This window comes from Chenopodium quinoa, unplaced genomic scaffold, assembly GCF_001683475.1.
Source record: "Chenopodium quinoa cultivar QQ74 unplaced genomic scaffold, ASM168347v1, whole genome shotgun sequence".
Taxonomy (NCBI): Eukaryota; Viridiplantae; Streptophyta; class Magnoliopsida; order Caryophyllales; family Amaranthaceae; genus Chenopodium; species Chenopodium quinoa.
The window spans coordinates 6,104,499-6,236,622 of NW_018744626.1; the positions used below are offsets into that span (position 1 = coordinate 6,104,499).

Genomic DNA, 132,124 nt, shown 5'->3' on the forward strand with positions numbered 1-132,124 from the left:
AAAAAAAAAGAAAAATTGTATTAATGTATCAAACAAAAGTAACTAAAAAAATGTAAATTCAAGTTAAATATAGATGATTAAAGAAATAGTGGGTTCCTTCGTTTCTATGGTTCCTTTTTAAACGGTGAGGTCCTTTCTATACACCGGAGCCCTTTACTTCTACTTCATTTCCAGAATCTTATTAATAACTTGTACAGTTCAAACATTTTGGCTCTACCCATGAATTATCCAGTAATAGGTCTTTCACAATGAGATCCACCTATACAGTAACGGTATTTAATTTTGAAAGTTAGCTGGATAGCTGACCCTGTTAGTCCGTTCTTCTAAAAATGGGAGCAGGAATTTTTGGCTCTTAAAAAAGGATTCCCCGCTAAATGGATAACGTTCGCTACCAATGGGAAATTTTAATTGTCGTATCTTAAATCCGATTTAGACTGACAGAAACCATAAATTTCATACTCAATAGATGAATAGATCTTTTTCATTTTATTCGTTTTAGATAGTGACAGGAGTTTTATACTATTCCATTCACCAGTACTGATCATTGATACTGGAAAAATTATTTCTTTTGTTTTTGTTCCAGCTCATAATCGGAACGAGTCACACATACACCCTAGTACATGTTCCTCGGCGCTGAGGGCATCCCCGAAGCGCGGGGGATTTCGTTACATTTCTTATTGGCTGTCTTGTGTTTCTAATAAGTTGTTTAATAGTTGGCATGCTGAATCGTATACATAATGGGCTGGTTTAGATCAATCCTAACCGAAAGTATTTCTAGTTAATAGAATATTAAACCCAGAATATGGTAAACCCAGTAACAAGATAAAATTTAAAATGTTTCGCTTTTTTTATTCATTTTATTCGACCGCGACAAGATCAATAATTCCATGGGCTTGGGCTTCTGTTGCTGACATAAAAACATCCCTTTCCATATCTTCGGATATAATCCATAAGGGTTTCCCCGTTCTTTGTCCATAAACCCTTGTGAGGGTTTCGCGCAATTTCAAAAGTTCTTCCGCTTCCAGGAGAAATTCTCCCGTTTGGGCCTCATAAAAAGAGCTCGCGGGTTGATGAATCATTACCCTGATGATATACCCTAAAAAGAATTCTTCTATCTCGCACAACACAATGAGGCGAAGAGAAAAAAAAATACGGAATAACACGAAAAATATAGAATTGAACAACCGTACGTGCATCTTTTTCACATTGCATACGGCTCTACAATGGAATTTACTTTTTTTTATTTTCTGTTGAAAAAGGAGAAAATATCGAATCGATCAGATCCAGATCAGTAAATTATCCAATTACCACCCTTCTTTTCGTAGGAGTTCAAAAATACTATGATGGCTCCGTTGCTTGATATTTATTTCGTTTGTAGTTCAGCAATCCCAAAGTTTCTTTTTGATCCGAAAAAAAAGGAAGAAATTTTTTGTACTCTTTCAAACATAAATAGAGTTTTTTTCATAAAAAAAGTTTGTGACGCTACAACGGACTCCTGATATAAAAAAAATCAGGAATACTCTTCATCTCATACTACTCTTTCGATACCCAATCGAATGTTTTGAAAAGAAAATAGAAAAAAAATTTCTCATATCGAATTCAAAGTGCCATGCTATTATTACTTAATATATTTCATACAGTGAAGGCATAGTCTTTTTTTCTCAAATAAAAAACCCATTGGCGCCAAGCGTGAGGGAATGCTAAACGTTTGGTAATTTCTCCTCCGACCAGGATAAAGGATCCCATTGAAGCAGCTAACCCCATGCATATTGTATGTACATCTGGTCGAACAAATTGCATGGTATCATAAATAGCTACTCCGGGTATTACCCACCCACCAGGAGAATTTATAAACAAATACAAATCTTTGGTATCATCCTCGATACTGAGATATACCATAAGACCAATAAGTTGATTCGAGATCTCGCTATCAACTTCTTGACCTAAAAAAGTAATCTTTCTCGATAAAGTCGGTTGATTAGGGTAAAATTATATCCCTTAGGAACCGTACAGGCACCTTTTGATGCATACGGTTCAAACAAAATTGTGAAAAAAATCAATGTGTAGATTCTATATCATTTTTGATTTTTCATCGAGGTTTTGCCAACTTAATAATGAATAATTAAGGGGCTCTTTTTCTATTTTTCAAGAAAGATTACTTTTTGCTCCTTTCCCGAAATTACCTAATTGCCGGTATAATAATAGAAAAAGATTTCTATAATTAAAATACAATTTACTAAAATTATCGAACTTACTTTTCATTGATGTATCATATCATCGAGATCCAATTCAAACCACGATGTCATTTTCTTGTTCTTGAATGGGTCTCTTTCATTTTTTTAGGTTTATGCTCTACTCCGGGTAAAGATCTGTCCGATTTTGATTTGCACATATAGGGCAAATGTTTCCAATACCACTTGTTTGTTTTTTTATTTCATATCTTTTCTTGCATCAATTTCAATATTCAATCATTACTTTATTCGATTGCTTGAGATCACTCTTTTTCGAGTTTCAATTTCAAATTGAAACGATTAAGAGTTAAAGTAAATAAACTATATAGCAGTAATCTTCAATATATTTCCAATTGGGATTGGGTTTTTATAAACGGAGCCTGGATACTTGATTTTATTGGTCCACCCGAGCCAACCATAAATTTTATTAATTGATAATATTAATTTGAATCCTCCGAAAACTAAAAATAGATCTAATTCCATTTCACGCTCCAAATTTTGGATGATTCAATCAATCTTTCTTGGGTGAAAGGGAGGATATCTCAATCGGGAGAGAGAACGGGGAAATCCCATATGACCCAAGATATCTGACAAGCCGCACTATACGTCAACCCAAGCTGCATCTTCCTCTCCAGGACTTCGAAAGGGAACTTTTGGAACACCAATAGGCATTAAATGAAAGAAAAAAATTAAGTACTCTATTTCACTTTAATGTGGAAACGTAATAATTTAGGGTTATTGTCTTTATAATATCAATCTTTATTAGATTTTCTGCATAGACTAGAAAGGTTTAGTTTAAGAAGACGGAATAAATAAAGGAAAATTCTTACCAATATAGCCTTCCAATACTAAAGAAGTATGAAAGCATTTACTCATGGACGGTGGTATCAACTCCCCATTGCGTATTGCTACTTATCGGGTATAGAATAGATTTGTTTCTCTTTGTTCCTACAAACTTAATTGTTCCATTATTACAAACAGAATAGAACAAACATTAACCCTTGTTCCGAGATAATCTATTGAACAAAAGGGATCCATTGCATAGTCATAGTCTTTTCCAATGCAATAAAGTTACATAGTGTCATTTTTGATAAAGGGGTATTTCTATGGGTTTGCCTTGGTATCGTGTTCATACCGTCGTATTGAATGATCCCGGTCGGTTGATTTCTGTTCATATCATGCATACAGCTCTGGTTGCTGGTTGGGCCGGTTCGATGGCTCTATATGAATTAGCAGTTTTTGATCCCTCTGACCCCGTTCTTGATCCAATGTGGAGACAGGGTATGTTCGTTATACCTTTCATGACTCGTTTAGGAATAACCAATTCGTGGGGCGGTTGGAGTATTACAGGGGGGACTATAACGGACCCTGGCATTTGGAGTTACGAAGGTGTGGCCGGAGCGCATATTATGTTTTCTGGCTTATGCTTTTTAGCAGCTATTTGGCATTGGGTGTATTGGGATCTAGAAATATTTTCTGATGAACGTACAGGAAAACCTTCTTTGGATTTGCCTAAGATTTTTGGAATTCATTTATTTCTTTCTGGGGTCGCTTGTTTTGGTTTTGGTGCATTTCATGTAACAGGCTTGTACGGGCCCGGAATATGGGTATCGGATCCTTATGGACTAACTGGAAAAGTACAACCTGTAAGTCTCGCATGGGGCGTGGAAGGTTTTGACCCTTTTGTTCCAGGAGGAATAGCCTCTCATCATATTGCAGCAGGCACATTAGGGATATTAGCCGGCCTATTCCATCTTAGCGTCCGTCCGCCTCAACGCCTATACAAAGGATTACGTATGGGCAATATTGAAACCGTTCTTTCTAGTAGTATCGCTGCTGTCTTTTTTGCGGCTTTTGTTGTTGCAGGAACTATGTGGTATGGTTCAGCAACTACCCCGATCGAATTATTTGGACCCACTCGTTATCAATGGGATCAGGGATACTTTCAGCAAGAAATATACCGACGGATAAGTGCTGGGCTAGCCGAAAATCAAAGTTTATCAGAAGCTTGGTCGAAAATTCCCGAGAAATTGGCTTTTTATGATTACATTGGCAATAATCCAGCGAAAGGAGGATTATTTAGAGCGGGATCAATGGACAACGGCGATGGAATAGCCGTTGGATGGTTAGGACACCCCGTTTTTCGAGATAAAGACGGACGCGAACTCTTTGTACGACGTATGCCTACTTTTTTTGAAACCTTCTCGGTCGTTTTAATAGACGGGGACGGAATTGTTAGAGCTGATGTTCCTTTTAGAAGAGCAGAATCTAAGTATAGCGTTGAACAAGTAGGTGTAACTGTTGAGTTTTACGGCGGCGAACTAAACGGAGTCAGTTATAGCGATCCTGCTACTGTGAAAAAATATGCTAGGCGTGCTCAATTGGGTGAAATTTTCGAATTAGACCGTGCTACTTTGAAATCAGATGGTGTTTTTCGCAGTAGTCCAAGAGGTTGGTTTACTTTTGGCCATGCTTCCTTTGCCCTACTCTTTTTCTTCGGACACATTTGGCACGGGTCTAGAACCTTATTCAGAGATGTTTTTGCTGGGATTGACCCCGATTTGGATGTTCAAGTAGAATTTGGCGCATTCTAAAAAATTGGAGACCCAACTACAAGAAGACAAGGAGTTTAATACAACATTGCTTTTTTGCTTCTATTTTTTTTTATTTGACAGAGGATACTAGAGCAATCTTGATTTGAATTACCACCGTTTTGTTATCATTATTGGGAAAATAATCTCAAGTAAACAGGTATGGAAGCTATAATTGTAAACCACAATCGAATCTATGGAAGCATTGGTTTATACATTTCTATTAGTCTCTACTCTAGGGATAATTTTTTTCTCTATTTTTTTTCGGGAACCTCCTAAAATTTCAACTAAAAAATGAAATGATTTTTCATCATTTCAATTGAAGTAATGAGCCTTCCAATATTGGAAGGCTCATTACTTCGACTAATCTCCGTGTTCCTCGAAAGGATCTCTTAGTTGTTGAGAGGGTTGCCCAAAAGCGGTATATAAGGCATACCCGGTAAAACTTACAAGTAAACCAGATATAAAGATGGCGACTAGGGTTGCTGTTTCCATTATTATATAATTTTAAGACCACAATGGATCTATGATAAAATCATTTATTTACAACGGAATGGTATACAAAGTCAACAGATCTCAATGAATATAATCGAATTTATGGCTACACAAACCGTTGAGAGTAGTTCTAGATCTCGTCCAAAACCTACTACCGTAGGGGTTCTGTTGAAACCCTTGAATTCGGAATATGGTAAAGTAGCTCCTGGGTGGGGAACTACTCCTTTGATGGGAGTTGCGATGGCTTTATTTGCAGTATTCCTTTCTATTATTTTGGAAATTTATAATTCTTCCGTTTTACTGGATGGAATTTCAATGAATTAAATCCACAAAAACAAAAAAATGAAAGACAAAAGAACCGGAAAGTTCTAGCCTTTCAATACAAACAATACAAAGTGCGTTTTTAAGACTCCGATTTTTATCCCCTTTTGGTAGTTCGATCGCGGAATTTCTTTCTGTATTTCCGGAATATGAGTGTGTGACTTGTTAGAATGGATCCTATTGATAATACAGAAAATGAGTCTGTCATCTTATCCTGATAGAGATGGTTATACCTCGTTGGATATTTTTTTTGGTATCTGAAACACGGAATAGCTAAAATAGATCAAACAATATTTGAACTATGATTCATATTTAATATTCAGACCTCGAGATCGGATTCAGAAAAATTTTCTTTTCAAAGAAAGAATAAGAAGGTATAAATCGAAATCTTTTTTCGTTCAAACTCCTTTTGATGCCTTTTTTGTTTAACCAACAGACAAATTTTTTTGTATTATTAGTTATAATTATAAAATAATACCTATCCTATTGATTTAATAAGTGATGATCCAATGGTTCTTACTCAAGGAATCTTTGTGCTTAGCTTTAGGGTTTTATTGAATCATCGTGGTTCTAGTATGAATCTGGGGTTCAATCGATTCATAGGGTCTTAACAAGAGAAATTCCTATCAATGATAAAAAAGCAAAAAAGTCGCATTATATACAAATACAAAAATAACAAATGAAAGAAAAAAGGAAAAGAGACGTTCAGTTTGATCTATTTCTTTATCTCTCCATGAATTGTATGTTTGGAACAATAGGGACAGAATTTTCGCAATTCCAACCGACTAGGCGTATTGTGGCGATTCTTTTGGGTAATATATCTGGAAACGCCCCTTGATCCCTTATTAACACTCTTTCGAACACAACTAGTACATTCCAAAATAACCTTTACTCGGACATCTTTACCCTTAGCCATGAACCCCCTTTTGGTATTTAATTCAAGCAACTTTTCCATTTTTTCCCTTCTTCAAGAAAAATAGAAAAGTTGCTAAAATAGAAGTTGCTAACTAGAAATACAATTCGCAATTCGAAAGATTTTGTGGAAATCAATAGAGTAATAATAGTTAAGTAAAGAACTACTGCGTAATCAAATTATCCACGCTTTTTGAGAAATTTTTGAGGTTTCAGGGCCCGATATCGAAAAGCCTTGAGATTCTTTGGAATATATCTCGGGGTTATATAATGTCGTTTGGAATCATATATGATCACTAGTTGTTGTTATAAATGTCCGTGGTTGGCTTGAGTTAATGAAATAATAAATGATGTGAAAATGTAATGAACTATGGATCCACTTTTACATTCTTTTACTCTCTGTAGTCGGTAAGTGTTTTTATAAGAAGTGGGAAGAACATTAGAAAACGTAAAGAATATACAAATTTGACCTCAAATTAGATGGAATAAACGTAGGTGAAATAAGTCCACATTGATTTTCTAAAACCACAAAAAAAAAAAAAAAAAAAAAAAGGGGGTCAAGATTGAACTTAAATGACTTTACTTAAATGACTTAAATAAGTCCACATTGATTTTCTAAAACCAAATTGATCTCAAATAAGTTAGACTTTACTTAAAATGAACAAGCTCACGTAGTCAAATCGATTGTAAATAACTCAAAAAGAGCTTAAACAAGCCAAAATTACCTCAGATTTGCAAGAAGTTGTTTAAAATGGAGAATATATGCCTATGAATAAGCCAAAATCACCTCAAAATCTCAGTTATGCAAGAAGTTTCTTAAATAGAACAGGTTTTCATACCAATTGCCAAAAGCACCATTAACTAGTGGATTACTTAACATAAACATAAATAAGCCAATATGAAGTCAAATGATGAGGTAGAAATTACTTAAATTTAATAAGCTCTCCTTTAAACTTCCAAAACCATCAAATAAAAGTAAATAGAATGTAGATGACTTACAAAAATGACCTCAAATTATTTAGAAGTTTCTTAATAGAATAAGTTTACCTATAAACCAAAATGACCTCAAATTATTTAGAATAAGAGCCTTTAAACCAAAATGACTCAAATTATTTAGAAGTTTCTTAATAGAATAAGTTTACCTATAATTTGTCAAAGCCACCAAAAGCACATCCAAATTCACCTATAATCTGCCAAAACCACCGAAAGTCAAATTGTAAATAACTCAAAAGCACCAAAAGCAAGTTGATTGAACATAAATCACTCAACATGAAGATAAATAAGCCAAAATGGCATTAAAGAAGTTTGAAGCTGCTTAGATAGAACAAGTTCATTTAGGATCGATGTTCCCAAATCTCCCATGGCAAGTCATATTAATTTACATGATTCAATATGAACATGAACTATAAAAAATGAGGAATGTTTGCAGTCATCATGTCTGCCCCTATTCGCTTGGTCATGTGATATACATTATCATATAATTTGATGTTGGACCATTGCACACAACTTTGGTGTTTTATGGCTCAATAAAATTCCACAAATACGTCAATAGAGACCCTTATTTGTCACACCCTTTACTCTTTTCAACAACCATCTTCAACTGTATTCTTTTGCCTCTGTTCTCCTTTCAAAATACAGCTCTTGATTTTCCTGACATTCATAGTGCAGTTCCGCCATCAGTCACCAGTGATCAGGGGCTGTTTAACATTGTGTTGTCCTTGCACTCAGAGGATAAAAGGTATTTTATTTGTACGTACTATTGTTTTTATTTGTAAGAGGTATTGTTGATATATAGTTTTAAGCTTTTTTCATTCAGCATTTATAGGTAAATTGCATCATCATTTCTGACTTGTAATGGAACTAGTGCAATTTGGATTAATTGGCTCAATTGTAACCAAAAATATGTTTTTTTTTTGTGTGTGTGTGTGTGTGTGTGTGTGTGTGTTTGTTTTAACATAGAGTACAATTGAAACTTTCAATAAATTAACGCAAAATAATGAAAAAAAGAAGGCCTAGGATTACTGATTTGCTGAGACTTCACTCTTAAGACAGAGGAGCAAGCTGTATGTTGGCTCAAGTTGTGTGCCTGAACTGGTGCCGGGGACTAGGCCCGGTGATCATGAGATTCTGGTGAAGGGTGTGGACTGTGGAGACATCAGGTCGCAGACCCCCCATTAGGATGTTACAATCAGCTGACAGTCATCAAAACCCGAAAAGAATATGGAAACCTGAGTTTGAGCCTAATTTATATTGCATAAATATTTACTGTATGACTGAAGTAAAATAAAATCAAAAGATCACAAAATTATCTATTAGATTGTTAATATCTAGTAGTCTAGTGTTTATCTAGTATTTTGCATTGACCTTTGGCATGGCTTCAAATTGAATAGTTGATTTTGTGCATTCACTTGCATAAATTCTATGTTATTAGTCATTATACAAGCCTTGTTACATAACAGAAAAAAGCAATAGTTGTGAAATAGCAAATTGATGAATATTGGTTAAAGTTCCCTACGATTTAGCACCAATCCTTTAAGAGTTTTGAGTTAAATTCTGACATATAGTATGGAAACATAGATTAAGGCCTAAATTTCTATGTTCAGTGTCACCATATAGGCATTGTTAATTTTATGTTTATCACTGCAGTTATGGGGAAGAAATGCGAAGGCTGTAAAATTGCGGAGAATTATAATTATTGGTCTGAACTTCCTGCAACAAAACACCAATTCTTCAAGGTCATGTATGGCGATTTTGAGCTCCAAATGGTAGGAAATTTTTTTATGAAAGTAACTGTACATACTTATATTATAAATATTAGCTCACTTAATTGTATTTCTCGGTGAACATTTCTTGCAGAATATTCCTCAGAAGTTCATGGAGTGTTTCAAGGAGAAACTCTCCCCCTGGTGTACAATTATAGGGCCAAGTAAACAGAAATGGAAAATCAGACTCTCGAGTACATATAATGAAAGGCAAATGGTGTTTTCAGATGGGTGGAAACAGTTTGTTCGTGACAACGGAGTGGAAACAAATGACTTCTTAGTGTTCCGTTTTGTTGGAGACTCCTCGTTTGAGGTGTCAGTGTTCGACAAGAGTGGTTGCGAGAAAGAGGGGTGTCACTTTTCCATTAATTCCAATTCAAGGTCAAGAAGAACTTCTTGTACAAGTACTCTCCACATCAACAACCATGGTAGTGTGGTTAAAGAAGAAATTGAGATTTTTGACTCATCATCAGAGGATAAATCTTTGTGGGAGGAAGGCGAAGAAGAGTCTGAGGATGTAAGCCATGTAACGGAAGAAAAGAGGGAGAGAAGAGGAAGCTCAAGTGAAGGTAATACAAACTAGTCATTTCTCATTCGAGTTTTGTATATGAATTCATATATGTGTTACTGTATTATAACTTGATGACCATGGTGCAGGTAAACTTCCTCAAAGCCAAAAGTACTTCATATCGAATAGGCGGGATCTTAAACCTGGAGAAAAGCAAAGAGCTTCCAAGATGGCTGAGAGTTATAGGCACAACATGAAGGATAATAAGAGAGTGTTACCTACGTTTCAGATAACCATGCTGCCTACACATGTTTACAGGGGATTTTATCTGGTTTGTCTTCTTTTATACTATGTGCAAAATTTGTACAATTTCTTGTCTGTTTCAATATGAATTTGGGTGGATTTTTTTGTTTGTTTGCAGACAATCCCAAAGGTATGGGCAAATAAGCATATGATCAAAGAGTCTCACGAGTTGGAGCTGCGTGTCCCAGGCTCTACAAAGGGAAGTTGGAAAGTCGGATGCAGATGGACAAAAGGAGGATCTATACAATGCCAACTTAGATCAAAGTGGCCGGTATTTTTGCTGGAAAACAACTTGGAGGAGTACGATACTTGTGTATTTGAGCTGATTCAGAAAGGAATTTCAGATGATGTTAGACCTCCCATCTTCAATGTCCACATATTTCGCACTGTTGACCACATTGTTCCCTTGACTGTGTCTACGCGTATGGTCTAGCTTCAAGGACAAACCATGAGCATTGTATTTATGGATACTCTATTGAATTGTGTGTGTTAGAACTCGTAGAAGTCACTGATGACTGATCACTACTATTATAAATCTATAAGGATTACTAATGCATAGCATGGTTATTGGTCCTTTAAGCGCATTATTAGAAAGTCACTTAATTTACTCATGTTTGGTTGCTCCCAAGTTTCACATGCACAACACATTTTCTTTCCTAAGGAACATCCTGCTACTTGAAACCATTTGCATGTTATAGAGTACATAAGTCCGAAAAGACTTTGTAATAAGGCAAACCAATGAATACTGAGAAGTAAAATCAGACTAGAATTAACAAATTACCATAAATAATTGTACTGCAATGAGCTCATAAGTTCTATATCGCCTGAAATCACTAAAATCCTTTTGCACTACAGCCTGCCCTGCTATTCCTTCTTCTCTTCCAGAACTCCTACCATTTTGATGCCCTCACCTCCTAGATCTTTATTACCTTGACCTCCTAAACCAGAATATCACTTTCTCATCCTTCTTTTAGCGCCTTTTTTCTCCTATCTCTTTCTCAGCCCAACACTTCATGAACTGAATGACGTCTACTTTTGAACATCTTATTTTTGACTTGTAAACAATTGAGCATGTGTAGATGTATTTTGACTTGAGATGATTATACTTACATTAAAACTTTGTTCCTCATGCAAATGCCCTACTTTCATCCTTGCCACCATGATGTTTGTGTTTTTGAGCTTATTATGGTCTAGCTTTGAGGAAAACAATGCAATAATTTCTCCCTTGCCAATCTGCTCAACTTTGAGCATAGCCTACTCCATATGACGGCATTTCAGTATTTTTACTAAGTTTATGTTTATTAAGGTGCTTTGCAGTATCAATGATATCCTTAATATGTACCTCCTCTTTTGTTTGATTTTATCACCACTTCCTGGAGGAAGTTAAGGCTTAAGCTTACAATAGATAAGACTCAGTTTTTTATTTAGTGACATGATCATACTTTTCCAGATTACATTAAACTAGATCCTGGGTGTGTCTGGATGATTATTTTAAGTTGATTTCTTCATCAAGTAACAAAATGAACACGTTAAAGACGGACTCTGAGGAATCATTGTGCACCTGTGTGACTGTGTAAGACTTCTCTGTTTCACTTTTTTCTTGGACTAAAGTGACAGTGTTGTGAGCACAGAAGTAGGATGCAGATAATTTTTTTTGTAAGTAAATGTGTACAAATGATTTAGCTTGAGGCCTTGAGCATATCTCACCTTTATCTAATTGTAATATGTAAAAATAGCACAACATTCCCCTAACCTGTTTCTAAACACCAGAAAAATAATAACTGTCACATAAAAACATCAGATGATCAAGCTAGACCATGCACCTTCATATGCCTTTTGATTTGTCCCGGCCCCTTCTTGAATCAATAGGAGTCGATCTGCCTTTTAATTCCTCTTTCCAATCTGCCATCGTACTTCTCAAGTTCCTTCACAACCTTGTATGATCATTGTTTGTTGTTGTTGAGAGAAGAATTTTATGCTTAGCATATTTTTCTTACATAATGCAGCAACTTTTTTGTGCCTTTTTTTCGAAATAAAGAGCAAAAGGAAGGAATGAGCAACTGCACAAGTATATTTGGGGTGCTGTAAAGCTGAAAAACTGTACAAAAATCCATGATTATGCATTATGTGGATATGTTATGATTACCAGCATCAAAACATAGAAGTTTAACTAACACCTTTATGCAAATCAGACTGAAAAAAGATTGAAAAAATTGGAAACGCCCACCGTGGGGCTCGAACCCACGACCACAAGGTTAAGAGCCTTGCGCTCTACCAACTGAGCTAGACGGGCTGTTATTTGTTAGTAAAATGTACTAAATTTATTTATCAGTATTTTTTTTTTTTTTTGACAAAAAGTACTTTAAATGAAAAGAAAGATTACAACCTAAACTAAGGAAAGAAAGCAAAATTACATGATAGAACATTAGGGGTCGGACCATACAACTTCTTGCGATTAGGGAATCAAGTATATCCGATGATACATGATACTATACCTATGTCTGGATCTTCTTGTATCAAATCTGGAGTTGTTTCACATTTATATATCGTGCCCTTTCACAGGGGGTGACTAAACTCCATTGGTGTAGAAACTTCTTGAGTTTCACCACTATCCAACTTCCTTAAAGTTATTTAACAGTTTGTATAATCTTGATTGTTTACAATCGTATTAGGATTTATGGAAAGAAATTATGTGTTAGTCGCTATTAATATAGTAATTTATTGGCTATGAATTAGGAATAATTTGTTAATTTGTTTTAAGAAAATTCAAAGCTAAACATACAATTTACTAATGTAATCTAGTTGAAGTCTAATCATGCTGTCATGCATGTCACTAAATTTAACCCGGAAGAGGAGGTCCATTGTGCATTGTCCATATCTAAGGATATCATTGATATTGATATAGCAAAGCCCCTTAATCAACATATACATATTTACAAAAAGTTGGAATTTTTAAAACTAATTAATATAGGACTAATATTTTTGATAGATATTATGTTTACGATAATATTTGTCGCACATTAGGATAATTTTGTATATATTTTATTATATCTTGTATCCTTATCATAACAGGATTACGACTCTTGTAAACCTCTATATATATGAATCAATGGTACACACTCTAATTTGAGGAGTTTTCCCGAAATCTAACATGGTATCACAGCTTAGGTTTTAGATCTCAAAATTTTTTATTTTTCCAATTTTATTGGTTTTTTGGTTTTATTTGGGACCTTTTTCCTTCTAGCTTCCGCACTTTCTTTCGTCCTCTGTTCCTTTTTCCCTGATTTCGGTTCTCTGCTTTATTGCTTCTTGCATCTTCTCTTTTATTCTTGGTTCGTTGCTAGGATGATGACTCTCCTCCCTCACCTCCGCCACCAAACACGCCAGAATTTCACCCAGCTTTGGCGGTGAATAACATTAAAAATGCAATTCCTCTTGTTCTTGATTATGAGAAGGTCAAATACTCAAATTGGGTTGAGCTTTTTGAGAATCATGCTTGCGCTTACAATGTGTTAGATCACATTGACACCACCGTTCCCCGTCCTACTGATATCTCGAGCACTTTGTGGGATCGTCTTGATGCGATCGTCAAGCAGTGGATATATGGCTCTATCTCCACCGACCTTCTTGAGACAATTTTGTCAACGAAAATCAACTGCTCAACAAATTTGGGATCGCATTAAGGAAATTTTTCAAGATAACAAAAATACAAGGGCTGTCTATCTCGAAAATCAATTCAATTCGCTGCATCTTAGTAACTTTCCCAATGTTACTGCATATTGTCAACAACTTAAAAGTATATCCGATCAATTGGGTAATATTGACCAACCCGTCTCGGAGCAATAGATGGTAATTCGTCTAGTGTCTGGCCTCACTAATACTGACTTCGATACGGTGGCGACCATGATACAACAAACCGATCCCTTGCCCTCCTTCAACACTGCCAGGTATCGACTTCTTCTCGAAGAGTCTCGTCGAGCCAATGACCAAGGCCAATCGCAGCAATCTTCTTTCGTTGCTCATCAAGATTCGGCATCCTCTCAAGGTTATGGTCACTCCCAGCAACCAAATTCCAATGGTGGCCGTGGCTCAGGTGGAGGACGCGCTGGTGGCAGGGGCGGTGGGAAGGGACGTGGCAGAGGTTACTCCATCTAGCCAGACAAACCGGACCTCTCCTCAGCAGGCCTACGTGGCTGGGCCACCTCAATATGGCCAATTATACACTCCGACTGAATTGGGCTCCGCTTATTCGTCCATGACTCTTACAAATCCCGACAACGGATGGTATATGGACTCGGGTGCTACCTCACACATGACTCACAATTCAGGTACTCTCATGCCCTTGTTTAATTTAAGCACTAATAATAACATTTTAGTAGGTAATGGTCACCGCATTCCAATCACAGGTTATGGTCACACTACCCTCCCCAATAATAAATTAGCACTTCGTGATGTTTTATTAGCCCCTCAAATCATTAAAAATTTAATTTCAGTACGTAAATTTACGTCTGACAATTTAGTTTCTATTGAATTTGACCCTTATGGTTTTTCTGTGAAGGACCTTCGAACGGGGAGGATAATAACAAGATATAATAGTTCGGGAGACCTTTACCCAATCACCACCAACACCTCACCATCCTCATGTATTGCATCAACTCTCATGGTCACTTCTCCAACCACTTGGCATAGCCGCTTGGGACACCCTGGTGCTAGTTCATTAAGTTTTCTTAGGAGTAATAATTACATTGATTGTAATAAGGAGCGTAACTCCAATTTTTGTGTTTCTTGACAATTAGGAAAACATGTTAGACAACCTTTTCATGATTCTACTAGTCAAACCTATTGTGCATTTGATATTATTCATGCCAATTTGTTCACTTCTCCAATTAGGAGCATTAATGGTCATAAATATTATTTAGTTTTAATTGATTATTTTACTCATTTTGTTTGGACTATTCCCATTGCATACAAATCTCAAGCCTTTTCGACTTTTGTAAACTTTCGAAATTATGTTCACACTCAATTTGAAAGACCAATAAAAGCTTTTCAAAGCGATCACGGTCATGAATTCGATAATGAACCATTCAAAAAGCAATGCTTAGAGAATGGTATGGTTTTCCGATTTTCATGTCCACATACCTCATCTCAAAACGGAAAGGCGGAGCGCATGATCCGCACCTTAAATAATGTCAACCGCACACTCCTTTTTCATGCTTCTCTTCCACCAAATTTTTGGGTCTATGCTCTTGAGACCGCAACTTATCTATTGAATATTTTACCAACAAAAGCTCTAAAATATGACCCCCACTCATGCCTTGTTTCGAAAACAACCCACTTATGGCCATCTAAGGGTGTTCGGTTGTCTTTGTTTTCCTAATCTCTCTTCTACTACTCCACACAAACTAGCACCTCGTACCACTCCATGTGTGTTTTTAGGGTACCCCCCAAATCATAGAGGCTATAGGTGTCTTGATATTTCATCAAACAAAGTATTTATTTCACGACATGTGACATTTGATGAAAATACTTTGCCATACATGAACTTGCACAAGTATAAATTGGAGGATTATAATTTTTTAGCCACTGATGATCCATCCCCCCTTTTAACCCATGTCCTCATGCGCCATTTAAGGCCCAATCAGCCTCAAGCCCAACAACTCTCACCCCCCTCAAGCCCAAACATCACCACACCTTCACAGCTCACACACGATCATTGCACCAACCCCGTGTCACATCTTCACAGTGCACTCCGCACCAGTCCCGCGGCACCACCCCACCAGCCGCAACACCACCGCGGTCTGGCCTGCCACCACCCCTGAAGCCCGCCGCTCCGGCCTCTCCTCAACCCACATACACACCACCACCATTACGTGGTGTACCTCCGTTGCAACCCACACGGCCACCACCCCCTTCTTCCCGTATCACTCGTAGCCAATGTGGTATATTCAAGCCTAACCCGAAATATTGTAATCTTACCATTCAACCCTCGGGACCACCTCACCAAAAAATCACCCCTTCCAAAATCTTATAAACAAGCCTTAAATGATCATAACTGGAATGCGGCGATAAATGATGAGTATAGTGCTTTAATTAAAACAGGGACATGAGAGTTGGTGCCTAGGCCTACGGGGGTGAATATTGTTAATTGTATGTGGCTCTTTAAACACAAATACAAATCTAATGGTGACCTTGAAAGGCACAAAACTCGTCTTGTATGTGATGGCAGGTCGCAGGAAATAAGTGTGGATTGCGATGAGACCTTCAGTCCGGTAGTTAAACCGGCCACTATTCGCACTGTTCTCAGTTTAGCTTTGGCTAAAAAGTGGTCAATACATCAATTAGATGTCAAAAATGCCTTTTTACATGGTGACTTGCAGGAAACAGTTTATATGCATCAACCTCCGGGTTTTGTTGATCGAAGGGCTCCATCTCATGTCTGTCGGCTTCGCAAGGCCCTCTATGGGTTAAAACAAGCTCCCAGAGCTTGGTACAAACGGTTTGCAAATTTTCTCATTAAATTGGGTTTTGTCATTGCTAAAAGTGACAACTCTCTATTTACTTTCTTGCAGGGAGATGATATGGCATATCTGCTTTTATATGTTGATGATATTATTTTAGTTACCTCATCTGACAAGTTGCGGATAGGGATCATCTATCAGTTGCAAACTGAGTTTCCCATGTCTGACTTGGGGCCTCTGAGTTATTTTTTGGGTATTGCAGTAACCCGAAAACCTTCTTATTTGCTACTTTCGCGGGAAAAATATGCACAGGAAATTTTAGAGCGTGCAGGAATGACTTCTTATAAACCTGCAGCCACTCCAGTTGACACTAAGTCCAAAATTAGTGCAGATGCAGGGCCACCTTTTCGGGATCCTACTTTGTATCGCAGTTTAGCAGGTGCTCTTTTTTACCAGGCCAGATATTTCCTATGCGGTACAACAGGTGTGTCTCTTTATGCATGATCCCCGGGAACCCCATTATGAGGCATTGTAACGCATTCTGCGTTATATTCAGGGTACCATTGATCACGGTTTACATTTATATCCTACTGTTTCTCATCGACTGATTACTTACACTGACGCTGACTGGGGAGGTTGTCCCGATACCCGGCGTTCCACTTCGGGATACTGTTGTTTCCTTGGGAACAACCTCGTATCTTGGTCATCTAAGCGTCAGCTTACTTTATCTAAGTCGAGTGCAGAAGCAGAATATAGAGGCGTCGCAAATGTTGTCTCTGAGGCGTGTTGGCTTCGCAATCTTTTGCTTGAGTTACATTGTCCCCTGCGGCAGGCTACTATTGTGTATTGTGATAATGTCAGTGTTATCTACCTTTCTGGCAACCCGATACAACACCAACGCACCAAACATGTAGAAATGGATATTCATTTTGTTCGAGAAAAGGTTGCTTTGGGGCAAGTCCGGGTTCTCCATGTTCCTTTTAGATATCAATTTGCCGACATCTTCACTAAAGGCCTACCACGAGAATTATTTCTGGAATTTAGGTCCAGTCTTAGCGTACGCCCTCCTCCCGCTACGACTGCGGGGGTGTGATAGATATTATGTTTACGATAATATTTGTCGCACATTAGGATAATTTTGTATATATTTTATTATATCTCGTATCCTTATCATAACAAGATTACGACTCTTGTAAACCTCTAGATATATGAATCAATGGTACACACTCCAATCTGAGGAGTTTTCCCGAAATCTAACAATTTTTATAGTGGGATCATATATATTTATACTCCTTAACTAATATATTACACAAGTACTGTATAATTTTTTAATTAATTTTTAGGATGGATACGATCATGTATTCAGCTAGTAAAATTACTAAAATGAGCAAATCTCTGTGCGTCTATGAGATTATTCTAGATTAATTTCGTTATCAAGGAATCATCGTGCACCTACCAGCACCTGTGTAGTCTGTGTTAGATTTTTCTGTTTCACTTTTTTCTTGGACTGAAGTGACTGACTATGTTATGACTTGTGAGCAAAGAAGTAGGATGCAGATTAATTTTGTAAGTGAATGTGTAAAAATGATTTAGCTTAAGCATTTCTCACCTTTTATCTAATAATTGTAGTAAGTAAAAGCTTTGCAACATTCTCTAACCTGTTTCTAAACACCAGAACATGATAATACAATCACATAAATACAGCAAATGATCAAGCTAGACCATGCACCTTCATCTGCCTTTTGATTTGTACTGGCCCCTTTCCGAATCAATGAGAGTTGATCTACCTGTTAATTCCTCTTTGATTTCAACTATATTGGTACCGGAATTATATATTTTGTTACTGTATCATAAAATACTCATATCATTTACAGTTTTTAACATGGGAAGCAAAATTAAGAATGTATAAAGTAGGTGGTAGGGCGAGTAAGATGAGTGTTAAATGGATGTGGATACACAATTGAGTAGAGGGAGTAACGATAAATTTTGTTTTGTACCCACTTAGGGCTGAGATAAAAAATGGGAATGGGGCACAACGTTCTGATTATCATCCCCTCCGCCCCAATGAGGCAATGACGTCCATAGGTTGCATACTCACACGGGACAGCCAATATGACAATGAAGGTAGTTGGCCGACTCTAGTCTTGCAAGTATATGCACCCTTTAATCTTGAAACCTGAACGCAAAAAAAAAAAAAAAAAAAATTTACCAGTATCATTTTTCTAGTAAAACTCCACGTAAGTGTACCTTTGTCCTTTGCCTGTCCACAACATTGTGCTTCATTCAAGCCATCAAGGCCACCAACTTACAAGGTAAAATATGAAGAGCAGAAACTCACAGAAATACATGAATTTTTTCCTTCAATTATACTAAGAATCAATCTTTACAATGTTATCAGATGAAACAAAATCTAATCCGACCTCTCATTTACATGGAGTGCTCCAGTTTCCTCTATTCCTAAAGCAACAAGCATTGCTGTTATGCAACAACTAAGCTGCCAAAAATGCAAAATTTGCCGCGCATCTTACACTACAATGTCAGCAGAGGCTAACAGCTAATATTAGTATTTACCTAGCAGTAATAGTTTGCTTCTGAACTTCACTAGAAGTGAAGTGCAGTAAATGTCAGTTATGATAACTAAATCATAGCTAAGCTTAGATGCTGCCTACCCACAGCTACAAGCATAGCTGGTAAACTACATGAGGTGAAAGATAGCTGCAAGTGTAGCTAAACTAGTTGCTGTGAGCGATAGCACAAGCATAGCTGAAGGATAGTAGTAGTAGTATTAGGATATGGGATCATCAGAAGATGATCGCCTTAGGATATGGGATCATCAGAAGATGATCGCCTGTGGCCATTCTCCTCCTTTCAACTCGTTCCCATCACTCTGAACTTGAAAGTGCACAAAACTCCCTTCCCATCTGGGCATACTCCATGGGTCATCTCATTGACATCAATGTACGCACCTTCTTTTCTCGTTCTGCCCTCTTGGCAGCAGGTGTCTTCTCTAGTTTTTTTCGATCTTCCAGCCAAACTTCTCTCACCTTTTCAATCGAATGTAGAAGTCTTTTCTGTGGGGTCATGAAATCAGAACCTGTCTCGTTGTTATCAGCATTCCTAGGTGTGATCTGCCATACTTTAGTGGCTGGTGAAGGTTGAGGCTTTACTGAAATGGTAGGGAGGGGCGTTTGGGAGCCAATTTCTTGCTCAGGCTCAGCATTTGGTGCCGTTGCTGTCTCTGTATTTGTCTGCTCTTCAGTAGCTTCAGTGGTTCGATTCAGCTCAGCTCTCCTCCTCTCAATGGCCTGTGTACATCAGGAACAATGCAGGTATTGGTTCACAGATGTAGCAGTAAACATACTAATACATAACACAACACCTGCTACTTCAAGTAATTAAGCTAGTGCAACTAAATGCCTAATCACTCGAATGTAGCAAGCGAAAAAACGTGTCCAATAAGTGACATTCAAGCCACATTGCTCGTGACACTTAAAAGTAAGCATGACAGATCAAACAATTATCTTCAACTGATTTCTCTAGATTCCAATGTAAAGTTTAAAGTAAGCCACTCTTAAGTGTTGAACTATTAGCCGACATCAATTCAAATACATCCAAAATTGGCACATCATATCTATAGTAACCATTCTATGCAAATTATAGCAGTTTGAATGATACAATAAAAAGTTCTAGTGTTCCACTTTACTAATCAGTAATCACATATACTAATGTCCCACATAAATTAATTTCAATAAAGATATAACAACTAATTTTTCAGAATCAGCTTTAAATCCCATCATTTCAACATCATAGTTCATAAAACAAAATGCAATCTAATCATACCTACATGTAACAATACTAACACATTAAAAAATTCATCAGAAAAGATATCAAATATCATTAATTAAACCAAAATTACACTGAAAAAGATTATACAATACATGGGTAAGAATCATTACCCTCACAATAGCAGTGATATCCCTTAAAGGGGTCCTTGGATACCATGAAGGCAACCTACTTCCCCTGCCTCGAGCACCGCCATAACGTCGTCCAGCCATCATCCTCGGAGTTCTGTTTTCCTGGCCTGTCTGTAGTTGCCTCTGTGTATACCAGCCTCGCCCAATCCCAGCTCTTCGACCCGATACACTACCACCACCGGAGACATTTCGAGACCCGTCTCCAGATAACCCAGTCCAAGTAAGCCCGGGTTGATCGACAATAAGATCAACTCGCCGGGCAGCTCCCCGGTACAGGGCAGATATATCCACAGGTCTTGCTAATCTATCTCTTGATGGTGTAGGCATTTTTTTTATGCTTGAATTCCTGCATTTTTTTCAATCCAAGCTGAAATTAATTGCAATTGACAATCATTTGAAACATAAAATGCAGGTTTATGATGAAATTTGAATCAATTAAGTAAGCCAAATTTGAAGAATAGTGCAATTAAGACACCAAGAACTGATTCGCACATTTCAATTCAGCAGAAAAACCCCATTTCTTCAGTAAATTAATTGAATTAAAAATGAAAATACTGAGCAATAATTCAAGATAACCCAGTTATTATTGAAAAGTTGGTTAAATTAATTAGACACGCAGATGATCAGTGATGATTAAAGAATCAAAGCAATAAACACCTAGAAACAAATTTCATATTCTACCCCAAAATTTGGCCCATAAAATTGAAACCCAGATAAATAAAATAAGCTTAAAGAAACCCATAAAGTCAAACAAATGTTTTTACAGAAATTTGAGCTCAGATAAATAATTATTGATTAGAACACAAAATGAGAAATGCCCAAACAATTTTTCGACGTAAAATGCTAACAAATTGAAAACCCAGATAAACAAACTCACCAATTTCAACAAATGCATTGACATAAAACTCAAACCCAGATGATAATCACAATCATCATCAATTAAAACGCATAAAATTAAATACCCAGATAAATTATCAACAAATTAGCTTCGAATTAAACCGAAAACCCAGTAAAATAAATTAAAATTGTCGATTAAATTAACAAAACGAAACATACCCAATGAAATTCCTCCAGAATATAAGAATAAGAACTGTAATTTTTGAGGAGGAGATGATGAAGAAGGGAGAAAACTGAGTTGAGCAAAGGGTAGAGAGAGAAAGTAGGAGAGAGAAAATGGCGAAGTTCAAAATGAGGAAGAGAAGCAGGTTTTATGGTGAAGGGTTTTGTGAATTTGCAGACAAATTTCTCATTTTTTTAATTTTTCTTGAAAATTTGAAATCATGAGCGGGATTCTGTGAGAATTTTGAATGGTAGCGAAAAGACGAATATGCCCTTGATAGTTTGAATAAAACAGGGTTGGATTGAAGGGTATTTTTGGAAAATTGGGATTGGGTCAGAACACGTTTGACCCATTATGGGTATAAATTTAATTTGAAAAGGACAAGTGGGGGAGTGATATAAGGAATATTTAGTCAACTTTAATTGGATTTAAATTTACATAATAATAATATGAAAATGGGTGGATTAATGCATAAAGATATTACTCGTGTGATACAATTGTGAGTGGCACAGCCTTAGAGGGGTACACCAAGTGTTGGAGCGTATCATGATTTATGAATGAATGATATTCAAGACTATACTATATGGTCTATATCTATGTTGATTTTTATATTGGTACTTTTGTTACTCTTTAATCTTTATGTCCTATATTCCTTTTTTTGAATTTTCCTTCGTCTTTGAATTTGAATTTTTTGGGTTGGATCGGACACCACCAGCCCTAATTTGATTTATTCGTTGATTTTTCAAAGTTAACCTAGTTACTTCCTCCGTGTTTTTTTAAGTGTTACACTTGACTTTTTTTTACTATTCGTATAATGGTTTTTGACTTAATTAGTTCACTAATCTAGAGAAAAACAAATGTTATTGTATAATACATTGTTGGATTCGTCATTATGTATACTTTTATAATATCAAATTTGTTATAATTTTACTTTACATATAATTAGATAAATTAGTTGTCAAAGTTGTGTCTCGACATGCGTATTTGATCAAATTGTAACACTTAAAAAAACACAGAGGGAGTATTGATTTCAATTTGAAATAAATCAGCACAAATCGTAGTAGGAGTATATTTTTAATTTTATAGTGGATTGTGGATTTATGGTTTGAGTTTTTCTATTCCAACCCACTTCAACCTACCCCAATCTAACTTGGCACAGCCCGATCCAAGACCCATCTAACCCACTGACTAGAGATGATTTTACAGTAGTCGTTTGAAAAATGACTACCATATTATTTTAATGGTATACAATATGATTGATTTTTTTTTTCACCTTATAAAACGGTCAAATCACAATTAGTCTTTTTATCTGTACTATCCATACATATTTTTTGAAAATTTTAATCCAACATATAATAATTTTTTTTCGAGAAACTATAAAATAAGAATAAAAATTACATAAATGTAACTAAAAATTTGATAAATCAAAAAAAATGTTGATAATACTATTTTATACCTAAAAGTAAAGGGAAAATGGAAAAGAATATGTTCTACTCGATTGAAATAAAATACTTCACACTCTATATGATTTTATTACTGTATGTATCTATCGGGTCATATCGCGGATCATTTCAGGTTGGGTCACTTCAGGTCACGAGTCATGAATTTTCAACGCTGGTCCAAAGTTTCGGGTTTGGGTCAACCCAATGGGTTCAGAACAATTTTTTAAAAAAAATAAAAATTATTTTTGGCTAATGTTTAGAAATTTCTAATATTTTAATCTTACTTTGCTATTTGTTTTATATATAATTTTGAAATCAAACATTTTCACCAATATTATTGTTAGTCATTACATGCCCACTACATAATTTAAATAGTTTTGATACTTAGATAAAAAGTTTATTAAACAACCTGGGTGATGCAAATAATAACTATAACTAGTTTCGCTGTTTGTAGAAACCTCATGCAACGCGATGGTAATATTGTTAATCATGGTTTATTCACCATACCCGGAGAGAGAGGAGCGGTCCATTCTTGGAAGTTATGAAGGCTTCCTGTGAAATCAGTGAAGAGGCCATCCACCCCCATCTTGTTTATCCAGAAGTCAAATTCAATATAAAAATCTTGATGAAACTCGAAATGAATGTATTTGTTCTCATTTTGAAAGGTATAAGGATGCACCTGGATGTAACAATGGGAAACAACTTAGCATAAAGTCCTTGATTGTGCAACTGAACAAGTACGCACGCACTGAAGGTTTATTCAATTAGGTTCGAGGTTGAAATCAGATAGTTGATTGCTTGTTCCCCAAACATATATAGCAAGGGTCTGTTCTCTTCAACTTAATTTCAATTCAGTTCCAATCAGTTTTTAATTTCCTTCTCTTATAAACAATTCATTTCAGCTCTATTCAGTTCAGTTCAGTAAATCAGAATACACCCTAATAACTTGGTTACATACAAGTGTGTCAAAGTTTCATATTCCCAGGTGAGTCCAATAAGTCAACAACCCTAAAATTACCACAACTAAAAGGGTTTCATGTGTTCATTAACTTCTTCATTTAAATCAGTCAAATTGAGAACTCTTTTATCACATAAACAACATGCTAAACAACATGAAGTTACATGTTCATGCCAAAAGCTATTGGATATGAAAACTTGGATGATGAAAACAAAAAGAAGGATTACACACCTGAAGACCATGAGCATGTGCTCTGGCAACCAGATCAGTAGGAGATTGTAGATGATTGTTTACTGCCGGAACCACTGTATCCTTCCCCCGCCCAATATCAACTACGTATTTCTTTATGTAGTCAAAGTAGGCATTCGAAGTGACTTCAAAGTAAGTCTGCAAATCATCAATTACATTTTGAAAACTAATCAGAAAATAAATGATCATGCATTGATCCACAATGCTAGCAGACTAGCAGTTATAGAAGCAACACAAGCAACTACTCGCTAACTACCAAGTTGATGAAAAAGGATTCACAGCAACAGCTAGTGTCTTGTTATCTTGTACGAAGTGCGTTGTTTAATTTAACTTGGTAGTTCTTTATATTGCATTTGTTAAGACCCTTCTTGAACCTTGCTTAGCAAGGTTCAAGAAGGATCTTAACAAATGCAATACGTCATATCTATTTACTCTGTTAAATTTAGAAATTCTAGTAAACATTGGTGGGAATTTATCACTCGCCAACAAATTAAAAGAGGGAAAAGAAAATGAAAGAAGGGTTATAACCTGGTTAGTATCTTCTATTCGCGAAGTTGTGTTATCAATCAACAAGATTTTGGGCAAATCTGTATTATTTGATATGTAGACAATTGATAATGGAGCGAATGATTGAATGAAACCAGGCTGTTTTAGCCAATCTTTAGATAAATATGAGCCATTGTAACCATACTTCTTCAGAGTGTCTACAAAAACATCCTCAAACTTCTTCCCATCTGGCCACTTCACCTGTAGAAAGCAAATTCATTATCCGTCCTCAGCACAAGTTAAGGCAAAGAAACATATTTGTACAACGAATCTAGAGGGTAGTCACATACAAAATTATGCTCAGCGATACTTCAGCAGAAATTTAAAATCCATATGAAAACCCTTAGCATGATTTAAAATCTAGAGGGGATTTTGTGTTTAACAAGGGTCACAAAGATAGCAAACAAATTAAACCGTAAAATCTTCGAGGCGTGAACGGAATCACTTTCCCAAAAGTATAATTCCGACCCTATACTACAACCGGGTTTCACGGAAATTTACTTAGGAGATACAACGAAGAACAATTGCAATCACAAGTAGGATGATTACAATTCAATGTAGATAAGCCTTTGGATTTATGATGATGATAATAAGTTGCAAAAGGTTTCAAGAAAAATAAATTTCTGATTATTTTTCTCAAGTCCTATCCAACATATGTTCTTAGAACATATATATATTAAAGCAAAAAAACATTCCAACAGCCACGAATGTAACTGTAGACACCCATTTGTGTCTTCCTAAAACCAAACCCGGTGATGAGTGTCTTTCGCGTCGAATCATAATCGAATGAAACGAAAGTGTGGAAAGGTCTAGTGTTGCGGAAAGTTTTATTTCTTTTTTTCTTCTCCCTGTTTTTGAAAACTTTATTTTAAAGAAAACAGCCAATCCAGTTTGGTTGGTCCATGATATGGGTCCAATAGTGGTGTAGTTGGATGGGGCTTGCAAAGACCTTTCCAACGATATATTATAAGCCCAATTCCGATGAATATTGAGGAAGTTATGGCCAATTTACTAAACTGGGCCCGGTTTGAGCTTTAAGTACGGCCTAATGATCTAGGGGAGGGCCTAATATAATTTATCATTCCTAATGTAATTAGGAATGGTTTTAGTCTTCTAGAAAATTCTAGAAGGTCTTCATCATTCCTAATTCAGTTAGGATTCTTCAGAGTTTTAATCAAGATCAAATAGCATTTTCGTTTGGAATTATATTATTTTATCTTCCAGTACAGGAAATTTATCAGATTTTCGAAAACGCGTGGAAAACCACTTTGGCGTCCAACCCCAGGCCTTGGCGCCTGGAACCAGGATTGGCGCCAGGCGCTAGTCATTGGCGCCTGGCGCTAGCCACTGGTGCTGGCGCCAACTAGCCAGGGCTGGCGCCAATGTGTTTCTGCGATTTTCAGACTCTGTTTTGTTAAATTATCTTTTTTGGATGATTTTCTCTATAAATATCGTATTAAAAACTCCGTTTTCATTCACCAATTCTCTTGATTCTTAAGTTTTAATCAGCTCTCTTCATTCACAAATTATTCATCAATTAGCATTCATCTATAGACCAATTATCAACGTTCATTCATCTCTTTCATTCATCCTATTCGTTCATCTCTTTCATTCATCAATCTTCATTCATTCTTTAGAATAAATATTCTAAACTTTGCTTTTTAATACAAAATTCCGCATTCACAAGATCTAAAAACACCTAGCCATATTCGAAGTTGCCTTCGCCCTAGACGTGAAAGGTTTTAATTTCTGAGGGTTTGGTCCCAAATCTCTAGTTCAATTATTTAATTGCTTTGATTATTATTTTCCTTGAAGTTACTAACGTGTGTATTTTGTTATTAGAAAGAGATACGAGGCATCAAAGTAAGTACTTTAATTGATTAATTGATATTATGATGTAGAAATCATGTTTATATTGTTATTATGATATTCCTAGTATCATGTTTAGGGAAAAGGTTATAATATCAAATATATTAAATATGATTGTTGCGATGCTTCCTATATTCTTCCTAATATTAATTCATGTTAGGGTTAAATATTTGATTTTTATTGCTTAGTGACATGCTAGGGTTTGTTATTAATCTTGTTAGTATCATGCCTAGGATCTTGCTATTTTTATTATGCTATAATATTAACATGAACATGATAATTATTATAATTGTTATTATTTATGATTATTATTTTGATGATGATTATTTTATTCATGATAATTATTATTATGATTATTATTGTTGCTTGATGTTATTTATTCTTTATTGCTTGATCACCTTTTATTGCATGTTAAAGGGAATTTGTACTTGCAATCACGCTTAATAAGATAATTAATAATCTTGTTTAGGGTTAATTGTGATTATAATTCAAGAGATCGCCAATAATAGTTTATTTGTGCATTAATATTCAACCAACATAGATTAAACAGGTTTAGGATTAATCTATTGATTGTATGTTAGTCAGAAAGCGCACATGAATACGAGCAGAATAAAGTAGAGGCCTATTATTAGGGCAGGTTCAATCTTTTTTAGGTTAGATTTGTACCATCATCCCCGGACCCTTATTTGGTTCATGACCTTATGGAGTTGACGATCTCTTGGATCGTTAAGGGGTGTAACCTTCACCTCGTGAACGGTTTACAAGTTCCTTAAAAACTTGTTGGCGACTCTTTTGCTCTATCTTCTTCCCTTTTGGACGCCACCGTACTTTAGTGTATGATCACAGTGGGGTTCAAGCTAGTGGGATTTTAAAGGCTTGAAATTATTCCCTACAGTAACCGTCAAAAACCAAGCAAAACTGTCAAAAAATTGACAGCCTCAAACGTCCTCCCTGACTCGCGCACCCGATCGGGCCCGCCGCCCGATCGGGCTAACTGGAATTATGTCAGAATTTAACTGACTCTCGCGCCCGCCCGACCGGGCGGCAGAGAGATTCCAGAACTGACCCTCGCGCCCGATCGGGCGAGCACCACCCAGATCGGGCGGTGAACCGGGCCAGCTGCTATTACTTCTCTAACCCGCGAAGTGTTCTGCCTTCTTTCAACCTTTTTACCAAGGTTAATTAATCTTGTTATTTGCTTTAATAATCTTGTTTAATTAATCTACAACACCATATCCTAAGTAAATTAATTAATTACATGAATTTTGTCTCCAATTCTCAAAATAATTCAACAATCCTCCCCCATTTTGAGAATTAAACTAGACTCATTGCAAAAATAACATCATCATCACAAAACAATCTCGTGCATAAATTAAAGTGTACATAGACTTGAACTCCCACTTAGAGCAATATACAATTCAAGAATCCGTATTCATTTGGTATCGTAAAACGTTTGAACCAAAAGCAACACATTTGGAAACTTGAAGACATTACACACACAAGATTAATTACTTAAATACATATTAGCTTGACACTATAAGATATGTGTCCATATCTATTCATAAGTACATCAAAGGGTTATGCCCCAATAGCTTCTTGAAGCGGCTAAACTTCGTACTTATATAGGTAGACTTCCAAACATGCTCCTGTGACCGAGCAATATATCAGGAATTCTATTAAGTTAAAAACAACCTCTTTTCATCACAGTAAAATCGGAACTTAACCTTGGATGAATAAACAAGTTTCCAATCATCAAATAAGAGAATTGATCTCATTGAACTTAAGACCCAACGTCTTATTGGGCGTTAAGTTGAGATTCTCCTAATTGTGATTACAATGGGGCTCCAATCTAAAATGATTGCCATCCTTTTATTAACATCTCTAACCCATGCTTTTTAAAGCAACTAGCGAGATAAAACTTCGTACGAAAATAAACAATAGTTTTTACACCGTCCTTATTAAGTCCTTGATGTAACTATACCTTACACCAATATACCTTAACTCATTATTTTATAATTTTACACTTGGCTATATCCCTGAGCCAAATTTACATTGTTATCCCAACAATTCATCACTATTAGTGATATTGGCTTTTGCAACAAAGAAATCTCATCATGCATTAAAACCCTTAACCATTCTGCTTCTTTACCAGCGGAATGTAATGCAATGACCTTCAATGTCTTATAGAATGCAAGTTAATTTTCTTCTTTGATGCCCATTACATGACACCTCCTCCATATGGGAATACCCATCCACTTGTGAATGAACAATCTTTATTTGAGATCCAACTTGCATCCGAATATCCTTCAATAACCGAAGGATACCCACTAAACCACAAGCCATAATCCATGATTTTCAACAAATACTACAACAAACAATAAACCGTTTGCCAACATAGCATTCTAGAATTAATAGTGAACCTATTCAATTGACCAATCACATAAGCGATATTCGCCCACTTACATAGCTTTTGTTTGATACGGGGAAGTCTTTTCTTATTACGGAGATTCTGAAGTTTGCATACAGTTTCCTATGCATAATTAAGTGCTTGGTTGATTTTCTACATTGTTTTTCCTTTATGTTTGTGCCTTTGATATCTTGCTACTCTTTCCCTTGGCTCAAAGTAATAATTGTTATGTTTGTGCTTTTGATTTTGGCTTCAGTTGTTATTATTATTCTTATTTTGTTGCTGTATTCTCTGATGCACTAGCAGCTACTGTTCATCTCAGCCGCTGCTGTGTTGCTTCTGTGATTGTTATTGGGGAGTTGTTTCTGTTTGTTCTTCTTATTGTCGTTCTGAAGCTATGCTATTGAGTGTTCATTTTTGTTTTTTTTTTTTTCATTTCTGTCTCTCTGTTATTTTTGTTAAACAGTCAATCAGATGCATAATATTAAACACTAACCCCTTTATATGTTATGCCTCCTTCCTGCTCCAAAAATCAGATTTGGCGTATGGGAAGCTGCGAAATGGGCTGCACGTGTCCGAGAAAGTACAATATGACCCAGCTCGCCCTATTCTGCTTAACTTAACAACTGAGATAGTTGAAGAGAACAGGTACATGAGAAGTAAAGAGTTGGCCTTGGAGACTGCATTTCTTATGAAGATGATGGAGTCCTAGCTGTTCTCCTTAACCTGGTCCTGTTTTCTGGAAGATTGGTCGATGTTTGAACTACTGAAGTGTCACAGGAATTCCTGCACTATTATAATCCCTTGGTTTTATCATGTCTTGTTTCACTGTACATATTTAACTCCCAGTAGATCCCTAAGATTGGATTAAAAAATCCAAATCGCAAGCATTCTTTATTTGTAATGTTTTACTACTTAAATTTTGATATTATGTTGTATTAATTTTTACGAAATTTTGTTCGGTATAATTGTTTATTTACAGGAACAAGTTTATTATAATAGGTTTTAATTAATATATTAATTATATATAAATACGTGTTGCTGAAATTTAATGAAAAAAAAAAATAATTTAATGACTATTGGTAACGGGTAGGAGAGTTGTTAGTTGCAAATAAGCACTTATTCGTAACGGGCATTTTTGTTGCTCGTTAAAATAAGTATTTAATTATATAATATAAAATCTTATTCGTAACGGGCAATTGAGGTGTCCGTTACGAATAATGAGTTATTCGTAACAGGCGTTTCAGGTGCCCGTTACAAATAAGGATTTACTTTAGAACAAAAAAGGCCTTATTCGTAACGGGCACCTGAAATGTCTGTTACGAATAACCCATTATTTGTAACGGACATTTTAAATGACAATGCCCGTTACGAATAATAATGGCCATCCGTAACGGCCGCATACGTAACGGACGCTGTCCATTACGGATGGGCCCTTTTTTCCCGTTACGGATGGCCTTTTTTCCACTAGTGATTGGATGACGTGTGTCAAGAAGATGATTGTTGCAAAAATTAATCTCTGGAAGTTTTTCCGTTGTGGGGGTAAGTTGATCCTCATGTTCTCTACATTATTTTTTCATAAGTGTCTATGTATGTTGTCACGAACTACAGATGTAGTGACAAAGTTAGACAGATCTTGTGGAGGTGATACTCATGTCAGAGTACGTGAAAGCAAAGAAGAATCAAGCAGGTCCTTATATAAGGATGAAGCACAAGTAAGTGCTTGATTGTCTAAGAGAATGTATTTAAGATCCTGTGGGGAATTTTAAATTATTCTAGTGACGAAGTTTAAAAATTGAGTCTACGTCCTGAAGTGATCAGGCTTGATAACCCTCTAATTTATATGGTTATGAGATGCTTTGGTAGACTTGTTGCTTGACGTTTGCAGGTTGAGCTTTAAGTTCTCTTAATATGTCCATAACCCAGGTTGGGTGGTCAATTGAGACAGCTTGCATGGACACACCGAAGTGTTTTAATTTGTTGAACTTTTGTTCTGAATGGGTCTGGAGCCTTGTTTTGGTTGACTCATTGCTGGATTTACACCATATATGTTTATTGAATCCATAACTCTTTTTGTGGTCTGTTGACCAGGTAAATAGATTCAGTAAGGTTGAGCGTGGCTCTTAATGTCATTTGTCCAGTTATTCTTTGAGCAAGGATTGATAATGGTTCTTAAGTGGATTTAAGACCGTTAGCCTAGTGGCTCTTAGAGTAGGATTGAAAGTGACACCGAAGGTGGAAGGTTGAGCATTGCTTGCTCTTAATACTACTGCCCAGTTGCTTGAGAAGTGGGAACGATAATGATTTCTAAATAAATTAGAATCACTAGCCCTGATACTTCTCGAGTAGGGAACGATAGTGGTACCGAATGACAGAGGTTGGGAGTATCCCTTAATGTTCTTATTCCATTGCATAGATAGTCTTGGGTTTGCAAGGTTCTTGAATGTGTTTTAAGCCTGCATGGAAATACCCTAGATATGCTGGGAATGTGTAAGTAATGCACAGACGGAACACCTACGTGAGTACGAGGGGTGGCCTCCTTCAAGGGAAAATTGTGGTGTAGTTTTCCTGAATTACTCATGAGAGCCCAAGGTGTAGGCCAAGATTAGCGGAGTTGCTTAAGCTCTAAAGTCAAGGTATGTGTATACAAGGTCCCTTCCTCGCTCCTTGGAGTTCAAATCTTAGGATACTCACTAGGGAAGTGTTGAAAACCTTGTGCACTAATTTGTTAGTTCAAACCTTTGGATACTAGCATTTAAGTACTAAGACTTTCATTTACTGTTCAGATTTCATGTCGATGATCCGCTTGCCCACCCGCCAATGGTCATGTGCCTTGTCATTAGATATCTCTCTCCTAAAGTAATGTTTCATTTTTTTGAGTTTTTTTTAATACTTCCTCTGTTTCACTTTGTTAGTCCCATATACTATTTTGGGCGTTCCAAAATGATATACATGTAGACACCCATTTGTGTCTCCCCAAAAACCAAACCCGATGATGAGTACCTTTCGCGTCGAATCATAATCGAATGAATTTAAAGTGTGGAAAGTCTAGTGTTGCGGATAGTTTTAATTTCTTTTCTCTTCTCTCTATTTTTGAAAACTTATTTTAAGAAAACAGCCAATCCAGTTTGGTTGGTCCATGATATGGGTCCAATAGTAGTGTAGTTGGATGAGGCTTGACAAGAGCTTTCCAACGATATATTATAAGCCCAATTCCGATGAATATTGAGGAAATTATTGCCAATTTACTGAACTGGGCCCGGTTTGAGCCTTATATGCGGCCCAATGATCTAGGGGAGGGCCTAATATGATTTATCATTAGGAATGATTTTAGTCTTCTATATTCTTCTAGAAGGTTATTTTCATTCCTAATTCAATTAGCATTGATAAATTGACTTTTGTTGACTTTTCAGAGTTTTAATTAAAATCAAAGAGCATTTTTGAGAAAAATACGATTTTATCCTCTTGTACGGTAATTTTTATCTGATTTTAGAAAACGTATGAATTTCTGAAATCAGCGCCAAACGCCAGCTGTAGCGCCTGGCTCCAGCCTTGGCGCCTGGCGCTAGTGTTGGCGCCTGGCGAACAGCCAGCGTTGGCGCTGGTTCGTTTTTCTGTGCGCCAGGACTCTGTTTTGTTAATTTTATCTTTTTGGCTGATTTTCTCTATAAATAACGTCGTAAAAACTCCGTTTTCATTCACCTACAACCAGTTTTCATTCGCAATCATCAATTCTCGCATTCTCTAATCCATCTCTCCATCTCTTTCTTTTTCTAAACTTGTTTTTCAAATACAAAATTCCGCATTCGCAAGATCTAGAAGCACCTAGCCATATTCGAAGTTGCCTTCGCCCTAGACGTGAAAGGTTTAATTCTGAGGGTTTGGTCTCAAATCTCTCTTTCAATTATTTAATTTAATTGTTTTGTTTATTATTTTCCTTGAAGTTACTGACGTGTGTATTTTGTTATTAGAAAGAGGTACGAGGCATCAAAGTAAGTACTTTAATGGTTTTTATTGATATTATGATGTAGAAATCATGTTTAAATTGTTATTATGATATTCTTAGTATCATGTCTAGGGTAATTTTAATATTAAATATGGTTGTTATGATGCATTTTATGTTCTTCCTAGTACTTATGATTGTTAGTATCATGTTAGGGCTAAAGGTTTGATTTTTATTGCTTAGTGACATGCTAGGGTTTGTTATTAATCTTGTTAGTATCATGCCTAGGATCTTGCTATTTTTATTATGCTTTAACATTATTTATGATTATTTTTGTAATTGTTTTGATTATGATTATAATTTTATTATTGCTATAATTATTATTATTATTAACATGATTATTATTATGATTAATATGATTGTTATTATGATGATTATGATTATAATTATTATTTTGATTATTGTTATGATGATTATAATTATTGTGATGATTATTATTATGTTGCTTGATATTTATTGTTATTGCTTGATCACACCTTGTATGCATGTTTAAAGGAATTTGGTACTTGTAATCACGCTTAATAAGATAATTAATAATCTTGTTCAGGGTTAATTTTGATTATAATTCAAGTGATCGCCAATAATAGTTTATTTGTGCATTAATATTCAACCAACATAGATAAATAAGTTTAGGGTTAATCCTATTGATTGCATGTTAGTCAAAAAGCGCACATGAATACGATCAGAATAAAGTAGAGGCCTATTAGTAGGGCAGGTTCAATCTCTTTTAGGTTGAATTTGTACCTTCATCCCCGAACCCTTATTTGGTTCAAGACCTTATGGAGTTGACGATCTCTTGGATCGTTAAGGGGTGTAACCTTCACCTTGTGAACGGTTTACAAGTTCCTAAAACTTGTTGGCGACTCTTTTGCTCTATCTTCTTCCCTTTTGGACGCCACTGTACTTTAGTGTATGATCACAGTGGGGTTCAAGCAAGGGGATTAACGCTTGAAATTTATTCCCTACAATACCCATATTGAATATTTCTTAACATAATTATTGAGTGAATAATTTTGAAATGGCAAATCTTCAAATCAAAATTTATTATAAGTGAAAAGGAGGGAGTAATTTTTTTCTCTCTCTCTTGATGTCCACTTAAAATATTTTTGATAAATATACGACTAATCATCAAGGACATCAACTAACAAAACCATAACCAAACCAAAGCCCAGTCAAATAGACCCAAATCAATTATACATAGCACACTCAAGTTAATAAAGATACCCAACAAATCTTATTTTTTACATGCAGGAGAATGTTTCCAATCTAAAATTCACAAATTGAAGACTCATACATAAAATGGTTGAAAATCTTGACATTAGTACCTCCAACACAAATTAATTAGACCAAATTAGGCCCTGTTCACTTCACCTTAAAAATAATATTCAGTAAAATTAATTTCATTTTAGTAAAAATAATTTTAGTTAAGTAAAAATAAGTTCAATTTAGTAAAAATAATTTCAGTTCAATAAATTCAGTAAATGTAATGAAGAAGTATAATAGAGATTTAGTAAAAATAATTTCAGTTCAACAAAAATAATTTCAATTCAGTAAAGTTAAGTTCAATTCAGCAAAATAATTTCAATTCAGAAAAAATAAGGTGAAGTGAACACCAATTCCATTAACAAACCCCCCTTTTCCAAATAGAAGAATTTTAATGGTTGTTAAGTACTCCGTAGTATTCTACAACATTAAACCCCCAAAAAAAAAAAAAAAAAAAAAAAACATCTACAACTGTATTATAGAATGATCGAAATAAAAAGGCTAAAGAAAGTATTTAAGCAGGTGATTGATAACCGAATAATTATAACTTTATAAGGTGGGAAAATAATGCAAAATACGTAGTACAATAATTTCAAAAAAAATAATAATTTGAAAAGTGTTGTTGGTGTTAGTACTTACATGGCGAAGTCATGGCACTGGCAAACTCTAATCCTCCAAACCTCAGTCCAGAGTCTCCAGACTCCAGACTACTGCCAGCACTCAGAAACTGTGACTAAATAATCTGGTCTTAGTTTTCTTAAAAAATAATAATAATAATAATTAATTCTGGTCGTAATTTTCTTTAAAAAAATAATAATTCTGGTCGTAGTTACTTCGGTATCTACTTTGGACCATTTGGTCTACCAATTTTGACTTTTGAATTTGAAGATTGGTCTTGTTTTTGTTCATGTTAGAAAAATTTAAGTGTTTTTTTTTTTTAGAGAAAATAGCTTCGGCATGTTATTAAATCAAATCAATATCCGCCAATGACGAAATGCCATTAGGGAAAGGACCCATATAAATGTACTCTGAATTACCGTATGTATCCCACCTAGCAACCATATGTGCTACGGTGTTACATGCCCTTTTCACATGAGAAATACTAAAAGAGTCATACCAAGAGCTATCTTCTACAATATCATCGTATACTAAATAGATTGGAGCATAACCAGAAGAGCGACTTCTCACAGTATTGCCCACATTTGAAGCATCACATTCAAGCATTATTCTTGTATATCCGAAACGTCGCGCTATGTGCATACCATACCTTGCTGCCATAGCCTCTGCCATTTTAGGGGATGCAGCCATCGTTTTCTTCACAGCACAGACCCTTAGTTTCCCATTGGTGTCCCTAAGCACTGCACCCAACCCCACATTCCCGCAATCAGCATAATGGGCATCAATATTTACCTTAATTACGCCTTCAGGAGGTCGCACCCAAGCCATATCAGCCACAGCAGCAGAGTAATTTGGAGTCTTTAGAAATATCTTCCTTGCATAGGGTAGATACTCGTTCACCATTCTCACATAACCTGCTGCTAAGGAGGGAGGGTCGAGTCTTGCATTATCAAAGCAAATTTTGTTCCTACAAGACCATGCTGTAATCAAGTTCATAAGAGGATAATGTTGCCAAATGCTAGCAGCAGCCTGGAATTCGAACAGGGCATGGATTATGGTTTCATTCCCAGCACCACATATGGGGCAAGTCAAACCATGAACAATGTGTCTTTGATAGAGCCTTTCTTTTACTGCCAAACTACCCTTGCAAGCCCTCCATATGAACATCTGAAGCTTTGGGGGTCCCTGTAGCTTCCAAATTCTCTTCCACATCTCAATCAAGCCATTCCCTTGATTCGAGTCTTGTGAGCCCATTTTTGCAAACCAATAGCCGGATTTCACAGTATACTCCCCATCCTTTGTCAAGCTCCAAAATAATTTGTCATTTGGCCACCGACGAGATAGAGGAATATTTAAAACACATTGAGCTTCATCAGTCCCAAACATACTCCGGACCATATCAGTCTTCCATTCCCCACTGTCAAAATCAATCAAATCAGAAACTCTAGTCTCTAAATCATGAGCTAAAAGAGGAGATGGCCTTATAATTTTCCCTTCGTTAAGCAGCCACGGTTCAGTCCATACAGAGATGCTAGAGCCATTACCAACCCGCCATACCAGACCCTCTAACAGCAGACACTTTGTGCCCCAAATAGATCACCAAGAGTAGCTTGGATCATACCCACGCCTAGCCTCTAAAACAGACGAGTGCTTAAAGTATCGAGCTTTTAGTACCCTATGCAGCAAAGTATCCCCACCATTGTATAATCTCCATACATGCGTAGCGAGCAAGGCCTGATTAAAGCATTTTAGATCTCTAAAACCAAGGCCCCCTTGGCCCCCTTTTGACTTGGGTAAACACATCTTCTCCCAACTGTGCCAATGAAGTTTACGCTCATTTGGATTTGACCCCCACCAAAACTGACATAATAATGCGTGAATTTCATCAATTAGACCATCGGGAATCTTAAAAATACTCATCATATATGTAGGAATCGCTTGAGCCACCGCTTTGATAAGTACTTCATTTCCGGGCTTCGACAACAATTTTTCTTTCCAAGCATTGAGCTTCTTCCATATTCTTTCTTTCAATATTGCAAAAATGACCTTCTTAGACTTCCCAATAATTGTTGGAAGGCCTAAGCATTTTTCATGTTTATCCACCTGTCGTACCCCTAGAGTATTCACAATCTCCATTCTGCGATTAGTATCCACACATTTGCTAAACACCACCTCTGTCTTACTAAGATTGACTTTTTGACCAGGCGCTCTTTCATATTTCCTGATAATATCAGCAATTACAGAGCATTCCTGCAGAGTAGCTCTAGCAAACAATAAGCTATCATCAACAAAAAATAAGTGAGAGACTCTAGGCGCACCATTACAAATTTTTGCACCATGAATTTTATTCTCCGAAGCCGCTTTTGCTAATAAAGATGAGAAAACGTCGGCACATAGCAAAAACAAGTAGGGAGAAATAGGGTCACCTTGCCTTAGCCCTCTCGTTGGGCTTACATTACCGGAGATGGTTCCATTAACTTTAAAAGGAAATGAAAAGGTAGCCAGACAATCCATAATTCTTCGCACCCAATTTGCACTAAACCCCATCCGATACATTACCCTCTCCAAGAAAACCCACTCTACTCTATCATAAGCCTTGCTCATGTCAAGTTTTAAAGCCACCGAACCATCCCTACCTTCACCTTTCCTCTTCATCGAATGAAAAATCTCAAATGCCACTAAGGCATTATCCGAAATAAGACGCCCCGGAATAAAAGCACTCTGGTTTACAGTAATTATTTTATCCAAAAATAGCTTCATTTTGTTAGCCATCATTTTGGATATAATTTTTGTAGACCACATTACAGCAACTAATCGGTCGAAACTCTGTAATCCTTTTCGGGTCATCAATTTTCGGTATCAATACTACACAAGTTTTATTTACATTCGACAGATTTATTCGACCATCCCACCAATTTTTCACAAAGCATATGATATCCTTCCCGACAATATGCCAAATTTTTTGAAAAAATAAGGCGTGCATACCATCCGGGCCCGGGGCCTTGTTCGGGTGCATTTGAAACAAAGCCTCCTTTATTTCATCATTGCATGGAGCCTTATCCAACACAACATTCATCTCATCAGAAATAATCGGGTGCAAGCCCTCTAAAGCAGCTTCGAAGTCCCTTGGTTCCTCTGACTTGAACAACTCCCAAAATAGTTCTCAACAATTTTTTCAACCTCACGTTGGTCATCATTCCAAACATCATGTTTATCATACAATCCTACAATACTATTCTTCTTCCTTCTCATACTTGCTTTGCGGTGAAAATAAGTGGTATTTTTATCCCCGTATCTCATATCATTTGCCCGAGACCGAGCAAACCAATAGGACTCCTCCATTTTATGCAGCTCATTTAAATTATCGGAAATATTCCTGCATTTTTGGAGCATGTTTGGACTAACCCTTTCATTCTGCGCCTCACGAAGAGCCTTTTCAGACTCTCTTATCTTCTTTTTTACTGCTGCAAAAGTAGTTTTAGCCCATCTGGTCAGCTCTGTAGCACAACATGCAATACGAACATGGGTTTCAGCCCCTACATTGTCCTCCCACGCGTTTTTAACCACTTCACCACATTGTTCATTTGAAAGCCATAGTGCTTCAAAACGAAATACTCTATCTTTCCTGCCCCTATCAAATTTTCGATGAGCCTCGATCACAATTGGAGCATGGTCCGAAGAATAAATAGGGAGGTGACGAACTGTATGATTTGGGAATCTTTCACACCATCCATCATCAGCAAAACATCTATCTAATCTCTCGCGAATAAAAGTATCCACCGAGCTTCCCCTCTATCATGTAAAAGAACTACCCTTATACCCCAAGTCCTTAAGGCCACAACCATCCACAGCTTCACGGAAATCATCTAGATCTCTTTCTCTCTTTGGCACCCCTCTCTCTTTTTCATTCTGGCACAAAATCTCGTTAAAATCACCAAACATAGTACACGGAATAGAACACCTCGCTTTAATGTTACCCATAAGCTCCCAAGTTTTGTGCTTATTACCCGTCTCCGTCCACCCATAAATACCTACCGCTCTCCACACAGGGACATTGTTGTGATCAAGAATATCAGCAGCAAAGTGGTGAATCGAATAAGAAACTGTCGCAATCGATACATCCCTCCACCAAAACCCAATCCCACCAGAATTACCACTACTACTCAAGCACATACCTTCAGTAAAGCCACATTTACTTTGAATACGTTTAAGGATACTACTATCAATTTTTGTCTCCATGAGAAAGACAATATTTGGCCTCTCTCTCCAACATCAGTCACAGAGAGATTTGACTGTCCAAGGGTTGCCAAGCCCTTGACAGTTCCAACTTAAAATTTTCATTGCTCTTCGAGGGTATAGTTCCCACCATCACCCTCTACTTGATTTACCCCGTCACCGGCAATTTGTGAGACAACAGTTTTTCTTAACTTCCTCCTACCCTCATCATCGATGTTGTTCATCTCCATACTACTTCTTTTTTGTGTCACAATTGTCCCATTATTATTTCCCTCACCTTTCTGCACAACATCCTCACTATTCCTCTTTTTTCATACTACTTTTCCCCACTTTATGAGACAATTTTATTTTGTGAGAAAGAAGGTCCCCCCTCACATTTGATCCTACCCCAATATGAAAAAATCAGCACCTTCACTAGCATGTATCCCCTTAGCCGTATCCTCCACTTCCTCCATATTGACATCACCCTCAATCCCTCCATTTCCAACGCCTCCTATAGGCAATATATCCCCCAACCCCACATCCTTGCTTACCCCATCCCCCTCAGCACCCACTACTATCCCAGTTACTTCTCCATTCCCCACTCCTATTTTATCCCCCCTCTTCTCTGTAAGCTCCTCTCTACTTGAGCAAGTAATTTGTTTTGGTCGCAAAACTTGTTTATTACTTGACGGATCCGTTATAGGAGTAAGCACCGTTTCCCTAGCCTTCGGAGAACAATTAATAACATTTGTTGATGGAGATGAAAAAATTATTTTTTTTGCAGCACCAATAGGTCCAAGCCTTATTGCATCCTTTCTCCCATGGTCTGAACTACACCCACTTCTTAAAGCATTTAGCTTATCACTCCAGAGTCGTTCTTTCTCCCTTGTTAAAAAGGGTTTTTGAGACACCTTCATAGGAGAAGCACGCATCCATGTCCCATATCGGTACACAAGCTCCCCATTAACATCACCGTCACTTTCTTTCTGCATACAATCTTTATCAGTGTGATCAAGCATACCACAAAAGAAGCAAAAATCACCTAATCTTTCATATTTCAATCAATCCATTTTGACCCCCCTGCTCCAGCTGCCAAAAAGATACCCCTTTAAAGAGGTTTATGAATATTCACCATTATTTTCATACGCATATACTCACTCCAACCCAAAGGATCAGATTCATCGAGCTCCACAAAACCACCAAGCGCCTCCCCTATATCATACATGACAGAAGCTCTTCGCCTATTAAACGGGAACGTCTAATAGCCTTACCCACATAGGAGTCTTATCAAACACAATTTCAGAAGGTTGTTCACCCCCATGGATTTCTTTGAGAAGTAACAGTTTACCATCGAAGAACCATGGCATACCCTTAAGAATATGCTCTTTGTCAGTTGCACTGAAAAACTGAAACACGAACAGGTTTGTCTCCACAGATCGAATAGCAATATTATCATGCAAACGCCACAAACTTGTCAATGTTTTTTTCATAGCCTCAATATTAAAGGGTTTCACAGTCAAAAGTTTTCCTACCAGAGTCAATCTAACCTATTCTGCCGAATCACCAATGTCGCACTCTTCTTCGTTATTTCCCACCACCACAGTCTCATCTTCAGTCAATCGAAACTTTTCCCACTCTTTAATTAACTCAGACGCCATGATGAAAGAGGAGGAGACAAATACAGTAATCAGGATTAAGGAATTATTGGAAATTATTCACCGACGAACAAACAAAAATACGCACAACCCTAGGCCAAGGACAAAGAAGAACCCTAGTCGAGGGACTTTACTTTTTGTCACTCCAATTTAAGTTTAAATTTGGAGACTGGTCGTTCTTTTTAATCAAATAGCAAAATCATAAATTAAATTATAAAATAAGTGATTTTTGATACTCCCTCCATCCCTAAATAGTCACTTTTGAAGAAAAATAACGGGAATTAAGGACAATTAAAGAAAGTACATTGAAAAGTAAATTTACATTTGGTATGCAAAAAAGTAGAGAGAGAAAGTAATTAAAGTATATGAGAAAGTAAAATATACATGGAAAAGTTAAATTTGCACAAATATTTTTGCAAATGTTAGAGAATTTTGGTAAAAAAATAATATTAATGGTACTTGAAAAAAACAAATGTGACTAACATTTTGAGTCACCAAAAATGGCAAAAGTGACTATCAATGGAGGACGGAGAGAGTATGATTTTGTACAATCAAAGTATCAACTAGGGATGGCAATGGATCTAGGATCCAACCCAAACTCGCTTAAATCTGTGTCACTCGACTCATATTTTAGAGCATGGTCCTAAAATTTTAGACTCGAGCGATGGATCTAGGTCGAATTTGGGTCTAAGTGCAATGGGTCGGGTCTAGTTTTGGGTTTGAAAAGTTCTGACCCAGATCCGACCCATAGACTCGAATATAGGGGTTTGTTCTCTTCAGTTTAGTTCAGTTTAACTCAGTTTAGTTCCTAATTTTCTTCTTTTATAAAATATTCATTTCATTCCAATTCAGCTCCAATCAGTTCAATTCAATAAATCAGAACAAACCCTAAAATAAGTCATAAGTTATCTAATCTAAAGAATCGGATAACTCTTGGATGGAGCATTTTAAGGAGTGACAACTGTAGTTTAGAGTGACATAACAAGTTTCAACCAAGAGTTGTTTCTCTAGGCGCTTTTTATATCTTTCTCTCCCCCATTATTTTTCCATTAACGATAAGAATTTCCCTACTACTGAGATGCCGATCTCCATTTCTCTCACTAATGGTCAGTAAAAATAATTTAAATTCAACAAAAATAATTTCAATTCAGTAAAATTAATTTCATTTCAGCAAAAATAAGATAAAGTGAATGGGGCCTTATTGTAACTTTTCTTATTTACATAAATACTCCTTTGTACCAACTTGTTTTCAATGCAAATTAGTTTTTAGATCTGGACGATGTTTAAGTTATTGCATTAGTTTCAAATTAAAATCCGTATTTAGGCCCTGTTAACTAAAAAAAATATTTAGTTAAAATAGTTTTAGTTCGGCAAAAATAATTTCAGTTCAGTAGAATTCATTATTTAAAGAAGAAATATAATAGAGATGGAAAATGTAATCTAATAATCCCACCTTTAGTCGGTATTCCATAAACAATCCCACCTTTAACCTCAAACTTCCACTAACGATCCCTAACCATTTGGATTGTTTTGATCACCGACCTTCTTAGGTTATAAGACACGTGTCATATTTTAATAGGTTTATTTATTTATATATTTATTTATTTAAAAAAAAAAACCAAAACCCCCATCCCCAGCCACCGCACCCCCTCACATCCCCGCCACCGCATCCCCTCCCATCCCCGGCCCGCCCTTGCTTTCCCCGCCAACCCAACCCAACCCAAACATCACTGCCGCGAATGTCAGCACCCGCAATGGCCGCAACCACTGCCGCAACCCCCTCTTTCTCCTTCTCCTGCTCTTTCTCTCTTCTCTTTGGTATGTTTCTCTCCTCTAAATCATCAATTCCCTTTCAATTCAATTTTCCAGTTGATTGAAATCATAATTTACGACCGACAAATTGAGTTTCAGGGCTGGGGTGGGGTTTTTCGGGGCTGTGGGTTGAGTTTTTGAGGCTGGGGTTGGGTTTTGGGGGTGGTTATAGGATTTTCCGCATGGTTGGAGGGTTTTGTGGTGGCTTGGTAGGTGGGGGTGGCGGTAAGGAGTGAGTGTTGGGGTGGCCATGGTGGTTGGACTGGTTGCTTGAGAATAAAAGTAGTTAAAAAAGAAAGAAAAAAAAAAACTGTTTAACAGGTTGTAGGTCACTAGGATCGTTTGTGGAAGATGAGGGTCAAAGGTGGGATTGTTTGTGCAATTTTAAAAGGTGGGATTGTTTGTGGAATTTTAAAAGGTGGGATTGTTTATGGAAGACCGACTAAAGGTGGAACTATTAAATTATATTTTTCCAATAGAGATTCACTAAAAATAATTTCCGTTCAGCATTCAAGTTCACTAAAAATAATTTCAAATTAGCAAAAATAATGTGAAGTGAATAATTTCCAGCTACTTAAAATCACCACCAAATATAACCTTCTTCCAGGAATATGAAAGCCATCCCTATTTGAAGCAAAGTCTCTAAGAACTGCGATGAGTACAAGTGAATCACCGGCGCCGTCATCATCACCGTCGCCGGTGCGCCGGCGGGAGAGTCCTTGGGGCATTTCAGGGGGCGATCACCGGCAACCGAAGCCCCACCGCTGCAACGACCGAGTCGAAGATGTTATTCAGGTCTTTCTCTTTCCTTCTTCTCTTCCCCCTTTTTCCTTAAACCCTAATCTTGCTCTCTTTTTTGCAAACTACCCCTTTTTCATGGACCCATTTCTGCAATTCATTATGCTACATTCTTGGGACTTGGATTCCAACTATAATTGTAGGTGGAATGGGAGATTAGGGTTCTCTTCTTTGATAATTTATTCAATTTGGTGTAGATTTCAGAATGATTCTGGGTTTTTTATGCTATTGTTAGTAAATTAATATAGTTAATTTGACTGTTGTCTAGTTTCTTGATCAAATGCTGAAGAAATTTTGAGTTTTAGTTAAATCAAAACTTTATATCTCTTCAATTTTCCTACTAATCTTGAAAATTATGTGGGTTTAGCTCCATATACCTCTCCACAAGTGTTTTTGGTCTAATTCTCTTGGCTACATAGCTACTAAGTATCCCCTCGAAAACAATGTGCTGTTTTCTTACTTTGAGGTAAGTGGTGATGAATGATAAATGATAAATGGGAAGTTGCTAGTTATGGGTGTTGCTATAGAGAGGTTTAAAGAGTGGAAGGAACTGGAAATCGGTAATATTTGAAGGTATGATCATGGAAATGTAAGGTACTGAGTAGCAATGTGAATGTGCTCAATAATTTTTCCAGATTACACTGGATATATATATATATATATATATATATATATATATATATATATATATATATATATATATATATATATATATTTTTATTTGTTTTATTTTTTTTTTTCTTCAGATTTAGGAGTTGAGTTTCATAGTGTCTTTTCAGCAAGCTGCATCCAAAGACTAAAAATCAATGAGGTTTAAAATTGTTGTGCTTGAAAATTAATCTGAAATTACTGAAGTATACATTGGTTTCATATTGGATAAACCTTTTTTATATATTTTTTATAATAGGAGCTTTTTGTACCCAGTGCAAATGTCACTGTAAGCCTATTTTAGATTTGGCGACCCTAATTTGCAAAGCTGTAATATAAGTTAAACCTGGTTGCATTGCGTTGGATTTGGATTGTAAGTGCCATAAGTGGCACTCATTTGTCAAAACTGGGCTGTCTTGAGTTATCTTCGATTCTTCATGCTTTCAACCTAAGTTACCTAACTAGATTTTGGTAGCACTTGCCTGGTTTCTTAAATTTTCTTATTCTTGATGAATGAACATACGGAGTATATATGTTTAAGAGCTTCATTTTAAATGCTAAGTCTTTGCGAAATCATATATTGAAGCATTTACTATTGACGTGCATTTGGAAATGAATTCAATAGCATTGTCTTAAAGATATTTTATCTGATAAAATGATGATTTGGTAGACTGTTGAGGTTGAGGGTGTCTGCTTACTCTCCCATGATAGAACTACCTCCCTTGGGCCTTGGCTATGTATAACCCTTGACTGCTCAAGTGATAACTTCTATGTACTACTCCTTGGTAGATTTAAGTGAAGGGAAATTGTTAGAATGACAGACTTTGACAGTTTTTCAGTGGATATCAAATCGAGGAGCTCTGGATACTGGAGTCTGGAGATCTTATGATCCTCATGATGCCTAAAGAGATTATGTTTCATGTTGGGAAGTTCAATATGAGCAATACGAAGTATAAATTTTTGCCCTGGCACTGTTTAACACCATTCTTTGATTGTTGTAGGCTTGTTTCGAAGGAAACCCATTCAAGACTGTTCCAGGTCCTTTCAAGCTTTTCTACCGATGCATGCGCTCAAAACCTGGGTAAGTTTTCTCTTGTTTACTTCCGTTAGTAGATAATTCCACCGCGTTCTTCTAGAGATTACCTTGTTTCTATCACAAAGATTTCAAGTAAATTGAGCTGTTCTCATGACGCTTAATTTTAATGCAGGGAGGAGCCAACAGAACCTTTCTACTACTTGGAGCTAGATCCACCAAAGAGAGAAGTACAACTTGAGTGAAATTTTCAGTAAATTTCTCAATCGTTTAGACAAAAAGGGGTATTATTTTGGGTTTTTTCTGATTTCTTAACTCGGAGTGTTATGAATGGTGACCATATATGCATCATACACTAGGATTGCTCTCTTGTTATAAATGAAGAAACACCACTTGATATCATTTTCTTTTTGTTTGTTCTTTGAAATTTTGGTTAGGTTTACCTTGTTAATTTTCACAACTTGCCTTGTGATCGCTCGCTAATAAAGTAATAATATCATGTACACATATTCATTCTGTTGCTAGCACAATTCGTTCAGATTTTCTGTCTTATATACTCCTCTGTGCATGCGTGTTTGTGTGTGTACACAACCAACTGTTGCGTATACATTAACTTATTTAATACTTAGGGTATCCTTTGAAGATAGAAGGAAATTTGACTATTTGAGCAAATGTATCAAAGTATGGAGCCCTTTTATTATTTATTTATTTAATCAAAAATCATATACGGAGTACTAAATTTTTGCAAACACAACACAACTTTTTTTGATGAAAACTCAATAGTGGAAGAATTTAACATCATGAAACTGTTACAACTCTCTTCCTAATTGTATACTAGTCGACATCAAAAGAATGGATGGTGAATAAAATCATTTATACTTTTGCAACATATTGGCAATCTTATGCAACAAGTACGCGGAGTAGCCATCAATATTATCACTAATGGAGAGAGGAGAGGTCCATTCCTGGAAGTTGTGAAGGCTGCCAGTGAAGTCGGTGAATAGGCCATCGACTCCTATCTTGTTTATCCAGAAATCATATTCGATGTATGGATCTTGATGGAATTCGAAGTGCAGAAATTGGTTCTCGTTCCTGTAGGTGTAAGGATGTACCTGTATTCACGTGAACAACTCATTAATATCCCTTCAAATCAAAGTGATAAGTAACGGGCAAATTCTAAAACAAAATGTGTATTAATCTTCCAAAGAACAAAAACTCACTATTTCACAAAGGAGAATACAATTCCTAACTTAATACTATAGCGACTAGTAAATTTAATACTCATGCTTTGTACTTATCCGTTTTTTGAAGTTTCGTTGTGAGGGGAATTAGATATACAGTTTCATTGTGAGGCTAATGTTTCCAACAATTCAACTCAACTTAAAACTAGTCACAGTCAGTTTACAGTCTAATCTAAAAGACTAATCGATCTATAATCAAACAATAATCGATTCAACATATCTTTGGTATACATACCTGCAAGTCACGAGCGTGTGCTCTGGCAACTAAATCCGAAGGTGCTTGGATATAATTATTTACCACTGGAACCAATGTATCTTTCCAAGGTCCAATACCAACAACATATGATTTGATGTAGTCCAAATAAGCATCTGAAGTGATTTCCGAATAAGTCTGCACAAATTCTCCATATTAGAACCAATACAAGAAATGGTGAATGATGGAAGATTACTAATGGTGTTATCTGGAAATAAGACAGTAGCAGAGAACCTGGTTGGTATCTTGAGTTAACACAGTTACATCATCGATCAAGAAGATTTTGGGCAGATCTGTTTGATTCGATACATGCACAATCGAACTTGGAGCAAATGATTGGATAAAACAAGGCTGTTTTAGCCAATCTTTTGACAAATATGAACCTTTGTAACCATACTTCTTCAGGGTCTCCACAAACACATCCTCAAAAATCTTGCCATTAGGCCACTTCACCTGCAGACCAAAATTACACAAGAAGACGGATTACTCTTTATTGTATGAGCAAAAACATTACAAGCAATCTTGACGATCAATATTTCTTAGTGCATGCCAAAGACCAATAGGAATATAGTATAGTCTTGCAACATTTGTTTGGTTTAACTGTATATTGTCATATGCGATATTTTATTAAACCCATGAAAGCAGAGAGATAGCGAAACAGAACTATGTGCTTGTGTCAGGCTCAGCTAACTTATATGATTTGAGTGCTTGAGGCGAAATGAAGATCCGAGCAACACATGAACAAATCAATCAATCAATCAAAGCCTTAATCACATAAGTGGCATTAAAAGAACCTTTCAAACATCAACCCAATAAACAGCATCCTAGCACTAAGTTGAAGTGTACTTAGATGCTGTACATGCATATGGATTACAACTAAAAGTCTTTACACTCAGAAATATAACTGTTGTTTTCATAAGAATCATAACTACATATACCACCATGTGAACCACTTCAAAGATGGATCTGAAATAAGAAGAGACCCCCACAGATATTGTAGATCTATTTTGACCGAAAATGCTTGGCTGATTCATTTGATATTAGATATTTTAGCTTGGCCAGTTGACATACTGAAAGGTGCCTGACTTGGCTGGTAAGTTTTTCCGGTTCATCCATTATAAGTAAAGTTCTAGTATTGGTGACTGCTAGGCATGTCAACATGTTGGAAACACATTTGTGGCAGTAGAAAATGCAGAGTCAATACAAGTAAATTTACTTACATGCTCATTGATAAACACGGGGCTTTTCATCTCTGGATATATCCCAACAACTCTAGGAGCATCAAGAGCAATAGATATGTACTCTTCAAAAGTAATGATAGGGAATTTTCCTGTAATACAAAGGCATACAATGAAAAAACTTCTTAATTTACAAACCATTTGCTTTCATTACCGCTCTAATCCAGGAATCATACTTACCATTATATTGCTGATCTCTGAACGAATATCTTTGCTTAGTTCTCAAAGTTTGTAGTTCCTTCCATGTGAAATCAACTAAACATGGAAAAATATTATTTTAGGAAGACAATTAATCACAAGCAAGTTGACATCAATTTTCAACAGATAAAAGAGAAGAAATTTAAGATGGGTTGAAGACTCCAATCCGGTAAGGACATCATACCGGTGAAGAATCCAGTGATGTTGCCTCCTTCAACCTCATATGTTCTTTTGCGATCAGCAAACTCCTTGTGGTCAGCAATATCGGTAGTCACATCAAGATTAACATCGTGATGACATATTAGCACACCATCCTTTGTGGCTATGATGTCTGTTTCTATGAAATCTGCACCTTCTTCTATAGCTCTCTGCCAAGGACAATAGCCTTTAATTCCCACTTTTTTCTTATTACATGGTAAACTTAACATTCACACGCCATAATCTATGTCATGAGAACTTAAACCTAACAACACTTCGAATTCATACAAGATTACCTTGGATCAGAATAACATGAAATTAAATAAATAAAAAAAGTTATATTATCATGTCATATCACAGCAAATAAATTAGACCACAATTCAAGTTTGCAATAACAGCACATAGCAAAATATGTACTCAAACTACACACAAACAGATGCTGTTGCTATACAACAGACAACAGTTGTTTCATTTACTTGCTGTTGTAATCTTCTCTGACACGATAACAAATCGATTAAGATGCAAGATCATACTGTTAACAAAGTAATTCAACAAAACAATCCAGGCACGCAACAGCATACTGTGAAACTGAAAGCACATTAGAATTTAAGCTAGTCTACATCAGCAAAAAACACATGAAATTCTCGTTGAATATAAATTGAAACACACCAGATATGCAGCAGAAGTTTCTTCAGGAAATTCTCCATTAGAACCTCGATGTGCAACGTTATACGGACGTGAAGTTTGCAAGGGCTGCTTGCTACCTTTATGTTCTTTGCTTGGAAGCTGATATATAGGCCGAGCACTACAGCTTACAAAGAGCAGCAAAAGAGTAAAAGGGACAACACCTGCATATAATAAACATATGCATTAAGTATCTTTGATCAGCCAATAATAACATGAATTCGTTAGCCACCTCACAAAATTCATAAAAATCATATCTTTTGTATGATAAAAAAATAGGAAAATGATAAACATAACCCTTATGGCTATGTATAAGAAGCTCAAAAAGGAAATATCAAACAAAGATTAACATTAATTATACCGATTTGTGTGTAATTTTGTCATGAATTCCCAACCTAATTCCATTTTGCAAAGTATATTTAATGTCTATACATAGCCCTAAGGGTTAGGGCTACATATATCATTACCATAAAAATAATATATCAGGAAAATCAAACAGTTTTTGTTTTTATGCTTTCATTGATCTTGGTGGTATATTTTTAGTATCAAGAACATGAACAATTTCAGATTTCGGCATTAGATAACAAACTGATCAAAATCATTATACAAAGTTCAGAAAAACTTTCTGCAAATATTACAACTCAATTTATGTGAATTTCACACAATTTGACATATATCACATTAAAAAAAAATGAATTGTCGCCAAAATTATAACTTTGCTCAGTCTGAATTGTAATTGTATCACGAAACAAATTAAATTAGGAAGAATAACAAACGAAATTCATACCCACCATATTTATTCAAATTAAAATCCAACAACTTCGGAAACAAGATTATCAATTACATTCAATAATTAACTAAAACCCACCAAATATAATTAAAGATTGATGCGTATAAATCATGAAAATCAACAAAATAAAATCAATTAAAAGATTTGGGTAATTAAAATGTTACTTACAGAGCTTAGTCATGATATAATTGCCCCTTATCTCTTTTGTTTCTCTCTCTTATTCAAGTTTGTAAGGCATTTATAGAGAATTGAGAAATTCAAGTTGAAATATAATACGATCACTATTCAAAAATAAATTCAGAATTTTTAATTTTTTTTTTTTTTTGGACAATAAAATAAGCTTAATAAGGTGATAATAATGCAGTATATTTTTTAATTATTTTTTTGGATAATATAATAATACGCTTAATAAGGTGATAATATTGTTAGCTTTAAAGAATCGATAATGATTAATATCTGAATCCCAAGCATCACTCAATCTAAACTTAGAATATTCTCTTTATCAAAATTATGACTTGTAGTCTTGTAGACATAAGTATTGCCTCGCATTAGTCACATATAATACTCTTTAAAATCTTTATCTTTATTTTTGACCCTTTTTAATAGATACTCCTTCCGTTTTTTTTTTTTGTTTTTTTTATAATATTTACTCCATTTTTTATGCGCGGAGTTTTAGACGAAATTGGAGAAAGTAAAAAAATTTAGAGATGGTGGAGTTAGTGGACACTCTCGACAGTAAATTGAAGGAGAGTGAATGTAAAAGGAAATAAAATGTAATTCTATTAGGTCCCATCATATTAGAGAAATGAATTTAATATTGTAAAAGTTTTTCAAATAAGGAATTAGAGCAAGTATTTAAAAACGGTCGAAAATAAAAAGTGGAGCAAGTATTTAAAAATGGAGGGTGTATAACTAGTGAGTAGCCATGTCGTTGCCCCGAGTTGCTACTATCAGGCGTTGCCCCGGGTTGTTTCATAGTAATAATACGGATAGGGATCTCAATGGGGCGGGGCGGATGTTGGCCTTCCCATCCCCACCTAATATTTTCATCCCATCCCCGCGGCGGGTCCAATTTTCATCTCCATCCCTGCCCCACCGGGTACAACTCCAAAACCATCCCCGCCCCAACCCCCACTTGGATATCCATCCCCACCAAAGACCCGCCTAATCCCCACCCAAGATCCACCTAATATCCGTATCTCAAATACTCAATCTTACATAATTAATACGAATTATAAAATAAAACATTTTATACACATTTTTGTGTTATAATATAAGTGTCGTACAAAGTATTAAATTAATATTGTATTTCATGTAATTATTTTATAAATAGAATAAAAGTATGTAATTTTGCTTTAAAAGATATATAGATGTGAGTATGAGGTGGGGATGGGGCGGGTACGAAGTGGGGCGGGGCGAGGATGGGGCGGGTACAACTTAAAATCCACCCCCGCCCCATCACCCATGGCGGGTATGGTTTTTATCCCCATCCCCGCCCCACCACCCACCAAACCGAGACCCATCCCCGCCTCATTGGGGCGGGGATGGGGCGGGTCTCCCACTGACATCCCTAAATACGGAGTAATATTAATCTTGATTTTGTAGATTATCTTTGCACAAGTCATAATGTTCCCTCTTTGTCAAAAAAAAAATCTCATAATGTTCCTAAATAAATATTTTGTTGAAATTGGTCGTTTTGGGAAACTTTTGTTTTACCAAATTGATATAAAGAAGCTTATAACTACCTAGTAGTTAACACTAGATGAAGCCCGTGTAGTGCACGGTTTGTTAGTATTTTTTTTACAAAGTATTTTTCATATTTATGTGATTATTAAAATTGTTATTATATTAGTTTTAAAATATTTGATAAAACTCCTAATCTCAAAAGATAATATTTGTATTTAATTAATTTAAGCTTTAAATCTCATTCGTTAATTTTGCTTATGTGACATTTGACTTATAACTAATATTTAGATAAAACTCCTAATATCAAAAGATAATATTTTATATTTAATTAATTTAAATTGGGAAATCTCATTCACCAATTTTCCTTACGTGTCATTTAAATTATTTTATTCTAAAAGAAATTAATAATCTCGTATTTAATTGACTACCACTAAAATTTATTATCCTATATGCCGCACTGAAAAAATTAAATATGATTAAACATTGGTCATGACTTGATAGACCTTTAACTCTACAAGATATTTCCGTTTCGCTTTTGCCCATATATCTTTCCTCTTGAGTGTTTTCATGCATATTTTCCTATGGAGTAAAATTTATTTGCTTCATAGGATGCGTCTCTATAATTATCGTCCTACGAAGTGTATTAGTAGAAAATAAGACAACTATTTCCGAAATATTTATAAAATTATAACAAAACTGAAGGAGGTATCTTCCATTCTATAGTCAGGAAAAGGGTAGATAAAAAAGTAAATTGACTTATCACGAGTCATGATCGAGGAAATTGACTTCACTTAACATTATAGAGGTGTTAATTTGGATGTCTATGTCAAGTTTGATAAGATTAGGCCGGATTAGGATCATTTGGGTGTCTGTGAATCGAAATCTAATCACGTTTTTCTGAGTCGAATCAGATTTTGACGCCTCTACATATAGCAAGTCACTCAACTCTATTACGCCATTCTTCTGCAAAGTTACGTGAATATGGTTGTACCGTTGCACACTTGCACCTATACATGGGCAAGAAGTCAAGTGGCTCAAGTTACATCCAATGAGGATAAGAATATAGCTGCTAAGCTTTCAACATCATAAAATTGCGATTACAAATCATTTTTTATAGAGTATAACAAGTAATTTTTTTACTAGACATCACAAAACATACGGAGTACCAGTACACCAAACTTTATGTCTTCATATGGGGGATTCCAGGTAAACGAAGCAGACAAGCAGTTATTCCAAGTCAACTATTTAGGAGTCATACAGACATACAGTCAAGGTCCTAGACAAGTAGATATTACATCGGACAAATCTTACTTCTCAACACAACAAGTCAATATTACTGACTACAAAGTGATGCCAATCTCTTCTATAATAGATACCAAATGATTGACACACATTGTATCCTCTACAATTTACAATAATCCTTAAATTAAGTAAAACTAATTCATTAAGTACTTCCTCTATTATTCTTGTTTTAGTTAACTCGCTTTGACTCTTACACTATTTATCACCTCTCCTTTTATCGTCTTTTGAGAATAATATGTAAGGAAAACATATTTATGTTGGATCTTTTGAATTCGTCTCAATAAATACTATCCTAATATATAATTTTTATTTATGGAGAATTAAAGTTATTGATAGTTAAAGTTTTGACAAATATGATAAAAAAAAAGGTCAAATAAAAAAGAACAGTACAAGTAATATTTTGTCAACTATATTACGGAGTAGAATGAAGTAAATATCATGACAATTTGCTGCAACTTCACTAATCATTACTCGTACTACACTGGGAATGTAGTTGTGTAGTGATTTTGGAAATGAGCTTATAAAGCATAGGACAAAACAAGCAATATTGATTTGTATTTTAATTTAATGGTTTTGGGAGTCCTTGATTTGAGTATTGTAAGATCATTAATCAATAAGGTTGTACTTTCAAGGATTATTAATTTGTGATTGTAGTTGATTAGTGTTGAAGACTCTTATTAATTGTGTGTTGAGATAATTATGATTAAATGGTTATATATTCTTTGTATGCCACTAAAAAAGTGCAAAATAATACAGAGTAGATTATTGTTGTATTTTATGGGTTGAATGTGTAACATGACTAACATCAATACATTATCATAATATCATCATACTACGTATCGTATTTCATTAATACGAGTTTAGTATTATTTGTTAGAGCAACTCCAATGGTTGTTTTTAGGGACTAGCTTGCAATTTTAATAATTTTTCAAGCTAATAGCCAAACCACTGGAGAGTAGTTTAATAATTAGCTTGGCCTATGCCAAGCAAATTAGCTTAGCTTGGCCTATGCCAAGCAAATTAGCTTAGCTAAGCTAATAAGCTTAAAAATTAATTGTCTCTAATAAAAGACTAATTATTAAAAAAATAAAGCTGAAAAATCTAAATGCTAATTAGTTTAATCATTGTGGCATAAATTAGCTAGAAGGAAGAATAACTTTGCAATCCTAGGTGGCATGTTAGCTTGCCGTTTATAGTACGTAGTTTTTTTTTTTTTTTTTTTTTTTTTTTTTTTTTTTTTTTTTTTGTCAAAAAAATTCTCTTTGAAGTTTATACTCGTGTTTGCAAGACTGCTGCACAGCGCAAATTTTCACTCTTATCCTAAGTATGGTATAAATTATTACTTGATTATTTAAACCAAGAGTAGAATAATTAAAAGAATCAAATTAATCTCTAAATAATCTTAAGTGAGAGTTAGATTTTTTTTTTTTTTTTTTTTTATTGAAATCAATTTTGATATGGAGCAAGAAGAATCAGATTCAATTTTTTGACTTTTTGTGAAAGGTTTGAAACTAGTTTAGGGAGCTAATACATGATCTGAAGCACCCCAAGCTAAGGAAACTAGTCCTCAACACACCTAGATTTTATTTGGAGTAGAGCAAGTCCGAAAAATATTTAATAATGTTAATATGATATGATTCTAATTTCTAAGTTTTAGACTTTTAGTACACACTGTCCAAAACTTAATCCCTTTTCTAGCAAACTTCTTCTATTTAACACAACATATTAAACTAATGTCAACCCATATAGTTACAGAACTATGAAATTTTCACAGACCTTTTTTCTTACTAAACTCTTTAATTTACACACTTTTCTTCTAACTCCATAAATCATGCATGTTTCTTTTTAACTTTAAACATTATAAAACATGTTATGCCTATAAAAGCTAACAAAATAACAATGTTTTTATTAATCTAAGATACTTGAGCTTGCTTATCGATAGCATTATTGCATGAATATCAAAATCTACACTTGATTTTATAGGAGTGGTGGTAATTTTTATTTTTATTTTTTACAAATATAATTATAGTTGATCATTAATTCACGGGCAAAGATAATGGAAATAGCATAATACACCATTGTTTTTCACATATGGAGTATGTTTCTATAATACTCGTTAATATTATTCTATCTCAAAATATCCTAAATTATTTTTTGATGTTTAGAGAGCCACAAGGACGGGGGTGAGAATCGATCCCAAACCTTTCATTAATATTATTCTACCTCAAAATATCCTAAATTATGAAATATCTAGTCGATGCTTATAAATATGATTTGTTGACTTGTTGTACTTGAGACAAAATTTATCTTAAAATTCATTAAATTATCCCGATATCACCCGAGCACAACACAAGCTTATATGAATCTGAGTTACTTTAGCCCGCTCATCTACAGCATAAAAATCAAAATCTACATTTGATTTGGAATACAATCAATTAAAAAAAAAACAAAACAAAACTCTCAAAACTAGCAAAGATCACAAATTTAAAATCTTTTCCTTTGCTCTTGTAAAAAAAAAAAAAAAAAAAAAAAAAAACAAATTTAAAATCTCAATTAGCATAGTTTCTTAATTTAGTACCCCAAAAAAAAAAAAAAAAAAAAAAAAAAAAAAAAAAAAAAAACTCGCAAAGAAAGACGAAAATCACTAAACTACCCAAATTTGGGCATAAAAACAATTGTTCTTGGTTGATCTGATCACCATCTTATTAGCTTTGCAAAAATCACTTCTTTTTCCTTCTCCTAATTACTGCGTTTACTCTTCTTTGTATTTCTAGATCTCTGGGTTCCTCTTCTCTCTCATCCATAACTTGAATCGTCAAGATCAAATTCAGCCCCACCCAAATCCATTACAAAAGGTACTATTTTTTGCAAATCAATTGATTAATTTTGCTTAGTTTTTGACTTTTTGTTTAGAGATTCTATTTTTTTCCTTCAAATGTTCATCTGGGTGTTTGATTAATGTTGTTAATTTTAGACATATTAGGAAATTGATCTGGGTTTATGAGCTTTTTTGTTAATTTTGAGTGTATATTGTTGTTGGGGTTTTTGTGATTTTATAGATTTGTATTTATAATGGTGCTGATTTTGTTGGATATTGTAAATATTCGAGGTTTATGTTTGTATCATTGACCTGCAGATTGTTGAGCTTGCAATTAAGGCTCATTGTTTAGGTTTTTGACTTCTTGTACTTCGTATTCGTTATTGTTCTGGATTTTTGACTTCTTGTACTTCGTATTCGTTATTGTTGAGCTTGCAATTAAGGCTCATTGTTTAGCTCTCACGTCAATTCAGAAGTCTTAATTCGGTTTATGGTTTACAATTTTTGTTCTTTATGCTTAGAAACTTGCAGTATTGTTTGATTTCGGATTTCGGCTTTATGCTCGTAGTAATCAATCTGATTCAATGTATAGCACTATAGCCAGTAATATAGTCTCATATTCTAGTTTCTTTGTCAAGTTCTTTCCATTATTTCCATTAACATATGAGCTTGCACGCTAATTTTGCATCAATAATGTGTTTCTAGAATCATCTGATTAAATTTTGCTCATTCATATGTGTATGATTCTGGTTGGCTGTCTATGTTTTCTTGTGACTTATCACACCCCATCTGACCTTTCTCTCTACCTCTTTTAACCTTTTGAATTGACCCTTGGGAGGAAGATTTTGGTTTCGTTTAAATTGAAGTTGTGGCGATTTTTGTTTATGAACAAGGGTTACTTCATTTTGTTGCTCAAGCCTGAAAAAGATTTCACTGCCATTTTCGCAGCATGTGACTGCTTATGATTGTAGCCTTGTGCTCTTCACAATCTGCCTTTTTTAGCCAATGATTATTCTTAGGTTTGGCATGACCCTCTATCGATAAAAGGTGTGTATGTATGTGTTATCTGGGATCAGGGGAAAGGTTTATGATAGGAATTAGGAAGAGTACTTGTATTTACCATTTATCCAAAAACGAGCAAAAAAGGAAATCTGATATAAAGTCAACGCATCAGTAGGAAAATGACTGGGTAGCTTACCCTATATATATTTTTTTTCTAAATAATATTTATTTATATATCTTAAAGCACTTTCCCTGTTCAAGGTGTATCCTTTATTTTTCCTAGACACTGTCTACTTTGTCAGCCTACAAAGGTACAAACACAAGTACGCAACCCAAACTACTTTCAGTTATATGTGATTGAGCTATGGATGAGTGTTGCTGTTGAACTTCTTTGCCCATAACCGTAAAAATGAGAGCTTAGCCTGAATTTGCTCTAACCTATCACCTATGGCTAACTTTTTTTTATTGATATATTTTTCTTGCTATTCTCACTAGATTATTTTTGGAAACCTTTAATGCAAGTTGCCAAAATCTCATTCTAATCAAGTATTGTCTCTTTCTGTAGTTGTCCTATAGTATTTCTAATCTCTATCGCCACATTTAATTCCAAGTCTTTAGCACCAGAATGTTACAAAATTGTTATGAAAATTAAATAAAAGAACACTTCATTTGAAGAAACTGAGACTTATCAGATGTTTTCTGGAATTTCGTAGGGTATTTTGGGATTACTTTGTCTTGTGATATTCTTTGGGATGCCTGAATTACTTCTTTGTAGAGTAGGGTAGCTGGGCCTTCTAAAGTTCTAAGAGGGTGTTTTGGTTATTGTTCAAGGATTGAAATGGATTGGACTATTGGACTTGATACCTAAAAGATCTGGTAGCACTGACTGTGGTGTTTCGATCATGGAACATTTGAACATCATTATCCCCTCCACCTCCAGAAAAAAGAGAGGAGTGAGATTCACTGGTTCAATACATGTCCTCTCTTCCCTTTTTTGCTGTCAATCACTTGCAGCTCTCTTTCTCTTTCTCACCAAAACTGCTCAAACCACCAGTCCATACACCACAAGGCACAAGCTCACATCTGTTACCTCTCCTTACTGTATGCACCCCTTCTTGCTTTCAACAACCATCGTGAATTCGCCCTTCCGAGGGGTGAAAAGATATTGAACTTTGGAGTGCACCTGAAAAAGGCTGACCCCATGTTGAAGTTTTTATCAATTGAAGTCATTAGGTACCTTCATCAATTTTCCATGCATGAAGCGTACGGAGAGGGAAAGTATGAATTTACTTATTCTTTGGGTTTTTAGTCGCTGTAACTTTGAGGTGATTTTGAGAGGTGATTTTGAGCTGTGTGGAGTGTTGATTGATGGTTCTGAAGGGTGGCTGTTGGACGGCAGCAGGGGTGTTTATCTATTGGAAAAGTAGAGAGGAGAGATTAAATTGGTACTACAAAGGCTATTCTTGATTGTTATTGATCATTGCAAACCAAAGGTGAAATGAGCAGCGGATTTCAGTAAATTTTTGTGCTGGACAGCAGCCAGTATTTTATTCAAAGTTTTTACTTCTTTGTTCCCTTCCCCCCCCCCCCCCAAAGTTCTTTTTCCGTCCTTTTAGACCTGTGGGAGGAGATAAGTGGTCGTATAGTTTGCTGTTTATTTTGTTGGGGAAGTTATTGTTGGGGGTTAAAGTGGCTTTCAAGGTTAGACAGTTTTCTTAGTTTTATTAGTATTTTTTTAGGATGTAGAATAGGCACTTGTTAAGCGTTCCCAAGTGCTAAATCTTACTAAGATGGATCTGGGATATAATTTTCTGGAGAAGTTTGAAGAGTAGAGAGGAAGCTAGGTTGATGGTGTGTGTATATGTTTCCAGCGTAGGTACCTTCCCATATATATTTTACTATACATGATCTATGTTATTAGTGAAACTCCAGGTATAAAGCTGAAAGAAACACTAGAGCTTTAATAGGCTGATCTCAGTCTGACCAAGCTCAATCTGAACTTCATTTAGCAGGTTTGATACCCTGCAGAGTATTTATGAGCCGAAATTACAAATCACTTTTATTAAGGTTGAACTTAAAAAATATTCAGGGAAGTGGTCGAAGTGAAGATGCTTCTTCAAGTGTTTTTGCCCTCTGTCGAGCCTGTTCATTTCAATAGTATTTTTATGCCAAAACTTTAAGACAAAATATTGGGGATGGGTACAAAAACTTTGAAACAGCGAAATTTTCCAATTTATTTTGTAGTCTATCTGGTTCATGATGTTGCTCTGCCTAGGCTTTCTTTTTCTGTCCTTCACATCATTTGTGCTCATGGGTTATTTCTGCATGAATTTTCACTTACTGTGCACATTGACAATTAGCCGTCCTTGTAGCAAATCTTACACTTCAAATCAATGTCTGTTGTTTATTGCTTTTCTTTGGGACCTATTTTGTCCCTCTTGGCCATAATAATTTGTGAAGTATGCTTATTTAGACTTTTTGTTTCAGATGGCAACGCAGGCAGAAAGTCCTGCCAGCACTCCAAGTGCTCAAATTGTTGGCAATGCTTTTGTGGAGCAGTATTACCTCATTCTTCACCAATCACCAGAGTTGGTTTACAGATTTTATCAAGATTCAAGTGTTCTGAGTCGCCCAGATTCAAATGGGGTTATGACATCTTTTACGACCATGCCTGTATGTTTAGTAGATTTTAGAAAGCTGTACTCATATTTTGAAGATTTTAATCATCTATGAATTTCTTTTTAGGGCCTGTTTGTTTTATCTTATTTTAACTTATTTTTATCTTATTTAGGAAAAAATTCAAGAAAAATATAAGTTTACACAGAATAATATCAGACATATTAGCTTTTATTCAGAAAATATTATACACAATTTTGTGTTATTTCAGATAAGTTAATTATTTTAGTTCAAATAAATTTAGATATAATAGCCTTAGTCTGCATTCCTGCTTGGAGTATAATCAGTTATAAAATATCATATGTTTCTCATGGTGCTAACATGGCATTAGGAGATAGGATAAAAATATAATTGATTTTGAATTGGTCTAGGACTCTACGAACAACATCTCTAGATAATTGGTGTTTGAGGTTAGTCTTTTGATGTACAGAGATAAGTGATAAATTTATTATTTTTATTCTTTTGGCTGTCGAAGGAAACAACTATAGTTCTGTACATGAAGGGCTCTGTTTTTCAACCTTTCCTAGAAAGTAGGGGCTAGGGATTGCTGATGCAGTTTTAAAAATCTTTGGTGTTTAGGCATGTGTGCCGATGTTGGTTTATCTGTCTATTGGTGTTGCTTTACTACTGTGAAACCGTTATATTCTTATTTTGGTTATTAATAAATATTTGGTTGCCAAAAAAAAAAAAAAAAGCTGCAGTGATTCCTTTAATAGTACGAGTGGTATATCTCTGGCATTGTAAAGTGTACATCTATCTATAATATTATTAAAACTCATGGGGACAACATGCTAACGACATGTGTCACTCATATGCCACATATGCACTACATGTCATTGTTACTAATTACATTTTCATTTAGTTATTAATATTGTTTAACATTAACTCTTCTAAATTAATTTAATCAAACTTATAATTTATGATGATCCGGGGCATCGCCCGGGTCAATAACTAGTTTAGTATGATAGTTCCTAATTTAATGATTCTCTTTTTTCCCCCTTCCCCACAGTGGCAATTCTGGTAACTAAGCTGAAGTGCTCAGAATATTCTGAATTTTCTTACGAAAAATAACGAGGAACCAGATAGTGTTACATGCTAATAAGCTTGTTGTCTTGATCCAATGATGTCTGAAAATTTTGATTATGCTTTAGACTCTAGAATGTACAATTTTATTGGTTGTGCTGTAAAAGTATAATAGTAACCCCTAATGGGGCTGCAGTTGCTTTATATATGCAACACATCACCTTCCTGGTCTTCTTGTTGATCACTGAATGACCAGAGTCATTAGATTCTTTTGGGAAGGGTGGATGAGATTTGATGTAACTATCTCTATGTATTAACTGAAATTTAATACTTTTACAGGGAATTAATGAAAAAATCGTGTCTTTGAATTACAAAGATTATGTTGCTGAGATAAAGACTGCTGATGCTCAGCTATCCCTGGGGGGTGGAGTGATTGTTTTGGTTACTGGTTACATGACCGGAAAGGATAATGTGAGAAAGAAATTTGCACAATCATTCTTTTTGGCTCCTCAAGAGAAAGGTTTTTTTGTCCTAAATGACGTCTTTAGGTACGTAGAGGATGAAGAGTCAGCAGTGCCAGCCTCAGATCCTGTTAATGTTGCTGTTGAACATGTGGAAGAAGCTCCGCAGGCATCAGAGCCAGGTGAATTTTGATTTTTACCTATAGTCTATAAATGCATGCTCATTGTAGTTTTGTTGAGAACTATATTTCATAGTTTTATTTGATTTTACTTTCAGAGCAGCCTCCTCCAGCTCCAGTCCATAATGGACCAGTTCCTGAATCCTCGTATGAGGAGGATCTTACTAATGAGGCTGAAGTATGTGATCCTTCGGATAATGAAGATGGGTCAGTAACTGAAGAGGAGGTTATTGACCCCCCAAGTCAGTTAAATCAGAGCAAGGCTGTAACTGTCACTTCAGAGCTATCTGCCTCTCAAGATGATGGACCCAAGAGATCCTATGCATCAATTGTAAGCTCACAGTTGACTCTCTTATTTTAATTATTTATTTTTTATTTTTTTTAATGTTGAACCTGTCTAAATAGCTGTTTGTTACAGCTGAAGGCTATTAAGGCCAATATATCACCTGCACCAGTCAAAGCACCTGCGTCTAACTTCAAGGTCAAGCCTCCAACTAGAAACCAGGAAGTCACTGTGAAACCTGCTCTAGTATCAGAGCCATCAGCTTCCACTAGTGAAACTGGTCCTGAAAAAAGCGATGTTCCTGAGGAAGGTGCTTGGTTTGCTTCTTTTCGTCTTTTTTTTTAAATTTTTTTTTTTTGCTATGTTTGTTAATACGGTAATAATGGTTATCAAAACTTTGTGATATTGAAGAATTCAGTATTTATTATATTTCATAGCAACAAACTGTTGTGTTGTAAAAAAAAGTCACCGCCATGACTGTGATGTTGTTGCGGAAGTTTCATCTCATGGGTGTTTGTCATATGTTCTTTGATAATCTGGAAAGTATCAATTATTCAAATTTATAATGTGTTACTTGTTAAAAAATCAGTCACTGTCATGACCGTGATGTTGTGGAAGTGTCTTCTCATGGGTGTTTGTCATATGTTCTTTGACAATCTCTTAAGTAATCCTTTTTATCATTGTCATTTAAGACTTTTGGTTCATATCTCTCTTTTAGGTTGCAGTTGAAGTAATTTTTGAACCATAAGATCTTTGTTTGATAAGAAACAAGAATTTTAAAACATGAGTTTGTAGTTATCTTTTATCTAAATCTGATGATTAGACTAATGGCCTTCATAACATTTGAAAACAGATGGTGCAGGAAAATATTGGTCTGTAATGGATGTCAGGTTGTGTTAAACATGCATTACAATTTACAAAACAGTTTTTGTGTACAAGAAATTGAAATATACAAAGTATAAGAGAAAGACCTTAACAGAATTGAATGGTTCAATTCAATTCCATTGATGCTACCCTTGCTATGATTGAATAAACTTTAGTTAGTTTGAGTTTCATTGATGCATGCACTGGTTATTTAACATTTGCTTTCATCTGTTTAATACTTAGAAAATTAGATATATTCTTGCATAGGTTAGGAATTACAGCTGTTTAAGATATAATAAGCATTAGAATGATTACAGCTGCGTTAAAGTTACATTTTCAAGAAACCTAGTTACGTTGAATCTCAAAATTCCAGTAGTGATAGCCTTGGAGAAAGATCAGATAGAGTTGTAATTAAGATGATGCATATGGACGTATTTCTATGAATATTGTGGATATATGATGATGATGATTACCGGGTGATGGTCATCTCTATCTATAATTTTCATAGCGGTCTAGTTTTGGTGTCCTTTTTCCATGGTTCTGAGTCGTGTTTTTGTCTTGTGAAGCTGAAGGTCACTCCATATATGTGCGAAATTTGCCACAAAATGCAACTTCTGCTCAACTTGAGGAGGTCTTTGCAAAATTTGGGCCAATTAAGCAAGGTGGTGTCCAAGTAAGAAGTAATAAGGTATCTGTCTACAAAACTTCTGTTAATGATTAGTGTTAATTTTCCAACCCTAATTAGTTCTAATATTGCATAATTACATATATGATTTTTTTTTTTTTTTTGGTCAAGCAGCAGGGTTTCTGCTTTGGTTTTGTTGAGTTTGAATCCGCGAGCTCCATGAAATCTGCAATTGAGGTATGATGCTCAAAAAGCTTCTTACAAATGTCATCTTTGACAGTGTTAGTCACCATGCTGTGTGTAGTTTATCTACTCTCCTGTACTTTGTGTATGGTAGACTATTGCTCTTCCTTCCTCTTCTCTCCCAATGGTAGGAAGAAAATGGACAGAACAATGTAGGAAATAAAAGTAGAAGAGTGTGAATGTATGGTGCTTAATATGAATCACTGATCAAGTCAGCAGCTTTTTTATCAGTGAAGTATTCTGGCAAAGCTTTATTTCTGGTTATGATGTAGTATAGGGACTGGTGATGCAAAAGAAAGAATGGGGCCAGTGGTTTGTGGTTAGAGTATTTGATCTGTCAATGTTGCTGGTATGGATGTAGTTATGGAGAAAAGTAGCTTAATCAATAGCTCAACTTGTTTCTAATTTCGATTGAGAAACTGATCGGAAGGCCTGCTGCGCCTTTCTGTAGCCAGTAGATGGATTGAAAGGTGGAAATTTTAGGGGTGCAACAATTGGATATTCTGCTGTTTCTTGCTTAAGTGCTTAAGTCCTCACTGTGATATTCCTTTTGCTTTACTTTGCAATTGGATATTCTGCTGTTTTTTGCTCTAGTGCTTTAGGTGGAAATTTATTATTAATGCAGCAGTAATTTGGACTCAATTTTGAATGTTGCATTTTTGTGACGATTTGCATATAACTAATTATTGTTTATGACACCACTTTCATTGATTCCACTCTTAATTGTATTTTTCCAGGCCTCTCCCATTTTGATAGGGAGCCGTAAAGCTGTAATAGAAGAAAAGAGAACTACAACTCGAGGTAAAATTAAAAGTTTCAGCCTTATATCCATCTCTCTTCTACAAAAAAGAAGCCATATTAAGCAAACTTTTCCCCTGATTTATTTTAAATGGGTGGTTCTGATGATAAGTGGATATTCATTTTGCAGTATCTGCTGCTGCAACTGCCAACAGCGGAAGAGGGAGGTACCCATCTTCAAGGGGTGGCTTTCGCAGTGAGAGCTTTAGAGGGCGTGGAAACTTTGGTGGAGGTCGTGGTTATGGAAGAAGCGACTTTAGAAATCAGGGTGAGTTTTCAGGTAAACCTAGGGGTGGAGCTGGAAGAGGAGCTGAGGGTTATCAACGAGTTGATCAGAATGGAACTGGAAACCCTGGTCGTCAAGGTGGACAGAAGTAGATGAGGAACAATATTTTGATTTGTTTGGTATACACGTGATGAGTTTTTCTATTAACTGTTAATTTAGGGTTTAGGCACTGCTGGATCCTTGATCCCTTCGAATGCGGCTTTTAATTTTTTAATATTTTTTTTTTGGTTTTCTAATATATGAATTTAGAAATTTGATTATTTTCCTAATAATAATGTGCCAATTTTCTCTTACAATTTTTTTGTTGGCTCATGATGACCTGGTTGCCGCTGTCTGGTGTATTTTGTATGATGTTTATAAACTCATGTTCTTCTCTATGAAGGTAGTGTATTCTGTTATTTTACCTATACAACAGAACAAAAATTTATTTATCTTTGGTATATGTGAGTTTAAGCTTACATGCTAAAGCGTATAGGTTTGGGATCCCTTTTAACAGAACGCATTTGGGGAGAGGGGATTCGCACCATATATGTAAGCTTGTGTGCGATGTATGTATGCACTGCTGCCCTGGGAAGTGTGTGTCATGTGCTTAGGGACATAGGGTGCATGTCATACCCGCGTTGTCCTTGAAAGGTACACCTAAGCGTAAGATAAATTCATAGCATCAAGTCATGTTTTTCTTGTAACACTTCCCTGCAATCCTGTGTATCTATAATATGTTCGTAACGCATGAAAAAATGAAAACCTTATGAAAGTAACTTCTCCAATTGCTAAAATTTTTCAAGGCTAAGATTGCATGCCTATGCCTTTCATGATCCTTAGCAAATGTATTCATACTTCCAAGTATATAATAGTTCAAGCAGTATAGTCTATGGTAAGAATAGATTGAACGAATTACATAAATACGCAAATAAGGAGCATATATATTTCTTCAGCAAAAATTATTCGATATTCTGTAGGTTTGCTACAAGATTCGAAGCAGCAAAAGCTGCAGATCCTCCGACAACACTAAGCAGTGCAACCAAAACCTGGACAGCTATTTCCCAGGTGTGATCCTCAGGTACCAGAAAAACGAAAGCAGGGCCAAGAAGTAAGAGCCCCAGGCTAAGCGTGAAAAGGGTTGATGGGGTTTCCGGGTTTGTTGCTGCTGATAATACACCCAACTCTTCAGCCTTTGACAAGAGACCTAGTTCCTCTATTGTTGTTAATGACAATCCTGCTTTCTCTGCTGCTGAAAGTAACCCTGCTTTCTCTGCCTTTGTCAGCAGTCTCAGCTGCTCCACCCGCGTCAGCAGCTTCACCGAATTACCCTGCATTTATTTTAGAATGCAAGAAAGAGGGTTACATGACTCTTCACCTTGCACCCAATATACTTTCCAATATGCAGTACTTAACACACAACACAACACAACACAACACACACACACACACACACACACTGACACACCCAAATTCCACATTCACAATTTTAAACCATACATTAATCACTAAAACCTTATTTCAAGAACTCCTAATGTAAAACAGAACAAAAACTTTCTGCAGTTTGATAAACACATTCATTAATTGAATGCAAAATGACTTCAATATTCCAAGGAAAATAGTATTTTACTCCCTTTGTTTCGCAATAATAAATCAAACTTTGATTTTAAGCCGTCCCAAATAATAATAAGTCCATAAGCTAGATACCAAATTTCCCATTATGTAACAATATGGTATAATTTCTATTCTTATCTATTAAGCTATTCAGGTATACAAGAATTCATAACCTCAAAAATGAAGAATGTTGCAAAATACTGTACATTCATAAAATTTTACAGCTCAAATATGCTGCAAATAATGAAACACGAATATTTTAAACTAGTGATGTGACAACTAATTTTGAGCCGAGATAATATGTTATTACCTTTTTAGAGCCAGTGGTTTTGGTGGACGATGACGAGTTGGACTTCTTAGTGGCCATAGATAAAACCTGCATTGCCCTTGTTCCATTGAAAGTATTATGAGAATAACATTGAAATTTAACAGCAGGAATTCCTCTACTGCTTAGTGCAGCTGAGGCTTCCATTTTGGGTGTGTTGCTGATGTTTTTGAGCAGAGTTTTGTGAATAATATCAGCCTTTAATTTAGTTTCTATATTTTGCTACAATCAAAAGGGAAAGGTTTGTTGAAAGGCAATCTCTATAGTTTTGCAAACGAAAATTGTGATGGACAAAGGATTTGTTATCCGATGCTGTTATGCCCACGTGTTCAGTATTGCTTGGCCACTTACATCTCATGAGCCCTCCTTCTAGCTTTTTTTTTTTTTTCTTTTTTTTTTTTGGTAAGAAACTGTTAAAAGTACTCGAAATAATTCTTATATAAAAAATAACAATTGATTGACGCAGTTAAATTTGACACATATCTTACATATCTAACAAATTACGAAGTATATACTTTCTCCGTTTTTTTATTATTGCACCATACATGTTGGGCTCACATTTTTTGGTAGTGGGAAAAATGAGGAGAGAGAAGGGTAAAAGTACAAATAAGGCCATGTGATGTTAACATAAAATAAAGAATCAAGTGTTAAAAGTAAGGGTATATTGGATATCTACACTTTGAACACACATATTTTGTTTCTTTAAATAGAAATGGTGCAATATTTGTGAAATTTCCTTAAAAGGCAAATGGTGCAATAATAAAAGAACGAAGGAAGTATGTCAATATTGACCTTGTTGTATATAATTAAATATTACAAAAAAATATTAAATAGTTGATATTACAAAATTTTTTAATTAATTCTTACTTTTTTTTTAATAGAAATTAATTCTTACTTAACAATATGTTTTTTGAAAAAAAGTAACAATAAGTTTTAGGATAATTTTTTTTTAAAATACTCATACTACTTTTTTTTTTAAAGTTACTATAACGTTGATAAGTTAATAGTGAAAAAAAATTAAACGTGTCAATTATTATGGGACAGAGAAAAAAAACAAGGTATATGACAAGCCTAATATGAAACATGAGTGGTGGGTTGTGTTGTGTGATTTGGTAAGCCAGGGGTTACTTAATTTTGTCCAATGAACTGCTAATTGAATGAGTGGTTTTACCCTTAAACAAAACCTTTAATACAATTAGCGGTTTAATGCAAACCATTAAAAAATTCGGTATTTATCTCAGGGTATTTTATGAAATTGCTTTATGATATTAGTATCTAATAAGAGTAAGCTTAGTCCTGTTCTCTTCATCTTAATTTCAATTCAGTTCAGTTTAATTCAGCTCCAATCAGTTAAATTCTTAATTTCCTTCTCTCATAAACAATTCCTTTCATCTCTATTTAGTTTAGTTCAGTTCAGTTCAGTTTAGCTCCAATCAATTCAGTTCATCTCAGTTAAATAAATCAAAACAGACCCTTAATTCAAAAAAAAAATGTTTATCAAGTGACAATGATAAATAAATAAAGCAACAAAACTATCCTTTTATAATTTTATCAACAACTCTAGACTCATATATATATATATATATATATATATATATATATTATATATATATATATATATATATATATATATATATAATATATATATATATATATATATATATATATATATAATTCATGATTTATTTACAATTTGATGATAAAACTTTGTAATCCCCTCCAAAATGGTTCAAGTAATTAAAGTGTTAATAAATAAAGGGAAATTATCAATGATACCCTCGTCGTTTTGACTTTTATCAATGATACCCTTCATTAAACTTTCATTACCAGCGGTACCCCTATAATTTTACCTTAATTGCTACAGTAATCATGATGTTAAACAAAAGTTAAGTTTGGTCATTTGACAGGTTTAATGGGGTGGGGAATGTGAAAATACTTAAATGCCCCTATCATTTAATCTCCCTCCAAAAATCCCAAAAGTTTTTCCTCCTTTTATTTCCTTCTTTCCTATATAACCTTCACCCCCTCTTTTTTGTTTTCATCCCTTTCCGATTTTTTTATTTCTATTTTAATATCTGAAAAGATTAAAAATTTAGCAAGCTAACATGATCATATGTAAATTGAGCATAATTCAGAGCTAAATCCAACAACACTTGTAAATTGTACACAAAATCAAACAAATTCCACAAAGGTGCATACATTACCTTAAACCTAACAATTTTAACAAAATTCTCAAAATTCACTAGAGAAGTAAGAACTAATCTTTAGAATTGCAAAGAACCGCTAAATCTTCAAGGATCTTGCTTCACTCTAGCGTTAGTTAGGGTTACTCAGAAGAAGAAGAACAGGGGAGCAATTTCAAAGAAGATGAACGATAAAATTTGAAGTATTATGGTGTTGGTTGGGGTTGGGGGGTATTAATGAGTGGGGGGCCTTTTTGTCAATCCAAGTCAGCCCATTAAACCTATCAAATGAACAAACTTAACGTTTGTTTAACGTCATGATTACTGCAGCAATTAAGGTAAAATTATAGGGATACCGCTGATAATAAAAGTTTGATGAAGGGTATCATTGATAAAAGTCAAAACTAATAGTGGCATTTGCCGAATAAGCCCTTCTTAATTGCTGCTATATTTGCATTCGATCGTTTTATCCTGAAAACCCTAAATCCTAAATCAGAGCTCCAACAATGGCAGACCTCCCAATCTCAGTCGACAGTATTAAGCAATTCTGGCACTCCCAGGTTCACGACCCAGAAAAGTGGGCTTTCAACATGGTAATCATTTGTATTTCTCACCCTTAATTTTTGCTTTCGCACTTTCAATTTTGTGGCTTTCTTCCCCCTTTTCTTCTTCAATCCATCTGTTTATATAAATTAATGTATAAAGTTTTGATCTTCGTTTCTATTTTGGCGATTTAATATACTTAGATTAGCAATTTTATGCATAAATCATATGTTTATATTGATTATTATTTTGCTATATTCTGTTTGACTTGGAAGGGGTTTACGATTATATATCCTGAAATTATGTAAATTTAAGGGGCATTTACAATGTTCAAATGATCATGTTTGATATTGTCTTCCTTTTGCAAATTTTTACGCGTTTGATTTCTTCTTTGAGAGGTTAGCAAAATTGTATAAGCAAGAAATGGTTAATTGATTTAGGTTAATATAATGTAAAAGTGGGATTTATTTGTATCGATAAGAATTGGCCTGTTGGTGGTGCTCTTATAGGATGTAGAAGGTTCGTCTTATATCCTGAATGAGGGATTATCTAGTTAGTTTCTACCCTCACAACCATACCCTGTACCTGATGTTTTAAAATTATGGTTTCCACGAATTCCACCCGCTTGGTGTTGCAAATTTGTAATTGCCGGTTGGTTTTCGTTTTCCATGCCCGGTTTGTTGTGTTGGTGGGATACTGGATCTACCTCTTACTGTATTGCCCTTTATAAATATTTATTTTTTCATTATATCTCAGGGTTGTAGATTAGTTTGCTTTCTATTTTAGTGTTTTGGCGCTTGACTTAATTGCTTATTGGTCTTTTTAATTAGGTTTTTAGTTTAGCTTTGGACTTCTTTTGGTTGTTTGGTCTTGGGGTATAATTCTCGTGTATACTAGGGATTTTGTTCAATTGTAGCATAGTTGTCTACCTCTTGTTAAGGACAGCATATGGAAAATGTCTGAACTTATTATATACTATTTCCGTTTTTTATTAGTTGACACGTTTTGACTTTAGTACTATTAACACATGTTCCTTTGACTGTATTTTGTGATTTATACGTAATGAAAAATAGTCATGTGGGATTTTGTTAGATTTATCACGGTATATATTTTCAAAATATCAACTTTTTAGAATTTTTGCTTATCGATAATTAGAGATATTAATGGTTGAATTTGTGCATTGGCAAACGTGACTAACGAATCGTGTCAACTAAAAAGAAACGAAGGAAGTATTTATATTGCCGCCAATTTTGACTGGGACTGTTTTTCTTAAGTCCCTATTAGTATGTGTTCTTTAGTTCGGTTTGCGTTTTCTGATGCTCCAGAAACTGGTTTCGTATAGGATAATATGCAAATGCTTGAGATGTCTTAGGAATGTAGGAGGTTTATGGTTTTGTTCTTTTTGGACACCCCCACATCACACTCTATTGTGGGAGGTTGGATTGGTGGAGGGAGCTTATAGAGTTATAGCCTTATAGGTAATCTGTTCAATAAAGCAATCTTTACTATGAAAGAGGATTTTTTTGATTGCAACTTGACCCGGAATAAACTCAGTGTTCTACATTTATTGTTTCACAATATTGGATTTGTTTGTTGCCTTTACAGGCCATGTTATTATTGGTGTCCTTGTTGATCTGTGGAGGCCTGGGGAAAGCTTTAATATCAGAATTACATTGTATTAAATTAGCTTCAATAACTTTTTTGCATTGTAGGTGAATAGGTTGTAATGCTTATATGTTTCTAATTCTGGGTCTGTTTTGCAGAGATTTTTGCGTGCTGCAGGAATGTTTGGTGGCTCAATCATTCTTCTACGAAACTTTGGAGATGCTATTGCTTTGTAGATGAGGATGATGGGATTTGAAGCGTGCTTTATGCTTTGAATTACAAACTAGTTTTCTATCTCTTTTAGCCTTTGCAGTATCTTAGTAAAGCTCAAGTCCTTTGTACTATAAGATTTTACTTTTTATTAGTATCTAGTTTTGGCCTTAGGCAGCATATACTATATGCTGTGCTAAGAGTTGTTACATTTTGGTTTGAAGTTTGAATTTAATGTTAGTTGCAAAGGTTACTTGAAACTTGTTGGCTTTGCTTTACCTTTTTTGGTTCTAATTTCAGTTGAATGAAATAAATCTTTGGTTCTGTCACCTTTTCTCTCTACCGCAATAGCTATCAGGCTTCAAAATTTGTATATTCAGAAGGGCTTGTACACTTTGCATGAGGATTTTGAAAATTTTGTTGTAGGAAACTGGCAAGGCAGCAACTCAAGAGTGCAAGGAATAAATAGACTGTTTGCTGAATTTGTTTTTACTCTATGCTCTTATTTATATACAGAACACAGCAGTCTCAGCACACCCTCAGAAATGGAGGGGTGTGACCTGTGCGCGGATGCCTCCTCTGTGTGTTGGGAGTACTTTTATAGACAAAATGCAGCAATTTGTATCCAGCAGATTTCCATTTAGGGATTAAATGTTTAATACACTTATCACCATAGAGTAAAGCATAGAGAAGCAGACCTAATATGCTCCTCCAATCTCATATTAGTTCATTTTCCGAGTATTTAAGGGATGGAGCTCATGATGAAGCAAAGCTAAACAAACTCAAAATCTATCAAAAGATTCATAATGTATGTGTTCTCTTTTAATTTAATCTATCAAAAGAGAACACATACATTATATGAGATCATAAGAAAAAGGTGTATATGATGGAGAAGTTTAAGCAAAACTCTTGAATGCCTTGCTCTAATCATTAGAATCATGCATATAGAAAATGACTTAGTATAAGAATTATGATCCATATAAGATGATACATAACACAACCTATTTATCTAGACATCTAGTGTTTTCTGTTTCATTATCATCCTCACCAGTCACCAGTAATCATTACAAGAGCAGCTCCCATCTTTGAAATGGTGAAACCTTGTACTGTCTCTTACAATTATTTCCCTCTCTTCAATGGCTGATATGAACTTCAAAGCTCGATGACAATCTCCACATACTCTCAGATTTTTAAAAACACGAATAGGCAAGCCTTTGGGCACCTTCATCAATCCATACGTGACTGCCAATTTCTCGCCGTGCCATAACAGCAGTTTTTGCTTCTGCTCCTCACCAACATCATGCAGTGCAAATTCAAGATCAGGTACATATCCAGCCAACTTCATTTTTATCTCAAGCTCACCGAGCTTTTCATGAATTGCGGGCAATTCTGGGTGTACTCTATCACTTGACCTAAACTCATGAACTGTGTTCTTTATCTCGATCCAACTGTAACCTGGAATTTTCACCACATTATTTTTCTTCATGGACTTCCAAACCCTAGAAACATTGTCCCAACTCTTATTAACAGCGTAAACATTAGCTAGTTGGACATATGCTGCTGCATTTGTTGGATCAACCTGAAGCAAGTTGTTAGCAGCAAACTCAGCTGATTCTATATTCTTATGGATTCTAGCAGCTCCCAAGAGGCTCCCAAATATTGCAGCATGTAGTTTGAAGGGCATTTGCTTTATTAAGTCGGTAGCTTCTTTAAGCTTACCAGCACGGCCTAGGAGGTCTACTATGCAAATGTAGTGCTCTCGTTTAGCCTTAACCCCATAATCCTTCTGCATTGAATCAAAATAGTGCATCCCGAGATCTACTAGTCCAACATGATTACAAGCTGATAAAACTGCAACAAAAGTGATCCAATCTGGTTTTACTTTCTTGGTTTTCATCTCATCGAACAGAGCAAGGGCTCTCTGACTTAATCCATGAGTAGCATACCCTGAAATCATGGCATTCCAAGTAACCATGTCTTTCCTAGGCATCTCTAAGAACAATTTCCATGCATCCTCTAAAACTCCACATTTGCTATACATACTCAGCACTGATGTCCCAACTGTCGTATCCTTATACAACGGAGACTTGTACACAAATTGATGAATTTGCTTCCCTAAGAACAATGCTGATAAATTGCTACAACCCAACAGAACACTAGTCAGGGTTAACGGATTAGGCTCGACCCTAGATTCTACCATCATCTTAAAGAGATTAATTGCATCTTCTGCTTGAGAATTGTCAACATAACCAGCTATCATAGCGTTACATGTTACTGAACTCTTCATATCCATTTCCTCATACATTTTCTCAGCCATCTTAATCTTGCCAATTCTCATATACCCACTTATCAATGCAGTCAGAGCAACCACACTCTTAAATGGATCTGTCCTAAACAACCGAACAGCCGTATCCAAATCCCCACTCTCTGCATAACCTGATATCATTGCATTCCATGACACGCTATTCCTCTCCGGCATTGCTGAAAACAGCCCTTTTGCTTCTTTCATCATCCCATTTTCTGCAAAACCCGAAACCATGGTATTCCAAGAAGCAATATCCTTAACAGGCATTTTCTCAAAAAACAATCTAGCACCATCAACATCTAAATTACGCAAATAACAGGACAACATTGTATTAAAGGAGAAAATATCTGGTTCAGGAATTTCATCAAACAGTTGGCGGGCTTCTGCTAGCGTGCCGGGTTTTCGAGAATACCCAGCTAACAGTGAATTCCAAGTAATGGTATTCTTAACAGGCATAGTATTAAACACTCTAAGAGCTGAATCTAAATCAGCTGATCTAATATATTTTGTAATCATTTTATTACAAGAAATGATATCATAGTATTGCCCATTAATATTAGAAAGATTAGAATTTGATATATTTGGTTTCTTGTAATTGGGGTGATCCAAATTGGAGGAATTTAATGAATTAGGATGAAATTTACCGGAAATTTGATCTGGGTTTATATCAATTTCTGGGTTTTGAGTTATGAAAGTTGAAAAGAAAGAAATTGGTTCTTTGATGAGAGTGAAAGTTACATAGAAAAATTGGTAAGAATTTGGTTTTAGTGAGAGATTGTGCATAAAATGATTCATTTTAGAAGATTATATGAATAAATTAAGATTAGAATTTGAGTTAGGATTTCAAAAACAGTAGAGAAAAATCTCAGAAAATTATTGAGGAATTAGAAAAATCAGTTGGAAGAAGGTGTTGGCGGGAAACCCACAACTTTTCGATATAGTTTAGGCCCTATCGGTAAATTTCTTGTTTATGGGTTGGCCTTCGGCATTTTAAGACATGTGCGCCTCACATGGGGTAGCAAACCGCTAGAGGTAAAGATGGCATTGGGTTAGGATGGCTAAAGAGTAAGGACACGACACAATCTAATGTGAAAAAAACATGGCACAAGTATAGGTAGATATAATATGACACAACCGCTAAAGGTAAAGATGACATTAGGTCTAGAGAATAAGAAAACGACACGATCTATTGCGAAAAAAACATGACAAGGTAGACATATTATGACACGTTATTGAGCATGTTGGGGCATGGGTCGGGTTTGAGCCTTTTTTTATTTTTTTTTTTTGTTTATTTTTGTGATGCATGTTATGCACTTATGCCCTGATCCAACCATATCTAACTTGATGTGCTGTTAAGTAATAAATGGAAACGAGATGATCTTCAAAGATGTTTAGTAATTTATATAGTATTATTAGTATATGTTTTGTATTTCATGTTACTCGTACCTAAGAAACTTTCAATTTCTACATTTTATTTTTAATAAAAAGTACGAAGTACATATTTATGTGCTATATATCCTTCGTAATAAGTGGCGATATACTTCATATATATTGTGCATAGGTGATCGATTTATAAACGGGCTTAAGTTAATTTTATTGTACGACGGTTAATCTGAGGGTAAAACTTTTAATTTGTAATGAGTTTGATTGTATTTTAATGTGTAACTTCTAATAGATATGTGCTATGAAGTCTAATAGGATAATCTTATACATTATAAGTGTTTTTTAAGATTAAAATTTGTACTAGAAAAAGGGTAACTTTCGCAGTAGATAAGAGTAACTTTTTAAATACTTTTACAATAACTTTAATCCATCATACAATAAAATAATGAAAGTCCGCCTTAATCAAGAATTTGGGTAGACGATTTTAACTTTATATTAAACACTGCGTGCTCAACAATATAGGCAATTCCAATTTACGCTATTCTAATTATAAAATAAAATTAGAAAATTTATCCAAACAAAAAAAGTTACATATAAAGTTTAGGAAATAAAATAAACACTGCCAGCTATAATCAATTTTTTGTTTAAGTGTTAAAACTTAAAAGATAGATTTATAGAATTTAGGAAATAAAATTAGTACTGTCAATTCTTGGATTAAAAAAGAAAATCCATAAATTTTGAGAGTCCTTCAATTTTATCAGATTATTAATCCAAGAAATTATAAGGCGGTGATAATTTGCTGTAATTTCCTTGCATATCTTGTATGCTACATCACCTTTGTTAGGTTTCCTTAATTTTTTTGTACTCCGTTTTATGCTTGGAAAGAAAAAATTTCCATAACTTTACAAAAGTTGTAATCCTCTAGAATTAGGTTACTTTAAGGCGGTTTAAGTTTCTCTATATATACACATAACAACATTACATGAAAGCCAACAAAAAATACACAAGAAAAAATTTACATTGATTCTTATTCTTAAGCAAGAAGAGAGAAAACAAAGAGTCTACAACAATGATCGTGTACGAGGATATCATTAGTGGCGACGAGCTATTGTCCGACTCGTACCGCTGCAGCGAACTCTTCAATGGGTGTCTTTGGGAGGTAGAAGGGAAGTGGGTTGTCAAAGGTGGTCACATTGATGTCGACATTGGTGCCAACCCTTCAGCCGAAGGAGGAGAGGATGATGAAGTTGTTGAAGACGAGGAGGGTGTCAAGGTTGTCGACATTGTCGATAACTTTAGGCTGCAAGAACAACCTGCCTATGATAAGAAGCAGTTTATTGCATGGGTTAAGAGGTACATCAAGAACTTGACTGCTAAGTTGGAGGGTGATAAGGCTGATGAGTTTAAGAAGAACGTCGAGGCAGCAACAAAGTTTCTGATGTCGAAGCTCAGTGATCTTCAGTTTTTCGTGGGTGAGAGTATGCACGATGATGGTGCTACGGTCATGGCTTACTACAAGGATGGTGCTACTGAGCCGACTTTCTTGTACTTCGCTCATGGTTTGAGGGGAGTCAAGCATTGAAGGGTGCGAGTGCTAAGGGACTATAGACTATAGTAGTGTTTGGCATAATTCTAGTCTTTTAGATTTGGTTATTCTGTTGTTTAAGTTTTCTTTAATTTCTGCATTATTTTGGTTAAATTTTGGTATGTACTCCGTATTAAATTTCCTAAACGCAATATAATTCTTACTTTCTTAGCATATATTGAAATTAATTTTTTTTTTAGGCTAATATCTTTAATAGTACCAGATTCCCTCAATAACCATATACAATCAGTACCAAAATGCCCTAATTGGACCATAAGGAAATAACAATTACTCAGATTTGACGAATTTGGCAAATTCTGGGTTTAGTTACACCAAATTTCTCAGAATAGCAGGAAAAGAGACCACGAGATTTCAAAAGATCAAGATTAAATTATAATTTCACTTATATATCTGATTCGTGATACAAATTTGAACCAATTTATAGTTTTATACAGGTCTGGGCCACATTAGTATATGATTCAAGTATATATGTTTATCTTGCAATAATCCTCCTCATTAAGGAGAATTGAGGGGGTCTCTGGCCCTTATTGACCACACCAAAGAGGCGAGAAGACCTTCACAGCAGTTCAACTTCCTTGCGCTGTGATACACACCTGAATAGAATACCGCGAGAGAGGGTCAGTTCTGTTTAGCAGTAAATTGCTTGATATTGAAGTTAAGACTTCATAATACAACACAGCTACGTAAATAAAGTATCAAGTACTACTCGTACTCCATACCTCATTTGATATGGAGGATTGATCAGTAAGTTGGTCCTTGCCATTCCACATTGTTCCTCCGGTTAAAACTTGAGAACAGCTGACAAGACTGACAGAATCAGTTCAATCTGCAAAAACAGCAAAACGCTTGAATAGTTTCATTTAGGCAATATAGATGTTCATAGGGTGGATAGAGTCTTACACTAACCAAATTGAAAATCCAATTTGTGAAGATAGAGAAAGGTGAGTGCCACACAAGAAAATCATAACATAGAATGAGCCATAAACTCTGACCTCGGTAAGATACAGAATGATTAGAATCAAGATACAAATGACAGAAAGCTAGCTTGAATGCAACAATTCCAGGATAAAGGCCAAATGAGTCTATAACTCGCTACAAGCCTACAAGTGACTGAAATTGGAAATCACATTAGTCATATTCTTTCAAAAAATGCAGCAGTCTTAATTGTTGCTACAGCCAAAGCTCCAGTGGTATTTTTCTTAAAAGAGTAAAAGACCTAGGATGCAAACTAAAACACTTCTTCTAGGACTGTTGTAACTTGCAAGGGTACCAAAAATTGATAAGAACGAAAGCCTCTTATGTTTAGTAAAAAGTTTATAGTTCTGTCACCTGCACTACAGATTGTGATAATCCAGGGAAGAAAATTAAAAAGAGGAAGGGAATAACCATGCACAAAATAACAGAGCACTATTAGATTAGCTAACAGCGGTCAAGCCGCTAAAAATTAGTATATGTCAGACACATGAAACTTACGTTGCAAAGTCTGTCACAATTAAAAACTTGTCACAGTAAAACACATGAAAACCAGAAAGGTAAATGCCAGAGCAAATATCTCAAAAGCTCCAAAATGTAAGGAACGTCCATAGCTATAGTGTGTGAATTACTAACAAGCATCAGAATCAGATACTTCACCACTATTGAAAATAGGAGTATATAAGAATACTTGAGCCATGTTAACAGGTATTGACCACTTAAGCCTTCTCTACACCCTCCATGATTAAATAAGAATTTCAAGCCACACCTCTATAAGCACTTTTAACAGGTGGAATATAAGCACCAATGTTCCCAAAATTGGCTATTTGGCTGTCCTTGCATGTCTAACTGCTAGGACAATATATAGTAATCCAACCACACTATTATTCACTAATACTTCAGACTCTAAAGTAAAAATACTATAAAGGTTTGGTTCAAGTTCGTTACAGGTTAGAAGATAGCTTATTGACAATCCCTAGAAGATGCAATAGCTGCAACAACTAATTACAATGGAGCATCTGAAGGTTAGCAGATAGCTTATTGAAAAACCCTAGAAGATACAATAGCTGCATCATTAACTAACAAGTAACTACAGTGGAGCAGTCTGGGATATGCAAAAAAACCCCAACCTTGATTTGCATGGACAATATACATATATGATATATGTTCCAAGCATTCAAGTCCTTATATACAATTGACAATATGGCCCAACTAACACCCTCACAGAAGGTCGCATAACATATGTCATACATCACAGCACAAAACTCTGCAATACAGCCTGATAATTATGTCAGAAGCATAAATGTGATACAACCATATAGTGCTGTTGCTGATTACTTGGTCGATTCAAGAAGTATGGTTAGTAAAGGAGCCAGCAAATCCTCACCCTTCCCTTATTTGAATGGCTCTTTCTGTTTTCTCTTTTTAATAAAATTGCACAATTCAAACAATACACCAGCATGACAAATTCATGTAGCTCAAATCCAAGCAACTATTCAGATCCATCCCCAATAAGTATGTGTAACAGCACTAGGATTAGACTAAAGTCAACAACATAATAATATGTATAGAAAATATCTGCCCCTAGGTCCTACAGAATAACAAGACAATGGCAATAGGTAGAAAAATGCTTCAATGTATCACTATGTCATAAAAAATGAGCAAAGTGCTGTAACTTGTAAGCATAAATTTTAGATGCTAGATCTTTTTTTTCTTTTTATTTTTCTTTTTATTTTTATTTTTTAATTTTTTAGGGAAACAGATGCTAGATTATTTAATGAAAGAGTCTCCCTTTGTTTACATCTCTCCAAGTTCATTGACAGTACTATCATGGTTGCAGTTTCAGGGTATTGCTGAAAGAAATCGAGAAGCTCACATTTCTCTGCATCTGCAAAATGTTGAATGCAACATTAGGGTGGACTTATGACAACAAAAATCAAACTCTTTGCTAATAATCAAAAGTGAGACAGTTGTCTTTGACAATTCAAAGTGAACACCTACATAATTAATAATGCATACTCCAAATGGGTCATGATACAAAGAAAAAGAAAAGTTTGGTGTGAGGCAAGCAAAAGGAACGGGCAGACAAACTAGAAAGGTAATGAAGAAGGGAATACTTCCATATTCTGTGATTACATGACATTCCGAAATAAAAATAAGTTATTAATTATTGTAATGCAGGAGACAATATGAAAACAGATTGAACAAGTAATTTAGGAAAGAATCCATCAGACCATCACCCTGTAAAATATTTCTTCTGAAATCTATTCTGTCCTTCCATTTACATGTCTTTCCTATTATACTGTCAGGTTATGGGTATTATTTCTGAAGCTCTTTCCTAAAGTTAGACTTTTCACATTAAGCTTCTATCAAACAAAGACCAGGCTTACATTTAAAACCTATAACAGATACATATATAACTCTAGCATGTAGTAGCATAGTTGATGAACCAGAACAGCAAGCTGTAGTATCAGAGTAAGACACTAAAGGTCCAGACAGTTCCGGTAATGAAATTCCTGTCCCTCCTTCAAAGAGCCCTTGTTCAAAATACAATATCAACACACCAAAGAAGAGAGGACAAGGGAGATGCATTCAGTTTGGGATAACTTTCTTGTTAATCATTTGAAAGCAGTAATGTGGATATTTGATATGCAAATCTTGGCACAATATAGGAACAGTTTTTAAGACCACAACAAAGCAAGGTACAAATTATGGGGAAAGATTAGTATATACCTCCCACATTAGTTGGATATATTGCACAACTTTTATGGCATATGTCAAGCATCTCAATACGGAAAAGCATGAAGTATCAGCTAACTCGGCAATTTCATTTCCTTCAACAGCCAACCCAACATGACATTGATGCTTGTAACATCAGGATGTGAACAGGGTCCAGCCAAAAATTCATGCACAAGCCCATCAATGCAAATCCAGCTACATCCACGGTGCTTTTTAACCCCCTGCTCCTTCATCAACCGCCTTAGGCCTGAAACTTCACTCCATTCATGATCATGAGCCAATGAATTAGATAGCATGACATAGCCAGCAGAATTTTGTGGATCAACTTCAATTAGTTTTCGGGACATGTCTTGAGTAAGCTTTCCCTTAAAATGAAGCAGGCAACCTCCAAGCAAGGCACCCCACACAAAATTATTAGGTTTAAAGGGCATTGATTTGGCAATGTCAAGGGCTTCTTCAATATGACCAACTCGAGCCAGGAGGTCAATATAACAAGCATAGTGTTCCAATTGAGGGGAGATAGAAAATTTTATTTTCATATCTTGAAAAATTTGGCGCCCTACCTCTAGCAATCCTGAGTGACAACATGCACATAGAATACCAAGAAATGTTCCACTATTGGGACGGAATCCACTGTTCAACATTTCATTAAAAAGGGTTAATGCTTCTTGTCCTTCACCATTCACAGCCAGACCCATAATCATGACACTATACGATATAACATCCTTTGAAAGCAAAGACTGAAAAACCTTTTTTGCTCTGCTCAGATCACCACATTTACAATACATGTCAACCATAGCAGTCGCTAAGAATGAGTTCGTGCACAGCACATTTTCCCGTTGTCGAGACTTCATGTACTCATGGACCCAAATACCAAGATCAATATCACCTACTTGAGAGCAAGCAGAGAGGACGCTTACCATAGTAACATGGTTTGGACTTGCATAAGGATCATCTATCATCACCCTGAAAAGACTCAATGCCTCCAGTGCACAACCATTTTGAACATAGGCACCAATAATAGCATTCCACGCTACCACACTTCTTTTACCATTATCACCAATTCTATCAAAAGCTTCCTTGCTTTTGTCCACATTACCCCATTTTCCATACAAATAAGTAAGCACCATGTTGATCGAGTCACCAGTAGAGCTAACAGGGCCATAGTCCTTTACAGTATCCGTAAATTTCTCTATCCAGTTCTCCAACTCACCAATACCAATCTTTGCACATGCAGACAGAACACTGACCATGGTTTCATTCTCTGGTGTTATGTTTCCTTTAACCATCAAAAGAAACAGCTGCAAAGCTTTCTCAGATGGACCAGACTTAGCATAAACATCAATCAAACAGGTCCAGGAAAACACCATATTTTTCTCAGGCATTTCATCAAACACCTTGTGAGCTGATATAAAGTCTTTTAGACCCTTTGCATATGCAGCAACAAGGCCATTGCAAACCGCTGAATTACCCAGAAAACCAGTTTTCATGATCTGGGTATGGAATTGATTTACATAGCACGCATTGCCAGAATGGATGCAAGCTTTAAGGAGGAAAGAAAAAGTAAAATCATTAGGAAAAAGTGGCTGCCGTTTCAAACGTTTAAAGAAAGAAACAGTAAGGGACGATTGGCTCTTTTCTTCAGACAAGATTCTGATTATGGCATTGAAAGGAAATATTGTTGGGGCTTGCAACTGTTCGAACACACGCAGGGCAGTTGGAACTGAGTAACGCCCAATAAGACGTGTTGCTATATGACTATGTTGATGGGCACCTAAACAGATAATTCGGGCATGAATTTGGAGGAGGTGACATCGAGAGATATTATACCCTTGTAGGAGGTTATACAATTCAAAGAAATCAGGTAAATTGGATTTCAAGTACATCAGTTTCTTTTAATCCTGCTCAATCAAATACCACGACGCAATCAACTTGATTTTGCTGATGTAAACCTTGATAGATATAGAGGCAGATTGAGGTGAACTCGGCCAAAGATTGGGTTGCAATAGAGGCACGACAGGAAATTACGCCGTGCAAATAAGCTGATGCCACAATCAAAATAGCTAACTTATGAACTCTACTTGATGTTATTCAAAGATTTGATTGTCAGAGAATTACCCAATAAAAATACCAAATTAAATCAGCAACCAAGATTCTCAGCAAGATGTAATTTGTTATTTTTAAAAAGCCCTAAATAACCTATTCAAGAATCTACATTTCACAATCCAAAGTCTCAACCTTGTTGAACAGCACAAACCCTAATTGTAAAATTGAAAACCTAATCTCAATCAGCCACAAATTCAGCTCAATCTTTGATTCATACTCATAACAAGAGAAATATCAATGAATTGTAATCGTAATTGTAATTGCATTCAACTATGTGCAGAACTCAAGCAATGCAGAAAATTATCAAGCAAAACCCCAAATTTACAACATTATACATTAATGGTGAAATGATACTACTCAAATGGATTTTTTTAATGAGATTAAATCAATTGAAGTTCATAAGCAGACTAATAAAGAGGGTAAATAAATAATCAGAAAGTTGAAAGCATTTTAAAAAAATTGAAAGTAAATTTGGGAGAATGAAGAACCTGAACTCCTGAATGAAGGAAGCAGCTTCAGTTGGAAAAGAACTGAAGAAGATTGATAGAGTTGAATCAGCTCAGAGATAGCTAGAGGGGGAGAAGTGAGTAGTTCTGTAGTAGTCCATAGTAAATAGGTGTCAATTTGAGTAAATAGGTCGGGTTCCGTTAAGTCGGGTTCAGCTTACTTCAAATTGTGTTATACTAAAGAATTATGTCCATATACAAGTCATAATTAGAGTATTTTTAGGGTTAGATTAGATTGGTCGGGTTAGTTTTTTACTCTTCTATGAGTTCAATAATAACTTGCACATGTAAACCCATTTTAGTACACTTTAGGTTTTATAGTGTCGTTAAACCATTTTATGGTATTATGATTGCTTGATTAATTAAATACACAAAATACTTGTATCTGTTTAAGTGTAAGGTAGTGTTTTAGGTTTCCTAAGTTTTGTAAACCTAAAACCTTATTTCCTACAATGAATTTGTTTGGTATTAACAAAGCTATGTATTGGTATTTGGTACTAATCTACCCATTATTTGGTACCACACTAAAGCTTACTAGGTACCTAACTATATAAAAATTGAGAATAAAGGTTAATCAAGTTGGTAGGACTGTAGGAGGCCCTTCTTCCACCACTGTAAGAGGGGTTAAATTTTCACCCTAAGTCCCTAAACAGTTGAAATCTCCGATAATCATATAGTCCGTACTATAATAAAAATAATTAAGGCCCAAACTTCTTTGAAAACTTTTTGATAAGTTAGGCCCAATCATTAAAGCAAATTGAGGAAATAAAAAAATAAAAAGCTGTTCGAGAGAAAGCCTCTCTCAACTCTCAAGTCTCAACTCCTAGTCAAGGTTAGTTACTTAGCTTAATTTTCCCTGAAATTAATTTTCATATATTTTTACTATTGTAATAAAGCATGGATTTTGGCTTCTTAATCTGCGTAATATATGTGTTGTTTTAATTAATTGTTGTATTTTTGGAGTAATATAGTTGGTTTCTGAACTGGGGTTTACTTGTTTTTTCAGATAATTGAAGATTTAATTTGTTGAGAGGGTCAAATGATGAATATTTATGTTTATGGTTATACCCAATTTGCAATGTTGATAATATTAAGCATGTCATAGCTGTAAACTTGTAATTTTGTGAAATTTGATCTGATTTTTGTTTTTCCATAATAAATATTTTTTTTTTGCTGACTAACCCTTTGGATGGTTTGATTTCCGGTGCTTTAATTCCAAAATTGTCGTCTATTTAGTTATGAAATGGCCAAGTATTGCTTAGTAAGTAAGTATATCGAAAGAGAGCGACATCGATCGATTTATCAATTATCATAGCTTGAGGAATTTGTTAATTGGTACCTTAGTTTAAAACAGTCCATTTTATTGATCAAGTTGATCAATCATCATTTCCTTCTTTCCAATATGACAATACACTGTTGATTAAATGCTACTAATTATTGCTTTTAAAGCATAAATTCGTTAATTATTAGTTTCACTCTTTTTGTCAAATTTACAAGAACCATTGAAAAACTCTTGTTAGACCATTTTTTTTAGAAGTACAAGTGTACTACATTTATTTTCCTTGAAATTGCATATAAACTGAATTCCAAGGAAGAATTATATTACGAATCCTACGTATAGTGTAATTGACTAATTGTACAAAGAGTTATTTGATAGTTTACTAGGACGGCTATTGAGGGGAAGGAGGGATTTCATTCACCATTGTGCTTTGAGTGTGGCCGCGTGTTAGTTTAATTATGTGGGACTTCTAAGATTCATCTTTGGGTACGTCGGTTGGTATTGAAAAGGATGGGTTCTTGGTAGCATAGCATAGCTCACAGCGTCTTTGTTTCATATTATGACTGGGTGCTTAAGCTTCAGGTTTTTCAGTAACAGATAGGGTAATTTTCCCACAGTTGAAATAACAGAAATTTGAGTAACATAGTTCCTAAGCAATAGTTGCGTTGATTTGAAAATGATTCCAAATCCAATAAACGGCAAAGGGCCTCTATTTGAGAACTTTGATGCACTGCTGCATATAGTGAGTCAACGGTTATTACCTTTAGTTGAAACTTTATAAGTCCTCCTGAATGATTCTCTTTGCCTTAAGTGAATGTTCACTCTTTCTGATAGCAGATACATGGATCGTTGGACTGGTATCTTAAAGGTTCCTGTTTGCCCAAAGGGTACTGCAATTTGTAGAATAGCCGCGTCTCTATGTGTTTCACCTTCAAAATCACTTCTTGTAAGTTATCATCTTATCAGAAAGTTAGCAACTTATTCACACACATCTTAGCTTAGCAAAGCTAGTCAATTTATACGATGTGAGTGCAGAAGAGTGTTATTATGGGTGGCTTGGTTCAAACTCAAAATGCACTCTTTCTTATGAGATTTTATTTTCCATATTCATTTATTGATATTTGAGTATGAAATTTGATATGATATCCAGGTGCCTACAGCGAATGTTATCTTCTTTAATGGAGATCGAGTTGGAGGGACTAACAACCCAGTGATTGAGAGGCTATCTGATATACAAAATATAGCTGACATTCTTGTGTCAAAACTTGGAGCTTCTATTAATGCATGGGTTATTGAGGCCCCTACATTCAATGGCCCCTTTGCTATATACAAGGAATTTATTCAGTCTCTTAACCAACGGGGGGAGCCTCAATACTATAGGCCTGATGGATTTCCAGCCTCCATATCTGTTATTGCACTTTTGTCAAATTTCCTAGAAGAGGTATGTCTGTTTGATATATTATATACGAGTAGCTTTTATCTTTTCTTTGTTTGCAAATGATATGTCATGTCATGATCTACAACGTCATGATCTACAACATAATTTTCTTCCTTGATTGATGTGATTACCTTTGAGAGGTGTAGCTCAGAAATTTTGAGATCATATGTAGTATGAGCATGAAAATGCAAATTAATATGTAATAGAGCAATCAGGTTGCTCTACTAGAATTTTATAGATTGTTGAGCTATGGACTATTGTGTCCTAGAGAAACACTTATTGGTGATATTTAACTTTTTCTCATCCCCCTCATCTGTGTACTTGGTTATTGTTTGCATAATTAGTGATGAGTCATTATTGGATTGTGTTAAGGACCGGTCATTTGCTTGTTCAGGTGGCGGAAACAAGTAACTAAACCGAACACCTTTTCTCCTATGGGCAATGAATCTTTCCTTAAATATTCATGCCTTATCCAAAATGAACAATCATATAGGAAATATGTAATTCTTGGTATCACATTGAAAATTTCCAATTCCCCAAACTAGGCTACTATGTTAAGATTATCTGCCTTTGCTTATATGCTAACATTGTCACAACTCACAAGGTTCTTAAATTCTTAAATCGGGTAATTTTCTGATTCATTGAACCATTGTAGTATAGAAAGTTTGAAACTACCCAAACTTGTTCCTTTGACTTACTTTTTCTTGGTTGGTTGGACACTATTTTCTCACATTTAGGATCTTCTGCTTCTTGTTAGAAATGTGGTGACACCACCCCCCCCCCCCCAACCCCTCTTTATTACTCTTCATATTTTGAGATATATTTTCCCATGCATGCCATTTTCCTTTGTGTGGATTTCTGAATACTTTTTTCACACTGCTGTGTGCTAAAGGTCTGCAATTCTGCATAGATAAGAATACAAAAGATTCACAGCACATTCATAAAATGCCTTTTTCAGGGTTTTGTCACTAGTTACATTACTAGAGGCACCTCATAAATAAGTGTTTTACTTGTTATGTTAATCCTCGGGGTTCGTTTATAACTTGAGCCTAATATTATTGAAGTGTTGAATTTAGTGAAAGATTTTGTGGTTGCATTACACCTAGTGTGCTGTCAATCTTGTGGCTGAGGTTGTGTGACGGATTTTAGCTCGACCGGCAAGAATTAGAATTAGTTAGTAGCTGTGATGGAAGGTTACAGTTGCAGATAGTGTTTTGTTAATTGGAATGCAACTGTGATTATTAATATGTTGAACTTCAAATCAATTCTTGCTATTTTAGACTTTTTTGTGCTTGTGTCTTGATGCTTTTGTTGGGCTAAGGGATATTGTTTGGTTAAAAGCTGACTGGCATCGTTGAAATTGATAATAACTCAAATTCATCTTAAAAGAAGAAATAATCATATCATTTATATGTACCTTGTGATATTTGGCTGGTTATGCAGGATCTAAACATGTCTCCTCATTTAGAAAATCTTGGTTTGGGGTTTCTTATAAATTTGCTTCTTGAATTTGGCTATTTTCAAAAAACTCTTTATGTTCATGTTACTATTAAGTAATAATACATGGATGTCCTAGCTGACTTTAGTAGGTTCTGCAAATATGCATGACTGCTTCCTTACATCTTAGTACTTGGAACTTTGGAAGAAAAAAGAGTTTGAGCATCAGCTTGTTTTAACTTTTAAGTGTTTCTGTTAAATCTTTAGAAGATTAGTTTATATGCATGAAATGTTTTAAGTATGCAATTGATAAAACAAAATTAGGGTGCATCAAGCAATGTGGCTGTATACTAAGAGAAACCATGAGTCCATTTAAAAGATGCAAAATAATAATAACAAAAAAAAAAAAAGAGCCTATTAACTTCATTCTTTTATTAAATTTGATGTGATTTACTTCTTCTTGGCTTATGAAATATAAACATCTTTCACCAAAAAAAATGAAATATAAACATGCAATCATCCATAATTAAGCTACTCAGTAATTCTGTATTAACATTGCTGAATATTGATGCAGATGCCTCAACTGCATATTCTAGCGACATGCTAATTGTTCTCTGATAAATTGTTTGCAGAGGGCCAAGCACATCAGTTGCAAAGAACAAGAACCCCAGCTCTATGCAGAACATGCATCCTCGTGTCTTCCTAGAACCTTTGTTTTTGGTTTTAGCAAGGGCGGCGTAGTACTGAATCAACTGATTACGGAGCTTGGATTTTCAGACATAAAAGATATGGAGGACCCACAGAAGCTTACTAGCTTCAACAAATTTGCAGGAAAACAGATTGTACCAGTTTCTAGAGAGAGCTTATTTGACAGCATAACTGAAATCCATTATGTTGATGTTGGACTAAATTCTTCTGGTGCTTATCTCACTGATGATAACGTCATTCAAAGAGTAGCAGAAAGGCTTACCAAGAGGGATAAAACCATGCGTTTTGTGCTTCACGGGACTCCGAGACAGTGGAGTGATGTAAGGCGGCCTTGGATACGGGAAGAAAAGGATAAATTTTGTCAAATTCTCAAATCCGAAGGGCTTAAGAGCAAGGGAAAGCTGGAAGTTTACGAGATAAATTATTTTACTGAATCATTTCCTAACTTGCAGATGCATTTTGAAATAATTGAAAAACTAGTAGTAAGTTGGTAAAACGGATATTATGTACGAAGTATATATGCTGCATTCATGTCATGCTTTTGAAAGTTATGCTTCGTATATTACTACGTATAATTGTATATATTAGCTAATGACTGAGGACCTCTATTGGTATTCTTTTTTATCAATTGGAGTATCATATTGACAATTTACGCCAAAATTTAAAATTTCTAATTTTTTACAAATTAAAGTCATATGGACGACAAACCAAAAAATTTTACTCTTTTTTTTTTTTACAATTGCAAAAAAAAAAAGGAAAAAATTAAGACAGCGTAAGACTAAAACACATCAAAAAAAAAAAAAGAAGCAGAATTAGAGAAACCGTTCAAGGTAACTCGACATTGATTTGCTATTTGGTGGGCGAGATTGACTTCTGTTCTATCCACTTTTAGAATGATGCAATGCTAAAAAGTACGATTACTTCCTATCTTGATAATTTCCTTCAAAATTCATAAAAGCTGAATGTCCGAGGGACTCTTGTTCCTTATAACTGTGACAAGTAAGGCAGATGTTAAGACTTTTATTGACCTATAATCCTGTTATAAAATTAAGGAAAATTGACAATAAAAAAAATCCCTTTTAAAAGCCTTTTGGTTTAAAAACCACCACGTTCATTTTTTTTTTTTTTTTTTTTCGCGAAAGGAAACCTATTTACTTAAGTACCCTCTAATTTACTTAATAAATCTCTAATTTCCTCCAATTTCTTCTAATTAAGCTCTAAACCAATATTTAGATTTAATTTCTATATAAAACAAATCACCACCCCCAACCACCTCCTCTTCCTCCCCCCTTCCCCCCTTCCTTGGTAGCAAGTTTGGCAACCCCCTTCCCCACCGGACCCGCAGCCCAAATCCCCACTTTTCGACGACCTACCTTCACCGCTGATCGACCCTCTCTTTTCCCATTATCTCCGCCGGCGACCATCACCTCAAGTCTCACCATTAGAGATGGTCTTTATAAACAATGAAACAATCGTAACTCAAATTCTTTAAACAAATAAACAGTATAAAACATGGACTAATTACTTCCTTGGAAAACAAATTGATTAGTTACAATTGGAGAAAGTTGTTGTACTTTATTATTTTAGAAAATCAAAATACATAAAAATCTATTTAAGGCCATATTTTCGAATAACCAACATATGCACTTTCCGTTCAAAAAAAAAATGGCAATTAAAATAATACTCAAGGTATGGATTAGAAATTAACAGCTGCTCCCAATAAGTAAAAATGTTAAACTACTCCAAAACTCAACAAAACTAATGTCTGAAAGTCAGTAAGTCACAATAACTAAAATTATTAGTACAGTAGTACTCCTCCACAAACCATACACTACCAAAAAAAAAGTTCTCAAGGAAAATAAGAAACACGAATATTCTGTCTTCCTTCTCCACCACATTCATCTTCCAATTAACACACCTTCTTCCTGAAAAAAAAATACAATCAATTTATTTATCAAAATTCAAACATATATTATCATATAAGAAAATTCAGTCATTTTTTATATAGTTTGAATTTCTCACCCCTTAGGGTCATCTTCAAAGAGAAAAGCACTCTATTGCAATTCTTCCTCATCAAGGCCTTGTGCTCCACTTGTCTCACCGCTTCTAACTGTCGGCACTATTTCAAGTGTCTGTTCGACATGGCTTCTGACAAATTAGAGAGAAATAGAATAGAATGGCTTGATTATTATTCATCAATAAGTTGAATATTTATACAAAACCTAAGCTCATAAGATATGAAACAATCTTCCTAAAACATATACGTCTAACCATAAACCCTAAAGTTATATTCTCAAAATAATATCTTAACATAAATATCCTAATTAAATATATTATTCTCTTAAATGATATCTACGGAAAATATATCACACATATATTTTCCGATATCTCTAACAGCTTCCGACCGTCTCACTCGGTGTCTCAACTCTTGGTTCATCACGAACCCGAGTAAAAGTGTAGTAATCACTCAAAAAATTCCATTCTTCCCCAATAAGAAAATCTCTAGAACTATCAAAACTCCCAATCGGAATTAAAATACTACTAGTATTATTAGTTGCAATATGAAACAATGATGGCAGATTAGGCTCATTTTGCCTCATTCTCATCCTAATCAGTTCCTCTCCTTCCACTCTCCTCAATTCATATCGCCCACAAATAACATTACCGCCGACCACAGAGTTGCTTATATGTATCTCCTCTGAAATTCTTGGTGTAGTGTATCTTAAATAATAATAAAACAACCCCATAGAAGCAGCAAAAGTGGTAACTATAACTACCCATTCTACCACATTTCTAGGAAAACATTGAATTATCGAGCAAATAATTGAAAGCCATGCAGCAATAGCAGCTCCTAAAAAGCCCGGCTCACTTTTAGGTTGAAATGCCATCAAAATCAAAAAAAACCCAAAAGATTACAATTGCTCCTGCAATTGCCCCATACCAATCATAGTTTTTGAATGCATTTGGGAGGAGAGACAAAATCAATGAAAGAGCAAAAAAATATTCTGTTGGTTGATAGTCATGGGTTTCACTAAACAAGTTTTTGAAAATATCTTTCTCCTCCAATCTTGAAACAATAGTGACATACCCAGTTAGTAACAATCCAAAACTCAAGAGAAAACATACTAATACAGCTATAAAATACTCATTGCCATCCTTCACCTCAGCAAGAAACCCTTTCCCTTCCGTACCCCCAATTCGGCAAACTTGCACTGGATTTCTTCCTAATAAGATTTCCCTAACAAACAAAATAATCCATACCAAAATCCAAGGAGCAGATAATCTCAAATAACATAGTCGATTCCAATAGGTATTAGTCTTAAAGAAATCTCTAATATTAGACCAAGTCTTTTGCAAACAATTCCAACATCCATTTCCTACATACCAACACCCATGACTTAAATATTGAAACAGAAAAACGCCCCACTCACCCACATAAGCAAAGCAACCGGCAATTGACATAAAAGCTTCCACGCTTATGAATGTGGTATCCATTGTAATCCCTTTCCTATAACATAAAATAAACGTATAAATACTCACATTAAAAAGTTAGTATACCCAAAAAAAAAAAAAAAGAATGAAGCAAAATAGGAGTATAAACAAAGAGAAAGAAAAGGAGTGACTAGTGACCAATGTGTCAGAGTAGATACTTTCATAATAGTAGTAATTAGTAAAACAAGCTAGTGACAGAAAGCATGAGTAGCTAATTGCTAATAGTATAGTAGTGATCATTGATAAGTGAAGTCAAAATACAATTGAAGATGATTGAGAAGCAAAAAAAGTAAAGTATGCTAAGTTGCTAACATGCATATTCATTATTCAAACACAAACACCTTCAAAAATCTTATAAACTTGATTAACTTACACATTAGTCATATCAGTACCTAGCTTTAATATAATAGTATGATTATATCAAATGCACTCAATTACAAACAATATAAGCAACTTTTCCTCTCTAGCTTCTTTGTTGGATGTAACATGTTGATTTTTTACACTATGCAACAGCAAATAGGATGTTTCCATTCAAACTATTGAAGCTAATAGGATGTATCCAATTTTTACACTATTAACAGATTGTTAGTCAAAGACTAGAGTTTGAGATGCATTGGATTATTTTGGCAAGTAATTTGTAACTCTGTTAAAAAGTTGTGAGGAGCCAAATGTAAATGGTTATCTGGGTAGTGGGTAGTTACCCACATAGCTCATCCTCCTGCCCTACACAACATCTCACTGAATTTTAACCTCTTATCCTCACACAATTCACCTCCCCCCCCCCCCCCTACTGTCGCTTTTCAACCTTACAACAGTTCAATTTTCATCGCCAAAAGTTTTTTGACAACAACAGCATTAACATATAGGATGACTAAATTAAAAAAAAATGTCAAATATTCAAGATCTGTGTATAGTGCCTAAATAGTGTTTTTCTTAAAATCTGTCAATAAAACAAGATCTGTTTACAAGCCCCCAAAATGATAGTTGCCTGCTAACAGACTGCAAAATAAGTGGGAAACATGTATTACCAAGTCTGATGTTCTATGATACTTAAGAAAGCTCATTATGATCCACAGATGCAAGTATATTCCAACAGTGTGATAACCTATTGAAGAGCAAAATGTTTTTTGTATATGATGATTTATAACACTATGCAACCGCAAAAAATTTCAGATTTTCAATGCTAAATAGGTTGAATGGAAACATCCTATTAGCTTCAAAAGTCAAGTACTAATTTATTTCAGATTTTCAATGCTAAAAGTCAAGTAACACTATGCAACAGCAAATAATTTCAGATTTTCCTCTCTAGCTTCTTTATTGGATGTAACATGTTGATTTTTTACAAATGAAATAAGCTTAGCATTGAAAAACAATCAAGATATTATAATGCACAAAATGGCAAATGCAATAAATTATTGCAACAAATAATTTTTGTTGCCCTAAACAACTTGAAAATCAAATATCCAGAAGCACAATTGTCATTGTCTGTTGACATTGTCATTGATCAACATGTGAACCTCTTTGCATTCAAAGGTCAACAACATTATCCTCTTCCTCGCAACTAGTTTTCTACTTCTAATGTTGTAAACATAGTATCATAGGTTTTAATATTAAATCTATGCTTTTGAGCTAAGAATTCATTGGGGCGTTTAATATGTGTGCCCCTTTTATATCATTGCATATTTCTCAATCTAAGTGGTAATATCCCTCTACACAATGTCACAGTTAAGCCCTTAATGAATCAATATACTAAAATAAACAAGAATAAAAAATAAAAAAAAGATGCAAGGTAGTAGCCATTGAGAATTTTTTTTTTTTTTTTTTAGCCATTGAGAAGTTAACTAAACACAAGTTTGCTATATCTAAAAGTATTAAGTCCCAAGTAATCAGACAAAATAATTACCCATTTTCCAAGCTAAAGAGAGCACGAAACACGTGAATAGTAACCCAAGGAACATTTACAAATCAAATCTCCATTAAGAACAAATTTATACAAGGTAAGAAAATATTACAATGATGGTAAATGAATCATGAAAATTTTATCAACCAGAAGATGTAATAATAATGCAATTTCCCAGAAACTCATACACTAAACAAACCAAAAAGTGCAAGTAAGCAAATATAAGGAGGAGAAAGAGACATAGTGAGTGACAAACAACTTAATTATTATATACGAGTACTTGTGTAATTGTGTTCACTCATAGTAAAGCTACAACCCACTTTAATAATCATTCCACAAAGGCACAGAGAACTAGAAAAAAGCCAAACACAAAAGGCCCATACACCTAGTACAGCAAAAATAAGCCTTATAGTAAAATGATATACTTGCACTTTGTGTTAATTATATACTAATACTATGACTAATGAGCAAGACAAACTAGGAATCCGTGGCTGTATATATGTTTGTATGAACTCTTTTCCACAAAGCCTTGTAATTTTGGCAGAACTTGATTTGCATTGATAATAAATTATGAGCCAAAATCAAAAAACACAATAATCCAAATTTTCTAAGTAACGCGTTACCCAACAATTACCATGACTTCGGCGGAACTTGATTTGCATCAATAATTATTCCGGCCTGTTTTTTCACCTCAATAAGCCATTCTTAATAGATTTTGTGGTAGCCCTAACCCATTACCGTATCCTATGAGGCTATGACCCCCCAATCCCCATCAATAAAAGCTTTTTGAACTCAGTACATTATTTATTTTTTTTGACACGAGTACATTATTTATTAAAAGCAACAAAATGTACAGAATTTAGACCTTTGTTTCTAAGTATTATAAAAAAGTTCAGGAGATTGCTGCTGTGGGGACTGGGATTTAAGGAAAATCTGAAAAGGGTGTGGGTAAATTAATTATAAATAAATAATGAGTAAATTTATGCAAAATCATCAAACTAAGCATAAGAGCAAAACCTAAATATAAGTCCAAATCTTCAAATTCTATTTTTCACCTAATTCTTCCAAAGTCCTTCCATTAAAAGTTCAACGCCAAAAATTAAGCAAATTATCCAAAAATGTAACAAAATAAGTCAAATCAACAAAAACCTATTTTCACCCCACATGTATAACATGACATTGTTCATAATTTTACTGCACCCACAAAACAAAATGCTAGAAAATGCAAAATATAGGCTAGAATATGCAAACAAAATACAGAAAGTACCCAATTTAGGAAATAAAGCAAGAAAAAAAAATAAAAAAAAAATCCCATTTTCACGTTACAAAAAATGAAAATTGCATTGAGGGTAGTGCAACAACGAAGATGAACAACAACCCATCTCAAAATAAATTATAAAAAAAGCTCAAAAAAATAATAAAAAGAGTATAATAATGGTGGGGTTTGAAGATTTTTACCGTAATTGGATTCTGTGGGTCACCCGTTCTTGTTGGATATTACAGAAAGTATTTGTTTTAGCAATATAAAATGGCAGATGAAGAAGTCTGAAGAGTGAATGCGACAAGAAAGTGGAGGAGAGAGAAAAGAGAAGAAGTGTATTGACTGGTGTGGACTAGTAATATTGGGGGGAACACTTTATTTATAGAGGAATTTCATTTTATTCCTTTACAACATTTTAGCTTTTGTACCGTTGTTTTTTTTTTTTTTTTTTTTTATTATTTTTTTTTTTTTTTTTTAGTATTAGGTGAATGCTTGAGAAAGGATCAAAAACTTTATATTTAGAGATGTAAATAAATCGAGCTGATCAATAAACTATTATGTTCGGTTGAATCTCGTTTATGTTTATTTATTTAATTAATAAAAGAGTCTTGCTTGAACAAATTTTAAAGCTTGTTTAATGAATGAGCTTCAATATAAATATACTCATTTATATATAGGAAAATTTACACTTTAGTGTCCCAACGTTTAAGTAAATTTCACTTTGGTGACCCATGGTTTTAATATTCACAATTTAGTGTCCTGTCATTAGATAGTTGTTCAATATTAATGCCTAATAGTTAACGGTGTTAAACTCTCCGTTAATTTTTTCTTTTGAAAAATATCAATATTTTTTTTATTAAACTAAAGCACTAAAGCTAAATATTAGCATTAAAACATAACCAGACCATGATATATATATATATATATATATATATATATATATATATATATATATATATATATATATATATATATATATATATATATATATATATATATATATATATATTATATATATATATATATATATATATATATATATATATATATATATATATATACTACGTGTAAAAGATGTCAATAATATAGTAGTGGAACTTCTTTCTCCTCATGAAACTAAGAGCCGTGAAACTAAGATTACAACTATTAAACAAAAAAATATCTTTAGGTATGCATAAATTGATTAAAAACAATTAAAAAGTCAATGTACTGCACTTTTAACATCATTTTTTGTAATCCAAAAAATTTCATGACTACATGCATGCCCAAAAAGTAATGTTAATAAAATAAAAATAAAAACCCTACAATACTATTGTTCAGTGAGGAACTTGGCGTATTGCGATGATGCAACTGTTGTAAGATCTAGTCGTTTGGATTGAGTTTTACGATTGCGGCATTACCTTCACCAATGAATGAGACAAATTTTATTTTATTAGTTTGTGATGAATTATGGAAATGAGTAGCAGTGTAGAACCTAGAGGCGTAGAAGTTAGAGGGAAATTTTGAGAGAGATGAGGTAAATGGGTTTTGGGGGAAATTTTAGAGACCCTAATATAATTAATTAATTATACAACTTTAGTTTTTTTTTCTTTTCTTTTTTTGTTTACGGAGAATTTAACACCGTTAACTATTAGGTAATAATATTGAACAATTATTATTTAATGACAGGACACTAAAATGGGAATATTGAAACCATGGGTCACCTAAGTGGAATTTACTTAAACGTTGGGACACCAAAGTGTAAATTTTCCTTATGTATATAGCAAAAGCTAACGAACGTCTCGGGGGCGTTGGATAAGATAACTAAAAAGGTTGAAATATTAATTTGAAATAAACATTAATTACATAATCGACATGTGATTTTGCTATGCATTATCAAATTAATACTATTTTAGAAACTATTTTAAAGGGTTATCTAACGTCCGGGGGCGTTCATTAGCAAACTCCTCTATTCACGAACTATTCATTTATTTATGTATGTTCATGAGCTACGTACTTTGATGTGATAAAATGTGATATCTCAGAGACAAAAAGTGCTCTTTTGATATAAATTGATCATTTTATAACTTTTAATAAGTCTAGATTAAATGGAACTTGAACTTGCACTTGGACATGAACATATACTCAACTCGGCTGTTATACCCTATTTGTAACTAGAGATAACAATGGATAGGATTTAGATCGGGCCTGCTCTCTTCAATTTAATTTTAGTTCAGTTTAGTTTAACTCCAATCAGTTCAGTTCTTATTTTTCTTCTCTCATAAACAATTCATTTCAGCTTTATTCAGTTCAGTTCAATTCCTATCAGTTCAGTTCTGTAAATCAGAACAGGCCCTTAAAAAATTTTCGTCGAAAGTCATTATTATAGAATTAATGAACTCATTAAATTTAAACCCACAAAAACTAAGCCTGTAAAATTCAAAACTAATTCGAACAAAAAAAAAATTAATACTCCCTCTGTTTTTTTTATATACATCAGTTTGACCGGCACATTTGCCGAGACGCAACTTTGGCCATTAATATCTTTAATTATGTATTAGTAAAATTTGTAACAAAATTATATTATGAAACTAGACATAATGACAAATCTAATGATATATTATATAATAACATTTATTTATTTTTTATAAGTGAAAAAATTAAGTCAACCATGGGTCCATGGTATGTGAATAGTGCAATTGTCAAAGTGATGCATACAAAAAAAACGGAGTGAGTAATGGCAAACATAAGATAAACGTGTAAATCTTTGTGTAAAAAAGTTAAAAATAAATAAGAACATTTTCTCATTATTTTTTCCCCATTCATAGGACTTTTTTTTTTGCCATTTTAAGCAACGTGAAGGTATATACATTGAATTCTAGAAATAAAAATACAAACTTTAACACGCAACTCAGAGAGACAGAACAATACGTATATACGTACATAGAATTCCAAAAATAAAAATACAAAATTTAACAGACATCTTAAAAAAAAAAAGAAAAAACTATAAATGAAGGGAGAGAGAGAATACAGTTAGGCCCCGTCCTTTAGAGCTGTTCTGCTCTGCTCTACTGAATTCTGTTTTGCTCTGCTCTACTCTGCTTAAAATTAATACTTAATTTTGAATTATTGTAATAATAAAAATTAATATTTATTAAAAATAAATAACTAATATTTAATAATAATATTAATAAATAATTAATATTTAATAATAATAATAATTAATTAATATTTAATAATAATAAATAATATTTATAAATAATAAATAACTAATATTTAATAATAATATTAATAAATAATTAATATTTAATAATAATATTATTATTGAAAATTAATATCTAATAATAATAATAATAAGTAATAAATAATTAATATTTTAATAATTATAATAATAATTAATATTTAATTATAATAATAATAATAAATATTAAATAATAATAATAATAAATAAATAATGATTATAATATTAAAAATTATAATATTAATAATAATTAATATTTAATAATTATATTGATAATAATAATAATGAATATTTAATAATAATAGTAATAGTAATAATAATAATATTGATTATAATATTAATAATGATACTTAATAATAATAATAATAATAATAATAATAATAATAATAATAATAATAATTGTTTAGGGTAAAAAATACCCTAACTATCTGGACCAATAAGAGGGCGCCACGTGTCAAAGGATGGCAAGTCATCAAAGACCATTCACCAGATACGTTGTTGTCCCAGAGCTTTACCAGAATTGCGGCCTTCAAGGGCCCAATTCCCAAGAATCTGCACTTTGCGGCGCAGCCCATCAGTCCGAATTAAAGGAGCACATTTTCCAACGACCCTATAAATAGGGAGATATTCCTCCATTTTGGGGACATCTGCAATCATTTATTACACACATTCTCTCTCATCAGAGAACACCTGAGCTTGGAATCCAAGCAGATACCCACCTAAATTTCCGCACTCTTTATTCCTTTTCAAGTTACTAACTTGACCGTCGGAGGCGGAGCTCCAACAACCGGAGTCTCCGTGTTTTTGCAGGTGCAGCTCGAGCCGGACCATACTTTGTGACGAAACTCTCCCGAGGGACAAAAACACCCAAAACATTAATTATAGTAGTAATAATAATAATAATAATTTCTTGTAAATTGATTGACTTTGTAGGTTTTTTGATATTTTTATAATAATAATAGTAGTAGTAGTAGTAATAATAATAATAATAATAATAATAATAATTGATTTTTTATATTAAAAATTAATATTCAAACAAATCAATATTTAAAGATGATAAATAATGTTTAAAGATAATACTACTTATTAATTTTTAATAATAACAATAAAAATAATAATTAATTATTATTATTATATTAATTATTATATTTAATGATTATAATAATAATGCGATAAAATTAATAATAGTAATAATAGTAGTAGTAGCAGCAGTAGTAGTAGTAATAATAATAATAATAATAATAATAATAATTAATATTTAATGATTATAATAATAATGCGATAAAATTAATAATAGTAATAATAATAATAGTAGCAGCAACAATAATAATACTAATGATAATGCTAATAATATTAGTAATAATAACAACAATAATAATAATAATAATAATAAAATAATCTACTTTGCTCTGTACGGCCTTACAGAAGTTGAAACCGTTGATGATGATACTCAAGAAAAGAAAGGACTTGTCATTTGTCAAGACTATTACATGGAGTCTATTGGGCTTAGCACATCGGCTTGGTTCCTTGGTGAGGTTTAGTCTAGTGAAGGTCAAAGTTTATTGGGAGTGTAATTTAATTTTGTTTGTCCTAAAGTAGATGTAACTAGCATAGTGCCCGTGCGATGCACGGTTTATAAATCAAATTATTAAACCCATAGGAAAAATAAAAATAAAGGTAATTCATTTACTATTAAAGGACTTGGTTACTAATAATGGTCAATAAAAAAAATTAAAGCCCGTCAAAAAAAAATTAAAGGAACGTTATTTGAATTGTATATTATGTTATTTGAATTTCTTTTAATTTTTTATAATGTTATTTTATTAATTGAAAAATAATTGAATAATACTCCACATAGGTATATAAGAAGTGGATTAATTTATTTATATCTCCCGTTGAGAAAAAACTAAAATTTTCTTATCATACCATTCGCATCAGTAGCTACAATCAATCTAATATATACATGTTTTATTTACCCGTCGCACTCATTAAATCTATATACACAATAATAACCTTATATTTGACCTACCAGAACATATATTTTCCTAAGTTAAGGATTGTGCCAAAAACTATATATTATATAATAGTCATATATATAACCAACAATTGATTAAATATAGTATACAACACAAATACTTCGTATATAGGTATGGATACTGATAATTTTATATAAATAAAATATACGGAGTATATATTACTAAGATTTATCCCTACCTTAATTATAAAATGGTTAACAAAACTCTTATAATAGTGCATGGACATTTATATATCTAAAAATGTTCTTTTTACATATATTTTCCCCCATTTAATTTAAAAGCCTTAAAATTGTCTCTTGAATTCGTTAAATTGATTTAAAAGGTTATGTTGATTTCAATATTTAAAGTCATTTACTATTTTCATTTCCTTTTGTTTTAATTTTTCTATTTAGAATTTATTAGACTATTAGGTTTCAAGATCGAAGTCAATATCTTTTTACCGTACAATTACTAAATCAAAGTCGCTCAACTAAAGTTTTGGATATTGCATAGCTACACAACATCCAACACATTTAATGATTACATGCAAATAATTTTAATAAAACTACTCATTCGATATAAGTTATTAAACAATTTAACTATACATTTTGATAGGTTAATATCTTTCATATTAACAAAAATTTACAAATGTTACTATTATATTTTGAAAAAAAAATTTAGACTTTGGAGTTTTGTATAAGATAGATAAAGGATAAGTTAATTCCCGTCATATATACATTGAGTTTTGGGTGTTCTATCCAGTTCACCCTTTGGGCTAATCCAGATTTGAGGATTTGTTCTAGGCTATTAGGCTCCACTCCCCTTCCGATTGTTGTTGCAGAGGAGCGAACACAGGTCCTCCCTACCAAGTGTAGTCTCAATCACCACTACACCAACAACCAAACACTTGGTATAGAGAACACGTGTTTTAAAATATTATATTATATACGTATACTTTTTTATATTATAAAAAATATTATATTATATAAACATACTATTATAGTTAAAAGTATTATTATGTATTATTATGTATTGCACATTGTTGCATATCTAGTATAATACATGAGCAATGCACGATTTTAAAATCAAAATGCTAGTTTTTCTAAAAAAAATCATAAGTAATAGCATTGTTAATACGAATATTACAATTTAAAACACGAGTAATAGTTATAATACATTTTATATCTATCATTTTTCTGTCAAATGTCTAATTCAATTTAACTTTTATTCTTCTTGTTTAGATTAATTATTGGTTTTTTTTTTTATTTAAAATGCAAGAAAAACAAAAGGCCATTGTAAAAGACATTGTATAGAAAATGAAAGGCCGATTAAAATTAAATTTTTGTTCAAGATTATATATTTTTTTCCAAGACAACATTTCAGCTCAGCATTCAGTATTTGTCAAGGAGTACAACAAACGATAAAAGTAATTTTTACACTATTTTGTATCTTTATCAAAAACTTTTGTATTCAACCGATTACTTGAATTGAATTTAGGATAACTTGTAGACTATTTTGGGTAATTTTTATCAATAAAGCATAAGTAACTTTCATTCATTACATGGTAGCTTTTATAATAGGTGCACAATATTTTATTGTACATCTGATTTTTTTTTTTAAATGTTTGTATTGATTTCATAATTGACGTCAAACTAAATTCTATCGATTTTATTTAATTTTCATAAAAAAAAAAATTAGCCTTTCAAAATACGAAATATTTATTTCCTTAATTATGCCACTTTAATCATATTGCTTCAAATTAGTTATTATTATTTAACTTGACTATAAATAAAAATTGGAAAGACTTTATGGATTATTTGTAGTATTGGAAAGTATATATTTATTATTAAAAATTAAATCAATATTTATGTTAGGAAATCATGAAAATCTTATACATGTATAGAAACTTGCTTTTATTGTTTGAAGTTTAACAAAAATAACTATGCTTGAATATGTAAACAGTAATTATATAAATATATTTTATACTTAAGATAAGCCAATGAGAGAGTGACATTTGTCATCCTCACATTGAGACACTTGTCTTTTAGTATAATATATAGATAGATGTTCCGTCATTAACCATAAATGGATCCCTAAAGGGTTGTAATGTATCATTAATCGATTAATAAAAATACAAAACCTAATTATGATAAAAGGGTTGTAAAATCTATCATTGTCAAATTGATCGTGGGATATTTTAAAAAAAGTAAAATACAATAAAAATATATATATATTTTTACATATTATCATTCCATAACATAATTGAAAGTTAGGCGATAATTTAAAAAATATCAATAACATAATACTAAAGGTGAATCTGATATGACACTTGTCATGTTTTGATTAAAAATTTTCCCGCCAGTTTTTACTTTCCTTTTTTTTTTTTTTTTTTTTTTTTTTTTTACAAATCTTCATGAATATTAATTTATATATATTAGAATATTTAACCTTCAATTTGGCAACTATATTATATACAAAGTATATTCTATATGTATTCAATGATAATAATATTTTAACTTATCTTTTATTATCAATAATCAATCAATCAATAAGATAATACTAAAAGTGAAATCTGACATGACACTTGTCATGTTCTGATTAAAATTTTTCCCGCCATTTTTTACTTTCCTTTCTTTTTTTTTTACAAATATTCGTGAATATTAATTTATATATATTAGAATATTTAACCTTCAATTTGGCAACTATATTATATACAAAGTATATTCTATATGCATTCAATGATAATAATATTTTAACCTATCTTTCATTATTTTATAATAAGTATTTTTTTCTAAAATAAACAAACATATACGAAGTAATATATTACAATAATAATGTACTACTCCGTATCATTTTGTATCGTTTTTTTTTGGAAGTTTTTTTTTTTTTTTTTTTTTGCTCCAACCTCGATTGACTCTTTAACTTTTATTACGAAGTATATATTTGTTGATTTATTTATAATAATAACACTACAATTCAATAAATAAAAATAAAAAACCTTGATTATTAATTATCACAAAAAAAAAGTCAATTAAATTTGTATAAAACATTATATTGGTCAAAGTAAGCTATAAAACATTGTGCCGGTCAAAACATGCCAACAAAATTAGGACGTTGAGGTATGTACATTGCACATGTTTCTCTAAAAACAGTACATTGCACGGGTTATAATTAATAACATAAAATTTAATTCTTATGTAAAATCCTATTATTTTTTTTTTTTAAAAACAAATGTTTAATGATCAATAACTTTTGACATCAATATAATATTAAACTCAAGTTTTGTTTTCCCTTTATTATTATTATTATTATTATTATTATTATTATTATTATTTGTTTTATTAAAAGAAATTCAAGTATCTATTTCAAGTTTTTGTTAATTAATATTGTAATTAAAAATTAGGTTAAGTAAAAACCGTGCATTGCACGGGATTTAAACTAGTTTTATAATATAATAAATTCTTATAAACATTATTTTATCATGTATAGTGATTGCAAAGGAAATTTGAAATAACCTTGTAAGAACCATGATTATAACCCACAATATAAAAACTTGGTTGTCTTTTCGCAAAACTACCACCAAAGAATTTTCAGGTTGTAATGTATCATTATTTCATTAACCAACTCACACAAAACTTAAGAAAATGATCAAAAACTAATTAAGTTCATGTGTTCTATGTGCTATATTATTTACTCAAATCCATATGCATGGGTTTTCACTGCAAGAAAACGAGATTTAATTTTTAGTGACTAATACTAACGCACTAGCTACTCCCTCCGTTCTCAAAAGTTTGACCCTTTTAGCTTAATCTTAGTATCAAAATGATGGACCCCATTTGCATTAAAGTACCCACCAATTTACAATAATATTTGTGCATAATTAGCTTTCCCATATTAAATTTTGTTTTTCCATGTACTTTATTACTTTCTCTTTGTACTTTTTTTTTTTGTTTTTTTTTACAAACTCCAAGTAAATTTATATTTCCAATATACTTTTACTTATTTCCATTCCAAAAAAAAAAAAAAAAAAAACTTTTACATATTTTTATTTAACTTTCTTAATACCCGCAAAATCAGCCCAAAAGGGTCATTTTTTCCGGAGACGGAGGGAGTATTTGGCAACACATTTAGTCACTACGAGTATAATAAATTAATAGTTGCTTAAATTTTAGGAAAATTTGTCGGGAATAATCCCACCTTTGAGTTGTCCGTTAAAAATAATCCGACTTTTAACAACAATCTTCTTTAAATGGTCCCAACCGGTCAATTAACTTGTTATAGCAAGTTACTTGAGACGTGTTGACACTTAATTGGTCTAAAAAATAAAAAAAAGAAGTTAAAAGAGAATTTTTTTTAAAAAAAATCAATTAATTAAAGGTAATGCTATACATAACCTTTAGGGCTATATATAAGCATTAACTTTATCCCTAACCCTTTAAAACTTCTCTAAATGAAATGAATAGCGATATAAGTCACAAGTCAATGAAATTCACTATTCTTAACTTGCAAAATTGCAAGAGTTTGACAATTTTGCATTTGGGTGCAATTTCATTTAATTTGTTGAGTCATCAAATTATACTTTCACGCTCCCATTCATATCCCTTCTTTCACGCTCTTCCTCTTTCTGAGTATTTTGCTTTTGATTGAAAAAAAACAAAAACAAAGCATTCTCTATCTCTCTCCTCCCACTCTCTATTTCTCCACCATTGACCATTGAAGCTGTACTCTGAGCCATCTCTACTCCATTGACGCAAATTCTGCGGTAAGATGTTTATCAAGTTATGAAATGCAACTAAATTAAGATTTGTATTGTGGAATTTCAGCCATTTTTTTTTATCAATCACCGAATATCAATTCTACAATAGAGTTCATTCTTAATTGAATTTAGGGAAGAAATCATATTAAGAGTTCATTCCTCATTCCCGGTCTAGGTTGCCTTGCGATTCCCCTGTCCCACTCAATGGCGGCAGCTTCAGGCCGGAGTTCAAAAGAGTCACACTACTAAATCTTCAAAGCTGCACGCATGTATAGGATGGATTGTGTTAAGATTGAGACCTTAAACTCTTTCTGTAAATTACAATTAACATGTTTGACACCTTTCTTTGTCTAATCTAATGCTTTTATTGCAGGAACTACTGTAAAAGGAGCTGTTGATGATCTTGATCTTGTGATACGGACTCTTGAAGAATGTGGCTTCCCCCACAATCGGTTCTATATCCACTGTGTCTGTGATGGAGCCTTGTTACTCGAGTAAGTAGTTATCTTTATTTTTACAATTTGTTAAATTACAAAAAGTGGTGACATTTGAGCATTCAGTTTAACACACTTGGTAATTGGTACGGTTTGTCTTTTTTTTTTTTTTTTTACGGTTTGTCTTTTTTTTACTAGTAAACAAGGGCGTGTTCTCTTCATCTTACTTTGACATATCTAAACTTAGGATGTTTTCTATTCAACCTTACTTATTTAAACTTATATTGTCTATTCTTGTTTTATTTGAACATTTTTACTTACACTTGATCTCAACTTATGAACTTGTTAAACTTATGAACAAGCTAAAATCAGTTGAGCAAACATAACACACCCAAAGTCATGGGTCTGGATTCTCATTATGATATGGCTGGCTGCTTGTTGGCCAAATTGATAGAAGCTGGTGGCTCCATCTTTTTAGGTTCATGTCTTTACCAGGGTGTTGCATTGTTGATCTTTGTGGTCATTGGGATAGTTCACTTTCCATCACACTTTATCCAACAAACTGGAACAAGATTTGCTTGTTCTAGGAGTTGTAGCCCAAGTTTTATTCCTCTCAAAACAGCTACTTTAATACAAAGTATTTTGGAGAACTGTCCAATTATCTTACATGCATGCTAGGCTGTGTCAATCTATAGCGCAAAAAGTTGATTTTTTGAACTTATTATTTTTACGTATTTTTGTGCTACTGCTCATGAGGCGTGAGTATTACACTATGCAGGCACCTCAAGTTACATTCAGGAAGCCCATTGGTAGTGTCAGTGTATCTGGCCACAAATTTGTGGGGTGCCCAATGCCGCACATTACACTCTGTCCAGTAATGTGGAGTATCTTGCTTCAAGGGATGCTACAATCATGGGGAGCAGGAATGGCCATGCTCCTCTATTTCTATGGTATAAATTGAACAGAAAAGGATATTGTGGTTTCCAGATTGAGGTTCATTCAAAAGTGCCTCCGCAATGCCCACTACCTTAAAGATCGGCTTAGAGACGCTGGAATTAGTGCCATGCTCAATGAGCTAAGCAGCACGGTGGTGTTTGAGTGTCCTCACGATGAGGAGTTTATCAGACGTTGGCAGCTGGGTTTGTATTTGTATCTTAATAAAATCTGGGTTTAATCTAATGACTAAATAATGATTTATCTGGTTTCAAAATAAATAAATAAAAAAAAAAGATTTATCTGTTTGAAGAATGCTGTGGTTAATTATGGGTTATTGATTCAGGAATTATTTGAAATGTTGTTCAGGTATCACAATGTGAACATCAATGTAGTAGTCCAAACTGAGAATGGTTTATATGTTCCAATTGTCCAGGTATAATGGTATATGATGCCTCTTACTTCTACTTAGGAACCATTAGTGAAAGCTATTGCTAATTGGATTTTTTGGCAGGATGCTGACAAGAAAGGTTTATCCAAAATTTCTGAAGAAGTTAAATATTTGGCCCAAAAAGCAAGGGATAGTAGCCTGAAACCTGAACAATATGAGGTAAAAACACCTTTAAACTTACTTTTATTATTGTCGTGGCCTTGATAGTGTTCTTATTTTTTTTTTTCCTTTAATATTTAGTTGGATTCTTTTGCTTGTATATTGCTCCAGGTGTTTGTTGTTACCTGTTAACGAGTAGTCTATAAAGTACTTTTCTCTTATGTAACTCTATGTGTTCAGCAAAATCAAGCTGGCTTTTGACATGTAAATTGACTACCTAATTACCTAGGGAAACTTTTACTCTTAATTAGTTGATTTTTGTGCACATTGATGTTATCAAGCTGATTTTGAAATTCATTATAAGAAACACTTTGCTTAATCTGTGACTGGAATTTTTATTGTTAAGGAATATGATTATGTGCGTTTAGCATAGTTACTAAACAATTTAATTTGAACAATACAACATTAACACGGTGAAGTTTCACGCGCCTCAGGGCCTCTGCATTTCCTTAAACGCTCTAGGCTTTGACCAGTATGTATTAGTTATATTCACTTTTATTGGAATTAGATTCCGAATTTCAAAGGATTGTGTTCTTAAGAATGTCCTAGTTATATTCACTTTGGTTATAGTCACTTTTGGAGAAGAGCTCACGAGTACTCATTGTTTGGATTCTTACTACTTGTGGGGAACAACTCATAGGAGGAGTCATTAACGTGAAGAACTTGGAAGAATTTAGGAGTACATGTCAGTGGTGAGGGCGAGCAAGATGAGGAGAGAATTTGACCAAGCAAAAGGTTAGCAATTGAGGTATGTAATATTTACTCTGTAGTCCGTACAAATTACAAAGCATGAAATTGGGTGGTTGGTAAACTAATACGAATGATTTAGTGTTTAATTTCCATTGTTCTTTGCAGTGAAAAAAAGAGTTCCGGAGATGAGAATATAATTATAGGATGGTAAATAAAGCATATGACATCAAGAAGCATATTATGTTGTGGTTTGAAGTTATGGTCTTTTCTTATGGTAAGAATCTTTTCTTTATTTTCTCAATTTACTTATAATTTCTCAATTAATTTTTAGTTAGTTTTCTGTCAAAAAAATAAAATAAAAAAATAGTTAGTTTAATGTTTTTATAAACAACCCTTGGTCTGGAATTTCTGATAGATAGGTTGTCATAAAAAAAAAAGGGTATTTTCATTTTTACCACCTTCAAATAATGACTTTGTCGAATTTACCACCTCCAAAAAAAAACATTTACTTTACCACCTCATAAAAAAATTAAACATCAGTTTTACCACCTCATCTGAGCTCAGGTGACGGAAAACGCTTGTGGGGCCCAGTTAACTGTCACTTCCCTCCAATTTAATTCTTTTAAAATCGATTTCCCTCTGTCTCCTCCTTTTCTCACCTTCCACCTTCCATAATCAATGTCTCACCAAATTTCTCACTTCCTCATCAATTTTCGTCTCTCTTTCCTTTGATTTTTCTTGATTCTCACTGTAACTGCTTCTCTCTCCTTTGAATTTTCTCTTTCTCTCTGTAAAAACTGAAACCCTAGATCAATTTGGGTGGTTGAAATCGAGCTGGAACCACAAAATTGCAACACATCAGCTTCTCTTGTCATCTTCCACAAGGTGAGGGGACCAAAAGCTTGGTAATTTGCTGACAGAAATCGAGATTCCTGACTACAAGAGGTACTTTAAACCCTTTATTAGTACATTTCGTTGGATTTATGGTTGTCAATTGGGGTAAAGTATGCCTTTTTGGGGAATATGTGAATTAAAGTATTATAAACCCTAATTATGCGAATCTTTGACTGAATTAGAGTGTGCATTTGTTAAATAATTAGTTAATTAGATGTACTTGGTTACTGTTAATTTAGTGCATAGTCAATGTGAATTGCTTTTACTTGCTGTAATTGGTGAATTGGTTTTTGTTGTTTACTGTAATTACTGAAATTGGTTATTGTTGTGTGTGCTTTTGTTGGTGTTGTTACAGAATGGACACAGTGAACTTAAAAATTACATTAGGGGGTGCCTTTATACCTTCTTTAGCTGGTAAAAATAGGAGGGTGTTAACTTGGGATGGTGGGTGGGTTTATTGGATGAGAAAGGTGGAAAAAAATAAGATAGATGTACACTTTTTGAGGCAAGCAGCTATACATGGGTTTGTGTATGTGAATGTGAAGGTTCCTAGGGGGTTTAGTTGCTGGTATAAACAAAAGGGCAAGTCTTGGGTGAATGGTAAAAGGGAGCTTGTTGATGGTGAGGTGAATGGTTTCCTAGAGTCGGTGAACAAAGAGGGGGCATGTGAGATGTATGTTACCAGTCATGAGCCAATTGAAGGGACTAACAAAACACCCTTCAAATGTATATCTGGGAATGAGCTAACCCCTGCACAAAGGAAGGAACTGAAAAAGAGGTTTGGTGGGCCTAAAGTATACAAACCCAGCCCAGAACTTAGTAAGCCCACTGAAGAAGAGCCATTTAGGAGAAGCCCTAGGTTAAAAGGCATTGTTATACATGACAGAGAGGCTGAGGAGAGGCTTCCTAGGGCAGAGAAAGTGAATGCTAATACACATAAAGGGAAGGGTAAACTCACTGCTGCAGATAAGGGTAAGGCTAAGGTTGGGGATGAGACTGGAAATTTAGCTAATTTAGTGAGAAAAATAAAAGAAAGAGTGAGGAGCTTAAGGGATGACAGTGATGTGTTTAGTGATGAGGATGGTGATACAGAGTCTTCTGATTCTGAGTTGAGTGATTTTGAGTTAGAAGTTGATGAGGGAGAGGAGGACTTATACTCTGATGATGATGAACAGTGGTTGAAGAAAAATGTAGACCATATTAACAGTGAGGTGAAAGACAGTTTGAGGGGAGTTAGTGAAGGAGGGGATCAAAGTGATGATGAGGACACAGGGTTTGACATAGAAAGAAATCTACAGAAAATTGAAGTGAGGGTTGAAGAGGAGGCAACTTGTGATTCTGATGAGCTAAAGAGTGTGGAAGGTGATTCAGATGATGATCAGGGTAGTGTTACTTGGTTTAACCCTGAGACAGACTTTGAAAGGGTTATCAAATTTGTAGTTGGTCAAAGGTTCAGTGATGTGCAAACAATGAGAAAAGCTTTGAGACAACATGCAATTGAAAATAGGTATGAATATTACCTTCTTCACAATGATTCAAAGAGGCTAACAGCATATTGCAAAAGGAAATGCAAGTGTGTGTATAACAAGAACAGTTGTAGGATAGTGAAGTGTACATGTAGTAAGGGTGTTAGGTGTAGGTTCAAGTTTTATGCAACAAGGCTTGTGAAATCAGAGGCTTGGCAAATTAAGACACTAAGGCTGAAGCATAGGTGTGTTAGGAGTAAAATGAACAACAAGGTGACAGCAGAGTTCCTTGCTGACAGGTACTTGGAGGAGTTCAGGGGCAACCCCAGATGGAAGATTAAACAGATTCAGGACAGGGCCTTGAATGACTTGGGGATCAAAATTACATACTCCAAGGCTTGGTTGGCTAGAAGCAGGGCAAAGCTTATAATATATGGCTCTTCATCAGAGCAATACTCAAAGGTTTGGGACTATGGGAAGGCACTGCTGAAATGGAACCCAGGGAGTGAGTGTAATGTGGTGGTGGATGATATTAATCAAATTGAAAGACCAATTTTTATGAGGATGTTTGTGTGCTTAGCTGCACTTAGGGATGGATTCATTTCTGGTTGCAGACCAGTAATTGGGGTGGATGGGTGCCATCTAAAAGGGGCATACCCTGGGCAGATCTTGGTTGCAGTTGGAAAAGATGGCAATAATTCCATCTTCCCAATTGCTTGGGCAACTGCAGAGATTGAGAACAAGGACAGCTGGTGCTGGTTTCTGGAGAGCTTGCTCAAGGCACTTTGTGTGTATGACCAAGGAGATGGCTTGACTTTTATGTCTGACAGACAGAAAGTAAGTGGGTTGTGTTTGTGTTTAAATTACTTTGCTTTTGAATTTTCTGTACACTAACTTGTTAGTTTTGCCTTGTGTGTAGGGTCTCATAGAAGCATTTGCAGATGTGGCCCCCAAAGCTGAGCTCAGATTTTGTGTGAGGCATATTTGGTCAAATTTCAAACTGAAATTTCATGGTGCAACTTTCAAGGAATTGTTCTGGGCTGCTGCTAGGGCAAGCACTCTGGTAAGCTTCTATTTAGGTTCTTTTATGTCAGTTTTATGGTGAACTATAATGTATGCTAGGAACATTTAGTTTTGCACATGGTTGTTGTTGTGTTGAATGGTTGTCATGTGTGTGGTTGTATCAGTTTGAGTTTGAAGTTGCTATGGAAAAGTATCAATTTTTTGGATGAAGAAGCATACCAGTGGTTGTCAAACATTGACCCCCAGCACTGGTCAAGGCATGCTTTCTCTACAAACTGCAAGTCTAACATGTTGTTAAACAACATGTGTGAGACATTTAATGCAGTGATTAGAGATGCCAGAGACAAGCCTATTCTAACTCAAATGGAATGGCTTAGAAGATATATGATGAAGAGGAGTAATGACAAATGGGAGGCAGCAAAGTCTTGGGAAGGTTTACTAACCCCATTTGTCAACAAAGTCTTTGATGGGTTGGAGAAGTATGCCATGACATGTGAGGTTACAGCTTCAAGGGATGAAATTTATGAGGTGAAATACAAGGATGATCAGTGCATTGTGGATCTGCAAGAGAGAAAATGCACTTGTTATAGATGGGAGTTGACAGGAATACCTTGTGTCCATGCATTTGCTTGCATAATGGACAAAAGGGATGATCCTGAGTTGTATGTGCACCCACATTACTATAGGGTGACATACTTGGCTGCATATGAGAACCCAATACAGCCAATGCCTGGCCCTAAGAATTGGGAAAAGGTCAAGCTCAGACAGCCTTTGCCACCTATGCTGAAAGTGCAACCAGGAAGACCTAAGGCAAATAAGAGAAAGCTTGAACCAGGGGAGGGCACTTCTGCTAAAGGTGATGAAACAATGCAAGAATTGTGGTGGGTTTGACCACTTTGCCAAAACATGCAAGGCTGAAGCAGCACCCGATCCAAAGGGTGGGAGGCCACAGATGCAGACTCCTTGGCTTAAGGAACAGCGAAAGAAAAGTGAAGAGAAAGCAGCAAGACAGGTATTTTGTGTATTTTGTGACTTGAGTGTATTTAGTGGCTTTGTTTCTGAGTCTTGTCATACTGTGATTGCAGGCTGCACTGAAGTTGCCACAATATCAGCCTCCAACAACAGCACAGGCTGGGTCAAGTAATGCTGCACCTGCAACTGCTGTGTCAAGCCAGCCTGCAACAAGAACAGAGCCTTTGCCAACTCAGCCTGTTACCAGGAGCAACAGGAGCCTGAGTCAGCCCACAAGAGTGCCAACAACTACTCCTCCCAAAGTCAAAATACAGACCAGGTCCAAGCTTCATGTAATGACAAGCAAGAAGGACAAGGATCTCAATCAACTGTGACCCTAGGTCTACTCATTAGTATTTTGTAATAGACAACCAAGTTTATTTGGTAGTTGAACAATGATAGTTGAACAATGATTTTGCACAAAGGTGCCTTAACTTTTGTCTCAGCCAATGTAAAACAATTTCAAACATTGTGTTGCAAGTACTAATACGAATTGTGATATGTTTCTACCAAAAAGTTCCATTTCTCATTGATGTTGTTAAAAGTAGTACAAGAAATGTCATCCCAACATCCACACATAATAATTCAACAAAACACAACATAAGTTGGGGATTTTTTTTGTTTCTAAGTATTCCTAAATGAACCTAAGATCTAAAATACATAGCCAGTACCAAACCAAAACAACAAAACACAACAATAGCATGTACTGTGAGCATTTTCTTTGTTGTTGCATTGCTGCCATGCACTTCCTTGATCATCTTCTTCCTGTCTGAGCTAAGAGCTTTGCATTTCATCTTCAAGCTGTCAATCTCATTGAGCAAGCACCTCCTTTGTCCACTAACATCATCAACTTCCCTCTTCATGTCATTCAGCTCTCCCTTCATTAGTTTCTTGTCCAGCAGCAAGTTGTTAATCACCTCTGTTTGCCAAGGTGTTCCATCTGGTTGATCCACCCACTCAAAAGCTTTACACCCCCTTGACTCAGTCACAGGATCATAGAATTTGCAGGTCCTAAACTTGCGTCCTGGGTTGTCCCTAGTTCAAGCAGTCAGCCTAGACATTGGAACTCCACATTGACATTTTTTCTCCTTTGAGGGTGACATGCTAACTGAAGACATTCCCTTCTGAAATTCAGTAAGAACAAGAATGAAATTAATTGTATTTGAACACAATCACCATAATATAACCCTAATTTCAGTAGCCAATTCACATAACAAAAACCCCCAATCTAATTTAATCTTACATGAACCCTAAGTATTTTAATTCAAATTGGGGTTTAATTGACCTCACAAAACGCCCAATTTCAATTACTCTTACCAAATGCAACATAATCACGCAACGAATTGCCAAAAAATTACAACAGAAATCACGAAAATTGCTAGAGAATTAACGACAATGGCTTACCTATTTGATGCTTGTTGTCGAGGAGTTCAATTGATTGTTTGATAATTAGAGGGTTTGGGATTGTTAAGGTTGCCCAAAAATACTGATTTGTGAAGAAAATCGCAAAAATTAATCTCCAATCTGCAAGAATTTGGTGTACAAATGAAGAACTAGGTTTAAATAAAAGGGAAATCGAGAGAAATTTGGGAAAAAATCAAAAACTAGCCGTTATGCTGGGCCCCACAAGCGTTTTCCGTCACCTGAGCTCAGATGAGGTGGTAAAACTGATGTTTAATTTTTTTATGAGGTGGTAAAGTAAATGTTTTTTTTTTTGGAGGTGGTAAATTCGACAAAGTCATTATTTGAAGGTGGTAAAAATGAAAATACCCAAAAAAAAAATTCAATTATTAAGTGTTGTATATTAAATACTCAGGTTGTTTGTTGCTAATTTACCCAAAGTAATCTGACTTATAGCTTTAACGTTGATCTATAAGAGGAGTCGCTATGGTGTGGAACGTGGAAGAATATAGGAGTGTTCTGGTCTTTGTTACATGGTATTTACAGCAAACAAGTGAGAAATGGAGCTGCTTTTCTGTTTCTCTCTCGTGTTCTATTAGGAGTGTTAGCTAATCAATCTTGAGAATTGAAACTGCTTTTGAGCAAAAAAGCAACAAAATGTGAGAATTTCATCCTCTGGGTCAGTTGATGTTTGTGTTTTTTCCTTTATATGTGATAATATTGACTCTGTAGTTTTTCTATGACTTAATTTTTATGATAACGTTTTGTGGAATTTGCAGATTGAATGATGAATTTTTTAGAAAATTACAGTCCGAATTGGGGCAGCTTCGTTTTGCCATGGCTGAGGTGCTACTTTTATAACCATATCTACCAAAGATATTGTAATTGACCTCAAATTAAATTATGATAAACTAATCTTACTTATACAGGAAATGGAGGATGGAGGACAGATTCATTGAGTTGGAGACTTGGAGGCATTGCAGAAGGCTCTTTCAGAAGCAATAAGGTCTGTTATTATTAATCTTAGATGATTTTTTGATGACTTTTTCTTCTGCACGTTCAACTCATGTGTTTAGGTCCTTCGCAGGTATGCAAATGCGTATGATAAAATGGAGAGTGAGCTTGTTAAAGCTAAGCAAAGTCTTACAAAGATCTTGCTGGAGATGGTTGAGCATAATGAGCTGAATATGTCTTTGGTGACACTACTCAATGAGAACATAGCAAGTGCACATCAAAGTGATCAGGTATGAGAGGTTCAAGCATTATTAGAAGTTACTTCGTAGAATGCAAGCCTAGAATTTCATTCTAAAATACATTAGTGGTGGATAACAGGACAAACCGCATTGATTAGAGTGTAGCTTATAAGATAATGAGTAGATGTATAAAACATGATTTGCCTTCCCATTTTCTGAGAACATGAGGGTGATACTCACTTTATAACACTTTTTGGAAGACATATTAGCTGAGATTCTCTAGAAAAATGTGGGTTATGTAGGGAAGGTACTTTGGTAGAGAAACTTTAGGACCAGAAAAACTGAATACTGATGATAGAAGAAAATTGCAGAAATTATGAACTTTATTCTATGTTGAGGCATCCTACTAATTGATTATTGCTAATGTTAAATGGTAGTGTAGGGCTTTCAGTATTAACTATTGTTTCCCTGCAATTCACCTAGAATTGACCAAAGGGCCAGTATAGGCTCAGCACGGCCCGACTTGGCCCTGTCCACCAAGTCACTTACTCTATGAATTATTTTCTTTGTTAAACCATAACCAAAAAACACAAGACTACGAGTGGAGCGAAAGAAAAGAGTTTGAGAGATATCTAAGGAGATAGCAGTGAGTTTTAAGAAAGAGGGAAGGAAGGGAAAGTGGTACAGTGAAGGAGTGAGAAAGTAGGAGGAGATTACTAAAATTACAAAAATTAGAAAATATGAAAGGGGAGAGAGAAAGGGAGTGTGAAAACAAGGGTCTGGAAAGATAAATAGATAGATTGAGGATATCAAGTAGAAAAAGGCCTTCTAAAATTCACGATCCGTAAATAAACGAGTAACACAAGGAGATAGAGCCTATAGAGAAAAAGGAAATGAGAAGGGAGGAGGGGGGGGGGGGGTGGGAGGAGGGGGGGGGGGGGTGGGAGGAGTAGAAAGTAATATAATACATTCTAAAATTTGCAAAGTCATAAAGGTCAATTTAAAACTCTACCTTTAACAAGACATAAAATTTGTGAAAAATCATGAAAGACGAGTGGAGTGAAAAGAAGAGTTTGAAAGAGATAATAGTGAGTTTTACTGAAAGGAGGTTTTAGTGAAGGGGGTAGGAAAGGAATGTGGGACACCAAGGGAGGGAGCAAGTAGGTAGAGCCTTACTAAAAATTACAAAAACTATAAATATGAGTAAGGAGAAAGTACATAAAGTAAAAGAAAACAAAAACATAAATATAGGAAATGTTAGTAGATCACAAACAATAATTAAGGTCGCTAAGTGTGTGAAGGAAAAAAAAGAGGGTAATTTGGTATTTTTATAGTGACCAAACAGATTATGTAAAATGAGAACATCAATTTGAGCGCCAAGAAAGAAAGATGAGAACTGTGGGGATGGATGGAGGGATGATCAAGATGAGCATGTTGAGGTGTAGTTTCTAGAAATGGCAATGGTGAAGGTACAAAAGAAGAGGTATAGAGATCTCATTATAGTATTAGACTTTAATCAATTGTGTTTAATTTTTTTATTTTTTATTTTTCCTAGAGTTACTGGCTTAAGATCTCATTAGACTTAAATTAGTCATATACAACAACATAATCCAATAGATGAGGTGTAAATTGAAATTTTAAAGATTTGATAGATTTTTAGTTCTTCGCTCGTATTGTGTTGATATTTTAACATATTTGTATCATGGTGCAAGTTTTATTTCTTTATGCTTGTTGGCGGATTGTTGGGAGCTATTAGGCAAAGAAGAGTGCAAGAGTCATCAATGGCACAACGCGGTAGAATCGTAGAGGTGGTTCGACATTAATACTTGATTGTGTCGGATTTTTCACCAGATTTTTCACACCATTACCGTAAATAATATTGATTTTGTTAATGGAGTATATACAATGTATTTTCTGTTGATTATGTTAGAGAAATGACTCATAGTTTCAAAACTTTAGTTTATTTATTCGCCTATATTTTTCAAATTGACTCGATGTTGACGTTCGTTTATTCATTTTTAATAGTCAATGCTAGAAAAATTTTCAGAAAGTCTAGGAAATGAGATGACTGTTGTTATCCTGTTGTGAATAACTTGCTACAAAATATATTTGAGAGAGACAGAGATGAATGAACAAATAATGAAGGGGTTAAGTGGGTAAAGACTTTATCTGTGACATTTAATTTGTTTTCAAAAAGTAGAATTTAAAAGAGAAATTTGGGGAAAGAAAGAGATGTGCACACCCTTTTTAAACTAACATGTGCAATATACAATATTTTTATAAAAATGTACAATATTTAGAGATAATTACATAATAAATACAGTACTACTAACGCCATCAAGCAATCGGTTGCGAGGTTGAGGTGATTGCGTAGTGGCATTGCCATCAAATCTCATGGGACTTATTTGAGGGATTTCCCTTATCTCCCCTCTTAAATGAGTCCCTTTCTACTTACCCAAAAAAAAAAACAAAATCAAGCAATAGATTGTTGTTATCATTTACTAACGGACCTAAGGGCATCTTTAAGGGTGAACTATTTAATTGTTCACAATGAATAAACAAATAAAGTGGTGGCTTAATGGCAAACCTTTAATGAATTAATTCGCTGTGGGCCCCACCAATATATTGGACTGGTATTATAGCAAAACGACGTCGTTTTGCTGTTTCATGGTGCAAAACGACGTCGTTTTGCTGTTGAAGCTCAGAAAAAAAATAGAAATCAGCGGCTGGGAGCGCGCCACTTGGCCCAGCCGCTGCTTGACACGTGTGCACTGTTTTAAATATATCCGTTGTAATTTTGCAACGGATATATTTTACAAAATACAAATAAAAAAAAAAAATTACCAACGACTCTATTTTTTTCCCCTCTATAAATAGACACCCATATTGATATATTTTTTTTCAACTTTTAAAATTCATTTTTTTCTACTATATTTTTCTCTTCAAAAATCCCCTCTATAATTACCAATATTATTATTATTTATACCAATATTAATATTATTATTGTTATTATTATTTTTAATTATTATCATTATTATTATTATTATTATTATTATTATTGTTTTTATTATCGTTATTATTATCGTTATTATTATTATTATTATCGTTGTTATTATTATTATTATTATCATCGTTGTTATTATTATTATTATTATCGTTATTATTTTTATTTCTATTATTATTATTGTTATTATTATTATTATTATTAAATTTTTATTTTTTCCAAATATAAATTATAATTATGGATGCTAATACCAACCCCAAAACAAATAGAAAGCAAAAAAAAAAAATTTGGGTCAAAATATGATCCCGAATCAAGCTAATTTTCCTCCAATTCACCCAAATTTTTCACAAACATCCACAAATATTCCCCATAATTTTTCTGGAGTTTATCCTCAAATACCCCAGTCAAGTTTCCCATATAATCCACCAAATTTCCTTCAAAATTTTAATTTTTCTCAAAGCAGTTCAAATTTCCCACATCCATCCATGATACCAATGGGATACGGTGAATATGGTGCTGCATCTGGTTATTTTCCGTCACAACAACCGAATCCCAATATTTGGGAATCGAGCAATGTCTTATCTGAAGAAGATGAGGCAAATGAAGAATGTGAGGATGATGGTGAGGGAAATGAATGAGTATTATCTTACTGATGGAATCTACCCTAGATGGGCTTCTTTTGTGAAATCCATTACGAGTCCACAAACTCATAAGGATCGTTTATTCGCAAAACACCAGGAAGCTGCAAGAAAAGACGTTGAACGTGCATTTGGGGTCCTTCAAGCTCGTTTTGCCATTATTAAAAAGCCGTCTTTGGCGTGGGATACCGACATACTCCACAATATCATGCTCGCCTGCATCATAATACATAATATGATCGTTGAAGATGAACGAGAGACGTATCAAAATAACGTTAATACCAATGAGTTTATGAATGCTGGAGGGAACGCTAATGAGGACACTACCGAGTACCGTACTGATCGTATTGTGGATATCGGCTTATACTTGTCTCGTAGAACAGAGATTGAGGATCAACAGACTCATTTGCAGCTAAAAAACGACTTGGTCGAACATATATGGAATAAATTTGGTAACAACGAAAACTTAGGCAACTAGGTTTACAACAAATGGTTATCCCTAAGGACATCTTACAAAACGATGTGTAGTTGTGTTTTTTTTTTAAATAAAATGTACTAGATTATAGTTGTAGAACTGTAATCACGATTTGTACCTCCTTTTTTTTATGTTAATTAAAATTAGCTGCGTTGTTGTTTAAAAAATATTAATCACAAGAATTAATTTTTTAAAAAGCTGATAAAAAAACGCGATAATTTCTTAATTAGTAATCACGATTAAAATATTAAATACGTCAATTAATTACATTGACATCGGTTAATAAATTATAATTATGAAACAAAAAGATTATATTTACAAAAATAAAATAAGGTGGGGTAGGGAGTATTGATGATGAACCATTGTTTAGTGTTTATTGTTAAGAGTGAATATTGTAAATGGTTTGTTAGGTTGATGTGGATGAGAGAGAAATGGTGATAGTGACCCATGAACCATTTTTTTTTGTTCACCAATAATGGTGCTCTAAGTACTATAGTCGGTCAAACATATCCAATAATCATAAATCAAATTTACATACATTTTTATAACTTTAGATATAATGACAAACAATTACATTAACTAAATTACATGTAGTAGCGTTGGAGGGGGCGCGCGCGTAGCGCGTGCTCCAACAACTAGTCTTGAAAAATGTATAAAGTTAGGAATTCATGATAAAAACACGCGTAAATCGGTGTAATTAGTGTGTTTTTGTCATGGTTTTCTAAATTTTAACAATTTTCTAGAGTAAATTAAATGCTTATATGTAGCCCTAAAGGTTATGTATAACATTTTCCTTAAGATAGGGTAATGCTATACATAGCTCTTAGGGCTATATATAAGCATTTAATTTTCCTTAAGATAGAGTAATGCTATACATAGCTCTTAGGAATTCATGACAAAAACACGCACAAAAGGAAGACTTTTAAATGACTATATAAAAAATGTAACTAACTAACTATTGTAATTACTTTCAATCTCAACCGCTTAAATATTCCGTATTCTGCAAAAACACATTGTAATTTTGTTTGAGTTATTTCTCAAACGACCACCAAAGATCGGGAATATTCATACAAGAGAAAATTCCTCAATGAAAATGCATGTTTCCTCTTATAACACACGAATGAATGAACGTAGATTTGTTTGAGCAAAACAACGTAGTACAATCAAACTAATTGCATTTTTCTTCAACCATCAAACTACGTAGTACATTAATTTATTCTAGTGTAGTCTTACAAGAGAAGTCGGTGAATCTTGGACCATACCCGATCTAGACCGCTTTTAAGAAATTGGATCCTATATGTAAATAGGAATATAGTCATATAGATTAGCCCAAAAGGTGAACCGGATGAAATAAAAAAAAAAAAAAAAAATTGAATATGGATTTGGATAGACACAGGCTAGCTGGCTAGGATTTAAATCATCGTTAAGCGTCGCCGTTTCTAGAATTTTAAAAATGTAATAAGTTCTGCATGAGTAATATTAGGGAAGCTTTGACCTATTATCTCGGGAAAGACAAAGGAAATTTTCTTTGATCTCCTTGATCTACTCCTTTAAAAGACAATTTAACAAACTTCAATTCATAATGTCCCTTAAATACAGTTTACATTATATTCTTATTTAGCTGAATTGATTGTTACCATCTCACAAATTATTTGAAATTCTCTCTGGATTACAGGCCAGGAGATCTTGGGAATGATTTTCATTACTAGGCCTTGTGACTTCCTAATTTAACACCAATAAAACAAACACAACACATTAACACGTACACAGACATAATAGTATAACCCAATAATGAGTAGCAATAGGAGTAGGTGGCATACGAAGACAGTGGGCATCAAGGCTCTCATCCTGCACATCCTCTTAGTTGCAAATGTTGAATATCAGACTAACTTGATCACTTACGCAAGGAGAACCACCACCATTCTCATTGGCATTTGTATTACCAAAGAATTCTGTTGGGCTTGGGTTATCCACATGGTACCGATCTCCTAACAATCAAAAGTTTCGGCATTTGTTGGGGGAGCATGATCTTCTTGTTTTGCATATGGTTGCAGTTCATTACCCTAAGTATTTGCACCGATAGAATTTCTGTCATGCTAGGCTTATTGAGCTTGGCAATTCGAGGATTTTGCTCAGCCGAAATACAAAGACTTTATTCACTGTACAATGGATACCCAGTCACCAACACTGGGTTTTTCAGATTTGTGATGGCTGCTTCCATTTGCACACAATTTTACATGGATGGCATCCAATCTCATTTTTGGATCGTTTCATCAACTTGTGCTGCACTCACTTTTCTTTACGGTACATATTTCCGTCCATCCGACGCTCATGATCAACCTCACAATTATGAATCTGAATCATTGCCTTTAGACCATGATCAACCTTCATGGTCTCTAAATATTATTCTACCCTTGGCTGAAAACATATTATCGGGTCTAATTAAAGATAAACACCCTAATAATAATGAACTTTTATTTCATAACTGACTACTATTGACTAGTTCTGATCCTTTTGTTTAGAAATTAGAGCATGCCATCTATTTATTTGATTTGTCACTACTACTCATCAACTCATCATCAATATAATAGTTTCTTTTTTTTTGGCAAAAATATAATAGTTTCTTAAGTCTTATGATTAATAAATGTTACTCTCTCCGTCCCTAAATTACATTTCTATTTCTAGCATTTATTCCTCACATAATAGAAAAAAGTAGGAATGTAATTTAGGGACGGAGGGAGTACACTACATGGAGTGTTAGTACATAGATACTTGTACATTTGTAATGGCTCACTTGGTTTAATAGTTTTGATATTTTCTACCTCACGTGATATTTTGTTGGCTAATTAAGCCAAATTGGAAATTTAATTTCCTAAATTTTTTATGTTTGGATAAAAAAAAGTATTATTATCACTTTAATTTTTTTTTGAAACAAAAAAAAAAAAAGTTAAAGTGAAACTGTTAAATATAGTATTATTATAACTCTAATTGAAACTGTTAACACTACTACAAAATTTGGATAAGGGACCCCAAATAAAAGACCCGTCATATCAATCAACAGGTTTGATTTATGTAAGAGATCTAATATTATAGATGAGTACTAGGCCCCACCACTATGGAGATTAAAAAAAAATAAAAAAATTAAGAGATCCGTTGTCAAATCCAATGGATCTCTAATATGTAGTAGGGCCAAATACTAAGGTAAGAAAATTAGAAAGAAAAAGGTAACAGACCAGTTATTAGACTTGATTTTTTAAAACTTTAATAGTCACCAAGTAGGCAAGTATTCATTCCTCTTCCCTGGATTTTTCATATGTTCTTCCTCGTTATTTCCGCCTAACTCTAATCTTTCTCAATCTCTATCCTCTCCAAGTCACACTAAAACAATTTAGGAAACAATATTAGCGGGTCGATAGCGGTGAAAAATTAATTGGCGACAATCGGTGGTTAGTGGTGGTAACGTTTGTATAAGTGAAGGCGGGTCGATAGCGGTGGTCGATTGAAGAACAAGAAGACTAGAAATCGTTACTGATATCTAAATTTGATAAAGGTATGTGTTAAAATTTTGATTGTCCTACTTTAATTTGCTCGATTAATTTGATATCAATTTGCTTTATTTTGTCATTAAGAATTAATGGATTGGTTTTTTTTTTTTTTTTTTTTTTTTTTTTTTTTTTTTTTTTGTAACTTCTTAAAATTCATGTATAATGTAGAATAAGAAGATACGGAGTATGAAATAAAGTGCTTTTTTTTTTTTTTTTTTTTATATAATTTCTTATGAATTACTAAGTACAAATTTCCAGTTATTATGGGTTAATTTGCTGTTGAAATGTATAAGTTTTACTTTAATTACTTATAATTACATATTTGAATTTTTGATGAATTGCAGATTTGAAGTACTTTATTGGTATGTTGTTGCAAAATTAAAGTGTTGTCTATAGGTTGTTGGGAAATATTGAGGTTAGCTACGCTTAGCATTGATAAGTTAGATTTCTTTGAATTAGAGAGGCTTAGAGATGTCAGATGTGTTACTAATTCATTTTTGTTACTTTATTGACTTATTGTTTTAATGGATGAAATTGAGATTAATCTTTTCTAAATTTGTTTGTTATAAATTGTCAATTGAACTTGCAGATAACATTGTAGATATCGTTGGTTTATTCGAGCTTTGAGGACTGCAAATCGACATAATATATTCCTCCTATTATAATTTTAGTTCGTATTTGTAGATTTCAAATTAGTTTATAAATGTAACTTGTAACAATTTCATTCAGATAATAAATTTTTTTTGATGATTAATTTTAAGCAATTACACATTCTTTTGTTGATTTGGTTTACTTACATTTTTTTTTTTTTGATCAAATTTAATAGAGTATAAAATTTCAAATTTCAAAACAAAATAGTAAACCGCCATGTTTTTTTTATTAAAATAGTAATCAAAGAGACCCCATTACTTTGATATGTGATCTATTATATATATGGCAGGGAGACCTCATTTCTTTAAGGACTGGTCTCTTCCCCTATAAATTAATTTTTATTAGTAGGATAACAGACCCCATTTCTTAAATATTGGCTCTCTTCTTTCTTAAAAACAGACCCCTTCTTAGATGCGGTCTCTTAATCAAATAGACTCCTGAGATAGAGACCCGTCCAAGTGCGGTCTCTAAGGCATATTTGAACTGGTGTCTTTGCCTATTTTTGTAGTAGTGTAAATATAGTATATAGTAGATGAAGCCCGTGCGATGCACGGTTTGTTAGTATTTTTTATCAAAAAATATTTTTCATATTTATGTGATTAAAATTGTTATTATATTAGTTTTAAAATATTAGATAAAAATTCCTAATCTTAAAAGATAATATTTTGTATTTAATTAATTTAAATTTTAAAATCTCATTCGCCAATTTTGCTTACGTGGCATTTGAATTCTTTAATTGTAAAAGAAATTAATAATCTCTTATTTAATTGACTACCACTTACATTTATAATCCTACATGGCGCGCTAAGAAAATTAAATCCTACGTGGCTCTTTAAAAACTCGGGAAAAAACTCCCCTTTATATATATATATTAGATTGTGAATTAGTCATATTTGTTCCTAATATAGTTGCCGTATATATTGTTATTAGTCAAAGTTGTTATTTAGCTTTGTAATTATCTTAGCAATAGTTTAGCCTATTATCAAGGCCTGCATCTTGGTCTTTGTATATATACGGTTATTATCTGAATGATAATTCAAGGAAAATATTCCCTAAATCTTTCGTGATATCAGTTAGCCTAGGGTAATTTATATTTAGGAAAATATATATATTTTAAAGTCTATTAATTAAATTTTAGGAAAAATAAGTTATTTAACTATTTTTTTTAATATATTTCCTCCCTTAAAATAAGGCTTCTTTTTTTTTTTCTTCTTAAAAAAAATAACGCTTCTTTTCAATTTCAGTATTTTTTCTAATAAAAAATCATTAAAGTGAACTTTTTTCTAATAAAATTCTATTAAATACGTATACCATCAAATTATTATTTTTTTTATTGACACAAAGAAGGTTTTTTTTTTTCTATTAGTTACTCTAACCTTAATCAAGGAGAACATTAGAGATTACAGTAGATAGGATTTCTTCAAGACAAACTTTCATTTATGCATATAACTATATAAGATATCTATACTTATATATTAAAGTAATCCCTGTTAGGGGTGTCCATAATTCGGATAAAAATCGAAATCCAATCCAATCCAAACCGAATTATCAATTCGGATTGGATCCAAACTTTAAATCGGATTGGATCGGATTGAGATTTTTTTGGGAATTCGGATTTTCGGATTGGATCGGATTTACCCTAATTGGATCCAATCCAAACCGAAAACCGAATTGTAAAATCAAGCTTGTATAAATATGGATTTCTTTATTTTTTGAAGTTTAGCTCAAATACTTACTACTACAAAAAATAAATTAGGGAGACTTTGTATTAATTAATTAATGACTTGACGTTGAACTATTTATTTTACTCATTATTTCAAAGACTTTTATTTGTATTAAAGCTTTATTTTTATAATTGTATTAGGAGCTAAAAAGTAATGTATTATAATTCGGATTTTCAAATCGGATCCAAATAACCGAATTTTAATTCGGATTGGATCAAGAGAGAAATTCGGATCGGATCGGATTGAAAAATAGAAAACCGAATTATATTTTGGATTGGATCAGATTTGCACTAAAATCCAAACCGAAAACCGAACACATACCCCTAATCCCCGTAGTTATCCCCTAAGTACACGTGTCATCACCGTATAAAAAATTTTCCCGCAAAAATATTTTGTTACCTTTTTTTTTTTTTTTTTGTTTGTTTGTAATTGATATAAGTTTGTTACTAAATCTAAAGGAGAAGCTTTTGCCTTATATTTAGGGAGTGATATCCAACAATAATAATTTAAATAAAATTAAAAAATATAGTGGTATTGAATGAAATGTTAGGTAAAATTATAAAATATTAAAATACGAGTACTATTAGGATATCATCAAAAAGTTTTTTTTTTTTTTTTTTTTTTTTTTTTTTTTTTTTTGGGTTATCAACTAGAATAACATGAATAATTAGACTTTTTTTATTAAGAAAAGAGTAACTTTCATATTACGAATGCTAAAATCTAATGAATTCTTCCGTCTCACAATGAGATTAATCTTATGCGTAGTACATGAAGAAGATTAATCCGTGGCTTTTCCATTGAACATAACAGAGTATATATACAATTACTACAATAGAATAACTAGGCTATAATTATGGTAACTATCTAGCTAAAGATAGGTTTCGAATATACACTTAACAAAAGGATATAAACAATAAAGAGAATATAAATACAAATTTCCCATATTTTATGATAAGAAAGAAGAGGAGTGAAATGCATTTTAGGGGATTCACCTTCCATACTTTTCATCTTTTGGGGACTCACCTTTCACTTTTCATCGTTTGGGGATTGCCAATAGGTATTGAAAGTTTTCCGATGAAGTAATATTTTTTTTTAACAACTAAATAAAAATAATGACACATACTCCTCTTCCTAATAAAATAAAACACTGCTAATTAAAATAACCTAAATTAGACTAAAGTCAAGCAACTTGCAACTTGTAGTCCTATATTTTTTCAATCAATGATATGAGGGAAGTTACATAATAAATCAAACTTGAGATAAACTCATCAGCTCTTACAATATATGCTATGGTTTTTTTTTTTTTTTTAATCAAAACATTTTTTTTTTAAATTCTCATAGTCATTACTCATGTAAATTTTTTATTTTTTTGTAGAAATTTTTAACTTTTTGGGGTTATCCGGTTACAATTTTAACATTTTGGGCTTTGCCTAATCTTTTAACATTTTGGGGTTTTCTTCTACAATGTATTTTTTTTTTTGTAGAGTCAAGGACTATTGATTAATTTTATATTAAGAATTTTATCTCTTTGACAGTTGTTATCAACAAATTTAAGGAGAATTTTTTATTAAGTAACCGGATTTTTGAATTTTGGTGAGGTGGTGACCAATAATCCCCAAACGATGAAAAGAAAAGTAGTGAAGGTGAATCCCAAAAATGCATTTTACTCAAAAGAAGAGCTTAACAAACTACTCGTATTACAGTTTACGGAACTTAAAAACAATTGAGAACACCAAACAAGCGTACATTTGAAAATCTAAAAGAAGGAAACAAAAGCATTCAACTAATTAGGGATTTCCACTAATTAGAGATATAATTATTAGTTTCACAATGCAATGCTTGGAGGTGAGTCGTCATCATTGTTGGCGGATATGGCGGTGGTTGTAGTACGAACTTGGTTCATATATCGTGAAGTTGTCAACATTGAGCCATGTATTAGATTTAGGATCATACTCAAAACATAAGTAATGGCCATATATTTACCAGAACCATACACATATTGAATAGCACATAGTGAAGAAGTGGTCGTAAACTTGAAAAACCCCAAGTCACACTCAACAGCTTCAACAAAGCCACATACTCCGCTAAGCAAAAACTCGAAACCAACAACCCAAGCACGGCATAAAAACCCGTTGACATGATTGAAAACATGCCATTAACAATGCAACCACCCTTGCAAGCCCTATCAAAAAGTCCATATTCATATAATCCCTTAAAACATTATTTGACTTTGTATATGATGAGCTTATTGGTAATTTTCCACTCCCTTTTCCATTTGAAATCAAGCATATAACCAATGCAATACACATGATTACGGGTGGCACGAAAACTAACCATTCCGCCACCACGTAGTAATTTTGCTTACCACTTTGAAGATGACCTTCTTCTTCTCTAAGGCGTAACATTCGAAACTTATAGAAACTAAAAGATGATGAAAAAAAGCCAATAAAAAGGAGGGCAATAACAAAACAATAGCCATTGCATAAAGTTAAATAATAGTCAAAGTCCTAATCCCTTAAAAGTAGAGTAGTGTTGTTAAAAAGAATAAAGAATTGATTAATATCTCACAATCACAAATTTACAATACAATATAGCTAAGTTGGTTAGATATTCACTTGCGATTGATTTTTATCTACAAAATGAAGAGCAAGTGGCATACGAAGAGAGTAGGCATCAAAGCTGTCATTCTTTACTCGTTAATATATGTAAGTTCAATTGCTTATTACTTATAGCTAAGTTGGTTAGATATTCACTTGCAGTTCCCGCCCTCAGTCTTTGCACTGCTGATTGGATTTACCTTGTTTTGGTTGGCGTATTGAGCTTGGCAATACGTGGTTTTTGCAGCGCGGAAATATACAGGCTTAGCTGCTTGTACAATGGGAGTGTGATACAAACTTATAAATAATCAATGGACTGGGCTTCGAACTGTGGGCCATTATTGGGCCTCTTTGGACATGCCCAAATAGTGAAAATTTTACACTACACCCCGGTGTAGCTTCTGCTACCTACACCCCCCTCCCCAAGTGACGTCATTTTGCACATATAATATTTCAAAAATGAACATATTTTATTAATAGTTGTAAATGAACATACAATTATTTATAATTGAACATTTAATTAAGGAGCATTATTATAGATGAAAAATGTATAAAATTTATAATTTTGTACTTGTTATTGAAAATTTTTGAAGGTAGCACACACTCCTTATTGTAATTGTAAGAATCATTTCCATGAAAACTACAACATAGCACACACTCTTATTGAAATTCCTTATTAAATTTGTTAAAATAACTAATTCATGATATAATTGGGTGCTTTAATTAGTAGTATAAAAATGAACTTTTAAGTATATGCACATATTCATTTTAAAATTAATGCATTTACTTGTTGATCATGAATAAGAATGAAAATGAACATTTATCAATACGTAAATTAACATTTATATATAATGAAAATGAACATTTATCAATACGTAAATTAACATTTATCATCTATTAAAATGTGAATGACGTTACACTAACATATAAATGAACATTTAACAAAATGAAAATGAACATTCATAAAAATAAAAAAAAAAATTAAAGAAATAATAATAATAAAAAAAATAACTACGAACTATAATCTTTGTTTCTCTTCTCTGAAACGGTTTCCTTCGCTCTGCAAACAAAACTGAAGAATGTACAGATATAATTTATTAGTTCTTCAATAAAAATTGCTAAGATTATAGTATAATACTTAAATTGATTTACATTACTATATATGTAAATGAACATTATGAATTTCAAATATGATCAAAAGATTTCATAGTATGCATAAGTCAGTTTCTCAACTCACATGAATGAATATTTATGCATTTCATAAATGTGCATAACGTATCATAAAAATGAACATTTTTTATTTTGGCATCGAAAGTCAAATATAAACTCAAATAGATTCAAATATACAAATGAACATTTATAATTCAGCATATGTTCATATATTACCTCGGAATTGTAGAAATGTTAACATCTATACCATAAGTTTTAATATCTTTTAAAAGTTCTTGATCTACAATAGGAGATTTTTACAATGACTATGTAGTAATATATAAATAAATATTTGTATTAATCATTTATTAATATGTGAATGATTGTATACTAATATATAAATGAACATTTATCAAAATGAAAATGAACATTTATAAATTTTTTATTTTTTAAAAAAAAAAAAAAAACCAGTACGAACTAATTTAATTAATGCTTACTTTTCTCCAGATTTTTTTTATGTTCTTCTCTGAAGCTATTTCCTTCATACTGCAATAAAAAAAATGAAATACTTCATACTCAAAATTCAAAATGTACTTGTTCAAATTACTAGTTTTAAAACTAAAAGTAGTAAATGTTCCTGTAACACAATTGCAACAATAAATTATAAAAATTAGGGTTTATACTCTTTTTCGAATTAAATATGAACAAAATTACTTACTCCTTTGAATTTCAACCTTGATTTGTTGAATTATGTAGCAGTTGAACAACTTTTTTGGATAATTTGTCACAAAGTTTGTTGAAAATTTTGGATTAGAAAATGCTGAAAATGGGTGTAGAGAGAGAAAATGCAGAAAATGGGTGAGGAGAGAGAAAGTGAAAAAAGATAAATGGTAGTTTGATTTTTACTGTGCAATTGCAGAAAGTGGGTATATGAGGGAGATTTTTAAACGCATCGTTTAGAGGGGGGTGTAGGGTGTGGTACCTACACTAGGGTCTAGTGTATACCAATTACCCAAATAGTTTGGTTATTTGGGCAAGATTTAAGTAGAATAATTTTCACATTTAATAACGGACTACATGTGTATACCATACGAAGTATATATTATGGAGTAAATGACAGTCTTCAAGATCTTAACAATCGTTTGAAGGTTTGATAATAAAAGTAATTTCTTTAACCAAACTAAAAATAATTTGTTAATTGAAATTGGAGCTTGATGATCTAGATTGATGAGTACAACAGAAAAATTCAAATTTCTATCATATCTCTCACATGTACAATAGTAAGATAGCTAGCTACCAAGAATTATGTCTAATAATCTAATAAAACTAGCTAGTAGACAGCACATAAAAATTTGACTCAGGATTTGATCTGATTTGTATGTAGCTTAATAGAACGATCAATAATTTTGCATTATTGCCTTCAATTCTACGGCAAACATACATACCCCAAAAACGATAGAGTATTCATGATCCTTAACCATCAGTTTACGCTTTTGGTTGAGTTGGTCCACTAACATGATATCAACACAAAGGTGAGTATCAGGAAGACTCATTAGTCGTCACATGACCTGTATAACAGTTAACAAAGCACATAAATGAGATATATAATGGTGGTGATTGACATGGAGTGGATCATAAATAAAAAAATTGGGCAAACATAGTAACTACTCATAGTAGCAGAAGAGGGCATCATTCAGTTATGAAAAAACCATGCATGCTAATGCTGCAATTAATCAGAAAAAGACAGTTGAATTGTGGATCTCTGATCATCAGTCAATAATAAGGATAAGAAAGGGAAGACTCAGACAGACAAAGAGAAAGCTGTTTAATTGGAATTCAACCAGTAAATTTATTGTCGTCCCTCCCTCCCCTCCCCTCCTGCATTCTAAGGCTGCAACTCTCAGTACCGTCCTTTTCCCCTCCTTACTCCTGCTCATTTTACCCCCGCCCTCTAAACATCATCATATCTTTTATGCGCCAACATTTGAATTCGACTTCTGTTTTCTTATATATACCCTTAAGTGCTATATATGTTGTGCATCAAAATTAATAATGTAATATGTTATTTACGACTTTTAGTAACTGATAGAGAATAAAACCAATATCATGGATCGAAAAGGTCTAACCACTTGAGCTATCCCTCACTCTTCTTAGAATATACTCTTTTCAGCTTCGTAGCACAACAATAATATTTCAGCACAACAGAGCAGCTCAAAAGAATAATTAAGGCCTTATTAATATTTCTAATTATAACATTTTGTATATCAATATAACTACTACATATATATTAGCTATGTTAGTCGTACCTTTTATTTCACGTACCACAAGTTCTCGTCTTAGACTTTAGACACTCGGATACTATTAGGACACTTGTGCCAGAGAATTTTTACAAAATAGTTGAGTTAGACACTTGAGCATATTCCCACGCTGGAAAGGGTTCCCAAACAAATTTATGATAATAGAGTAAATTAGTGTGAGACAGTTTCATCCACGAGCGAGTTAAAATTAAAATTGGTTCTGTAATTTATGTACATAACAGTTATTGTCTGGGGATCTGGAGACCATTAAATTTGATGACTAAGAGTGTAAGTAATAGGGGTAAGTAAGGGGTAAGTAAGGTCCCCCCATTGTCACCCCCACCATTTTAGAAGGAAAGAAGAGAAAAAAAAGAAAAGTAAACAAAAGCAAAAACAACGAGCTGAGAGCAGCAGCAGCATGGCAGCAAGGTCAGTACTACTTCTTCTGCAACTTTCATTTTCTGGGATCTCGAGTTTAAATTAAACGACAAAACATTTCTTCTTTCTAAACACATTTTGTTTACTACCCCAATAATACCATCTTTCATCCTTTATTTTACTTGGCTTTCTTTTCTTTTATAAAGAAATATACTGCGTAATAATTATACTACAGTACCTCTGTTACATATAAGTTGTAACTTCCAGGCATAATTTGTAAGATATAAAATATTCTAAATTTGTAACTAATATAATTAGGGTTTTGACTTTTTAGGGTTTGGACTTTTTGAGTAGCATAATACTTTCTTCCATTCTCTGATATGTCTCACCCTTGCTAGTTTTCTTACTTTCTCCGTTCCATAATATTTGTTAATGCAAATTTAAATACATTAACCATAAAGATATTACACAATATATAACATTTGATGTTTATATATATCGTGTGTAAAAAAATGTGGTTAAAATTGATGTATTCCATCCTTTGTGGGAATGTATAAAGCAAAAGACAAATTGTTCCAAGTTAAGAGTGTAGGAGTTGCTTATATTTAAAAAGAAATGTTACTTGAGAAATTATTAAAGTTTCTAATCAAAAGAAATGTTAGCTTGTGAAATAATTGAAGTTTTTCATCAATTGATACTAGTACTATGTAATCTTATCTTTCTTGTACTCTTTCCCTGATCACTAGATCACTTTTTCCCAAGTGAACTTTCCTTCCTTTTCTTTGTGTCGTTGCTTTCTTCCCAAATTTTAACCTAGCAAAAACTGTTTCTTTTTCTCTTCATTTTCTTCTTTATTTTTCTCCATGAACTTTATGCTTTTCTTTTTGTTGGGTCTAGGGTACGTATTCTTTTTGAACTGCAGAGTAAAATTTAACGGACTATACGAGTATCATTTGTGTGCATCGTCGTGTATGTATCACTTAAGTATTGTTTGGTTGATATGAGAATTTAATTGCAATAGTAATTTGTATTTCATTGAAAGTAAATTCCTTGATAAAATTCCTAGGAATTTCTTTAATGTGTTCCATGAATTTTGGTTTATTACCTAGGGGAGGATTGGAGATTTGCTTCCCTTCGTCTTACAAAAACTTTCTTGAGCCATTTTTGTTTATATACATATATGCTGTCTCACAATAAATACTTATTACTCCCGTAGATTGAGTCTATTTATTAAACAAAACCAAACCACAAATATTATTCTAAAACTTTTAATGAGCTTAACGGAAAATGAGAATTTTTTGTTAAAATGGATGATAAATAATTTTTTGTCTTGATGGTACATCTAGACAGTGTACGTATGTACATACGCCACAATATGATTATGACACCAATTTTTAGCTCATTGGCGATTGATTTATTCCATCGAATGTACCCTATTTTTTTTATGTATACGTACATAGTACAAAATACTAGAATTGAGAATTTGAGTACTCTTTTGGTAAATATGTCTCCAACAACACAAATTTGGACACCAATCTAATCAATTATTTCACAAAGGGTTAAGAATCTAGAGTACAACAATGACATGAGATAAGAGATTCTATCAAAATCACACACGTTTGTGGCAAGAATTGTTTTGTACACTAATTTTACTAAATTATAACATTGCAAATATATTAAAGTTTAATTTAAATTAAAATTGGCCCCTTTTAAAACCCTATAAGAATTGTTTTGTACACTAATTTTATTAAATTATAACATTGCAAATATATTAAAGTTTATTAAATTAAAATTGGCCCCTTTTAAAACCCTAATTAATCCATGAATTAAATTTGATTGTTATCAATAAAGAAAATTATTATATCACTAAAATTGAGGTTTTAGGTTATATCCAAAACCCACACAAAAAGAAAGAGAAAGAAATGAAGAAAATTGAATCGGGCTGAGCCTGGATTTCGAGCCAAAGAATTATGCCCAAAGTTAGGGAACTTCCCGGCCGGGCCTAGCCAAATCAGCCAATCTTGATCGGCTGTACTCTATATCTTGACCTCATCCCTAAAGCACAAGTACAATTTTAATTACCTTTATCCATACTCTCTATGTATGTGAAAGTCCCAAACCCGGTCTTATAATTTTAGGAATAGGTTACATGTTAATATGTTACCGTTATAATTTTTACCTAGATGAAAGCATAAAAAACATGCCACCATTATTATTACTTAATTAAATATATGTAATATTGAACGCATTAATATAACATGTTATCTTATTATTCAGATGAAAGCGTTATGTTATAACACGGTTCTTATCTTATGCACAAGACTCAGAAAAATCAGAAAAAAAATATGCTTAAGTGACAGTTGGATATCTCTCTCAAGTTGGTAACATCCATCAAATTCAACTTAGCACACATTTCACATAAAATCCTTCATTTTCTTTTGGGTCCA

General features: G+C 34.0%; 18 protein-coding genes, 1 long non-coding RNA gene and 1 other non-coding gene across 31 annotated transcripts; 11 read left to right on the plus strand and 9 right to left on the minus strand.

The window, feature by feature from the left end:
- The first annotated feature begins 9,394 nt into the window (after positions 1 to 9,394).
- On the plus strand, positions 9,395 to 10,678 carry LOC110700824 (B3 domain-containing protein Os01g0723500-like). The gene is made up of 3 exons (XM_021878410.1): positions 9,395 to 9,881; positions 9,970 to 10,151; positions 10,242 to 10,678. The coding sequence occupies exons 1-3, from the start codon at positions 9,425 to 9,427 to the stop codon at positions 10,554 to 10,556; spliced, it is 954 nt and encodes a 317-aa protein (XP_021734102.1). The 5' UTR covers positions 9,395 to 9,424; the 3' UTR covers positions 10,557 to 10,678.
- A 1,665-nt stretch (positions 10,679 to 12,343) lies between these two features.
- Positions 12,344 to 12,416, minus strand: TRNAK-CUU. The gene has a single exon. It is a non-coding gene; the product is annotated as a tRNA-Lys (tRNA).
- Positions 12,417 to 14,105: 1,689 nt separating this feature from the next.
- Positions 14,106 to 14,912, plus strand: LOC110700765. The gene has a single exon (XM_021878364.1). It carries the CDS (start codon positions 14,106 to 14,108, stop codon positions 14,910 to 14,912), a length of 807 nt encoding a protein of 268 aa, XP_021734056.1.
- A 4,012-nt stretch (positions 14,913 to 18,924) lies between these two features.
- On the minus strand, positions 18,925 to 21,926 carry LOC110700714 (protein POLYCHOME-like). Its single transcript, XM_021878306.1, has 3 exons — positions 21,612 to 21,926; positions 20,538 to 20,901; positions 18,925 to 19,886 (listed from the first exon to the last, which is right to left on the minus strand). The coding sequence occupies exons 2-3, from the start codon at positions 20,880 to 20,882 to the stop codon at positions 19,521 to 19,523; spliced, it is 711 nt and encodes a 236-aa protein (XP_021733998.1). The 5' UTR covers positions 20,883 to 20,901; positions 21,612 to 21,926; the 3' UTR covers positions 18,925 to 19,520.
- A 1,415-nt stretch (positions 21,927 to 23,341) lies between these two features.
- LOC110700717 (glycerophosphodiester phosphodiesterase GDPD5-like) lies at positions 23,342 to 33,879 on the minus strand. 2 transcript variants are annotated; one of them, XR_002507260.1, is made up of 4 exons: positions 29,583 to 30,265; positions 24,793 to 25,011; positions 24,247 to 24,402; positions 23,342 to 23,736 (listed from the first exon to the last, which is right to left on the minus strand). XR_002507260.1 is itself a non-coding variant. In XM_021878309.1 (4 exons), the coding sequence occupies exons 1-4, from the start codon at positions 33,837 to 33,839 to the stop codon at positions 23,545 to 23,547; spliced, it is 573 nt and encodes a 190-aa protein (XP_021734001.1). In that variant the 5' UTR covers positions 33,840 to 33,879; the 3' UTR covers positions 23,342 to 23,544. The 2 variants fall into 2 exon arrangements, 1 of the variants encoding a protein (XP_021734001.1); XM_021878309.1 differs by lacking the exon at positions 29,583 to 30,265 and adding an exon at positions 33,834 to 33,879.
- Positions 33,880 to 35,315: 1,436 nt separating this feature from the next.
- Positions 35,316 to 37,742, minus strand: LOC110700767. The gene is made up of 2 exons (XM_021878365.1): positions 36,592 to 37,742; positions 35,316 to 36,501 (listed from the first exon to the last, which is right to left on the minus strand). The coding sequence occupies exons 1-2, from the start codon at positions 37,740 to 37,742 to the stop codon at positions 35,316 to 35,318; spliced, it is 2,337 nt and encodes a 778-aa protein (XP_021734057.1).
- Positions 37,743 to 43,243: 5,501 nt separating this feature from the next.
- On the plus strand, positions 43,244 to 45,661 carry LOC110700719. The gene is made up of 3 exons (XM_021878311.1): positions 43,244 to 43,450; positions 45,103 to 45,182; positions 45,310 to 45,661. Exons 1-3 carry the CDS (start codon positions 43,310 to 43,312, stop codon positions 45,377 to 45,379), a joined length of 291 nt encoding a protein of 96 aa, XP_021734003.1. The 5' UTR covers positions 43,244 to 43,309; the 3' UTR covers positions 45,380 to 45,661.
- Positions 45,662 to 45,806: 145 nt separating this feature from the next.
- Positions 45,807 to 50,103, minus strand: LOC110700716 (glycerophosphodiester phosphodiesterase GDPD6-like). The gene is made up of 8 exons (XM_021878308.1): positions 49,905 to 50,103; positions 48,932 to 49,110; positions 48,249 to 48,432; positions 48,047 to 48,121; positions 47,849 to 47,958; positions 46,863 to 47,081; positions 46,611 to 46,766; positions 45,807 to 46,246 (listed from the first exon to the last, which is right to left on the minus strand). Exons 1-8 carry the CDS (start codon positions 49,915 to 49,917, stop codon positions 46,004 to 46,006), a joined length of 1,179 nt encoding a protein of 392 aa, XP_021734000.1. The 5' UTR covers positions 49,918 to 50,103; the 3' UTR covers positions 45,807 to 46,003.
- Positions 50,104 to 55,316: 5,213 nt separating this feature from the next.
- LOC110700715 (ras GTPase-activating protein-binding protein 1-like) lies at positions 55,317 to 64,380 on the plus strand. The gene is made up of 9 exons (XM_021878307.1): positions 55,317 to 55,579; positions 59,032 to 59,217; positions 60,583 to 60,886; positions 60,982 to 61,214; positions 61,302 to 61,476; positions 62,597 to 62,718; positions 62,830 to 62,892; positions 63,636 to 63,699; positions 63,827 to 64,380. Exons 2-9 carry the CDS (start codon positions 59,032 to 59,034, stop codon positions 64,072 to 64,074), a joined length of 1,395 nt encoding a protein of 464 aa, XP_021733999.1. The 5' UTR covers positions 55,317 to 55,579; the 3' UTR covers positions 64,075 to 64,380.
- Positions 64,381 to 64,758: 378 nt separating this feature from the next.
- LOC110700718 lies at positions 64,759 to 66,256 on the minus strand. Its single transcript, XM_021878310.1, has 2 exons — positions 65,886 to 66,256; positions 64,759 to 65,292 (listed from the first exon to the last, which is right to left on the minus strand). Exons 1-2 carry the CDS (start codon positions 66,045 to 66,047, stop codon positions 64,924 to 64,926), a joined length of 531 nt encoding a protein of 176 aa, XP_021734002.1. The 5' UTR covers positions 66,048 to 66,256; the 3' UTR covers positions 64,759 to 64,923.
- Positions 66,257 to 68,519: 2,263 nt separating this feature from the next.
- LOC110700720 (mitochondrial import receptor subunit TOM5 homolog) lies at positions 68,520 to 70,770 on the plus strand. The gene is made up of 2 exons (XM_021878312.1): positions 68,520 to 68,676; positions 70,390 to 70,770. Exons 1-2 carry the CDS (start codon positions 68,590 to 68,592, stop codon positions 70,465 to 70,467), a joined length of 165 nt encoding a protein of 54 aa, XP_021734004.1. The 5' UTR covers positions 68,520 to 68,589; the 3' UTR covers positions 70,468 to 70,770.
- Positions 70,771 to 71,336: 566 nt separating this feature from the next.
- LOC110700825 (pentatricopeptide repeat-containing protein At4g16835, mitochondrial-like) lies at positions 71,337 to 73,680 on the minus strand. Its single transcript, XM_021878411.1, has one exon. The coding sequence runs from the start codon at positions 73,539 to 73,541 to the stop codon at positions 71,493 to 71,495; it is 2,049 nt and encodes a 682-aa protein (XP_021734103.1). The 5' UTR covers positions 73,542 to 73,680; the 3' UTR covers positions 71,337 to 71,492.
- A 1,362-nt stretch (positions 73,681 to 75,042) lies between these two features.
- LOC110700723 (translationally-controlled tumor protein homolog) lies at positions 75,043 to 75,940 on the plus strand. The gene has a single exon (XM_021878317.1). It carries the CDS (start codon positions 75,199 to 75,201, stop codon positions 75,709 to 75,711), a length of 513 nt encoding a protein of 170 aa, XP_021734009.1. The 5' UTR covers positions 75,043 to 75,198; the 3' UTR covers positions 75,712 to 75,940.
- A 33-nt stretch (positions 75,941 to 75,973) lies between these two features.
- On the minus strand, positions 75,974 to 82,343 carry LOC110700722 (pentatricopeptide repeat-containing protein At2g29760, chloroplastic-like). 4 transcript variants are annotated; one of them, XM_021878314.1, is made up of 5 exons: positions 82,041 to 82,343; positions 79,441 to 81,488; positions 78,584 to 78,595; positions 76,455 to 76,561; positions 75,982 to 76,328 (listed from the first exon to the last, which is right to left on the minus strand). In XM_021878314.1, the coding sequence occupies exon 2, from the start codon at positions 81,330 to 81,332 to the stop codon at positions 79,521 to 79,523; it is 1,812 nt and encodes a 603-aa protein (XP_021734006.1). In that variant the 5' UTR covers positions 81,333 to 81,488; positions 82,041 to 82,343; the 3' UTR covers positions 75,982 to 76,328; positions 76,455 to 76,561; positions 78,584 to 78,595; positions 79,441 to 79,520. The 4 variants fall into 4 exon arrangements, 3 of the variants coding, with proteins under 3 accessions (XP_021734005.1, XP_021734006.1, XP_021734007.1); XM_021878313.1 differs by having other exon boundaries at positions 75,974 to 76,328; positions 76,455 to 78,595; XM_021878315.1 differs by lacking the exon at positions 78,584 to 78,595.
- Positions 82,344 to 82,738: 395 nt separating this feature from the next.
- On the plus strand, positions 82,739 to 87,572 carry LOC110700724. Of its 4 annotated transcripts, XM_021878321.1 has the most exons (5): positions 82,739 to 82,890; positions 83,065 to 84,079; positions 84,175 to 84,283; positions 84,488 to 84,778; positions 86,845 to 87,572. In XM_021878321.1, the coding sequence occupies exons 3-5, from the start codon at positions 84,179 to 84,181 to the stop codon at positions 87,412 to 87,414; spliced, it is 966 nt and encodes a 321-aa protein (XP_021734013.1). In that variant the 5' UTR covers positions 82,739 to 82,890; positions 83,065 to 84,079; positions 84,175 to 84,178; the 3' UTR covers positions 87,415 to 87,572. The 4 variants fall into 4 exon arrangements, with proteins under 4 accessions (XP_021734013.1, XP_021734012.1, XP_021734010.1 ...); XM_021878320.1 differs by lacking the exon at positions 83,065 to 84,079 and having other exon boundaries at positions 84,172 to 84,283; XM_021878318.1 differs by lacking the exon at positions 83,065 to 84,079 and having other exon boundaries at positions 82,740 to 82,890.
- Positions 87,573 to 87,682: 110 nt separating this feature from the next.
- Positions 87,683 to 94,343, minus strand: LOC110700725. Of its 2 annotated transcripts, XR_002507263.1 has the most exons (4): positions 93,771 to 94,343; positions 90,352 to 90,428; positions 88,943 to 89,068; positions 87,683 to 88,845 (listed from the first exon to the last, which is right to left on the minus strand). XR_002507263.1 is itself a non-coding variant. In XM_021878322.1 (2 exons), exon 2 carries the CDS (start codon positions 90,413 to 90,415, stop codon positions 89,792 to 89,794), a length of 624 nt encoding a protein of 207 aa, XP_021734014.1. In that variant the 5' UTR covers positions 90,416 to 90,428; positions 93,771 to 94,343; the 3' UTR covers positions 89,711 to 89,791. The 2 variants fall into 2 exon arrangements, 1 of the variants encoding a protein (XP_021734014.1); XM_021878322.1 differs by lacking the exons at positions 87,683 to 88,845; positions 88,943 to 89,068 and having other exon boundaries at positions 89,711 to 90,428.
- An 8,947-nt stretch (positions 94,344 to 103,290) lies between these two features.
- Positions 103,291 to 109,796, plus strand: LOC110700726. Of its 4 annotated transcripts, XM_021878325.1 has the most exons (10): positions 103,291 to 103,570; positions 103,740 to 103,849; positions 103,938 to 104,058; positions 104,777 to 105,137; positions 105,301 to 105,367; positions 105,446 to 105,541; positions 106,182 to 106,289; positions 106,397 to 106,505; positions 107,481 to 109,428; positions 109,511 to 109,796. In XM_021878325.1, the coding sequence occupies exons 9-10, from the start codon at positions 107,482 to 107,484 to the stop codon at positions 109,694 to 109,696; spliced, it is 2,133 nt and encodes a 710-aa protein (XP_021734017.1). In that variant the 5' UTR covers positions 103,291 to 103,570; positions 103,740 to 103,849; positions 103,938 to 104,058; positions 104,777 to 105,137; positions 105,301 to 105,367; positions 105,446 to 105,541; positions 106,182 to 106,289; positions 106,397 to 106,505; position 107,481; the 3' UTR covers positions 109,697 to 109,796. The 4 variants fall into 4 exon arrangements, with proteins under 4 accessions (XP_021734017.1, XP_021734016.1, XP_021734018.1 ...); XM_021878324.1 differs by lacking the exon at positions 103,740 to 103,849; XM_021878326.1 differs by lacking the exons at positions 103,291 to 103,570; positions 103,740 to 103,849; positions 103,938 to 104,058; ... (3 more) ...; positions 106,182 to 106,289; positions 106,397 to 106,505 and adding an exon at positions 106,524 to 107,176.
- A 19-nt stretch (positions 109,797 to 109,815) lies between these two features.
- LOC110700728 lies at positions 109,816 to 111,154 on the plus strand. Its single transcript, XM_021878327.1, has 2 exons — positions 109,816 to 110,626; positions 110,700 to 111,154. The coding sequence occupies exons 1-2, from the start codon at positions 110,474 to 110,476 to the stop codon at positions 110,958 to 110,960; spliced, it is 414 nt and encodes a 137-aa protein (XP_021734019.1). The 5' UTR covers positions 109,816 to 110,473; the 3' UTR covers positions 110,961 to 111,154.
- A 1,654-nt stretch (positions 111,155 to 112,808) lies between these two features.
- On the plus strand, positions 112,809 to 114,105 carry LOC110700729. Its single transcript, XR_002507264.1, has 3 exons — positions 112,809 to 112,872; positions 112,956 to 113,032; positions 113,114 to 114,105. It is a non-coding gene; the product is annotated as an uncharacterized LOC110700729 (long non-coding RNA).
- Positions 114,106 to 116,733: 2,628 nt separating this feature from the next.
- LOC110700768 lies at positions 116,734 to 117,339 on the plus strand. The gene has a single exon (XM_021878366.1). The coding sequence runs from the start codon at positions 116,734 to 116,736 to the stop codon at positions 117,337 to 117,339; it is 606 nt and encodes a 201-aa protein (XP_021734058.1).
- Positions 117,340 to 132,124: the final 14,785 nt, after the last annotated feature.

Excerpts from the sequence above, each read along its gene's own strand:
- LOC110700824 (XM_021878410.1), top strand. The coding sequence starts at position 9,425 with ATGGAGTGTTTCAAGGAGAAACTCTCCCCCTGGTGTACAATTATAGGG. Across the intron at positions 9,882-9,969 it reads AAGAGGAAGCTCAAGTGAAG|GTAAACTTCCTCAAAGCCAA; the intron begins GTAATACAAACT and ends ACCATGGTGCAG. Across the intron at positions 10,152-10,241 it reads TTTACAGGGGATTTTATCTG|ACAATCCCAAAGGTATGGGC; the intron begins GTTTGTCTTCTT and ends GTTTGTTTGCAG.
- LOC110700765 (XM_021878364.1), top strand. The coding sequence starts at position 14,106 with ATGACCAAGGCCAATCGCAGCAATCTTCTTTCGTTGCTCATCAAGATT.
- LOC110700714 (XM_021878306.1), bottom strand. The coding sequence starts at position 20,882 with ATGCCTACACCATCAAGAGATAGATTAGCAAGACCTGTGGATATATCT. Across the intron at positions 19,887-20,537 it reads ATATCACTGCTATTGTGAGG|GCCATTGAGAGGAGGAGAGC; the intron begins GTAATGATTCTT and ends TGATGTACACAG.
- LOC110700717 (XM_021878309.1), bottom strand. Across the intron at positions 24,403-24,792 it reads GAATAGAAGATACTAACCAG|ACTTACTTTGAAGTCACTTC; the intron begins GTTATAACCCTT and ends GATGATTTGCAG. Across the intron at positions 23,737-24,246 it reads CACATGCTCATGGTCTTCAG|GTGCATCCTTATACCTTTCA; the intron begins GTGTGTAATCCT and ends TGTTACATCCAG.
- LOC110700767 (XM_021878365.1), bottom strand. The coding sequence starts at position 37,742 with ATGGCTAACAAAATGAAGCTATTTTTGGATAAAATAATTACTGTAAAC. Across the intron at positions 36,502-36,591 it reads GTTTTAGAGGCTAGGCGTGG|CATCTCTGTATGGACTGAAC; the intron begins GTATGATCCAAG and ends TAATGGCTCTAG.
- LOC110700719 (XM_021878311.1), top strand. The coding sequence starts at position 43,310 with ATGAGTACAAGTGAATCACCGGCGCCGTCATCATCACCGTCGCCGGTG. Across the intron at positions 43,451-45,102 it reads GAGTCGAAGATGTTATTCAG|GCTTGTTTCGAAGGAAACCC; the intron begins GTCTTTCTCTTT and ends TGATTGTTGTAG. Across the intron at positions 45,183-45,309 it reads TGCATGCGCTCAAAACCTGG|GGAGGAGCCAACAGAACCTT; the intron begins GTAAGTTTTCTC and ends ATTTTAATGCAG.
- LOC110700716 (XM_021878308.1), bottom strand. Across the intron at positions 46,767-46,862 it reads TAACTCAAGATACCAACCAG|ACTTATTCGGAAATCACTTC; the intron begins GTTCTCTGCTAC and ends GAATTTGTGCAG. Across the intron at positions 46,247-46,610 it reads CACACGCTCGTGACTTGCAG|GTACATCCTTACACCTACAG; the intron begins GTATGTATACCA and ends ACGTGAATACAG.
- LOC110700715 (XM_021878307.1), top strand. The coding sequence starts at position 59,032 with ATGGCAACGCAGGCAGAAAGTCCTGCCAGCACTCCAAGTGCTCAAATT. Across the intron at positions 60,887-60,981 it reads TCCGCAGGCATCAGAGCCAG|AGCAGCCTCCTCCAGCTCCA; the intron begins GTGAATTTTGAT and ends TTTTACTTTCAG. Across the intron at positions 62,893-63,635 it reads CCATGAAATCTGCAATTGAG|GCCTCTCCCATTTTGATAGG; the intron begins GTATGATGCTCA and ends GTATTTTTCCAG.
- LOC110700718 (XM_021878310.1), bottom strand. The coding sequence starts at position 66,047 with ATGGAAGCCTCAGCTGCACTAAGCAGTAGAGGAATTCCTGCTGTTAAA. Across the intron at positions 65,293-65,885 it reads AAACCACTGGCTCTAAAAAG|GGTAATTCGGTGAAGCTGCT; the intron begins GTAATAACATAT and ends AAATAAATGCAG.
- LOC110700720 (XM_021878312.1), top strand. The coding sequence starts at position 68,590 with ATGGCAGACCTCCCAATCTCAGTCGACAGTATTAAGCAATTCTGGCAC. Across the intron at positions 68,677-70,389 it reads AAAAGTGGGCTTTCAACATG|AGATTTTTGCGTGCTGCAGG; the intron begins GTAATCATTTGT and ends TCTGTTTTGCAG.
- LOC110700825 (XM_021878411.1), bottom strand. The coding sequence starts at position 73,541 with ATGAATCATTTTATGCACAATCTCTCACTAAAACCAAATTCTTACCAA.
- LOC110700723 (XM_021878317.1), top strand. The coding sequence starts at position 75,199 with ATGATCGTGTACGAGGATATCATTAGTGGCGACGAGCTATTGTCCGAC.
- LOC110700722 (XM_021878313.1), bottom strand. The coding sequence starts at position 81,332 with ATGTACTTGAAATCCAATTTACCTGATTTCTTTGAATTGTATAACCTC.
- LOC110700724 (XM_021878321.1), top strand. The coding sequence starts at position 84,179 with ATGGATCGTTGGACTGGTATCTTAAAGGTTCCTGTTTGCCCAAAGGGT. Across the intron at positions 84,284-84,487 it reads CACCTTCAAAATCACTTCTT|GTGCCTACAGCGAATGTTAT; the intron begins GTAAGTTATCAT and ends TATGATATCCAG. Across the intron at positions 84,779-86,844 it reads TGTCAAATTTCCTAGAAGAG|AGGGCCAAGCACATCAGTTG; the intron begins GTATGTCTGTTT and ends AATTGTTTGCAG.
- LOC110700725 (XM_021878322.1), bottom strand. The coding sequence starts at position 90,415 with ATGGATACCACATTCATAAGCGTGGAAGCTTTTATGTCAATTGCCGGT.
- LOC110700726 (XM_021878325.1), top strand. The coding sequence starts at position 107,482 with ATGGACACAGTGAACTTAAAAATTACATTAGGGGGTGCCTTTATACCT. Across the intron at positions 109,429-109,510 it reads TTATGTCTGACAGACAGAAA|GGTCTCATAGAAGCATTTGC; the intron begins GTAAGTGGGTTG and ends CCTTGTGTGTAG.
- LOC110700728 (XM_021878327.1), top strand. The coding sequence starts at position 110,474 with ATGAAACAATGCAAGAATTGTGGTGGGTTTGACCACTTTGCCAAAACA. Across the intron at positions 110,627-110,699 it reads AAGAGAAAGCAGCAAGACAG|GCTGCACTGAAGTTGCCACA; the intron begins GTATTTTGTGTA and ends CTGTGATTGCAG.
- LOC110700768 (XM_021878366.1), top strand. The coding sequence starts at position 116,734 with ATGGTGCTGCATCTGGTTATTTTCCGTCACAACAACCGAATCCCAATA.